The sequence below is a fragment of the Lissotriton helveticus genome, chromosome 12 (assembly GCF_964261635.1).
Source record: "Lissotriton helveticus chromosome 12, aLisHel1.1, whole genome shotgun sequence".
NCBI lineage: Eukaryota > Metazoa > Chordata > Amphibia > Caudata > Salamandridae > Lissotriton > Lissotriton helveticus.
The window spans coordinates 126,861,419-127,005,597 of NC_136073.1; the positions used below are offsets into that span (position 1 = coordinate 126,861,419).

Here is a 144,179-nt window from a genome sequence, read left to right on the forward strand (position 1 = left end):
ATGTCACTCATAGTGCACTGTATTGATGGAAATGTCACACTTAGCAGTGGACACCTTGATAGCTATGGATGGGTGCGGCTATTTCTTGTTTGGCTATGCAAGACAGCTTTTACTGTGGCTTAGTTGTCTTATGCACTATGAAGCATTGACTAGACAATGAGATGGGCTTGTTGTATGGTAGCGCTCCTTTTCTAAGTAAGGATAGGGAGGATTTGTCTTAGCGGCCAATCACCAGGCACTTCTCAGCACTTTTGCCTGTGCAAGCTGTGTAGCCCATGTAGGCGATTACTTTAGCTGTCTTTACGCGAAGGGTCCGCAATGGACAGGAATTTCCTCAGTCTAAGTCCCTCATCAGGGTTTGACTCGCAGTGGAGGGCCCTTGGCTAGGTGCTTGGGTAAGCTTTTCACCCAGACAGTATCGATTTAGTTGTTATTCAGGTAAGATAGTCGGGATTCCTTTTGCAGTGTTCACTTACCAGGTAGTAAGAGGAGGAAGTTTCAGTTCCCATAGTTCCACAGGATGCATATACAGTCGTATAGGCTGCTTGTTTAAGCTTCATAGGGTACAAGGTAGGCCAGGCACAGGGGGACGACTTGCACAAGTGTCTGACACGAGGAGATCCCTACACAGTGTTATAAGGGATGTTGCCTGAGCGAATCTCTCACTGGCCTCATATGCTTGATGGAGAAGCTCGCGGCCAGCGGTGGCCTGCCCAACTAATGTATTATGTTATGGGGGCAGGCATGCACAAAGAGTTGATCCTCGAGAGGATGGTCTTACAATTTTGTTCCCATGGGTTTGGAAGTTACGTGTCTTTCCAGTGAGGTTAAACATGCGAGGAGTTTGTTAGCCTACAGTAGGGTCGGCTTCATGAAAATGAGCCGCCTGGCGTGACCTGGATGGAGATTATGTTCCAGTAGGTCTAAGTAAGGGTGTGAGGCCACATGCTAGACAGGGGACACCAGGCCAGTGGTGTTGCTTACCGGATAGGGGCTTGTTGGTTGCTGGTCAGCCAGCTGTACAGAATAGGATTAGTCTAGGGGATGGCGCACTAGATGGACACCGTAAAAGCACAGTGGGCAGTGAGTTGTGAAGTTCATGGACATCACTGTCACAGTTCCCTGTCCGGAGGGCGGCAGAAGGGAGAAGGACGTTTGGTTGCGCGCCAGCTTGGCAGTGCTGAGGAAGAGAGCAGACTTGTCCTTGCCTGAGCCGAGGGAGGCCGGTGATTGCAATTGCAGGGCAAAAGGTCCTTGGCGCAAAGGAGAGGTGGATAGTGTTGCCCGACAACTTGGGAGTGGCCTGAAGCAGAGAACTTGTTTCATCAGGCTTGGGTTGCTACTGGCCAAATGCACTGTGTGCTTTGATGTAGACGGGGTGCATTTACCCGAAGTTGATATGGCGATCTTTGGTTGGTATAGCGGAAGACACTAGGAGCAGCAGGTTGTACTAATAGGAAGCTAGTTGGTGGGGGGACTCTGGGGCGGCGGCGGCCACACCCAGAGCCTTGGCGGAGTTACAGGGCGATCCAATGCAGAAAGGTACAGAGGGGTACCCTCTACAGGAGCACCGGTGGGTGCGAGAGCAGAATTATCCTCCAGGGAGATCCACGCTGTGATGGATCCTGGAGGACCGACGGCACCCCGTTAGTCCTTCGGGCGGTTGTAGACCTGAGCAACCGGGGGTTGCCACAACGCTCCGCCCCCCGAGGGGGGGGCGTGAGCAAGGGGCGGAATAGAGGTCCGCCGAGGGGAGGGGTTAGACCTTCCCTCAAAACTGACAACGCCCCCGGGGGGTTATGGCTCATCAGGTGGGCGGGTCGCGAGGGGCGGCCTGCTCTTGGATCACCCGTAAGATAACCCAACATGTTGGCATAATGTATGTGCTAATAAAGCTGCAACAACTTTCTCCATCAACTTATGTCGTGTCGGTTATTGGTGGAGGGGTATGTTGTATGAAGAAAGGTCTGGGTCTGGGCCGATATTGGCACTATGATAGGCTGCCCCGGGACACCAAAGGTGGCCACCTACGAGGGCGGCCACCCTTAGTGCCATAGGATGGCACAGACCCTGAGCGGTCTAGTGGTTGGAGGGACCAGTGGTCCCCCTGTGATGTCACTTCCGGTCATGGGGGGGAGGGGTTGTAGGGCTATATAGTCCTGGGGGCGGGGGTCAAGCGCCCTCTTTGTCCCTGGCTGCTGCTCGCGCGGCCCTCGCCCTTCCCTGACCTCGAGCGGGTGCTGCCCGTTGCTGTTTTTTCCCTCCCATCCGCTTACCCTGCTTTCGGGCAGTAAGTGGGGGGGGGGGGGTTTGTAATTAATATTACTGTCTTTTGTGTTGCAGGCGGAGTTACAGGGTGATCCAATGCAGAAAGGTACAGAGGGGTACCCTCTACAGGAGCACCGGTGGGTGCGAGAGCAGAATTATCCTCCAGGGAGATCCACGCTGTGATGGATCCTGGAGGAGTGACGGCGCCCCGTTAGTCCTTCGGGCGGTTGTAGACCTGAGCAACCGGGGGTTGCCACAACGCTCCGCCCCCCGAGGGGGGGGCGTGAGCAAGGGGCGGAATAGAGGTCTGCCGAGGGGAGGGGTTAGACCTTCCCTCAAAACTGACAACGCCCCCGGGGGGTTATGGCTCATCAGGTGGGCGGGTCGCGAGGGGCGGCCTGCTCTTGGATCAGCCGTAAGATAACCCAACATGTTGGCATAATGTATGTGCTAATAAAGCTGCAACAACTTTCTCCATCAACTTGTGTCGTGTCGGTTATTGGTGGAGGGGTATGTTGTATGAAGAAAGGTCTGGGTCTGGGCCGATATTGGCACTATGGACCATGGAAGATTTAGTTTGGAAAAACACTGGACCTTACAAGCGCCAAGCTAGCACTTCGCTTCACTTCGCGCTTTCTGCTGCACGTAGCAACACATCTTTCACAATATTCTTGCTTTAAATGCTCACAGTCTCACTCCAGAAACAACTGGCACAGCCTGCCAGGCCCGGTGTCCGCCCCGTTCCCATGGACAGGCTTTATGCCTTTAACTGCGCCCCGAGGAAGGGCTCCCTCTGGCGGCGGCTCAGGAGCTCCCTCCGATACTCACGGGGCTATTTTTACAGCATCGACCTCTCTCTCCGGAGCCTCGGGCGTCCTTACCCATCCGAGGCCAGGCCTGGCTGGAGATACGCATTAGGATAGCGTCATATAGAATGACGTCACTGGGATGGAGGGAGCGGAAAGTTTGCCCCAAAATGTGCCCCGAAGCCTCCTCTTATTTACCAAAGGCTCAAGCGGCGCCTGCCACATCCAGAGGTGAGGCCCTGGTGCAGCTGGGAGAGGGCGGGAAACAGACCACAAGCCTGCGGAGGGGGGGGGGGGGCTTGGAGAGGGCGAGGTCCCAGGCTTTCACTTTCAATCCTGGCACTCGTGGACTTGAGATACAATGAGGTCAACAGGATACAAACCCCAGATGCAAAGAAAAGCCTGGACTGGGTGAACTCCTCATGCCTGGAGCTGGAAACCTGAGAGCGGTGAAGTGTAACGAGAATCACCCTGTGTGGGGGAATAAACGTCCCCTCGCGTACCCAATAACCCCCCCCCCCCCAATACAAAGCTCTCCATTGATTCCTGGATGTGTTTGTGCATCATGAATTCCAGCACATATAGACATACATTCACACTTGCATACAGGAAAGAAGCCTAGAATGTGAGGATAATATAATCACCAACATGCCAATGCTGCCATCAATATTTCACCATCAACTTGGTTACCTCACTTTTGATTAGAACATAAAGTGAGAGGGTCTCATTTCCTTGAATAAATCTAGGTTTTTATTTCCTTTTTTTTTAACTTCATAGGATTATTTGTTCATCTTTTTGTGAAAAACATTTGTCCAATTCAAATACAATACATAACATACAAAAAAAAATTTGAAAACATTTTAGTATATTAAAACACTCCCTTTTCTTCTCTCATTCATCCAACCACTTATGTGTGAACCACTTGCATACACTCTCATACACTCAGCAAAACCAACACACTATTTACAATAAATCAGAAAAAAATCATGCACTGTAATTACAATGCTGCCATAGATATGTAATTCATGTATTTTTCAGTTTGTTTGTACAGAGTCTTATGTTTTAAACAATATTCTTATGGCATAATGAACATCCGGTCTACGCGTTTCGAACTCTTTTTAATCTCGAGTTCTCATCAGGACCAAACTGTGGGATAAAGAAGGGGGAAACCTTAATTAGGAATGAGTTTTCTACCATATCAGAAACCACTGTGTAGCTCAACAGCCACCGTAAACATCTTACCTCATTCGTGTATCATCATTAATTGTAAGATCTATATGACGACGCTGGACAACCTGAATGACATTAAAAGACATTACTTAGTTCAACTCTGAACCGTACACCACATCACAAAATCTTCGACCTGACTTAGTTGGAATCACTCACCACTGTCCCTTGATTTCAGTGTAACACCCTGCAAGTAAACAATGCGTGTGTGAGTTTATTTATCATTCATCGGGGCTCTGTTTTCTGAGCTGAGTTTGAGAGTGTTCTCTTACCTATTTCAATTCTTTTGGGCTTCCCAATTCTTTAATGTGGTAGATGTCTTGGCGGGATCACTGTGGGGGCAACCAAAATTCATGCGTGTTTTTTTTAAATATTCACTCAAAGTTTTAAAGGATAGCTAAAGAGGTCGGCGTTTGGTTACCTTTTCCAAAGGACGCCATGACGGGGAACCGACTTGAAGACCTGCAAGGACAAAACATTGCGTGTTTGTCAGGTCCGCGGTGCAATATGTTGCACGTCTGTTTGCTCGTTCGGTAATTTTAAAGCCGAGCTTCGTTGCTAAAAGTTTACCTTAATCTTCTGGTTTGTTGTTCAAACGCCGGCTCCTTGGGATCTGTAGATGCGCTGTCCGTCGTGCGGTCAAGTGCGCATGCGCTCTGGCAGTATATACTAATTCCGGAAAGCGCTACCTCTGCAAACCCGTCTCTTTCTGCTTCAAAACACCCGCCCCATGTTTGAAAGTGGTGGCGCTCGTGTTTTTCAATGGCCCTGTTTTTTTCTTTTGGAGTATTGTCTTTACTAAGTCATGAAACGTTATAACATGGGATGTTTTTCAGTGTGTACGGGCTTAAAGTAGAAATGTTCTGTCCTTAATTAAATTAAAAAAATTTAAATTATTGTCGTCATGATTACAATTTGTACATTTCCGAAATTTCATTCAATCCTTCCATTGCAGAATTGAATCTCACTATCATCATTGCTTCATAGCGGGATAATTTTGCGTCCAAATCTCCTCCTCTCTTGTCATTCTCCACCTTAGCAATGACAGTCCAGCGTAGATCAGTTTCAGTGTGATTTTTAAGCTGCCAATGTTGAACTAAGGGAGCATTGGGTACCTTCCTTTTAATTCTAGATCGGTGTTGTTGAATTCTTATTTTAATTTCCTGATTGGTTTTACCTACGTATAGTAGGTCGCATGGACATGTTATTCCATAGATTACATACCGTGACTTGCAGTTGGTGAATGTTTCGTGTCTCCATGAAATTGTTCTATGTTTAAAAACAATTCCTTCATCTGTAGTTGCACAACAATTGCAGCTTCCACATTTGTGATGTCCTTGGATTGGCGGAAAACCCAACATGTTTCTTAGAGTGGCTTGTTCTTTTGTGGGGATTGCTGCTCTTACCAGTTTGTTCGCTATACTGGCTTCTTTTGAAACGCAAATAGGGGGACATTCGTGAATTCCTCATTTAAATTTTTGATTAAGTGCCAATTGCTTTTAATCACTTTTTTTAGTTTGTTTGAATTTGGGCAATATGTGCTAACTAAATCCATCTGGTTCATTTTTTGTTTGTTTTTCTTTTCCAGGAGACACTCCCTTGGGGTCCACCATGCTCTTTTTCTGCCTCTTTTCAGTAGTTTTTTTGGGTAACCACGCTCCATCAAGTTTGTTATCAATTTATCCGAATGTTTCATGAATTCTTCTTTTTGGTGGCAATTTCTACGGATTCTTAAAAATTGTCCGTAGGGAAGGTTTTCCTTGAGGCTCCGCGGGTGATTACTTTGGAAATGCAATGATTTGTTCAGATCCGTGTCTTTTTTGTAAAGGGTGGTAATTAGTCCTCCATCTTGCGAGGGATAGATTTCGACATCCAGGAAAGGCATTTTGGTCTTGGAATGATTCAGGCTGAATTTTATCTCTTGGGTCCTGTTATTTAACCAATTGTGGAAATTGATTAGTTCCTCTTCTGGTCCAGTCCACACAAAGAAAATATCATCGATGAAGCGGTTCCAATTATTTATCCAATGGAAGAAAGGATTATTCTCATACACAAATTTCTCTTCATAGGCTGACATATACAGTATTGCCAATTCTGGGGCAAAGGGGCAACCCATAGCCACACCTCCTGTTTGGAAATAGAAAGTTCCATCGAAATTAAAGTAGTTCCGTTTCAATGAGAACGTGGCTAGCTTGATGATGAAATCCGTTGGTATTTTTTGTGGTTTGTCTCTGGTGTCTAATAGCTGTCTGAGAACTCCTAGCCCTTCATCCTGTGGTATTTGTGTGTATAACGATGTTATATCCATCGTTACCATCCAGTGGTTATTCTTATCAAATTGGATCTCACTCAATTTGTTAATAAAGTGCATTGTGTCACGGATATATGATTTGACATTGAGTAGGAAGGGCTTTAAAAAGAAGTCCACAAATTTGGATATTGGCTCCATTAGTGACTCGCACCCCGACACTATGGGGCGGCCTGGGGGCGTTTTTTCGTTTTTGTGAACTTTAGGCAAAATGTAGAACAAAGGAGTTCTTGGATGCTTGATCTTTAGATATTCTGTTTCTTTTTTGCCCAGAAAGCCCAATACGGATGCATCATCTATGATGGAGAACAGTTCATTTTTTAAATCCAGTGTGGGGTCTTTATTTATCCTGCGATAGCAATTCGCATCATTTAGTTGTTTGTTGACCTCATCCATGTAAAGTTGGCGGTCCCAGATGACAATGGACCCGCCTTGGTCAGCTTGCTTGATAATCACCGACGTGTCATTTTTTAGGGTGGTCAGGGCCATTGATTCTGATTTAGTTATGTTATGTTTAAGCCATCTTTTTTCTTTTTCCATCTCAGAGATTGCGGACAGTATTGTTCTTTCAAAGGTTATCACTTCCTTGGGTACTTTGTAATTGGGGGGGCAGAATGTGGATTTATTCCTGAGGCCCGTAGTTTCAATTCCTTGGTCCATTGGGTTTTCTATGAAGAAGGTTTTTAACCTAATTTTCCTAAAAAACTCTATCGTTTCGGTTTTGAGTTTCACAAAATCAGTTTTTTTGGTTGGAACGAAAGATAGTCCTTTTTGAAGGACACTTTCTTCTTGTTCTGTGAGGATTCTATCGGAGAGGTTAAATATCAGAGAGGGTTTCGTCAGTTCTTGTAATTTTGACGTCGAGTTGACATTTCCCAGGGTTGATTTGTTCTCACTCTGCCTCTGGGTTTGGACTGTCCTCTTCCTAAAAAATTGTTCGTGCCTTGTTGGTTTTGGCGAAATGAACCTCTTCGGCTATTATTGCCACGGGTATCACTATTGTCTCCCTCGCTTCCACTTCCCGATGAGGAAGTATCTGAAAATGTGATGAATTTGTTTCCTGATCTTCCTTGGTAGTCTTGTAAGTACTTCCTTGATTCTGGGCGTGTATAGAAGTCGGATTGAAGATAGGGATAGACTTTATCCAAATTTAAAAAAATGTGGTCCTTCTCAAATTGACTTGTTTTTTGGTTAATAGTGTAGTCCTTAAACTCACCGATTTCTTTCTCTACTTTTTCAAGCAATGATTTGGCATCCGTTATTAGCTGGTTTGTGGAAATGCTGGATATTAGGGTATCTATCTCTTCTAATTGGACCTTGGAGAGTCTTTGTGCGGTTTCTATTGTTAGGACCATGAGATCTCTGCTGCACTTAGTTTCTATGAAACTATAACCCTTCTTATAAATTGGGTCCTCTGTGAAGATGACTGGAATATTTTTCACTTGTAGTCCCCCCGGAATCGTGCCTGCTCTTAAATGCTGAAGCAGGAAGTGTCCGTGTAGGTCTGTCCGTATTTGCTTTTTCCGGAGTCTTAGTAATTTGTCCGTTTCGTTTTGATTTTGGGCATTTACACTTAACGAGGCTGATGCGAACAGCGGTGGAGCCGCTAGTAGTTTCTGTATATGATCTTCGCTATAGGCAAAGGTCTCTTTATCTGACATATTCTGCAGTATGTTGAATCACACTAATGAGTTTTAAAAAAAAAAACTGACCAAACATTCACTTATACCGACGGAGGACAACTTTCCTGATCCTCCCTTGAGGATCTCGGATCTTTCAACCCAAACAATTATTCAAAAAGTATCCACTGAGGGCTACCACACAGGCCACCGCCTGCTATAAATGCGAAAAAACACCACTGGGTACGGGCTCCCAAGCAGCAAGGCCAAGCCACAGCCTAAAGTAATATAATCACCAACATGCCAATGCTGCCATCAATATTTCACCATCAACTTGGTTACCTCACTTTCGATTAGAACATAAAGTGAGAGGGTCTCATTTCCTTGAATAAATCTAGGTTTTTATTTCCTTTTTTTTAACTTCATAGGATTATTTGTTCATCTTTTTGTGAAAAACATTTGTCCAATTCAAATACAATAAATAACATACAAAAAATTTTTGAAAACATTTTAGTATATTAAAACACTCCCTTTTCTTCTCTCATTCATCCAACCACTTATGTGTGAACCACTTGCATACACTCTCATACACTCAGCAAAACCAACACACTATTTACAATAAATCAGAAAAAAATCATGCACTGTAATTACAATGCTGCCATAGATATGTAATTCATGTATTTTTCAGTTTGTTTGTACAGAGTCTTATGTTTTAAACAATATTCTTATGGCATAATGAACATCCGGTCTACGCGTTTCGAACTCTTTTTAATCTCGAGTTCTCATCAGGACCAAACTGTGGGATAAAGAAGGGGGAAACCTTAATTAGGAATGAGTTTTCTACCATATCAGAACCCACTGTGTAGCTCAACAGCCACCGTAAACATCGTACCTCATTCGTGTATCATCATTAATTGTAAGATCTATATGACGACGCTGGACAACCTGAATGACATTAAAAGACATTACTTAGTTCAACTCTGAACCGTACACCACATCACAAAATCTTCGACCTGACTTAGTTGGAATCACTCACCACTGTCCCTTGATTTCAGTGTAACACCCTGCAAGTAAACAATGCGTGTGTGAGTTTATTTATCATTCATCGGGGCTCTGTTTTCTGAGCTGAGTTTGAGAGTGTTCTCTTACCTATTTCAATTCTTTTGGGCTTCCCAATTCTTTAATGTGGTAGATGTCTTGGCGGGATCACTGTGGGGGCAACCAAAATTCATGCGTGTTTTTTTAAAATATTCACTCAAAGTTTTAAAGGATAGCTAAAGAGGTCGGCGTTTGGTTACCTTTTCCAAAGGACGCCATGACGGGGAATTTTTTGTATGTTATGTATTGTATTTGAATTGGACAAATGTTTTTCACAAAAAGATGAACAAATAATCCTATGAAGTTAAAAAAAAGGAAATAAAAACCTAGATTTATTCAAGAAATGAGACCCTCTCACTTTATGTTCTAATCGAAAGTGAGGTAACCAAGTTGATGGTGAAATATTGATGGCAGCATTGGCATGTTGGTGATTATATTACTTTAGGCTGTGGCTTGGCCTTGCTGCTTGGGAGCCCGTACCCAGTGGTGTTTTTTCGCATAGAATGTGAGGATGGCAACATGAAATATGAAAAATATGAGGAGAATGCATATGGAATCTTGCTATAGATGGGCAGAATTTTGCATTTGAGTGACACAAAGACCCCTCCTTCTGCCACACCTTTACCCCCTTCAGGGTTTTTAAAGTACCTTAGGTTTCATTCTGGGCTTTCTACTTTCATTGTTCGCATTAACACCATGAGCCAAGAAGTCTTAGCGTTCAAAGTGCTGCTGGATAAAAACTAGGACTGAGTGTTGGTGCCGCACCTGCCTTGGCGCCACTTGACCACTCTGTAGAACTGCAGAACCCAGGGTCAGATGTCTGGAGACTGGTGAATAGAAACATACACTGCCCTCGAGCTTGAGACCCACCAGGCCTCTGTAGACGTCACCTGGGCTGGTGACCCTATTCTGCACAAAGAACATGGCCGCCTCCAGGTTCAGCGCCAACAGAATATTTATCACAAGCCCAGGCGGCCTGCACTAGAGAAGGGAGATCCCACTCCATCCTCCCCATGGCCCCCTGGGGTGTCCACCCAGACCTTGACACTTCAAGCTGATAGTGGCCCTACAGCCGCTTCCCTCTCTTTCAAGGGCTGGGGATGATTTTCATTTCTCGACTCACGTTGCCTCATCTGTTCTCCAAAGTGTTTTCAGGTAATTTTTGCTCAGCGGTTATTTGTAAGACCTACACATCGAACAGCGTGCTCCTTACTATATTTGCATCATCTGCCTTCTTTATTTATTTATATTTTTACCAGGCATTGGGGATTTGTCTTTGTTTTTTAAGAAATATGTGCCATTCTGTTTTGTTTTCTCCATTTTTATTAACTATTTCCATTTTTTGTTGATGGTTGGTGATTGATTCATGGCACAAACCGCACAAAACAAGTAAAAATATATAACAATAGTTGAATAAAAATGTGCATGGTGGCAAATTCAATCTGCCAGAGATATATTTGTAATGGGTGAAATTCGTGTTTCGCTTTTGGTCACCACCAATCGCAACCATCTAAATTCTTTTTTATTAATTCTTTTTATGAATTGTGAAAATCCAGGTCCTTGCACCTCTTCCTCCCCTGATTTACACATTAGCACAATCGCTTGCAATGAAGGTCTTGGCCACTAGTGCAGTGAGGGTACCAGGTGACCTCACACAATCAAGGGATTGCACCCATGCCTCTAGCCAAGTAGTAAATGAGAACCGTAGTTGGGGTGTGGTGGGCCTCTCAAACCCAACGACCCCGGTGCCACTGCACCTGCTGCACTGTTGATAGATACCTTTGTGATGCTCCTGGGGCCACGCCCTTCATACAACAGAAGAGTTGTACATGATTGAAAAGTTCAGGGCATTTGCATAGTGCGAGTACCGACTCCACGAGGTACCCCTGTGCACAGGGGTTTGGGGGCAGCATTGCCGGCCGCTGTTTCAGGGCTCTCAGTGGCACAGCAGAGTGATGCCCACAGACACAGTCATGGGCGTCCGCAGGGGGGGCAAGGAGGGGCCCCCCCTGCAGACGCCCATGCTTTTACGGACGCCGTTTGTCTATAATTCTAGGACCTGCAGGGAGCAGAGCTGTGCCCTGCCAGAGGCCTCAACTTCCTCAGGGGGGGGGGCCTTGCACTCCTCCTCGCAACCCCTCCCGCCCATTGTCATTCTGTCTGTGGCTGATTATCTCATACAGAATGACAATGGTCAGTGTGAGCTGAGAAAGCACCTTGCTAACAACCTGATCTTTATGTCTAAGTGTGTGGGCCGATCCAGCTGATCGTGACGAGCCTTTGAAGAGCTCGCACTCCTGCAGGCATGCACAATACTGGTGTGTGAGCGCCGAAATTCGGGGTATGAAGGAGATCAACTAGGTTCACTTTCAAGGTACTGTAAAGGAGGAGCAGCGCGGTCTCCACTGCTGTCCTGCAACCTCGAAGGTTGCATTTCAATACCGCAGTCGATTCCCAGAGTCCCTGAGAAACATTGCAATCTCATCTCCAAGGTACCGGGATTGGTGTGTGCCCAGAGGGTGATTGTGGTAAGTTCATTACAGCTGAAGCCTTGATTTTATGAGATGCAACACAAGCTGTCTTCACTGTATTTTGCAACGCCTCATGTTCTGTGCCATGTTCACCTGGATTGGGATTGGAAAGGTAGGGGATGTGAAAGAACAGTAATGTGCACATGTGTGTGCTGTCCTGGGGGTTCCCACCCTTCACACCACCAATTATGAAAGATAGATCAGTAAAAGGATGGATTGATGAGTGAAAGGGTGGATGATGGGCGAGTGAATGGGTGGATGGATGAGAGAAAGGATGGATGGAATAATGAATTAAAAAGTGAAAGGGTGAATGAATGGATGGATGGATGACTGAATAGATGGATGGGTGGAAGAGTGGATGGATGGATAAGTGAAAGGGTGGCTGGATGGGTGAAAGGGTAAGTGGTTGGATGAAGGAGTGGATGGAGGAGTGAATGGATGGATTCGGTGAAAGGGTGGATGGATGATGGATGGATTGGGTGAAAGGGTGGATGGAGGGATGGATAAGTGAAATGATGGATGGAAGAATAGACGTTGGATAGGTTTGCAAATGATTGAAAAGGTTTGGATATGGATGGGAACACAGATGGAAGGACAGAATGAATGGTGAAAGACTGAATGGTGGATGGAAAAATTAATAAATAACATAAAGTACATTTGAAATGGTGGATGTCAGGGGTTTGATGGAAGGATGAATGGCTAGATCCCTAGGCAAGAGAGCTCTTCTGGGCAGGGTTGTGATGACTTATTTGGCTTTCTTGGTGCCATAAGAGCTTTAGTACAAAGTGGGAGGTATTTCACTTTTCTGGCTACTCCCTTGCCTATGTATTACTGTTCTGTATTTGCTGTGTGCTTATGTGTGGGATCCATTCATCATGCATACGACATTTTGAGTGACACCCAACTGCTACTTGAATGTTACACTAGTAATTGTAAATGTTTGCTTTGTTTTAGGTTTAAGGTTTTAGGGAGAGCCTCAGAGTACCATAAGCTGTTCTTGAGATGTATATTGTGTTTGTAACAATAGGCAAGGTGTCAAAAATAAACTATGTAATAGTCTATTGACAGTGCGTTCTTTATAAAAGCTGCAGGGAAAAGCACCTTTGTGACTTCCGTCAGCTAGTGCAACTCTCTGCACTAGCAAAGTCAAAGTCAGATTCCATATTTTCAATCAATCAATCATAACATTTGTATAGCGCACTACTCACCCGGAAGGGTCTCAAGGCGCTTGGGGGAAGGGGTCTGCTATTGCTCAAACAGCCAGGTCTTGAGTTGTCTCCTGAAGGCGAGATGGTCCTGGGTCAGCCGAAGGTGGATGGGGAGGGAGTTCCATGTCTTGGCCGCCAGGTAGGAGAAGGATCTGCCTCCGGCGGTGGCTCTTCGGATGCGTGGTACGGCGGCGAGGGCGAGGCTTGTAGAACGTAGCTGGTGGGTGGGCGTGTAGAAGGTCAGGCGGTCGTTGAGGTACTTCGGGCCCAGGTCGTGGAGAGATTTGTGTGCGTGGGTGAGGAGCCTGAACGTGATCCTCTTGCTGACGGGGAGCCAGTGCAGGTCCCTCAGGTGGCCGGAGATGTGGCTGCGTCGGGGGATGTCCAGGATGAGTCGGGCGGAGGCGTTCTGGATGCGTTGGAGTCTTTTCTGTAGCTTGGCTGTGGTTCCGGCGTAGAGGGTGTTTCCGTAGTCCAGTCGGCTGGTGACGAGTGCCTGGGTGACCGTCTTCCTTGTTTCGGTCGGGATCCATCGGAAGATCTTGCGGAGCATGCGTTCCATTTGCTTAAACACCCATAATGCTTTCCCTGTAGAGGGTTCATCACAGCAATCCTCCCTTTGGTTCACCTCTGCGTGCTACATTACATCTCACAATGGCACTCAGATATGAGATGCTAGTAACAAAGTCTATCCGAGCAGACCTTCCTGAGCACTTTTCTCACCATACATGTCCGCTCAAGACCATGAGTTGTAAACAAAATATCAGACTGGCTAACCCAGGCGGGTAACCATATAAATAGATTATTATCATATGAAATACCTCAAAAAGAGCTGCACTGTTGCTCAAAGCGTTGCGCATACCAAAAAAACGTGAAGTGCACGATTGTCTCAACCTAATGTAAACTTATTTTGACTTGTACTTAAGTGGTTGTCAATTTACTTACTTTTATACTATTGCGCAACTTCCTCTGATGTGTCTGTAAAACGTACCTTTTGTTCCGAAGATTTGCCCTGAATTTTGACCACCTGTCCTGAATTTTTGTCCTGAATTTTCGTCCTGAATTTTGACCCTTTGTCCTGAATTTTTACACTTACCATCCTGAATTTGCGACCATGTCAGTTGGTCACCCTACATTAACTTGTGAGTTCACTTCGGGGCGCAGCGTACACACATGACGTCACCAAAATTTCAGAGTTCACCCGAACGTGTCTGCAAAGCATTCACCAACGCATCCATGGTACTTACAATGTGAAATGCTCGGATGCGCAGATCTGGACAGGACTTAAGCCCAGAAACATAACTGAAGCACGCACCTCCACTAGCAGGGAAAAAATACGCTACAAGCCGCGCAGGAACCATGAGCCTCCTTCCCCGCCACAAACGTCCTGCTCAGCCCCCATTCCAGAACAGGGATTTCTCAAGAAATCTTCGGCATGTTGGGGCCCTTTTGTTGCCGATCTTCATCTCACATTGAAGTGACCCCTCAGCCAGGGCTTTAAATGGGCCGGGTCCCCCGGGTCGCAGAGGACGTTGCAATGGGTCCTTATTATTATTCCCGGATGTTGTGTTTCTGTATTTTTTCCGTGTAGCATATTACGCTTGTAAAGCGCCTACTTTGATCTGAGCCACCACCAGGTGCTAAGATCGAGCCATGGTTGAATGCTAAGCATCAGAGAATGTGATTTTTATGACCCCTTCTGAGAGGCCAAGAACCAGCCCGAGCCAGCCCGCCTATAAACGGTTTCAGAGACCCTCCCTGCCCCCACCCTTTGTTTTCTTTTAGCCTGGTGCCACCAAGGTGATAGCCTTGCCTGAAGGCAGGGATTTCACCTAAGCACTTGATGTGTTGTGAATATGAGCATGGGGTGGGAGTTGGAAGATGTGCACAGCAGGGGGAAAGGGATGGCCAGTGCAGGTGATGCTTTTCTTTTGTATAGGAATTTCTGCTGGCATCATAGCCCAGGGTTTGCTGTCTGTGCACTTGTATAGATGTGTATACTGTACAGGTGCACAGACATCAAACTCTGGGCTATGATGCCAGCAGGAATTACTTTACAAAGGTAAAGCGTCACCTGCACTGCCATCCCTTTCCCCCTGCTGTCTGTGCACGTGTATGGAATACACATCCACGGCGCTGCTCACTAGATGAATGGTGAACAGTGCCATAGATTTGTCTCTTTTTGCATCCAAGGGCACCGACGAAGAAGTAGAGGAGGCCCTGGCAAAGAGAAACCAGGAGACATTTGACCCACACCTATCTACATAGTGAGACCTTCAGGAGGGGCTGGATGCCAGGACGACAGTGCTCCTGATCAGCCCGACTCCACTGATTAGTATCAGAAGAGCAGGCAGCAGTTTTTAAGTAACTTTAATGCATTCTACAGCATCAGCATTGCCTACTGGGTGCATATCTCGGTTACTCTAAGTGAACAGTGTTCTAGACTTACATGCATGGAAACGTCAAGGATAGTCCCTTCCGAATATGCAAATGTAGTGTAAGCTCTTATTGTTCAGCTTTTGGGGTGCCAGGGGGTAACTTTAGGGTTCAGGTGGGGTGTGTGTTTTAGGGTGCCAAGGAGTAATTTTAGGGTTCAGGGTGGATTGGGGTGCCAGGGGGTAATTTTAGGGTTCCGGGTGGGTATGGGTTTTGGGGTCCAGGGGGTAATTTTAGGGTTCAGTGTGGGTATGGGTTTTGAAGTGCCAGGGGGATAATTTTAGGGTTCAGGGTGGGTATGGGTGTTGGGGTACAAGGGGGGTAATTTTAGGGTGCAGTGCGGGTATGGGTTTCAAGTGGCCAGGGGTGTAATTTTAGGGTTTAGGGTGGGTATGAGTTTTGGGGGGGCAGGGGTAATTTTAGGGTTCAGGGTGGGTATGGGTTTTAGGGTGCCAGGGGAATGATAATAGGGTTCATGGTGGGTTTGGGTTTTGGGGTACCAGGGGGTAATTTTAGGGTTCCTGGTGGGTATGGGTTTTGGGTTGCCAGGGGTAATTTTAGGGTTTTAGGCGGGTGTTAGTGTACCAGGGGGTAATTTTAGGGTTCAGTGTGGGTATGGGTTTTTGAGTGCTAGGGGGGAAATTGTAGGGTTCAGGGAGGGTATGGGTTTTGGGGTACCAGCGGGGTATTTTATGGTTCTGGGCGGGTATGGGTTTTAAGGGGCCAGGGGGATAATTTTAGGGTTCAGGGAGGATATGGTTTTGGGGGGCAGGGGTAATTTTAGGGTTCAGGGTGGGTACGGGTTTTGGGTGCCAGGGGGATAATTTTAGGGCTCATGGTGGGTATGGGTTTTGGAGTACCAGGGGGGGTAATTTTAGGGTTCAGGGAGGGTATGGGTTTTGGGGTGCAAGGGGGGACATTTTTGGGTTCAGGGCAGGTATGGGTTTTGGGGTGCCAGGGAGACAATTTTAGGGGTCAGGGTGGGTATGGGTTATGGGGAGCCATGGGGCTAATTTAGGGATTAGGGATTGTATGAGTTTTAAGGGACCAGGGGGGTAATTTTAGGGTTTATGTGTGCTGTAATTGTTGTCCAGTTTCAAGTGCAGAATTCACCACTTTCTTTTCTCAGCTTGGCCTGATTGTCTGCCATTTTAGCCCCGCCCCTTTTGATTAACATTAGCCACGCCCCTTCATTTGCCAGGTTAGCACCCCCTGGAAACATTTCTGCGGATGCCCATGGACACAGTTCACTCCAGACCCATCTCGCCGCTTGAACTCATGCGTGACACTCTAATTGTGGGGAAAGGGTGATCCCAAAACACAGCTCCTCCCAGTGATGGCCCCGGGGGAGGGGCTGCAAGGTCTAACCGTGAGCTGATGGGATCTCAGCTGATCTGCGTGACATTGTTTGATCTGGTGATGATGGAAGAAATGCTTCTTTTTCACAGTCTATGTCACACTTGACCGGACCATAAAGCAGCAGCGCCAGCAGAAAAGTAAGTTTAGGGGTGACAGGAAAGGTTGGGGTGCATACAACGCAGGAGCTTGAATTAGCCTTGTAGCCGGAAGGAGTCGCTCTGGGCAGCCTGATGTATTCACTCATTTGTACATTTCTACGGTAAAAACCCTTGACTGAGGGTCCCACTAACAAAATAACTTCATTCATCTCAAACCCTTATTTCCTCAAGCTCGTCGGAAAAGCAACAAATTGATATCTCAGAAGCATTCCTAAACAGACGTCGATATTTACCTGTCAATCATTCTTCAGTATTTGACACAGCTGACTTCGTGGCGCAACGGCAGCGCGTCTGACTCCAGATCAGAAAGTTGCGTGTTCAAATCACGTCGAGGTCACACACATATGCTTTTACACTTAAAATTGACAAATGGGAGTAGAGACAACTTTCTAAATCAAATAAGTTATTGCTTTTAAAAACGCTCGTTTTATGTAAACATAAATGGATTTAAGCGGAACAAACCTGCTCCTCATAAGTTGCTATGGGTATTTAAAAGCCGTCGTGCATCAGTTATGCTGCCTTTACACGTTTCCGCTCATATCTTCCATTTTCTTTTTTTTTAAAATGCGTGTTTTACATGCATTAAGTAACAAAAATGGTGAGTGCTGTCCGCTTCGTGACGTGAGTAGTAATGTCACAATTCTGTAATTTCAAAGTATTTTATTGAAGATTTGTATATAAGTACAGTAGTAGTGCGTGAGGGTGAATACAGACGCCTTGGGGGTTACATAAGGCATAGTGGCTCGTATGGCTTAACCGGAAATACTACAGCCTTACTCCACCCGACACGGCTTGTTATAGTCACTTCAGGGCCACAGGACCCCCCGCCCCAACATATACAATATCCCGCAAATAACACACAGACACAAGTGTTAAGATTGGGAAAAATTTGCTGCAGGTTTATTATTACATACAACATTATGTAATCACGGTGGGTTATCTTACGGACGATCCAAGGGCAGGCCGCATTCTCGCCACCTGCCCGCCTGTTGAGCCAATCAGCACAGTGGCGAACCACCCAACTGCTGCACCATTATGGTAATAAAATTACACACGCCCCTTGCGGGGCGTATCTAGGCAAACCCCCGGTTGCACAGGCCCACAACCGCCTGAAGGACTACTGGGGCGCCGACACGAGTTCCTGGACCTCCCATGAGGTTCCAGGTTAGGCTCTGGCACCCCTATGTGCCCGCTGAAGTACATTGTTGCACCACTCTGCTTCCGGATCGCCCTGTAACTCCGCCTGCAACGAAAAAGGAACACATTAAAAACTCCCTTATGAGCGCCTCCACCAAGCTGACACTCTGGGTTAGAGGTAGGGAGGGAAAAGAGTGTCCCCGACGTAGAGCGCGCGACGTCCGGAGCGGCAAAGAGGCCTGAGCAATGGCGAGGGGGAGAGATATACCCCCCTCTCCCTGCCTGCCGCCCCGGACGCGCATCACCTGACCCGCCCACATACCACCGGGCAACGCCTGCCCTGGGGGGGAGTGGCTGACCATATTACGGGACGGGGGCAGCCCTCCGCGACTAAGGGCCCGCCCTCCTGATGGCCACAGGGTGGCCTCGGGCAGGCACATAGTCACTTCAGGGCCACAGGACCCCCCGCCCCAACATATACAATATCCCGCAAATAACACACAGACACAAGTGTTAAGATTGGGAAAAATTTGCTGCAGGTTTATTATTACATACAACATTATGTAATCACGGTGGGTTATCTTACGGACGATCCAAGGGCAGGCCGCATTCTCGCCACCTGCCCGCCTGTTGAGCCAATCAGCACAGTGGCGAACCACCTAACTGCTGCACCATTATGGTAATAAAATTACACACGCCCCTTGCGGGGCGTATCTAGGCAAACCCCCGGTTGCACAGGCCCACAACCGCCCGAAGGACTACTGGAGCGCCGACACGAGTTCCTGGACCTCCCATGAGGTTCCAGGTTAGGCTCTGGCACCCCTATGTGCCCGCTGAAGTACATTGTTGCACCTCTCTGCTTCCGGATTGCCCTGTAACTCCGCCACAGCCCGGCCGGCGGCCACCGTCGCCGTCCGGGCCCCCCACCACTTCGCTTCTTAGGGAAACCTGCAACCCTTGCTCCGTCAAGCATTTTGTCAGTCCAAAGGAACAAGACCCAAACAACAGGTGAGCGGTGGACCCTTTCCACCTCGAAGAGACCTGATCCTGACAAGAACATTACATGCCCGAAGAAACCCAGGCCCCTCTGCCACTAATCTGCAGATACCCCGGGTCTCTTTATTCCTCTACAACGCTAGTGAACCATCCCGGATACATAAAGTCATACTTCCAGGTAAATGACAAAGCGATGAGGAGGGGCCCTTACTGCTGAAGGCGCTTCGTATCGAACGATAGGCGTTCCAGCACATGCCCTGAAACTCAACCACACCCTTCACAACAAGCGTCAGCAGGCTATACCCAGCTAAGTTACAACTACTGCTGTAACGCCGTTCTCCGCATAACATAGCGAAAGAGGCTTACGACGAGCTTGTGCAGCTATATTCAAAAGAGCACAGGCGCATTAAGGGGATAGATACATATTATACTATATAACTTGGGTGATGTCTTTGCATATGCCAATACAGGATTGAACAGGTATTACCAGCAGGCATCACCTGCCCTCTCGGGTTTAGTCTGGAAGCAGCTTAGGCCATGCTACCTGAAGATAGCTTGTCTGTAAGAATGACTTACGACCACCACAAAGGGATTGCTGGGACAGAAACCAAGTGCCCCTTTAAGATCCCGACCTGCAACATGACACGCCCACTGACACCAAAAGCCCCACTGAAACTAGTCAGCAAATACCCCAAGGAACAAACCCCTCTACAGCAATAGTGTAGATTATCCCAGGTTCTAGAGGTCATACCCGTGGAAAGTGCCCAAGAGATGAGGGGGCCTCCCCTGCTGATAACGTTCCCTAATCAACAATAGTAGAACCAGCGCATGACACTGAGACCCACCACACACCTTCGCACAAAGCATCAGCAGACTACACCCAGTAATGTACATCTTCTGCTGAAATGCCGTTCACAAAATACAACTGAAAACTGTGCTTTGTGTACGCTTGAGCAACTATCCTCAAGCAAAGTACAGAGGGCTATTTTAAGTACTCGGTGCAAAAAGTGTAACTTGAGTGGTGGACTTGTATTTAAATACAGGGTTACAAGGTTAACAGCTGATAACCCATGCCCCCTGGAAGCCGGAGACTGCTTAGACCCTGCTACCAACAATAATAGCTTGCCTATAACAGTTAACTTACGACCCCCGCCATAAGGGATAATAAGCTGAACCCAGGAGTTCCCCCTCTGAACTAATCAGCATATACCCCCGGGAAGAATCCCTCTACAGCAATAGTGTAGACTATCCCAAGTGCATGAGGTCAAAACCTTGGAAAGGGCCCAAGAGATTGTCATGTATTCCTATAGGTTCTGAATCAATCCCCCTATTCCTGCCCTATTCTAGTTAGACAAACCAACAAGTTAACTAGTAGTCAGCCCATGAGGAAGAAAAACCCCCATGATGCAGATACCGTTATCTGACGCAGTCACACTACGGCACAGGAACGTGTTATCTGATTAGGTCATAACGCTTGCGATCTAATTAGACAAGCGATATTCCTCCAGCCCCTGATAAGGCATACGGAGTTCTCATAACAAATCAAACCTATGACAACCTGGAAAAACCGTGCGGCCATTGTTTTGATTTCACAGAGAACTTTAGTAAAAGAATGTGCTAACGAGCAAGTCGTATGACATCTTTATTGACGTATCTATGTCCATCCTTACGTCAATCTCGGCACCTTAAAGGTATAAATATTACCGATCTTTCCCTATGCAAACACACGCGTGGTGACGAGACGGAGCAGCCATACTTGCCGAAGCCCAGAGCAGAGTAGACCCCGCTGGCAGCAGCCCCGCCTTCCTGACGCGCTGAGAGACGCGCTGCTTTCTCCTGCCGAGAATCCAGCCCCGGCGTTTCTGGGCAGCCCTCGCAGGCAGCCTGGAATATCGAGACCAGAGAGAGAGATACCATTCCTCATTCATCCTAACTTCCAGGTACAGAACTGAATAACCCCTCACAGAGAATTCTTTAGTTATTCACTTGGCAAAAACAAACTTAACTTAAACTGTAACTTTCTATTCCCGCCCACGTATTAGACTTAGGTCAGGTACACGGGGTAGGCGTATCTAGAAACACCAGTTGAGTACGTCTAGTCAAATGTAAATGTGTATGTAATATATTTTATTCATTTTAAACCTTCATATGGCTTAGAAACCATATAAATGTTTTTACAGTATTATTTTATACTTCTGCTTCTAATGTATGCACTTTACTTAACTATAAGTATTGCAATAATATCGATCCATTTCTCATGTATGAGAAAAGAGACTGATCAATAAATACCACCTTTTTATTGAATACGCCCGTCTCTTCCTTTTCTCTACAATCTGATGAGACTAAGAATGCACGTACTGACTGAGTAAAATAATTGCCTTTTGTTCACACGACTCTCGAGATTTACTCTTGATTAGGGGAGAGCAAAGTTGTCATGTTCTATGGTTGTCAGAAACTAAATCCCTTCTTGTCTAATCAGGGAAGTTACTTCTTTCCTGAACATTCGAGAAAGTGTCTAGTGAACTCTGAGCTAAGCTGGCAAACCCAAAACTTTAAGTCTAGTATCGACAGTAGTAGACCTAGTTAACGTCTGGCCTAGGCCTTTACTGCTGTAGGTATTATTCCAATGCGCAGAGCCTATTGGGATGATAGGAACTACACTACATGGCGCCCAACGCGTTTGGAAGGGCGATAAAACTAACGTAAGACATTTAGAGTAACTCAGTCGTGCTTTCTCACTCAGACCCCTTTTCCCATTATACTCCAAAGACGTCTGGAGTGGGTGAAAGGTTATATCCTCCAAAACCTCGCAGGGGGGAACTCCTATGTATGGTTCTTGGTATAGTCAATGTTGAAGGATACACTGTTCCAAAATATTGTGCATCTAATCTTTGTTTCCACAAGAAACCTGATCTGCAAACAAAAGAAATAACCATCCTGTCAGTAAAATGGGAGACAGTGATGAAGAAAGAGAGGCAGTTAGATTAGCAGCTGACATAGCAGAAGCTGATACTGCACTACAAAATGCAGACCCGGAGATAATACTCATCCCGGTCATCAAAAGGAGATCTATAACTTTAAAACTTATAGAAAATGGACTGACACCTAGAGGTGGCACAGTCATATTCGTAATTGAGGCACACGAATATCGGCAGACAGAGGTATACTATTCATGGATACATTTTCCAGCAGCAAATGCTGTAACAAAGTACTTCCACTATTACAAAATAGAGGAACCTCCTGAAATGTACACTCCTTTCGAGGAGGTGGAAGTACCACTCAAATTCCAAGAGCATTTGCTCTTATTTGATGGCGCCCTAAAACATAACAATCACATCACCAGGCTCGGTCCTTTAGGTAGACCAGGAGCAACGTGGCCGGTACTAGCCGGATACACACCACATCCAGACTTCGAAAGAATGCCTGCAGCAGATCTTTTAGTACAACTAAAACAATTAATAAAAATACATAGACAATTAGTCCAGTATGTAATGCGGACTTCAACAATTCAGCCAGCGATTAAACTTCCACAGCTGACCCCTCACCAGGGGAACATAAATAAAATTACACCACAGAACATCCAATCCTGCCTAGGTAAAGTACCGGCTAAACGGGAACAAATACCATTCTGGTTGGCACAGAAAATCACCCAAATAGAGGCGGTGTTTCCTGACACCACCGCATTAGAAAAACACAGGATTCTGACTATCTGTCTCCCAATGGGAATCGCACCACACATTGAGGACTGTGACACTTGGGGTACAGTCTTTGCTTCCATCTACACAAAAACGCACGGTGTTCCATCCATTTCGGTAATACCAGATGTGCTAAAACAAATTCAAGATGAATACGGTCCAGAACCCGCTTTAACTCTTGGTATGAAATTACTAAAAGACTTCAAGCAGGTCTCGGCTATACTATTAGCCAACATAAAAGGAGAAGCAGCAAACGTGGCGATCCACCAGAGGTTAAAAGAGACAGATATAGCAGACCAACCAGCTGAAATAGCCAGAATCATAGAAAAATCCTATGAGGAACTAGGTAGAGATAGTTTAGGTGGGATACCAGTAAAACCGCAACTAATTGAAAGTCCTGAAAAAATATTTTATAATAATAAATCTACATCACCAAAAAAGAAATGGGATGGAAACAAACAATCCAATCCTAAAGAAAAGAAATTCCAGTCCAGAGGAAGGTCTCCTAGGCGAAGAGAAAAATCTCCGAACCAGAGACACAGGTCACCACAAAGTGACCCCTCTGGGAATAGATATAACCTTAGAAATAGGGATAATATAAAAAAGCCTGATAGATATCAAGACATTGATACACGTCCCTCTCAATCTTTTCAGACTTCCTCGCAGAAATCGGAAAGAAGAGGACGATCAGAACAAAGAGAAGAGCACGCCAAGTCCAAAGACAAGGAACCTGCTCAGCTAAAAAAGAAATTACAATTTCCAAAAAAGAAGGTAGCCAGTATCAAGGTAGTTAACAATGCCGAGAATACTGAGGACACAACTGAAAAACGGGGAATGGGCTCAGACAATGCTAGACAGCGCAGCAGAAGTGAGCATAGCTCGCAAAGTCCTCATGAATCATCTGGAGACAGTGGACACGAATGAATATCTTCAAGTGGAAACTGCAGACACCAGGGTTAGCAAACCCCACAAAATATACAAAATAACATTACGTATAGAGGGGGATAAGACTAGAAAAATAAGGGGACTATTTTGGGATAATCTCTCCAAGGGCTATGATATCCTTCTAGCTGAAAAAGACTGGCCACCAGAGTTTGTCAGGGAGTGCCCTCATGGCGAAGAAATAATTATGCCTGCCTTCTCAAATCATATCCCAATTCATAAAAAATACACACTTGCTAGAAAGTGGGCAGTGGCTCTAGCTCCTGCCTTATATAAAAATCACGTGGGATGGGATGAGGACTCTCCTCCTCACAAAATCCAGTTAAAATCACAACCTACTGCACAAAGGCAGTACCCAATTAAGCAAGAAGCTAAAAAACAGGTAAATGAAATACTAGATCAGCTAGAATACCAGGGGGTGATTGAAACTTGCACCTCACAAATGAACAACCCTTTGTTTCCGGTCTCCAAACCAGACAATTCATATCGTCTAGTTTTGGATTACCGACACCTTAACACATGTTGCAAAACTTTTGCAGTGCAAAACTCACACAGTGCTGCACTAATGAATAACATAGTGCGCAAAAAATACAAAACAACATTAGACATCTCTAATGGATTCTTTTGTCAAAACATAGCACCAGAGAGCAGATATTTAACTGCGTTCTCAATAAATGGCACTCAAAAACAATTCTGTCGGTTAGCCCAGGGGTACAAGAACAGCCCGGAGGTATTCTCAGCGAGAGTAACAGAATTACTACAAATATATGATGATGAAGCATTATCTTATGTCGATGACATTTACTTAACAGATGATGACTTGGAGACTCACTTGAAAAGAGTGAACACCATAATACTTGGGTTCGCTGCAGAGGGTTACAGATTCAACTTTAAAAAATCCAGAATTGCCCATCTGACAGTCCTGTTCGTAGGATATGAATTATCAAATATAGCCTGGCTGACAATTTTCTAGAACTAGAAGAGTTAAAAAATCTAGAATATGAAAAAACATATCCTCTGCCAATCGACATTCTGCCTTTACGACATTACGCCTGTGTAATCTATACAGACGGACATGCTCAACCCCCCGTTTGGGGAGAACAAGCATACAACCCCACATGTGGGATTACAAAAGAAGTGTGGCGCGGAGGTAAACTAAGACCTCTATTAACAAAAACACACTCAGTAGAAACTAATTCGGAGCAACAAACTGAGATAGTAGCTTTGAAAATGGCGCTAGATAATGCGGATCGCGAATTCCCGACACTTATAGTGTCAGATTCATATTACTGCATCAAATCATATAACAAGGATTTACAGACATGGATTCAAAACGGTTACAAAGATACCACAGATGCACCAATAAAGCAGAAACTGCTCTGGGAACAAGTAGTTCTTCTGCAAAAAGAACTACCAAAGACTCACGTGATACACACACTGAGTCATCAACGTGATGGCGTTCACGTTGCAGGGAATTCATTGGCTGACGAAGCCGCGAAGGCAGCTGTGCAAACGGCTTCCGTAGCTGCCGTCACCCGGTCAAAAACAAAAACAGACAGCGAAATATTACAAGCTGTCAGCGCTTCAGAAAAGGATTCGATAGAACCACTCCCTAAAGGCTTTCCAGTAAAATACTCATACATAACTGATGCAAACAATGTTCCTTTTGCTCGAATCCCTGGAGTGGGGGATAGGGCAATTCCAAACATGGAACATAGGTTAGGACTAATAATAGCGGCACACGAAGGGCTTGCTTCTATACATGCTGGCGTCTCAGCCACAGTATCATTATTAAAACAGAGATACTGGTGGCCACAAATGAGAAGACAAACAAGGAACTATGTTCTAGAATGTGAAATATGTCAAAGAATGAAAGTATCAACGGTGAGACGTCCAGCTCAGACGCCCCTTCTAATCTCGGATAAACCATTAGCCTGTGTTTATCTAGACCACTGCGGTCCCTTACAAAGGGATGGTAACTATAAATATATCTTGGTCGCAGTGGATTCATGCACGAGGTTCATATGGATGTGGCCCCAGCGAACGGCTGACGCCAGAACTGTTATAAAAGATTTGCGAGTCTTTATCGGCACATACGCAATTGGCATGCTGCATTCGGACAATGGTCCTGCTTTTAGCTCTAGAGCTTATAAGGAGGCCATGGTCGGAATGGGCGTGAATTTGCGGTACTCTTGTCCATTTCACCCTGAGGGGAACGGAATTGTTGAAAGAAAAAAACGTGACATAAAGCAATCTATAACGGCAAAGGTATTAGGTTCGGGAGCTGGGTGGGTCAAACATCTAATAAGTGTCCAACGTAGTCTAAATAACTTGCCAAAAAATTCTCTGAAGGGATTCAGTCCGTACGAATTATTATTCAGAACTAGGATGATTATCTCTGACCTTGACAGTCAGACTTCAGTGGTGAAAGAAAAAAGCTTTGATATCAAAGACCGTTTGGCTATTTTGCAGGACTTAAACAAAACAAGAAAAGACCTGAGCAACATAAAGTTGAAACAACAGCCAACAACCACTGAAGAACCACCACCTGTCCCAGCAAGACCTGTCTGGATTCCAAAAGTCGGGGATCTAGTCAGAGAAAAGATCGCGGTAAAGAAGGAATTTGGGCCTTCTTACAGAAAAGCAGTTCCTGTCTTGTCTGTCAACGGGACAAGATCAGTTGTAGTACCGCCACTTGCTGGTAAAAAGGAGAACCGAGTTGTATCCATCGACCTGGTAAAACCACAACATGTGGCCGATAACAAACAGTAGGCCAAGTGGACTCCCAATAAGTAGCAGAACACCAAGGTTTGCTACCAGTACAGAGGTCCTAACGAAGAGGCTCATCACATTCGAAACGCCTACAGAAGAACAACAAGGACTATGCAACAATGCAATAGAACTCAGACCTCTGAAAACCCAAATAAAAACATTTAGCAGAGACACACCAATCTACAATGAAGTACCAAGTGAAAATGCAAGAAACAGAAATCCTGAACCAATTGGAACAATTGATAGAACTGCATCAGGCTACTTCATAAACTTCGACGATTCCTCTGAAGGCTTCACTGAATCAAAAACACAACCATCATCAAAAACCTTTAAAGATAAAGCTAAAGAACTTTTGAAACAACTGAAAGAAACATATCTGATTTCTCCATGGATTGAATTTTGGGTGGGTTTTGGTGCATTTATCCTCATACTTTGGCTCATCATGGTACTTACTTTGGGACGCTTCATTGAGGGAAAATATGCTAAATTGGACACAGCAAGTCAGAAAATCAACTTGATCCTCAAGCCACAAACATCTTCACACATCGAGAAAAGAGAACTTTCTTGAGCCAACTTCACAGCCAATCCTATACCTGGTGGGGTAGCATGGGACAACACTGACTATGAAATTTATGGTCCGGTCGAGATCCTGAAATATCCACACCAAATTAAGATCTCCTTGAGTGACTTTGTAAAACCAAACTCATTCGCTGATGATTGGGACTTCGAAAGCATTAATAATATGATGTCTGACTTAGTAATGTCTGCTAAATTTACCAAACATGATTATTTGCAGGGTTCTACCAATTATGATAGTATGTATTGCTATAACCACTATGGTAACCATTTTCTACATAAATCTGCACAACCTAGAAATGTTTTAAATTATAATCAATGGGAACATTCTGCAACACCTCCAAAAGGGAGCTCAAGAACCGTTTATGACAAATATTCATACTTTTCCTGGTTTTAACACAAGTAATGCTGAAACATTTTATTTTAAATTGTCAAACAAAACAGGGACCAAGACCATGATAACCAACACAAAATTGATTTATTCAGACTCATTTTTTGAACAAATGAATACTTTTGGATTTGATTATTGGGACAAAAATGTTGAATTGAAAAGTGTTTGGGGTACAAAAGAATGGCAAGTACAGGGTATAGAAGCTTTGTTTAGAGCCTGCATGATCCCAGAACAAATGATATTTTTAAATGACACTGTTCAACAAACCACCTGTCTTGGCCTAGCCAAAATCAAAGATTTAAATAAACCGTCTATTCCAAAACCAACAATGTTTAGCAACACTTCTACAGATGATACAGAGATAGACGTAAACCTTATATTAAACCAAAACAGAACACATCCTGATTGGAAACAGTGGTTGATCTGGCCCACAGATACTAATAACTGTCAAGACAGATTCCTGAACAAAACACAGGGGTTCATAATGACCAGGCCAGACCCTAGATATCCCCAAAGACATCACCCAGGGATAATAACAACCTACAGTGTGGGCAAATTATGCCTTCAATGGCTACAAACTTCCACACTGCCAGAAATTAAGCAACACCTAACTTTACTTACTGATGGTGCTGACTTGCGTGATTTCATAATGGGACCACGCAAACAGCGTCATAAACGTTTCATAGCAGCCTCTGTATATGCAGCATACAATGAGGCCTGGAAGGTTACTCAAATTGAAACAGCAGAGAAAATACGGGAAATTGACCGTATTAATTTGGAAAAATCACTTTCTGTAGTGGACAATGGGTTAATGACTCTGTCCTCCAGAATTTTTTCTTTGAACAGCATTGTGTCTTCAGCAATCGACATATTATCGCAAGACTTACTGTTATTACAACACGGTCAGTCTCAATTGCGTTCTATTGTACAGCTTGGCTGGACGTTACAAAATCTGCGTTCAGGCTATGTGCCTTGGCGTTTAATCAACACAACGTCACTATTCCAAATCTTTAACCTTACTGATAGACAAATCAGTATGGCACAAAAGGGTGCTGATTATACAATCTTGAGCATTGAAAAACTAGAAAGATTACCAGTGACAATGTCAGAACGACCTGTCAGTGAATGGATAATACATGGGATAATAAATTTTCCAATCTCAACCTTCAGGTTTCAATACTGCCAAAAATATATACAGGCTGGCATGTACGAGAAATTGGGAAAGGGGTACCTTAAAACAACATGGAACCTGCCCTATTCACATGCATGTGTCAGTAATAAAGGCCAGAAAGTGTTTCTTAGTGGCAACAATTGTGCGATGTCACTAAGTGGCACACTTCTGTGTAACGGAATTAGTTTGCATGGAGCCTGTGAAGGGAATTCATACAACCTTTCATGTCACCAGCAAGGCGCACCTGCAACAGAAATAGAACCATTCTTTCAAAGACTCTATAATGGGAGTTACATTCTTATTGTAGACCGCAGATGTTGTAGTCTTACGCCCGGTACTCCTTATCTAGTAACTACGACTGCAAAGGTCAAGTGCTGTGGACACTCATTGTTCCCCAGCTCCTTTCCAGACAGGGAGGCAAGGGCATGGCCCGATTTGAAAATTACTTCTATTCGAATAGATACTTTAAGCAGAATGAAAACAGTGCTTCTTCAGACGTCTACCAAGCTCACGTCATCAAAAGAAACGTATGATCTACAAGTCGCAAGGACGACTGCAGAGATACATACATTATTATCAACTAATTCCCCCGTACATTTTGCGGAAATCCTGAACGAAATCTTAAATATTTCTGATACCAATGGGATCTCAGGGGTATTTAAGACAGTATTTTCGATGGCATTAACACCATTCAAAGCCATACTGGGTATTTTTCCAGATTTCGTACATTCGATTTTTGGCGGACTTTCCCTGATCTTGGGACTAATTGCAGGAATCCTATTCTTAGTCCTTATTTTTCGTTATGGCAACCCATGTCACAGACAAAACTCTAGCGACAAGGGAAGAAACAATCCTAGCCATTGGATACCGGGACCGGATATCAAAGATCCTGGGACTCTCCCGGCTTAGAGACCTGAACATGACTTGGTTTCTATTATTTCGACCAATGTGGCAAAGATGTGTTTTACCTGTACTAAGGTGTCTGCTATGCGGAGAAGAATGCGTGTTAGACACCTGTCTGACGCTACAATCGGATGCGCCAATGGATGCAGAAACATTGTTGAGCCCGATCAAGGTTCATGCTTTGTGCTGCCCTCAAAGGCTACCAATCCTGATGACGGCATTCGTGGAAGCTTCACCACTACGATTGATGGGTAGTGAAGTTCAAGATGAAAGCAGCATCGAACAGGTACGACCTTCTGTCAGCAATGCGAATCAGAATGTCAATGGAGACAATCATGCACAAGAATGCATGATTACACCTATTTCCGAGTTAGTGGAACTTTCCCAGGAAGCTGTTGACAGCTTTTTCGAAAGCCTGAATGATATGATGTTCTCACCCGAACAGAAATAGAGACTTTTGAGCAAGCTCGCACACGGCGTTCCCTGAATTCGGCCTTCAACTTTAAAAATAAAGTCACATGAACAGATTTTCCCTCCAGTTCACGGACAGCAATTTTTCAGCGGCCCCAAATATTTTTGCATATTTTCGGGACACTATCTTCTGCTTAAAGTAAGAACTATTCTTAAAGAACTAAGGTTTCTAAATTTTAGATAGCTTATAGACATTAGCTGCCCGCAGGTATGTTCACATATATTTTATTCTGTGATGAAATGGTCTCGAAACTTTTTTCTGTATTTAAGAAGCCATTTCATGTGTAATTTCTCATATACCAAATAAGCAATAATGTATACAAATGCGTGATTACTTTGGCATTATTATACAGCTTGAGTGCATACAATTTATATGACTGCAATTTTTCCGTATATTTGAAAATTTCAAAATGCATTTATGTATTTTAGGGTGGTAAGGTATACACACTACTCTATAGTATGTTGTACTATGTTATACTATGCCTAGATTAGTAAATATGACCATAGTTAGCGTGGAGTGGGTGTCATGTATTCCTATAGGTTCTGAATCAATCCCCCTATTCCTGCCCTATTCTAGTTAGACAAACCAACAAGTTAACTAGCAGTCAGCCCATGAGGAAGAAAAACCCCCATGATGCAGATACCGTTATCTGACGCAGTCACACTACGGCACAGGAACGTGTTATCTGATTAGGTCATAACGCTTGCGATCTAATTAGACAAGCGATATTCCTCCAGCCCCTGATAAGGCATACGGAGTTCTCATAACAAATCAAACCTATGACAACCTGGAAAAACCGTGCGGCCATTGTTTTGATTTCACAGAGAACTTTAGTAAAAGAATGTGCTAACGAGCAAGTCGTATGACATCTTTATTGACGTATCTATGTCCATCCTTACGTCAATCTCGGCACCTTAAAGGTATAAATATTACCGATCTTGCCCTATGCAAACACACGCGTGGTGACGAGACGGAGCAGCCATACTTGCCGAAGCCCAGAGCAGAGCAGACCCCGCTGGCAGCAGCCCCGCCTTCCTGACGCGCTGAGAGACGCGCTGCTTTCTCCTGCCGAGAATCCAGCCCCGGCGTTTCTGGGCAGCCCTCGCAGGCAGCCTGGAATATCGAGACCAGAGAGAGAGATACCATTCCTCATTCATCCTAACTTCCAGGTACAGAACTGAATAACCCCTCACAGAGAATTCTTTAGTTATTCACTTGGCAAAAACAAACTTAACTTAAACTGTAACTTTCTATTCCCGCCCACGTATTAGACTTAGGTCAGGTACACGGGGTAGGCGTTTCTAGAAACACCAGTTGAGTACGTCTAGTCAAATGTAAATGTGTATGTAATATATTTTATTCATTTTAAACCTTCATATGGCTTAGAAACCATATAAATGTTTTTACAGTATTATTTTATACTTCTGCTTCTAATGTATGCACTTTACTTAACTATAAGTATTGCAATAATATCGATCCATTTCTCATGTATGAGAAAAGAGACTGATCAATAAATACCACCTTTTTATTGAATACGCCCGTCTCTTCCTTTTCTCTACAATCTGATGAGACTAAGAATGCACGTACTGACTGAGTAAAATAATTGCCTTTTGTTCACACGACTCTCGAGATTTACTCTTGATTAGGGGAGAGCAAAGTTGTCATGTTCTATGGTTGTCAGAAACTAAATCCCTTCTTGTCTAATCAGGGAAGTTACTTCTTTCCTGAACATTCGAGAATGTTTCTAGTGAACTCTGAGCTAAGCTGGCAAACCCAAAACTTTAAGTCTAGTATCGACAGTAGTAGACCTAGTTAACGTCTGGCCTAGGCCTTTACTGCTGTAGGTATTATTCCAATGCGCAGAGCCTATTGGGATGATAGGAACTACACTACAAGATGAGGAGGGCCCCCCCTGCTGCTATCGCTCCCTAATCTATACCATAGGAGAACCAGCGCATGCCACAGAGACCCAACACTCATCTTTACGCAAGGCATCAGCTGACTGCACCCAGAAATGTACAACTTCTGCAGAGGTGCAGTACTCAAACTTCAACGACTACTGTGCTTAGTGTACGCTAGAGCTACTCATACAAGCAAAGTACTGATGGCTATTACAGTGCGCGAAGCTTAATTTAGAAACTTGCGTGGTGCACTTCCATTTTATACAAAGGATTGCAAAGGTAAACAGCTGGTAACCTACCCCCTCAGACTCTGCCCGTAATCTCGGGGTTCTGCTTGACAACCAGTTGTCATTGAAGCAACATGTGGTAAAGGTCTCTGCCACCTGTACTACCATCATCAGGTGGCTTAGAAAAATCACATGGATGCGCCCAGTGGATACCCTGAGAACTGTGGTCCAAGCCCTTGTTATCTCTCGGATGGACTACGGGAATGTACTACTTCTGGGCGCCTGTAAGGAGGTACTAAAGAAACTTCAGGTTGTTCAGAATATGGCTGTGCGCTTGATATGTAACCTACCTGCTAGATCATCGGCCACTACCCATCTGCACAAACTGCATTGGCTACGAATAGAGAGCCGTATAAAATTCAAAGCTCTTTGTATCATGCACCGTATTAAAATGGATAAAGCCCCGAAATATCTATCTTCCTTGGTCCAGCACTATGTCCCATCTCGCACTTTACGATCGTCCACCCAAAATAAGTTTCAAATTCCGCGTGTGAAGCGAGCCAAGATGGGCGGACGTTCGTTCGCCTTTCTGGCCCCCTCTTTATGGAACTCTATGCCCCAATCCCTGCGCTCGGAAGTCTGTTATATGGCATTCCGCAAAGGTATTAAGACCTGGCTTTTTAACATGTAACTGCCTTGCCCATGTTTTTCTTCCCATCTTCCGTTTGCTATAGCGCCGGGAAACCTTCGGGTAGCTGTGCGCTCAACAAATGCAATTATAATAATAATAATAATAACACATGCCCCCTAGTAACCAAGGGCCGCTTAGACCATGTTACTTCAAGAATAGCTTATCTATAAAAGTTGCCTAACCCCTCGTGCATATGGGACAATAAGTTGGAACATGGAGCTCCCAATATTGGCGATATAAAACCTCAGGTCAACTTCTCACCTTGGGAGGTGCACGAGGAAACTAAAGGATACACAGGTCCATCACGAAGCTGTTCCAATGTAAACCAAGAGAGCACAACCCCACTAGCCCTGAACAGAAGCTGTGTCCCCAATCCTGATGAAGCCCATCGTACACAGCCACCACCCAAAATCGTGAAAACGAACAAAAGGGGGGGGGGTTGGAATACCCGATAGACATTCTGAGTTTCCATAACAGCTGCCACTTCACTTCTTGCACAATATAATACAGAGAGTTTTCTATGTGCCCACTTTTTCAGTATAATGTGGCAAGGGCTTGCGAGCCTACAGCGCCTGCTGCATAAGTAAAATGAAGGCGTAGGCCTACAAACTAACCAACAAGATCTCCCCTTAACAAGGTCTTCCCCTTTACTTACATTTCTAGAATTCTACTTGCCTCGGGTGTGGAAGTGTCTTCCCAGTGAGATCTTGTTGTGAGAGAGTCTGACAACTTGTCAAGTGATCTTCTACCAGTGTAATAACTCGAAGTGACATACACTTATTGCTAACCTCTTGAAACCGCTAAGTGCTACAAAGCAACGATTGGTTACCAGACCAGCACCAGTGACACTAACGCCTGCGTAACCATACGCTCCTGGGTAGGCCTGTCTACCACCAGGTAGGGTTGGGACCACCCGTGGCCCCATAACCTCTGGGAGAGGTGGCCCACAATCCCGGCCAACAACACGTGTAAACCAGCCAAAAGGCTGTTCTCACTGGGCTCATCCAAAGATGGGTTCGATACCTATCAAATGTTTAATGCTCAAAGGCGGAGACTCAGAAGAAAGCCGAAGCGCTGCTTAAAGGCTGGTGAAGTGAGGAGAGTAAAGTGGCCGACGCCTAGGATGCACAAGTGGAGCCTAACAGGAAATGCCTTTGGGAAAATTAGCAATTCATATGCATAAGACTCCTTCTAAACAAGTAAACGGGGGCATGCGCGCTAAACTGTACCCCGCCTCTACTGCGATACTCCCTGGTGCCGCCTAGCCCAGTTAGCTAAGGTAGCTATTCTGTAGTAACTCGGTTATATTGGTTATTAGCTTGACCGTGATGTCAATGGCGAAGGATTAACTGTATGGCTTCATCTAGGCTGTGCGAAAATTAGGATAATTAAGCAAATTATAGGTCTTGCCTTTGCTAATAGGATCCAAAATAACCCCAAGCGCATATCAATCTCCAGGTGCCTTAACCAAGAGGTGCAGTTAAAATCTTGTTATATGAACAAGCCCGGGACCTGCACTATTGTTAACTAACCTATAGGAAGAATGTGCAATCTGTTTAGGAGCACGTGCTGCCACCCAGTCGCATGTAGGGTCTACAGCCTGCAATGTTAAACTTATTTCACATACAAGTGGAGGAACTGTTGCAACCTGAGCCTGGACTGCTAATAAAATACCTGACGAAGTAGATCCCTAAAAGACTGACAATACAAAATTGCTCACGAAGTGATTCACAGCCGTCAAGAGAACTCAGGTGTAATTCTCTTGCTGGGGCTGTAATCCGCCACGTTTACTGATGGTCACCAAAAGTATTTTTCCATACAGGAGCGCTGGGCCTATCATACCTCAGCGACCTCAAACACACTTTAAAATAGGAATTACCGGTGTACATATAAAAGATGAGGATACCAACCCAGATTATAATACTCATTTCTAAATTGACACTATGCTACAGATGCGCAATACTTGCCGAAAATATGATGCCATCGACAAACCTATATGCGGTACAACATTGGAAGACTATATCAATGGTATGCAAGTGAGCCGTGCTAGTGCGCTCCTTAACACGAGGGCTCGTAATAATGGGATCAACTCGTACTCTGTAAAGCTGGAGGGTATGCAAAATATTCAGGGTACACGATAGGTCATAGAGACTGAAAGTATTAAATTATTCGAACTAGAAGCAGGGATCAAAGAAAAGGATCGCTTTCAATGTATAAGTCTATAATGAACCACTCGCACCCTCCATCCCATACAGTGTAACCGTTCTGATAAATCGATAACGTTTTAAGGCTCGTGCACCCACGCCTGTTCCTGGAGACCTGAAAGGGAGGCACAACCGTTATGGGGTGAGAGTACTAAGGAGTGACAGGTATTAAGGTTAGTACTGTCACAGCTGACCCTCCCAATCAGCATCAGTAGCGCTCTGTCGTCCCTCACTCAAAATCGTATTGTGCCTTTCTTTAAAATTGCTTGTCATTTTCAAAACACAGGTACATGGGAACTATAACCAGGAAAAGTTTTCATCAAATCGGTATTACCACTTCCAAGAATTCTGCACTCGGTCTCGACACATTAGCGCAGAGCATATTAAACCACCCAAGTGCTCACGGAACGGTACTAAGGACTTCCTGTTGATTAACATTAATTCATTACATTAAATCATAAACCGATATAGGAGTGTCATTACATTAAATCATAAACCGATATATGAATGCATAGTGTACTTTGGAATTCGATGACAATGCCCAGGAGCTGCAAAATTAGGCGAAACGCCATGCCAAATGGAGAACGCCAAAACATTTTCTCAGGCCCAATTGACGCGGCCTAAGGTGCCAACGCTGCTTTAGCCAAATTGGTACGTTCCGGATCAAAATAAATCCAAATTTCATAGAGCCCCAGGTCTGGAGACCAGTCACGGGGGGCATCACCTATGCCGTACTAGGAAGGTACGCCTAGAATTCGGAGATGAGGTCCCCACAGAGGAGGTGTGAAACCCACGGTGCCCGCAATGTTGCCCAGATGGGAGAGCCCTCGGAAATGAACCACTAAATGCGGTTTTTGCCCAGGCTCGCGAGTACTGACCCTCAACCCCACACAGCCCTGACAGAATTATCCAGCATGTGAATCGGCGCGCGTGCCACTACGCCACATCCACACCAGGTAAGGGCAGAAAAACGCTTTGAGCAGCAAGCATTGAAAATGGAAAATCATACGGAAAGGTGTGGCCGGAGAAAGCAGCTCAAAGCCAGAGGCCACAGCACCCACAGGCCTGACTGCGTCTGGATGGCGAACGGTCTGACCCCTCCCCCGGTGAAGTCTGTGCTGCGCGGCCACAAGGCAGGTCCGAGCACACCAGTTCAGACTATACCGTCCATGAGGGCGGCCCCCCATTAAGCAGCCCGCATATATCATAAGAATAGCGGAAAAAGGCGGCTCCGCGAGGCTGCCACGTAGCCGACACAAGGACGTCAAAATGGGAAGGCGCGTTCGTACGCCAACACCCACATGCGCCGGACCAAGAGAACCCGCTGCCCAAAAAATGGCCGCACCCTGCCGCCATTGACCACGTGCGCCATAAATTGCGAAACATGCTGCCCAAGCAGCTGGCCGCTCCCGGCTGCCAATACCCACGTGCGCCAGCCATTACGAAACATGCCGACCTTGTAAATACCACCCAGGCCGCCATTACCCTCGTGCGCCAGATAGAGACCCGCACACTGCCTACGTAATTGGCCACACACCGACGCCAATAACAAAATGCCCTGACCGTTAATGCCCCCCCCCCCCCGAACGAAGCGGAGGCCATATCCTGCCAAAAATGATCATTGACCAGACCACATGTAAACCAATCTCGCGATCACCGAAATCTGCTTTAGGCATAAGCACGGCGCACAGGCCACAATAAAGGGGGGGGGGTCCATCCAGCACGGCCGCCCAGTGGTCAGAACCGGTCCACTAGCGTCTCCGCAGCCTCATCGAAAGCACCGAGCAAAACAAGAATGCAGTACAATCGAATGTCATCAACCTCAAAGGCAAGTATGACCCTTTCTCAATCATGTAAGGGAACTGATAAGCCCTATGCCACCAACTCTCGGTGGGGGGACCCTGTCTACGTGCGGCGCAGGGGGGGGGGGCACCGACATGTATTCCAGGTAAGTATTACAATGCATCGATACCGACGGAATTTAATGTTAAACCTACATTTCTGATGGGTCGTGAAAATCTATTATGACACCCGTTAATTCAATGAAGATGAAAATAGAATGGCATACATGCGCCCTTTTTTGATGCAAACGCGAACCTTCTAATGCTAGTGAAAGCCCGCGCGCCCCAAGGGGGGGTTCGAACCCTAGACTAACAGCCTGATTCATGTACAGGCCGTTTTGCGTGGCCCTAATAGCGAATCATAGCGATTCGCTATTGAGGACACGCAAAACGGCATTCATGTAGGAATTGCTACTTAAATAGCGATTCCTACATGTTCTTTATTTGCGAGTAGCAATTTGCTACTCGCAAATACTCCCCATTCATTCCTATGGGCCAAGAGGCCCATAGGAATGAATGGGGAGTATCCCTCATTTGCGAGTAGCAATTTGCTACTCGCAAATGAGATAGCGATTTTAAGGGTGCCAGGGGTGTCCAAAGGACGCCCTGTAGCACCCCTAAAATGCACGTTTGAACAGGTGTTGCGCGCACACATGTCCAAAGGACATGTGTGTGTGCAACATGCAACTTAGAAAAATGCTTTTAAAAGCATTTTTCTGAGTTTTTGCTATTTACCGACAGGTCTGACCTCTCGGTAAATAGCGGCCCCAAAAGTCCAAAATCGCTATTTTGTTTTGTGTCATGAATAGCATTTGAGGAATCTCTATTAGAGATTCCTTAAATGCCATTCCACGCAAATATGCGAATTCTTACATAGCGATTTTTGCATTTGGGATTGTGAATACCAAATGCAAAAATCGCACTCGCAAAGGGCCAGAATCTCAGAATCTGGCCCTTTGCGAGTGCAATTTACCTACATGAATCAGGCTGTAAGTGCTTGCAAACTGCACGCTCTTCCACTGCGCTAACCCGAGCTGCACAAGCTTTAAGATGCCAGCCGGATGTTGCCAGCACAAAAGTTGAACTTTCCTAAAACACGAAATGCAGAGGGATGCGGGGGGAGCTGGATCCCTCTCTAACCGACCATGCTTGAAGGGGAATTAATTGACTTTATCTTTCAAAAGGGGGTTCCTAAAACCGCAAACCAAGACTTCACGTGAAACAGTTCGTAATCCCCGCTTACAGAGCGGGAGCAGCCCTTCACCCCCAGCTGCACCCCGGGACAGAACATGGGCAAAACACAATCGAAAGTTTGTTTGTTTTATCCCCACCTAACTTTGCCCGCACCCTTCGAACCCTTGCCTTGGAGAAACCTGCGCCACCAGAGGCAGACGACATTGCCACTGAGCTATAGCTCATTGGTGATAGCGCATTGAACACTGCCTGGAGCTCCAGCGGACCGCTTGTAAAGGCCAACGCGCCCCTCATTCACCCGCTTTTGCCATGCAAAACTATCTGCCGGAGTATCATAGCACCAACTAGACCCGGAGGCATGAAATCACAAGTTCAGATAGGCACGGGGGTTATTTCACTTGGCCAGAATCACACGATGTTGAGACACATTGCCGAGGCTCGAACCGGCTCGCCAGATTAGAGATCGACCGACAGTCTATCTCCTTCGCAATCAAAACCCTCGTGAGATACATTTATAACGGACGCCTCTACCACTAGCCCACCAACTCCCCAACTGTGGCGGGAGCTTTGGGGGAGTTCCGTAATTTCAAACCGCTCCCTGCCAATTGCGCATCACTTCGCCCAGGCCAGACCAAGGCCGCGCATCTCTATGCTCGGGGCAGGCCGCGCTGGAACATATACTATGCCCCCACAGCCATGCCCTGGGACTCATAAAAAACACGGACGCCAAACTCAGAACACGAGGCGTGTCCAGCGGGGGCAAATACCCAAGCCTCAAAACCTACACCTCGCTGTGCCACCACCTTAACCCGTGAGCCACCAATACACTGGGAGCGCCCCAGACACCTGGACTCACCGTACAATCACCGACACAGCTAGACCAACGGCGCGACGTGGCACAACAAAGGAGACCCGTTACTGCAAAAGAGTGTCCCCGACGTAGAGCGCGTGACGTCCGGAGCGGCAAAGAGGCCTGAGCAATGGCGAGGGGGAGAGATATACCCCCCTCTCCCTGCCTGCCGCCCTGGACGCACGTCACCTGACCCGCCCACATCCCACCGGGCAACGCCTGCCCTGGGGGGGAGTGGCTGACCATATTACTGGACGGGGGCAGCCCTCCGTGACTAAGGGCCCGCCCTCCTGATGGCCACAGGGTGGCCTCGGGCAGGCACATACCTTAACTCTGTGTCGGACACTTCAGTTGAAGGACAGTAGATGGTGCTGTGGTATTACTAGATTGCCACTCACTCATTCTTTCCAGTTGTGGAATGGAAAACAAATTATGACGTAAATTATGACGTTTTCATTCAACTGAAGTTAATTCAAACTAATCATGAAATGTACAAATGAAAATATGCTGCTGAAAGTCAACATGGCCTGCAGAAGACAGACCTTTTGACACGAGGTCACTGGGCCCAGCGTGTTCCCTGCGCCGCTCAACTATATTCCTAAAAGACAAGCGACTGCTTTCATCTTTTTATTCCCTTAAATTCCGACAGTCCTATGACCATTGATCAGAGATGTGACTGAGCATTAATATTTCTGCGGTAAAGCACACACTGTGCGATGCGCGTATGTGAGGGCAGATACCATATACATTTCCAGTAAGTTGCAGACTAAACATTATAGATCATTGTAGTTCATGAGCTGTGTTTATTTTACTTTTTTCGTTTTTTTAATTTCTGCGGATTTCTTAGACTGCTCCTCGTATTTTTACTTCTCTGCAGCTTTTCACATATTTCACTGGTGTGTTGGGTTAGTGCATGGGACTGGCCTCAAACACTTAAGTGTCTAATAGCTGACTGAACACAAACACTCATACAATGCTCTTCACCCTTAAGATTGGTGAAGTGAGACCATTTGGAGGGCGCCCCTCTGTGTGCCATCACAAGTCCCCTGAGTGTCTCCCTCTCTCTTTATATTGCATCTGTTCCTCTTAATTAATCTCTTCTCTTCCACATTCTGCTCCGCTCCCTCCAGGCTCTTCACAGGTACAGAGCAGATGGTTCTAACTGGTCCCATCTGAATATTTAAGACAGAAAGAAGCTTAGGGATCAGGGCTCAGGGGCACTGATTGAGCCACCGGTTTGGAAGCAAACCATTATATATTGTGTATTCAAATACACTTTTAACAGATTTATGAACTAAAACAACTTAAATATTATAGTGTACCAACCTATCTGTTATGATGTGATGTTATGGCACGTTTTGTTACTTTGTGTTATGTGTGTGCTGAGTGTGTGTGTGTGTGTGTGTGGTGTTACAGTGTGATATCACACATTTGCCAACATCTTGGCCTCTTGGTGCTACTTGACAAAGAGTATAGTTTTGCTCCCAGTTTGTTGGAACAAGGAACGCATTCAATGTATGCCCTGCAGTGTTTGTCGCAAAAAGAACAATTGATGGACAGAATGTTGAACAATGTCAAACACTCTCCCCAGTACAGAGATCTGGGCCTTAATCTAGCCATCTGCAAATCAGTCTTCACCCTGCTCCCCGTGTACAGTCCGGCCCGAACTGCCATGCCAGGTCCTCCCTGGACTGGAAACAAGCATCCTGGGACCGGTTTCGGGGTATCGCCCTTCATCAGCGAGGCTGGCTTGACTCCAGTGGCATGGAGAGCTGCTGAGGATATTGATAATTTCTCTGCTTGTTCTAAATGTGAGATTATGTCTTGGTGTTTAGGGGTGGGGGTAACATCAGACATTGAAATCTAGTAATAAGATGAGCGAGCAATTTAGAATATGTGCTACTGAGTCAATGAGTCCACCTTAGAATGCAGGGCTGCAATATAGTGGTTTATCAGTCAGTATGACTGGAAGGAAGGTCTTGTATTCCTTCATGCAGTGTGGGTATAGGTGCTCAGTCTGAGACGCTTTTCATTGCTATGATGCCTTTGTGGACGACTATAACCTTGACCATAATCTGTGTGGTGTGATTAAGCAATTTTAGAAATTCACTATGTAGAACTTGTTTGTCTTAGGAAGTGTACGTCACTGTGATAAAGAGTAGATTCATGATTTATGGGGAGGAAGAGGAGATTATAGAAGTTCTAAATGCAGATGTTTGCTGCTGAGTGTGGCTATGTAGCTCTGCATGTGTTTCGGCCAGGTTTTAAGGGGTAGTAATCTTCAGCGGGTGCTGTCGGTCACTACCCATATCAATGCACCTACATGGGTGTGTTGGTCAGGACTTGCTTCTGGTGAGGTTGTGTTAGTGAGTAGCGTCCTGTTGATGGGTGAGGGTCAGGTGTAGGGTTTGGTTGGGTTCTAAGGTGAGTCATGGCATGGGGGCTTGCAGAGTTAGGCACGTGTCATTTAACTATGTTGCTTAGTTTTATTCATGCAGGGTTATGATATGTTAGTAAACATTTATAGAGCGCATGTATGCCCCATGGCGCTAGCATCCGGTTTTTGTTGCTGATCATCTTAGTGACTGTACTTAACAGTAACATTGACAAATTGGCAGACATGAAGGGAAACAGTCTTCACCCCAACCACCACCACCACAATCCCCTTTCTCCTCACCAGAGACAAGTCACTTAAATGGTTCTTCTCAGAAATCAATGCCTTTGTGGAGGTCAAACTGAATTGACCGAAGCTCAGCCGCCCCTTCCTTGAATTCCCATGTCCTCCATCACTTTCCCTGGAGTTGAATGTCTGGAGCGGGACAATCCCTTCGAGATCCCCCGATCTACGCACTGCAGGTGGCCTGTACCCGCCCCTCGAGACAGCTCGAATCCACAGTTCCAGGGCGCGTGTAAATTGATACTTGTATAGCACACTACTCACCCGCAAGGGTCTCAAGGCGCTTGTTCGAATACCACTGTGTGAGGTGTCCACTCCTGGGCACCCCCAAGGTGGAGGCCAGGCATCCTTAGCGTTGTGGAGATTAAACAAGCTATTGCCCAGAGTTGCAGAGTGGAACTAATAGGCACCGAGGCGAGAATTATCAGGTCCGTGGAATTTTTGAGCTCAAGACCCGCCGAGGCAGGGAATTGAACCCTGGGCCCGGGCTAGACCTCTGCATCAGGGTCTGCTGCTCTAACCATTGAGCCACACTTCTCCCTCCTTCTCACGTGGGTGTAGCTTGCATCAGTGCAGCATGTGCAGTGGCACCGGGGCCAGGAAAACCCATTAGGGCTCATAGTACTAAGGCTACCCTACTGCTAGAACTGGATTGAAGCTGTAGTCAGCATCCGGGCACCTGCGCGCTTTGGGTAAAGACGAGGGCTCCAGTGTGAGCGCTGCTCCGCCTGAGGAGGGGCTGTCAAAGCGGACAGACTGAGGGTCTTAGAAAGGTCATTAGAGTGATAAGGTCTGTGTGGAAATGGTGCAGTTAACTTAAGGGATATTACCCTACGAGAATGTGGCACGTCTTTTGCTCGTTGATTTAAATAATGCAGGAAGGAATGTTCCCGCCAAGCGTTGGTGGTATAGTGGTGAGCATAGCTGCCTTCCAAGCAGTTGACCCGGGTTCGATTCCCGGCCAACGCATCGCATGTTTTTCTTAACTATATATTAAATGTAATATTACTATGTATGTTTTAATATCAAATTCTACATCCCCCACAGTACTAACATTGTGCGGGACCCTTCTCTTAAAAGCAGCCACTGGGAGAGACATGCATCACTTACTGTCACTCAGATGGAAAGCGCGTGGGGAGAGAAGAAGGAATTGGGAGGACACATAACCAAGGAGAGGAGGAGGGGTATACAGCCTTTACAACGAAACTTTTGCAACGCTCTACCATTACAACGCAACTTTTACAACGCAAACCATTACAACGCATAGCGCTGGGGGGCGCTCTAGGATAGGGAATAGGTTTAATGTACTATCCAACACCTTCCCTACTATCCACGGGGAATAGAGTTGGAATAGTAAATTAAACTATTCACTATCCAGCGCCCAAAAGCATTATGCGTTGTAATGATATGCGTTGTAAAACTTGTGATGTAAAGGTAGGCGTTGTAAAAGTATGCGTTGTAACGTCATACATCCGGAGGAGGGAATGATGTAAGAGAGAGGGGAGTGACTTAGATTGCATTATTATACATAGATTTGTGTTATAGCTCTCCTTCTGCAGGGCTGGGCTGGTGTCTAACACACTGGCAGCAAATAAAAAGAAAAGTGCTTACAGGCAGTTCTGAAAATAATCGTGAAATATTACAATCTTTCAGGGTCTGCCACCATATCAAGAACTATTATTTGTTTGCTGCTAAAATCTTGTACATGACTGTACGGAAATATAAAGTCAATTTCTCAATTCTTTTTTGGTCTTGGTGAGGACTGAGCATCAAAACAGCTCTTTTAGTGTAAAAAGCATCTCCAGGCCCTCTGCCCCCTAGGGATTTCCCCCACGTCTCCTGTGACCAGTCCAGCTAGAGCCGTGGACATTCCGCTGAAGAGTGATGGTGCACCCTGGGGGCTCCGGAGGTCTTCCCTCATTACTCGTGGACTGAGCTACAGAGTGAAAGCCTTTCTTGCAGGGGAGACAGTGAGATGCTTAGAGCCATGGGGCCTTATTTATGAAGGCCTTGCGCCGCCGGTGCGTCACTTTTAACATGGGAAAAAGTGATGCTCCGGCAGCGCAAGGCCTTCATAAATAAGGCCCATGGTTTCCATCTTGGTTCAGCAGTGCGCCTTGGATCAGGCTGAGAAGCAGGGGTAGAAGTTCAGTTTTGTGTGTTCCCCTGACTGCAAGTCCTCCTGCAGGACTAACAGTAGCCGAGATCATGTAAGGGAACTGATAAGCCCTATGCCACCAACTCTCGGTGGGGGGACCCTGTCTACGTGCGGCGCAGGGGGGGGGGGGCGACCGACATGTATTCCAGGTAAGTATTACAATGCATCGATACCGACGGAATTTAATGTTAAACCTACATTTCTGATGGGTCGTGAAAATCTATTATGACACCCGTTAATTCAATGAAGATGAAAATAGAATGGCATACATGCGCCCTTTTTTGATGCAAACGCGAACCTTCTAATGCTAGTGAAAGCCCGCGCGCCCCAAGGGGGGGTTCGAACCCTAGACTAACAGCCTGATTCATGTACAGGCCGTTTTGCGTGGCCCTAATAGCGAATCATAGCGATTCGCTATTGAGGACACGCAAAACGGCATTCATGTAGGAATTGCTACTTAAATAGCGATTCCTACATGTTCTTTATTTGCGAGTAGCAATTTGCTACTCGCAAATACTCCCCATTCATTCCTATGGGCCAAGAGGCCCATAGGAATGAATGGGGAGTATCCCTCATTTGCGAGTAGCAATTTGCTACTCGCAAATGAGATAGCGATTTTAAGGGTGCCAGGGGTGTCCAAAGGACGCCCTGTAGCACCCCTAAAATGCACGTTTGAACAGGTGTTGCGCGCACACATGTCCAAAGGACATGTGTGTGTGCAACATGCAACTTAGAAAAATGCTTTTAAAAGCATTTTTCTGAGTTTTTGCTATTTACCGACAGGTCTGACCTCTCGGTAAATAGCGGCCCCAAAAGTCCAAAATCGCTATTTTGTTTTGTGTCATGAATAGCATTTGAGGAATCTCTATTAGAGATTCCTCAAATGCCATTCCACGCAAATATGCGAATTCTTACATAGCGATTTTTGCATTTGGGATTGTGAATACCAAATGCAAAAATCGCACTCGCAAAGGGCCAGAATCTCAGAATCTGGCCCTTTGCGAGTGCAATTTACCTACATGAATCAGGCTGTAAGTGCTTGCAAACTGCACGCTCTTCCACTGCGCTAACCCGAGCTGCACAAGCTTTAAGATGCCAGCCGGATGTTGCCAGCACAAAAGTTGAACTTTCCTAAAACACGAAATGCAGAGGGATGCGGGGGGAGCTGGATCCCTCTCTAACCGACCATGCTTGAAGGGGAATTAATTGACTTTATCTTTCAAAAGGGGGTTCCTAAAACCGCAAACCAAGACTTCACGTGAAACAGTTCGTAATCCCCGCTTACAGAGCGGGAGCAGCCCTTCACCCCCAGCTGCACCCCGGGACAGAACATGGGCAAAACACAATCGAAAGTTTGTTTGTTTTATCCCCACCTAACTTTGCCCGCACCCTTCGAACCCTTGCCTTGGAGAAACCTGCGCCACCAGAGGCAGACGAAATTGCCACTGAGCTATAGCTCATTGGTGATAGCGCATTGAACACTGCCTGGAGCTCCAGCGGACCGCTTGTAAAGGCCAACGCGCCCCTCATTCACCCGCTTTTGCCATGCAAAACTATCTGCCGGAGTATCATAGCACCAACTAGACCCGGAGGCATGAAATCACAAGTTCAGATAGGCACGGGGGTTATTTCACTTGGCCAGAATCACACGATGTTGAGACACATTGCCGAGGCTCGAACCGGCTCGCCAGATTAGAGATTGACCGACAGTCTATCTCCTTCGCAATCAAAACCCTCGTGAGATACATTTATAACGGACGCCTCTACCACTAGCCCACCAACTCCCCAACTGTGGTGGGAGCTTTGGGGGAGTTCCGTAATTTCAAACCGCTCCCTGCCAATTGCGCATCACTTCGCCCAGGCCAGACCAAGGCCGCGCATCTCTATGCTCGGGGCAGGCCGCGCTGGAACAGATACTATGCCCCCACAGCCATGCCCTGGGACTCATAAAAAACACGGACGCCAAACTCAGAACACGAGGCGTGTCCAGCGGGGGCAAATACCCAAGCCTCAAAACCTACACCTCGCTGTGCCACCACCTTAACCCGTGAGCCACCAATACACTGGGAGCGCCCCAGACACCTGGACTCACCGTACAATCACCGACACAGCTAGACCAACGGCGCGACGTGGCACAACAAAGGAGACCCGTTACTGCAAAAGAGTGTCCCCGACGTAGAGCGCGCGACGTCCGGAGCGGCAAAGAGGCCTGAGCAATGGCGAGGGGGAGAGATATACCCCCCTCTCCCTGCCTGCCGCCCTGGACGCACGTCACCTGACCCGCCCACATCCCACCGGGCAACGCCTGCCCTGGGGGGGAGTGGCTGACCATATTACTGGACGGGGGCAGCCCTCCGCGACTAAGGGCCCGCCCTCCTGATGGCCACAGGGTGGCCTCGGGCAGGCACATACCTTAACTCTGTGTCGGACACTTCAGTTGAAGGACAGTAGATGGTGCTGTGGTATTACTAGATTGCCACTCACTCATTCTTTCCAGTTGTGGAATGGAAAACAAATTATGACGTAAATTATGACGTTTTCATTCAACTGAAGTTAATTCAAACTAATCATGAAATGTACAAATGAAAATATGCTGCTGAAAGTCAACATGGCCTGCAGAAGACAGACCTTTTGACACGAGGTCACTGGGCCCAGCGTGTTCCCTGCGCCGCTCAACTATATTCCTAAAAGACAAGCGACTGCTTTCATCTTTTTATTCCCTTAAATTCCGACAGTCCTATGACCATTGATCAGAGATGTGACTGAGCATTAATATTTCTGCGGTAAAGCACACACTGTGCGATGCGCGTATGTGAGGGCAGATACCATATACATTTCCAGTAAGTTGCAGACTAAACATTATAGATCATTGTAGTTCATGAGCTGTGTTTATTTTACTTTTTTCGTTTTTTTAATTTCTGCGGATTTCTTAGACTGCTCCTCGTATTTTTACTTCTCTGCAGCTTTTCACATATTTCACTGGTGTGTTGGGTTAGTGCATGGGACTGGCCACAAACACGTAAGTGTCTAATAGCTGACTGAACACAAACACTCATACAATGCTCTTCACCCTTAAGATTGGTGAAGTGAGACCATTTGGAGGGCGCCCCTCTGTGTGCCATCACAAGTCCCCTGAGTGTCTCCCTCTCTCTATATCTGTTCCTCTGCATTAATCTCTTCTCTTCCACATTCTGCTCCGCTCCCTCCAGGCTCTTCACAGGTACAGAGCAGATGGTTCTAACTGGTCCCATCTGAATATTTAAGACAGAAAGAAGCTTAGGGATCAGGGCTCAGGGGCACTGATTGAGCCACCGGTTTGGAAGCAAACCATTATATATTGTGTATTCAAATACACTTTTAACAGATTTATGAACTAAAACAACTTAAATATTATAGTGTACCAACCTATCTGTTATGATGTGATGTTATGGCACGTTTTGTTACTTTGTGTTATGTGTGTGCTGAGTGTGTGTGTGTGTGTGTGTGGTGTTACAGTGTGATATCACACATTTGCCAACATCTTGGCCTCTTGGTGCTACTTGACAAAGAGTATAGTTTTGCTCCCAGTTTGTTGGAACAAGGAACGCATTCAATGTATGCCCTGCAGTGTTTGTCGCAAAAAGAACAATTGATGGACAGAATGTTGAACAATGTCAAACACTCTCCCCAGTACAGAGATCTGGGCCTAAATCTAGCCATCTGCAAATCAGTCTTCACCCTGCTCCCCGTGTACAGTCCGGCCCGAACTGCCATGCCAGGTCCTCCCTGGACTGGAAACAAGCATCCTGGGACCGGTTTCGGGGTATCGCCCTTCATCAGCGAGGCTGGCTTGACTCCAGTGGCATGGAGAGCTGCTGAGGATATTGATAATTTCTCTGCTTGTTCTAAATGTGAGATTATGTCTTGGTGTTTAGGGGTGGGGGTAACATCAGACATTGAAATCTAGTAATAAGATGAGCGAGCAATTTAGAATATGTGCTACTGAGTCAATGAGTCCACTTTAGAATGCAGGGCTGCAATATAGTGGTTTATCAGTCAGTATGACTGGAAGGAAGGTCTTGTATTCCTTCATGCAGTGTGGGTAAAGGTGCTCAGTCTGAGACGCTTTTCATTGCTATGATGCCTTTGTGGACGACTATAACCTTGACCATAATCTGTGTGGTGTGATTAAGCAATTTTAGAAATTCACTATGTAGAACTTGTTTGTCTTAGGAAGTGTACGTCACTGTGATAAAGAGTAGATTCATGATTTATGGGGAGGAAGAGGAGATTATAGAAGTTCTAAATGCAGATGTTTGCTGCTGAGTGTGGCTATGTAGCTCTGCATGTGTTTCGGCCAGGTTTTAAGGGGTAGTAATCTTCAGCGGGTGCTGTCGGTCACTACCCATATCAATGCACCTACATGGGTGTGTTGGTCAGGACTTGCTTCTGGTGAGGTTGGTTGTGTTAGTGAGTAGCGTCCTGTTGATGGGTGAGGGTCAGGTGTAGGGTTTGGTTGGGTTCTAAGGTGAGTCATGGCATGGGGGCTTGCAGAGTTAGGCACGTGTCATTTAACTATGTTGCTTAGTTTTATTCATGCAGGGTTATGATATGTTAGTAAACATTTATAGAGCGCATGTATGCCCCATGGCGCTAGCATCCGGTTTTTGTTGCTGTGGTTGATCATCTTAGTGACTGTACTTAACAGTAACATTGACAAATTGGCAGACATGAAGGGAAACAGTCTTCACCCCAACCACCACCACCACAATCCCCTTTCTCCTCACCAGAGACAAGTCACTTAAATGGTTCTTCTCAGAAATCAATGCCTTTGTGGAGGTCAAACTGAATTGACCGAAGCTCAGCCGCCCCTTCCTTGAATTCCCATGTCCTCCATCACTTTCCCTGGAGTTGAATGTCTGGAGCGGGACAATCCCTTCGAGATCCCCCGATCTACGCACTGCAGGTGGCCTGTACCCGCCCCTCGAGACAGCTCGAATCCACAGTTCCAGGGCGCGTGTAAATTGATACTTGTATAGCACACTACTCACCCGCAAGGGTCTCAAGGCGCTTGTTCGAATACCACTGTGTGAGGTGTCCACTCCTGGGCACCCCCAAGGTGGAGGCCAGGCATCCTTAGCGTTGTGGGGCCGTTGTGGAGATTAAACAAGCTATTGCCCAGAGTTGCAGAGTGGAACTAATAGGCACCGAGGCGAGAATTATCAGGTCCGTGGAATTTTTGAGCTCAAGACCCGCCGAGGCAGGGAATTGAACCCTGGGCCCGGGCTAGACCTCTGCATCAGGGTCTGCTGCTCTAACCATTGAGCCACACTTCTCCCTCCTTCTCACGTGGGTGTAGCTTGCATCAGTGCAGCATGTGCAGTGGCACCGGGGCCAGGAAAACCCATTAGGGCTCATAGTACTAAGGCTACCCTACTGCTAGAACTGGATTGAAGCTGTAGTCAGCATCCGGGCACCTGCGCGCTTTGGGTAAAGACGAGGGCTCCAGTGTGAGCGCTGCTCCGCCTGAGGAGGGGCTGTCAAAGCGGACAGACTGAGGGTCTTAGAAAGGTCATTAGAGTGATAAGGTCTGTGTGGAAATGGTGCAGTTAACTTAAGGGATATTACCCTACGAGAATGTGGCACGTCTTTTGCTCGTTGATTTAAATAATGCAGGAAGGAATGTTCCCGCCAAGCGTTGGTGGTATAGTGGTGAGCATAGCTGCCTTCCAAGCAGTTGACCCGGGTTAGATTCCCGGCCAACGCATCGCATGTTTTTCTTAACTATATATTAAATGTAATATTACTATGTATGTTTTAATATCAAATTATACATCCCCCACAGTACTAACATTGTGCGGGACCCTTCTCTTAAAAGCAGCCACTGGGAGAGACATGCATCACTTACTGTCACTCAGATGGAAAGCGCGTGGGGAGAGAAGAAGGAATTGGGAGGACACATAACCAAGGAGAGGAGGAGGGGTATACAGCCTTTACAACGAAACTTTTGCAACGCTCTACCATTACAACGCAACTTTTACAACGCAAACCATTACAACGCATAGCGCTGGGGGGCGCTCTAGGATAGGGAATAGGTTTAATGTACTATCCAACACCTTCCCTACTATCCACGGGGAATAGAGTTGGAATAGTAAATTAAACTATTCACTATCCAGCGCCCAAAAGCATTATGCGTTGTAATGATATGCGTTGTAAAACTTGTGATGTAAAGGTAGGCGTTGTAAAAGTATGCGTTGTAACGTCATACATCCGGAGGAGGGAATGATGTAAGAGAGAGGGGAGTGACTTAGATTGCATTATTATACATAGATTTGTGTTATAGCTCTCCTTCTGCAGGGCTGGGCTGGTGTCTAACACACTGGCAGCAAATAAAAAGAAAAGTGCTTACAGGCAGTTCTGAAAATAATCGTGAAATATTACAATCTTTCAGGGTCTGCCACCATATCAAGAACTATTATTTGTTTGCTGCTAAAATCTTGTACATGACTGTACGGAAATATAAAGTCAATTTCTCAATTCTTTTTTGGTCTTGGTGAGGACTGAGCATCAAAACAGCTCTTTTAGTGTAAAAAGCATCTCCAGGCCCTCTGCCCCCTAGGGATTTCCCCCACGTCTCCTGTGACCAGTCCAGCTAGAGCCGTGGACATTCCGCTGAAGAGTGATGGTGCACCCTGGGGGCTCCGGAGGTCTTCCCTCATTACTCGTGGACTGAGCTACAGAGTGAGAGCCTTTCTTGCAGGGGAGACAGTGAGATGCTTAGAGCCATGGGGCCTTATTTATGAAGGCCTTGCGCCGCCGGTGCGTCACTTTTAACATGGGAAAAAGTTATGCTCCGGCAGCGCAAGGCCTTCATAAATAAGGCCCATGGTTTCCATCTTGGTTCAGCAGTGCGCCTTGGATCAGGCTGAGAAGCAGGGGTAGAAGTTCAGTTTTGTGTGTTCCCCTGACTGCAAGTCCTCCTGCAGGACTAACAGTAGCCGAGACCAGTTGTTTTTTAGATGGATTTACATTTCAAGGTAGCTTGCAAAGTTAAGCAAAACCATTAGAATCAGAAAAATCACACAAAAAAACGAGGTGACTAAATGCATGATAGATGAATTTAGCTTTCACTAGACTCAAATCCACCTCATATTCAGCACGTAGCCCAGTCAGGCCTTTTCACAGAAGTGTAACAGTCCTACACAGAATCTTTGTATTCTCAGAGTTTCCTTGAAACTTTATTCAGTCTGGGGGCGTGGCTTGGATGGCAAGGAGGAAGCAGTCCTAAGTCCGGAGCTCCCGACCCCCCGAGTCAAAGAACGGCGAGCAGGGCAGACAAACGCGAAAGAAGCGCTACATAACCCGAGAAAAGAGGTGTGTGAACGACAGGGGCACCGCTTAAGCTGAGCCAAGCTGGGGCGCTACCATCAGAAACAGGGGAGAAAGCGGAAAGAAGAAAGCCAGCCAAGAGGAGAAGAAGTAGGCAAGATGGCGGACGCCTCGGAGACGAAGTGAACGGACTGCCGCGACACCAAGCAAGAGGCACCAGACATCAGGCGCCGAGCTCCCCCCGAAGCCGGTAGAAGGGAAAAGGACCGCCAGTACCGTGAGTAAGGCAGCGAGCAAAAAACACCCCCGAAACCCCCCCCCCTGCCACAGACAAGGAATAGAGGCAGCCATCTTGGTGTGGGATAACCGAGGGGTGAGGGGCGACCGCACCGCAAGGAAGGCTCTTCCCCAAGCGAAGCGCCCCGACGCGTGAGGCAAGACCGCATAGCAAGAGTGCGGTCGGCAGGAGATCAGCGCGAGCAGGGGGCAGGCAGCGGAACAAGCCAAAGAGCAAGCGGCAGCCGTGGAGGCACGGAGCCCGCCACGAGGCCGCCCGGGGGAAGCGCCTGGGGCCGAACCTGCCGTTTGAAGGCAAGCGCTGGTAGCGGAGGGGGAAATTGAAACAAATAAACAGACAACAGAGCCCCCAAGAGAACCACTCAGTGCAACCACGAAGTAGAGGCACAAAAGGGGGGCGGCCATCTTGGTAGAGGCCAGAAGCGAGCAAGCGGCCATTTTGGTGAAGGTGAGGCGAGGAGACCGCGCAGAAGCGCCACACTAACAACCGGAGCTGTAGGGGGATACACCAACCCGAGACCAACCCAGCAGAGGGGGAAATAAATAAAAGAAAGAAATACATTAGCAACAGCAAACCAAAGAGTCAACGCTCAGTACAGGCACGAGGCAGAGGCATAAAGAGAGGCGGCCATCTTGGGAAAGGCGGTGAGGCGAGCAGGCGACCATCTTTGCGAGGGTGAAGCGGGGGACAGGCGAAGGAGACCTCGCAGAAGCGCCACACCAACAACCAAGGCTGAAGGGGGGCACACCAACCTGAGACCAACCCAGCTGAGGGGAAAATAAATAAAAGAAAGAAATAAATTAACAATAATAAAACCGAAGAGTCAACGCTCAGTACAGGCACGAGGCAGAGGCATAATAGAGAGGCGGCCATCTTGGGAAAGGTGCTGAAGCGAGCAGGCGACCAGGGTGAGGCGGGATACACTCACGGAAGCGCCGCACGAGCACCCGAGACAACAAAAGGAGACAAAGACTACAAAGTGGCCCAGAACTACGCCGAGAGAGAGACTAACCCCTCAAACTGCGGCGGAAGCAGCGGGCAGACTGCCGACGCGGAGCAACGAGCGCGCACGCAGAAGCAAGGTACAGGAGCCGCAGCCAAGCCCACATCCCAAACCAACAGCAGAGGGTGCGGAGCTACGAGATTTTAAACCGGAGAGAGCGCAGGAAGGCAGGATAAGGGGTAGAACCGCAAGAGGCTGGCGGAGTACAGGACAAAAACTAGAGTGGTCAAGTGGCCACCCAGGTTCAGAGACAACCCCCGCTGCAATAAGCACCCTTAGGAACAAAGAAGGAAAGGAAGGAAACAGAGCCGCCACAAGACAACCGCCAATAGGAGGGAGACCCAAGACTAGCCAGGCCAGAGGAGGCACCGAAGCCATGGCAGGGAGAGACGGGAAACACGGCGCAAACGACTTGAAAAAGAGCAAGAATTAAACTCCAGCCTCCCCGAGCAAGGAGCGCAGCAGCCAGGGCGACGGGACCATCACACTAGACACTCTCCTGAAGAAAATAACAGAAGGGAACGAGTTGGCAAAGGCCACGAAAAAGACAGTAGACAGCATCCAGATGGAGCTAATAGCGATCAGAGCAGAGCAAAGCAAAGCCAACGGCAGGATAGACGAGGCAGAGAAAAGGATTGGCCTGCTGGAGGATAATGCCACCATAACACACAAAGACCTGGGGCTGGTGATAAAGAGAACGACGGCGCTACAAAAGGCCATGGCGGAGCAGGAGGACAGGAGCCGCAAAGGCAACATAAGACTCTTGGGTGTGCCCGAGGAGGAGGAAGATACACCGGGGGCATGCGCCCTAATGCTGGAGTCTCTAATACCCAAGCTCACCGGACTCAGCTTCGACAAACCGCTCGAAATCACCAAAGCATATCGCATACCGGCCAGAAAGCAAGCGAATAGCAACGCCCCGAGGCCTGTAATATGCAAACCGCTAAGAGAAAATCACACTGACGCGATCTCCTCCGTAGCCAGGAAAGGCCGTCCGATGCTGGCAAACGGAAGCAAAGTAACAATCACCCAAGACTTCTCCAAACTAACAGTCGAGGTGAGGAAAGGCTTCCTAGCCCAAAGGGACCACCTGCGAAAAAAGAACATCGCCTTCACCTTTGCGGGCCCGTCAAAAATGAGAGTGACAGACAGGCACGGAAGCAGAATTTTCGACGACCCCAACGACCTACACAGATACCTACAAGGGCCGGAACCAGAAGAAATGGAGCTACCAAGCCCGGGGGCGAAGCGAACGGCGTCCTCGGACGAAACAAACGAAGGGGAGGAATAGGAAAGAGAATGTGCTTGTGTAACATGCATGCGCAACCATGCACTGAGACTCTGAACTTAAACCTAAACGAACAAATCTACCTCAGACAATCGCACAACAAGAGCAAACGCAGCTACCTCAGCAGAGCCATCGCAGCCACGGAAGAAGAGGCAGAACACCAGAGACTTTAGCAAAGAGGTGTAACATGCATGCGCAACCGTGCACCGAGACTCTGAACTTAAACGAACAAATCTACCTCAGACAATCGCACAACAAGCAGCCACCTCAGCAGAGCCATCGCAGCCACGGAAGAAGAGGCAGGAAAACAACAACCATATCCTTTTTTCTTTTTCTTTTTTTTTAAAAACCAGTACGGATGAAGAAACCTTAGGGGCTGGGGGCCAGCCCAACAACAGAGACTTAGCAAGGACTTGGGGGGGGGGGGAGTGTGAGGACCCTTGCTGTCGCACACCCGGTTTACTACTGACGGGGGAGGGGGGGAGGGGGGAGGTGGGCGGGCAGGGGGGAGGAGTGAAGCTGGCGGACATGACAGTACATGGTATAGCCACCATTTGTGTAATGAACAAAATACATCTACTCTTCCCTTTCTCTTCATACATCCTATACTTTTTCCCTCTTTCTATTCCCATCCAAGCCCCTGGGGGGGGCTACAAAACGCAAAGCACCAGCGACAACACCAGACCACCATGACAGACCCAACAAAAGCTGGCCTGTCCACTGACCTGAAGATAGTGTCCATGAACGTTAAAGGACTGAATCACCCGGTCAAACGGAGGAAAATATTAGAGCACCTGGCCAAACTAAAGGGAGACGTATACATGCTGCAAGAGACCAAGCTCTCAGAAGAAGAAGCAAAGCAACTCAAAGCAAGATGGATAGGGGAAGTACTCTGCTCGCCAGCAAAGGGAAAAAAAAGAGGAGTTATAACGATCCTGAGCAAGAGGGCCAACCTAACAACACAAACAATGGACGCAGACGAAGACGGCCGCATGCTAATAACGAGTGTCCAGAGAGGGAGCGACAGAATTCACATGGTCAACATATATGGCCCCAACTCTGAAGACAAACAATTTTGGCAGGGAGTGGACAGCAAACTATCCGACCTGCCCCAAGAAGACCTCCTGATCACAGCTGGGGACATGAACAAGACAATGGACCAGGCAACAGACAGGCACCCAAACAGACCGAGCCATAACTCCAACAACAACAACAGCACCCTGAAAGACCTATGCATCAAACTGCATCTAGCAGACCCATGGAGGCTTCAACACCCGTCAGCGCGCGAGTATACCTTCTACTCACACCCACACAACTCCTACAGCAGGATTGACTACATACTGATGTCCAACACGCACACGCACCTCATAGAAGAAATGGAGATAGCTCCAATTACCATCTCGGATCACGCTCACATAACACTCACTCTAAGTGGCAAACACAACGAAAACCCAACGAGGAGATGGAGGCTGAACGACGACATCCTCCAGAACAGAGAGAACGTTAAAGAAATTGAAGCCACAATTAAAGAATACCTCGAGCACAACGACAATGGCGAAGTAGGGAAGGACATCATATGGGACGCCCTCAAAGCGACACTAAGGGGGAAACTAATAAACATCAAATCCAGGATGAACAGAAACAGAAACAAGAAAATCTTCGAGCTTGAGGAGGAGATAACAGCACTGGAGAGAGGTCACTGCGCAAACATAACAGACAAGAACACGCTCACCCTGCTCACAAAAAAGAAATACGAACTGAACAAGATCTTAAGCGAGAGGGCAGGGTCCTGGCTAACGAAGTTCAAATCAGTCAACCTATGCGCAGCAAACAAAGCAGGGAAACTGCTGGCATCGTACCTAAAGGCAAAGCAGAGGCAGCACACGATAGCAGCGATAACAGATCGAACGAACAAGTCCCAAACAACGAACAAAGGAATACTAGAAGTCTTCAGACAATTCTACCAAGAGCTGTACACTGAGGATCAGACCCTGAGCAAAGATGCAGGGCTAGATCTGCTCAATAACACCAATCTGCCCAAACTCAAGGAGGAGGAGAGGGAATCGCTCGAAGCTGACATAACGGAAGAAGAGATTGGAACAGCTATAAGCCAACTGAAACAGAACAAAGCGCCAGGACCAGACGGATACTCCGCAGCATTCTACAAAACTTTCAGCGAACACATTAAAACACTAATGGCACAAACTTACTCGACATGCATCCAGAACGGGAAGATGACGGAGTCCATGTGCGAGGCCAATATCACCATAATACCCAAGGAGGGGAAAGACCCACAATATCCCCAGAACTACAGACCAATCTCGCTAATAAATGTCGACTGCAAAATCTACGCGAAGGTCTTAGCCAATAGACTAAACAGAATCCTGCCAGACATCATCCACACCTCACAAGTGGGATACATTAAAAACAGACTATCGCAGGACAACACAAGGCTACTGTGCCACCTAATCAACCACACAGCAAGTAGTAACGAACAAGCAGTCATGATAGCGCTGGATGCGGAGAAGGCCTTTGACAGAGTCTCGTGGCCCTTCTTGAGAAACTGCATGGGAAGTTTCGGACTGGGGGAAAAATACACGGCAATGGTCATGGCCCTCTACAACAAACCGAGAGCAAAAATAGTGGTAAACGGGAGTGCATCCGAAACGCTCACGCTGGGAAGAGGCACCAGACAAGGATGCCCCCTCTCCCCCGGCCTCTTCTTGCTCGCTCTAGAACCCTTGCTAGCCAGAATAAGGGACAACACAGGTATAACAGGCGTCAAGATCAAGAGAAAGACTGTCAAACTAGCGGCGTACGCAGACGACATCCTAATCAGCAAACCCCTCGACATCAATAAAAGCGCTCATGGCCACAATAGGAGAATACGCGGCAGCTTCAGGCTACAAACTCAACAAGGAGAAATCGGAGTGCAAGCCAATGAATGTCCACACCACAAGAGAGGTCCTAGGCGAATCCGGACTGGCATGGCAGACGAAACCACTAAAATATCTAGGACTCCACTTTGGAAGAGACCTCACATCAACGCTACAACATAACGAGGACCCTACACTGAAAAAAATAAGAGAAAGGCTGGAGTTATGGTCGCCAAAATACATAAGCTGGTGGGGTCGAATTGAAACCATCAAAATGATGATAACCCTGGCGATAAACTACACGCTAACAATGCTGCCACTCCCAATGACAGAGACATTCCACAAAAAACTAGACCAACTCATAAACATCTTCCTATGGAAAAACAAAAAACCAAGGATAAGCCTACAAAAACTAAGACTGACAAGAGACCTTGGAGGCCTCAACCTGGCGAACTTCAAAACATACCAAACGGCATGCCTGCCGAGACAAGGTATTGCCTGGATAGACGACACACAAACATACAAACCAGTATGGCTAGAGGTCGAACAAGATATCCTGGGAGGGCTCAAGCCAATAGCCCTTCTAACAGCAAACAGGCACCCACTAAAGTCCAACGCCATACTGAAACACACGAAGGAGGCACTGATGAAAGTAGACAGACGCATGGCGCAGAAGCTGAAAAACACAGCATGGGAATCTATCTGGTTCAACACAAAAGTAACCTATCATGGAGCGACATTGCACAATGACATATGGATCGAGAAAGGCATTAGCCTCCCCAACCAGACAGAAATCAAGCAAGGGCCGCTGACGTTCCAGAACCTACAGCAGCTACACGACCTTCCAAACCAAGAGCTCTACAACTTCCTAAAGATCAAGACAGCAATAACGAAAGCGAACCTACGTAGAGGGGAGCCAGGCATCATCAAGTACCTGCAAATCCTCAACTCAGCAGGTCACCAAACTGCAAAGATATACAAGCTCCTAAGCCCCTCCACGCTGGCACAGAACAAGAAAGCCACTAACGCATGGGAGACGCTCCTGGGCAGGCAACTGAATGAAATAGAACGGGCAAAAATGTGGAGCTCAGCGACAACAAACAAAGTACCCCCACAACTAGCGCAAACAAAGTATTGGCTACTCCACAGGGCCTACTGGACGCCATCCAAGCTCCACAAGGTCGGCATCGCAGAATCAAGCACATGCTGGAACTGCCAGAAAGAAGAAGGCACCCTGGAACACCTCATTTTCACCTGCGTGAAAGTCAAGAGGTTCTGGACACAGATCAACACCTTCTTGAACGATATGCTCAAAACCGACCTAACAATCAGCTTCGTAAGCCTGGCGACAGAACACCTAACCGCGAACCTAAAAAGTAGAGAAGAGAGAGAACTCCTAGACCTACTCCTCACAGCAGCCCTTAAAATAATCCTAACGAACTGGAAGAACACAGCCAAAGCGAACTTTAAAACATGGATTAATTGGGTCACTTTCCTGAGAGGAGCAGACAACATCACAGGCAACTTCTCAAAAGAACACAACGCCAAACTACACATGTGGCGCCCACTCGATGACCACCTGAGGAAACCCCAGTAAACCCCCCCCCTTTCTCTCTTTTTTCTCTTTCTTCCCTTCTTGTAATTTGAGGGAAAACAAATGATAAGAGCGCGCATCCACAAATGGACTGTTATAGAAAAGACCGCTATTGTACGCTCCACCTATATATATATATTTTTGTATGGTCTTTTTTTTTTTATATGCCAATAAAAGTTTTTAAATAAATAAAAAAAAAAAAAGAAACTTTATTCAGTCTTTCAGGCGTGTACCCCTTTCGCCAAAACTACTCTCTGCAACCACAATCTAGTTTAATAGTGCCCCAACGAGACACAAAAAATACAAATGACCCGTTCCTCTTCCTTTGTTCCAAGCCTACAGAATGTGTTGCATTTATTATGAAAAGATAGTCACCTCTAAACTCCCATAGAGCAATTGAATGGAACCTCATTCTAATGATGTCATGTCCTACAGTCTATTGCAGATGTAGCCTATCCTATAAGAGGGCAAGAGACAACCCCAAAAACGAGTAGTGTGAAAGTCCGCAAGATCCCTCTTAAACTAAACACTCTTAAGACTTTTGTGTTCGTCTTTGTAAGTTCCTTCTTGGGTCAGGATCGGCCCGCACTCGACGACATGACGTGTATTTGTAAAGCGCGCGTTCAGTCCTAACGGGGTATCCTGGCGCTGAATAAGACATGTTTATTGTTACCCAACTAAATGGTACTCATTTATCGACCTCGGTGGATGATAGGGTGAGTGAATAGGCAGGTATTTGAACTTGTGATAAGGAGGTCAAGCACAGACTTCTACAGTGGATGCATGAATCCACTGAGCAACGAGCCCGGCTCGAGGCGTGGGTGTGTTTATTCTTGGTATCTGAGAACTGAGGTGAATGGCAGCAGGTGCGGAGTGGACGTGCAAGAGGGGAAGTGAGTCGTGTGCAGGGAATGCAACATTTGAAAAAAGAGAACCCGTCCCTGGGTGGGCTTGAACCACCAACCTTTCGGTTAACAGCCGAACGCGCTAACCGATTGCGCCACAGAGACCTGCTGAACGTGATGTGTGGAAGCAAAATTCCAGCCGAGTCTTGGGCAATGGGGGCTGCTCGTGAGCTCTCTCTGCAACTCTCTCACAGGGCTACTCTTACAGTCTCGACCTCTCTCTCCGGAGCATCGGGCGTCCTTACCCATCCGAGTCTGGGCCTGGCTGGAGATAGACCTTAGGACATCGTCATATAGAATGACGTCACAGGGAGGGAGGGAAGGAGCGGAAAGTTTGCCCCAAAATGTGCCCCAAAGCCTCTTATTTAGGAAAGGGTCGAGCGGCGCCTGCCACAGCCAGAGGAGGGGCCCTGGTGCAGCTGGGAGAGGGTGGGAAACAGACAACAAGACTGCTAGGCTTGGAGAGGGCGAGGTCGGTAGAAAGGTGCAAGAGCAGCCTTCTCTCCAACCCTCACACCTAGGGACATTGCTGTCCTGCAGAGATGCGCTGGTACTCTCCATCACATGCACAGCCGCCCTGATGACCGCACGGCACAGAGAGAGCTCTGAGGCTTCCTAGGTCCAGGGGTGAGTCGCTCACCCAGCCCAGGCTTTTACTTTGAATTCTGGGACTCGTGGCATGGAGATATAATGAGGTAAACAGGATACCAGCCCCAGATGCAAAGAAAAGCATTGGTCTGGGTGAGCTCTTCATGCATGGAGCTGGGAAACCTGAGAGCTGTGAAGTGTAACGAGACTCACCCTTGCTTGCAGGCCGGGCCGCCTCCCCGACCGCCACTCAGCTCCACCTGCTGACGCCTCACTGCTGCCCCCCAGTGCGAGCTCGCGCCCGCAGTGACCGCTGCCACTGCTCCTGCGCCTCTTCTATAGTTGTCTCTGATTGTACTGTATAGAATTTTGCCTAATCTCTGACTCTTTTCCACCTGTTATTTACTGTATCTTTTGCCGTCTTTTCACTGTATTTTTCGCCGCGCTACAGCCCCCCACCCCTCCTCTCTTGCCTTCTGTATTCCGGTCTCGTCCGCCACCTCCTCCTGAGGCCACGCCCCCTCGCTGCCCGGCTCCCGCCTCCCAGCTGCTCCTCCCTCCCTCTCTGATTGTGCTGTACTGTATTTTTAATTACTCTCTGTCCTTTATTCTTGTGATTTACTGTATTTTCAGCCGTTTTTTCACAGTATTTTTCACCACTCTACACCCCCTCACCCCCCTCTCTTGCCTTCTGTATCCCGGTCTCTTTCACCACCTCCTCCTGAGGCCACGCCCCCTTGCCACCCCTCTCCCGCCTCCCAGCTGCTCCTGCCTCCCCTCCGCCTTAAATGGCAACGGCCACCCGGACGCGCAGCGGACGAGCGCAGCGGGCGCGCTGATGTCGTGCCGCAGGCGCGCCAAAGGCTAGCCCATCTGCACCCGTCCGCGCCTGGACCGCGCCCAGCGCCTGAACCCCTGGACCCCGCGCACTCCACAACACTAGACTCCGATTCAACACCAACACCCTCCATGCTCTCAACACCGGCAGAGACCACCGCTGCTTCCAGGCCGCCCCGAAACACACCCACGGACCCTTCTCCTGCCACGCCTGCAACTTCACCTGCAACAGAACCACCAAGCCTCCAAGACCCGGACCCAACCACCTTCAATGCATACTCCTCAACACCCGCTCCGCACGCAAACACGCTGTCGAGCTCTGGGACCTGCTCGACACCTCCGTCCCAGACGTTACCTTCCTAACCGAGACCTGGTGGAACGACTCCTCGGCACCGGACATCGCCATAGCCATCCCGGACGGCTACAAGATCTCCAGCAGAGACCGCACCAATGGAATCGGAGGATGAATAGCCATCGTCCACAAGTCCACCCTCCAGGTCCACACCCTCACAGACGACTCCCTCAACTTAGCCGAACACCTCCATTTCCGGATCCACACCGACCCCAACAGCACCCTCAGAGGAACACTCGTCTACAGACCCCCGGACCACGGGCCCCAGTCAGCGACTCCATCGCCGACCTCGCCAGCACCCACACTCTCGCCTCCACGGACTACATCCTCCTCGGGGATCTGAACTTCCACCTCGAGAACAACAACGCCAACTCCACCACCCTGATCGACAACCTCGCCAACCTTGGCCTCAGACAGCTCGTTACCGAACCCACCCACGCCGCCGGCCACACACTCGACGCCGTCTTCTCCACAAGCACCCACGTCGCCTTCAACAACACCACTGAACTCCACTGGACCGACCACCGCTGCATCACTTCACCTTCATGAAACCAACAATGCACCACCGCACCCAACAGGTGGCCCGCCGCCGCTGGAGCATAGTCACCGAGGACCAGCTGACCTCTACCCTCGCCCAGAACCAACTCAACAACCCCACCAACCCAGACGCCGCCTCTCGTAACTTCAGACAGTGGATCGACGACTGCGCCAACACTCTCGCCCGCTCAAGAAACCCTCCATCAACCACCCCAGCAAGAAAGCCGCCTGGTTCACCGAAGAACTCCAGACATCCAAACGGACATGCCGGAAGCTGGAGAAGAAATGGATTCACGACCGCACACCAGACAGCCACGCAGGCCACAAGGACGCCACCCGCAGACACCACCACCTCATCAGAACAGCCAAGAGATCGTCCTTCAAATCCCGACTGGAGAACAACGCACACGACAGCAAAGAACTTTTCAACATAGTGAAGGAACTCTCCAACCCAGCGCCAACACGAACGACATCCCGCCCTCCCAGGAACTGTGCGATTCACTGGCCACCTTTTTTCATCGCAAGATCGCCGACATCCACAACAGCCTCAACTCCTCATCCCCCCAGACCGCAACTTACCACCCCCCGAACGCCACCTGCACCAACAATCTGACCTCCTGGACACCCGTCAACGACGAAGAGACACGCAAGATCATGAACTCAATCCACTCGGGATCGCCATCAGACTCTTGCCCACACCACATCTTCAACAAAGCTGACGCAACCATCGCACCCCAACTTCGAAAAATCATCAACATCTCCTTTGACACCGCGACATTCCGGAAAGCTGGAAGTACGCCGAAATCAAGGCACTCTTAAAAAAAACCAAAGCGGGCCCCAAAGACCTCAAGAAGAACTTCCGGACCATCTCCCTGCTCCCCTTCCCGGTGAAGGTCATCGAGAAAATCGCCAACATGCAGCTGACCCAGCACCTCGAGGACAACAGCATCCTAGACCCATCCCAGTCCGGATTCAGAAGCAACCATAGCACCGAGACTGCCCTTATCGCCGCCACAGACAACATCAGGCATCAGCTGGACAACGGCGAAACCTCAGCCCTCATCCTCCTGGACCTATCAGCCGCCTTCGGCACGGTCTGCCACTGCACACTCAGATCATGCCTCCAAGAAGCCGGATTCCAGAAGAAGGCCCTCGACTGGACCAAGTCCTTCCTCTCCAGCAGAACCCAGAGAGTCCGGTTCCCACCCTACCGCCCCGAAGCCACCGGCATCATCTGCGGCATACCCCAAGGTTCATCCGTCAGCCCGACCTTGTTCAATGTCTACATGGCCCCCCTCGCACAAGTGGCCACCAGCACAACCTGAACATCATCTCCTATGCTGACGACACCCAGCTCATCCTCTCCCTAACCAAGGACCCACACACCGCCAAAACCAACCTCCACGAGGGAATGAAGGCCGTCGCCGAATGGATGAGGAGCAGCCGTCTGAAACTGAACTCGGACAAGACGGAGTTCCTCATCCTAGGGCCCACCCCCCTCGGCCTGGGACGACTCCTGGTGGCCGACCGCACTGGGAAGAGCTCCGACACCCACAGACCACGCACGCAACCTGGGATTCTTCCTCGACTCCTCCCTCTCCATGTCAAAGCAGGTCAACACCATCTCCTCCTCCTGCACAACACCCTCCGCATGCTCATTGGCATACACTTATACTCGAGGAAACGGATGGGGACTTTAGCTTACCTGACTTGTTATGGGGCTCTTTAATCACCGGTCACAATTTACAAGAACTGTGGGCTGCCTCTTTTGAGCTTCTATGGAATATTGTGAAGCCGTCTTGGCTGCGTAGAAATCATCTTTATACCATTCACAGGGCTTACTATTCTCCACTTAGGTTGTCTAAATTCACCGAGGGAAACTCAGTTTCATGCGCTAAGTGTGGGCTTATCGCTGCATCAGACGCCCATATGTTTTTCGAGTGTCCCCGATTAGCCACTTTCTGGGCAGCTATTGGCGACACTCTTACAGCATCGTTGGGGTTCAAGATAACCATAAATTTGCCTTTGGTGATATTTGGGCTTTTAGATGGGCTTCAGATTCCAGCTAAGAGTTTGGTGTTTTACGCAGTACTGCTTGCAAGAAGGGAGATATGCAGAAGATGGAAAGACCCTTTACCTCCCTCCTTCAGTGACTGGCAAACCTCTCTCTTGCAGACTTCTCGGATGGACCTTGCTAGGTCTGGTAACCAGAGTAAAAGGGCCTTTTGGTATACGCTCTCATGGATGTAATGAACTACCCGGGTTTTTTTTTTTGCCGGGGTCCGATGATTACACTACCATGGGGTCCTTTGGCACACACCATCTGCACAGTCGTTGCCCGGTCCTAGCCCGGCCCGTGTTGGGTGCCATTCTGACTTAGACTCGGTCTCTGCCTTTCGGTGGGGTCTGTGACAGCTGAGGGATGTTTGGCCCCCACTTTGTCCGTTTTTATCTCTACCAGTTTGGATAAACTGAGACAGCTGTTCATTGGCTAATCCGTTTTGGCATATAGACTCATGGTGGCTATGAGGACAAAAAAAAAAAAATCACCCTCTGCATGCTCGCAGGATCTACAAGTGGATCCCGACCGAAGCACGAAGAACGGTTACCGAGGCCCTCGTCAGCAGCAGGCTGGACTACGGCAACGCACTCTACGCAGGAATACCAGCCAAACACTTGCAACGACTACAACACACCCAGAACGCCTCAGCCCGACTGACCCTCAACGTCCCCCGCCACAGCCACATCTCCTCCCACCTAAGAGACCTGCACTGGCTTCCCGTCAACAAAAGGATCACCTTCAAACTCCTCACCCACGCACACAAAGCACTCCACAACACCGGACCTGCCTACCTGAACAACAGACTCAACTTCTACACCCCCCCCGCCATCTCCGCTCCGCCAGCCTCGCCCTCGCCGCCGTCCCGCGCATCCAACAAACTACCTCCGGCGGCAGACCCTTCTCCTACCTCACCGCCAAGACCTGGAACACCCTCCCCACCCACCTACGGCAGACCCAAGACCTGCTCACCTTCAGAAGGCTCCTCTAGACCTGGCTCTTCGAACAGTAGCAGCACCCCACCTCAGGGGTAAGTAGCTCGCTTTACAAATCCCTAATTGATTGATTGATTGAACCACCCTGTGTTATGGAATAAACATCCCCTCGTGTACCCAATGCCCCTCCCCCTCCATGAAAGCTCTCCATTGGTTCCTGGATATGTTTGTACTTCATGAATTCCAGCACACACAGACATACATGTATGCATACTTACCGGAAAGAAGCATCATATATGAGGATGGCAACAGGAAATATGAGGGCCAAGAGTACAACGTGAGGGGAATGCATATGGAATCTCTGCTATAGATGGAAGAAATATTGCATTTGAGTGACAGAAAGGCCCCGCCCTCTGCCGCATCTTTAGCCCCTTCAGACTTTTTAAACTACCTTAGCTTTCATTCTGGGCCTTGTACCTTCACTGTTCCATTAAAACCACGAGCCTAGAAGTGTTAGCATTCAAAGTGCTGCCAGCTAAAAACCAGGGCCTGGAGGTGGTGACTCACATGACTTGGCACCCCTTGACAACTGTGTAGAAGTGCAGAACCCAGGTTCAGAAGTCTGAAGACTAGTGAATAGAAACATACACTGCCCTGGAGCTTGAGACCCACCAGGAGGACTCTATAGACATCACCAGGGCTGGTGACCCTATTCTGCACAAAGAACATGGCCGCCTCCAGGTTCACTCCCAGAATATTTATCACAAGCCCAGGCAGCCTACACTATAGCCTTATAGCCCGCCATAGAGTGCTATACCGGCTATTAAAGGCCCTCTCCAACGTTAAAGTGCCGAGCCTTCGGCTCGGGCCTTTAACAAGAGAGAGGGACTTTAATAGCTGGTATAGCCCAGCTGCGAAGGGCTATAAGGCTATTAGAACATTCTGCCACTAGACGGCAGAATGTTCTAACAAAAAAGAACAAAGCCTTATGGGAGTGTGAGGGGATTGGAATCCCCTCAGGCTCCCTGAAGCCTTTGTTCACACCCGGAGCTGTGAACAAAGAAAATTTGGAATGTTGGAGCTCCAGGCTTATACCAGCCATTATAAGCCCGGAGCACACCATTGTTTTCAATGGAGCTCCCAACGTTCCAATGTTCTAATAGGGAAGAGAGACCCCACTCCATCCTCCCCATGGCCCCCTCGGGAGTGCACCTAGACCATGACACTTCAAGTTGATAGTGGCCCTTGCAGCTGCTTCCCTCTATTTGAAGGGCTGGAGCTGATTTTCATTTCTCTCCTCACTGTGCCTCATCTGTTCTCCGAAGTGTTTTCAGGCAATTTTCACTGAGTGGTTATTTATGAGACCTACCATCAAACTGTATACTCCTTACTTTACTTGCATCATCCTGCCTGCCTTCTTTATTTTTTATTTTTACCAGTCCTGGGGTTTCTTTTTTTTTTTTGTTTTTTTGAGTAAAATGTGACATTCTGTGTTTTTTCCCATTTTCATTAAAAGTTTCCAAATTTTGCTGACGTTGGTAGTTCATGCCGTTTCGTACTGGTTCACATTGGGAGTGGGAGGGCTCGAACTCCACAAAATATGTAAAAAATAAAACAAATTCTCCACAATCCCCCAAAATCCGTTGAGTAGAATAAACATGTGCAGAGTGCAAATTGAATCTTCCAGTGATTTATTTGTCATGGGTGAATTTTTTGTTTTGCTTTTGGTCACCATCAAGCGTAACCATCTAAATTATATTTATTATTTCTTTTTATGAATTGTGAAATTCAGGTCCTTGCACCTCTTCCTCCCCTGATTTACACATTAGCACAATCCCTAGCAAAGGAGGTCTTAGCCACTGTGTGTGAGGGTACCAGGTGTCCTCTCACAATCAAGGAAATGCACATATGCCTCTAGCCAAGTAGTAAATTAGAACGGTATTTGGGGTGTGGTGGCCTCACAAACCCAATGATCCAGGTGCCACTGCACCTGCTGCACTGTTGATAGATACCTTTATGATGCTCCTGGAGCCATGTCCTGGAATTGTAAAGTACAAGACCTTTGCATAGTGCGAGTACCGACTCCAACGAGGTACCCCTGTGCACAAGGGTTTTGGGGGGCAGCAGTGCCGGCCCCTGTTTAAGTGGTACAAAAGGGGGTGGTGATGGACAGAGCATCTGAACCAATCAAACACTCACACCCAGTCAGCAGATCTGGGTTTAATCCATCACCATTCTTTAGCCCACTCTGCCACCCCAGTTCAGACATGGCCATATGCAAATCAGTCTGACCCTGTGCCTCATGGGAACATGTTTCATGGCTCTCAGTAGCACACCTGAGTGATGCCCACTGACACACTTCACTCCAGAACCATCTCGCCGCTTGGGCTCGCGTGACATACCAACTAATGATGGGAAAAGGGCGATCCCCAAAACACAGCTCCTCCCAGTGATGGCCCGAGGGGAGGGACTGGAAGGTCTGCCGCTCAGATCATGGTATCTCGGCTGATCTGCGTGACACTGTTTGATCTTGCGCTTGTGATGATGGAAGAAATGCTTCTTTTTCACAGTGTATGTCACACTTGACCGGACCATAAAGCCGCAGCGCCTGCTGAAAAGTAAGTTTGGGGGTGACAGGAAAGGTTGGGGTGCATACAACGAAGGACCTTGAATTAGCCTTCTAGCCGGAAGGAGTCGTCCTGGGCAGACTGATTTATTCACTACTTTGTACATTTTTTTGTTAAAAACTCTTGACTGAGGGTCCGCTAACAGAATAACATCATTTATCTCAACCCCTTATTTCCTCAAGTGTGTTGGAAAAGCAACAATTTAGTATGCCAGTGGCATTTTGGACACATATGTCGATGCTCACTTGTAACTCATTCTTCATCAATATTCCTAGCTGATCTCATGGCGCAACGGTAGCGCGTCTGACTCCCGATTAGAGGGTTGCGTGTGCAAGTCACGTCGGGATCACACCATGGCTTTGAATTTTGCACTTGTCTTGAAATAAAATATGGTGTTTCAGATAATGTTCTAAATAAAAGTAGAAAAAATATTTAACAAATACCTTTTTAATGAATAAATACATGTAATCAAATTCATATGGATTGAAGTGGAACAAACCTGCTCCTCACAAATTGCTATGGCACCTGAAAGTCACGCATAATTTGCATTGTTTATATAAGTTTCTACATATAATATTTTTTTAAGCGCTTATAATATTAACAGGAACTATCTCCAGTCGTATTCAAGCCTTCACACTGCTTCTTCTTATATATTAACTCTGGGCAGTGCGGAACTTTAGTTACGACAGAGTATTTGGAGCGATTCCGATACTTCCGTGTTACCCTTTCTTTCAGGGTTACAGATAATTACGCAATTACTCTTCAAAGCGTAATTAATAATAATTTTGGGGGGAAATCCTAACGCGTGGGTATTTGCAATCATTTACTCAGGGGCCATAAAGTACTGATAGAGTGGAAATTGCATTTTATTTGTAGGGGTGCTTTATAATCACGTGTAGACCACACCAGCATATAATCTTTGTTGCAATAATGTAAAGTGTTAGAATTGTGAAATGTACTAACATGAAAACCTGACGTGTTTAAACCATTGAAAAGTACCATGGCGAATCAATGTAGAAAGTGAATGTGACTAGCACAAAACATTAACGTGAAGAACTCGTGTTGTGCATCTGACAATTATTCATGTACATAATGTGCTCATCAATTGTAACGCTTTATCTGTTGGTAAATGCATTAGTTGAAACTGCCTTATTTCCATGCCAGTTCGTAAAGATCATATGATGCTTTCTTATATTAGCTGAACCTCTTAGGCGCCGATGCAGTTCCGTGGAAAACTCTCACTTTAGAATTACCGGTTTGAATTTCATGCACGCTGTAGAATCTGTTCTTTCCCACGTTTTAGCCAAGGCGTAGGAATGCCTGATTACAACAAAGCGTTTCTGCTGTTTTGCCATGAGAGGCAAGGTTGCACTCTCTCCTTAGTCAGCTAGACACTGTTATATTCCATGTATGTACCCTATATAGGCGCAGGTAACATTTCAAACTTTCACCTATATTCATCCCTAATTACATACATAACGGTTCTTAGGGACTGACCTTTTACCTAGATACAACACTGCATTCAGAACGTGGGGTTTTCCCTAGTCCGAATCTCATACATTGTGCATGAGATTTCATGAAAGCAGAGCAGGACTACCATCTCCTGTATAATATCTCTGTATAAAGTTCAGGCCCGACGTCATCCTTTAGGCCGTCACAGTAACATAGCAAGGTAGGACCCCTGGGGAGACCGATGGGTATTTATACATTACATCTTGCTTAGAAGGGGAGAGAAGACTGAGACATCCCGGCTGACACACTGACCAGAGACGCTGAGGTTCCTGCATGCAGACACTCCAGCTTGCAGTGGTCTAACATACCTCGCGGGGTGTCCAACTCAAGACCCGGATGCGGTCCCATATTCTCTCATATCAGGTAATGGGGATGACTAGATCCTAGAGGGATTTTTGTCATAACACCTACACAGATGCTAGGTACATTTAGGTACATCTAGTTAGGGAGGCATCGTAGGAGTACGTATGTTTTATCATGTATTTTATGTACTTGTATATATTCATGATTACTACAAAATGGTTGAACTGTACCATCCTTTAACTTTATATTTGCTACTGTCTAATGGTTGTTGCGTTGCAGCTCATCTATTCCACACTAGAATAACAATTGTTCAATAAATCCTTCTTGACAAACGTCCGGTATGTTTATTCTGTGTATCTCTGAGACGAACTAAGTGAGCACGAGTGACTGAACAAAAGGTAGTATATTGTTTCCACGATTCTGAGGGATCAGGGATGTCATATTCTGAGGCTGACAGAAACTATTCTCCCCTTGGTAAGAGGAGATTATAGTGGCACTGTGAGCTAGCTGAACAGACAGGCTAACATATCTGGTGGGGGTGCACGGAATCAGTCTGTCACCAATCCCACAGTTCATGTTATCCAAATGCGCAGATCCTGTATGGGTTATATAGGAACTATAAGAAATGGCACCCAACGTTGGTTGGGTACTTATTTAACAGTAGGATCTGAGTAGTACAGTTGTTCTATTCTCAAAGACCCCTACTCAGAAAACACCAGATACATCTGGAGTTAGTGGGCACAAATTCTGCCACTGCTAAGTAGGTGAATAAATCCTATTTATTGGCTGTTGGTTACTCAAGATTGAAGGACACATTGTTCCTAAATTGTGCATAAACACCTTATCTTAGTTCCCTTGAAAAGCTCTGCTTTAAAAAAATGACTGAGACCAGAGATAGAGTAGTAGGAGAACTAAACCTCTCAGCCAGAGAAGAAGATGCAGACGCAATATATATTGCAGAAAAAAATCAGAAATACAGTCACCCTGAAACTGCTAGAGCGTGGTTTAACACCTGAGGTGGCATAGTAGCTTTCTTACAGAACAGAGGTATTTTGTTTGTGGGTTACATTCCCGGCTACATTCCCAGTAGCAAATGCCAGATCACAAACATTTCACTCCTAAACAGAAAGAGATGCACCAGCAGAATATTGTCTGTTTGAGGACATTGAGGTTCTGCTCACTTACCAGGAACACTTATACTGGTTTATAGGCGTCCTACCCCACATAAGAAGAAGAGTGAAACTCAGCCCGCTCGGTAGAGAAGGGGCAACATGACCAATATTAGCGGCCTACACACTACATCCTGACATTGAAACAATGCCAGAAGAACACTTACCCACACAACACAAAGAAGTGATAAAAACATACAGAACCTTGACGCAATTCGTCATGAGGACACTTACAGTCCAGCTAGCAATAGTTGCAACAAATGGAACTCAAACTCAGGGTATAGCAACTAAAATCACACCTCATACATTATAAGAAGTGATGGGCAAAATGCCCAACAAAATGTGAACAAATACCATTCTGGGTAGCTCAGTAAATAACACATCTAAAGGCAGTATCCCTGAATACTACCCCAAATGAAAATCACAGAATGCTAACAATTTGCTTGCCCATGGGGATAATACCACAAGTAGAAGATTGTACCACTTTTGAAAGAAGCACTCTCTTTAGCTAAGAATAATGCCTTTATTTTACTAGTAAGACATGGAGAGAAGTAGTTACAATTGTGTTGCTTGAGTCGATAGAGGAAGGTCGTTGTGCTTCACACAGGAGAAAGCCTGGGAACCAAGGACAAAATGTATCCAGAAAAGAACAGCATTGTCCAGTGGAAAACCACCTTCAGGATCGTAGCCAGCACAGATGTCTTGACTCGCACTGAATTCTGGGAATGTGATCCATGAATAATGTGTTGTTGGGAGTAGGGAAAGTACCCACTTCTTTCTTGCCTCTTAGCATCTTAGAACAAGCTCTGCCTTGGTAGCTTTATGCTACATGACCCATTGATTGTGGAGAGACTTCTTAGGAAGACTCCATATACTGACACCTTTTACTCCTTCATCTGAAAATGTGTAGTAGGGATGTCACTTTAGTGCTAGAGTAGGAATAGATGTAATGCTATTCCCTCATCAAACCTTGATGCAGGAAAACTAGGACTCACGCTTTCTGATCTTTTACATCTTAGTTCTTGAACTAAGTGTATTGCTTATTTTACGTCATCAAATTGGATACGCAGATTCGGTTTCATGCTAATTCCGATGTATTTTTACACTCGAGTTGAGGTATGTTTATGTTCAGTTATTTTGGCTTTGTAATAAATCAAACTAACCTTAAGTAGTTGTCTGTGATTACTGTGTTTCCAGTAGAATTATTGACTAATTGATTGGTCGTCAAAATGACTTTTCTCCCCTTTACATTTTCATGCTGCAAAAAAGAACCATGGAATTTTGATTCTAGAACAGGTCTAGAACTTATGGGACCAGCCCTTTCATTACTGTCTGTGGCTTCTCGGGTGTCACACTGATGACAGCAGGGCGAGGGTCGGAATGTTGAAAGGTGGGCATAGGGGAACGCAAAGCGGATGCATGCTAAAGATAAGTTATCTAGGAAACATTGAATGAATGAATGAATTAAGTTCTTATATAGAGCAACTGCCACCCTACGGGTATCCTGGCGCTCAGACTTAAATAAACCAACCTAAACGTAGACCGGAATGACAGTGGGGACAGTGCTAGGGAGCGGTCCTAGGAAAGAGCCAAGTTTTCAGGCTCTTTCTGAACTCAGCCAGAGAATTGGCTTGTCTGATATTCTGGGGCAGCTCGTTCCCTAAGTAAGCGGCTGCCACACTGAAAGTCCTCCCCCCCCATCCTGGTCGTCAGCAAATTTGTGCTGGAGGAACGGAGCTGCCTCTTAGGATTGTACCAGGTGAACTTCTCTTGCAGTGGGGCAGGACCAAAGTCGTGTACTGTCCTGTGAGCAATACAGAGTGATTTAAAGTGAACCATTTCCTTAATAGGCAGCCAGTGAAGGTCTCTCAAAGCCAGCGTTGCCGAGACCCCGCGTTGCCTATTTAACACCATCTTTGCCGCCATAGACTGGACTCTCTGCAGCCCTTGAAAGATGTATTGCGGTGCTCCCAAATACAGGGAGTTGCAGTAGTCCAGCCCACTCAGCACTATGTTCCTCACTACAAGGGAGCGCGAGTCTTTAGGGAGTAGCTGAAGCGTCTGTCGTAGCATGCGCATTAAAGAAAGACACACGCGAACCGTTTTTTTGGCCTGCGACTCCATTTGGAGGTTACCGTCCACCAAAACTCCCAGATTGCTCACCGTTTTGACTGGAACCAGAGGCTCCTCCTCAGGAGTGAGCCTGAACTCCAGAGGTAGATGTTGGGACATTCTGGCCGTGGGGCAGTATACCACCTCCGTTTTGCCCCCTTTGAATTGTAAAGAGTTTCTCCTAAGCCATCCAGCAGTCTGACGCATACACTCCTTGAACGTATCCATGGATACCGCTTGCTTCCCCTCTAGGGAAAACACCAGTTGAGTGTCGTCAGCGTAGTTGACCAGGTCAATGCCAAAAGATTTAATAATGGGGAACAGGGGCTTTAAGTAGATATTAAAAAGAATGGGACTGATCGCAGAGCCGTGCGGCACCCCATGATGTACTGGAGACTTACTGGAGGTGAAAGGTGTCATAGTCACCATCTGTTGTCTTCCTGATAGGTAGGACTGTAGCCATTGTAAGGCCCGTCCTGACACCCCTATCCTCTCCAGTCTTTCCACCAGTACTGCGTGGCTCACCGTATCGAATGCGGCTGACATATCTAGTAGTATTAGGATGGTATCATTCCCATTGTCAGCACGCATTCGTAAGTTGTCCTATACGGTGGCCAAAGCGGTCTCGGTACCGTGACCTGGACAAAACCCAAATTGGTCCCTATCCAACAGATGGATATCTTCCAGATAGCATGAAAGACTTTTGCTGACTGCTTTTTCCAGGATTTTAATTGGATATTGCAAAAGGGAGATGGGTCTAAAATTCGCTGGTGTCTTAGGGTCTAGCGAGTTTTTTTTTAACAGAGGTGTCACTACTGCCTGCTTCCACGCCTCTGGGACTATTCCTACTTCCAGGGATTGGCTGCAGATCTGTCCCAGCCAAGGAAAGGTTTCTTGACCGATAGTTTTCCAAATTTTGTGTGGAAGAGGGTCAAGTGGGGAGCCAGAGGACACACTGTTAGCCAGATTGTTAAAGGAGGCATCTGTGAGGATTAGAAAGTTGGCCAGAGAGGTGTTCACCCGGGTCGCTTCATCCGGCTTCTGGATAAAATTGTCCTGGTCACTAGTATTATTAAGATGAAGATCTCCGACAAGTTTAGCAATTTTGTCTTCAAAACGAGCAGCAATCTCCTCGCAGAGTTCTTGCGAAGCAGCTACTTTGTTGCTCATACAAGTTGGACTGGTGAGGTCCTTGAAGATTTTCAAAAGAGCTTTGGTGCTGTAAGGAGCTTGTAGGATAGAGTTGACATAAAAGTCTGATTTTGACTTAGCAATAGCCTCCTTATATTGAGCCTGAACTAATTTCAGTTCTTTCTTATCTGTGTCTGAATAAGTCTTCCTCCATTTTCTCTCGGCTCTCTTGCATAACAAACGCAGTAATTTGAGTTCCTCATTATACCAGGGGGCTGAGGCTTTATTCCTATTTTTTAGGCTTTTTACTGGGATGATCAGGTCCAGAGTGCTGGCTATGTGATTGCAGAATATTTGATAATTCTCCTCTACAGAATTGAGGGGGCAAAAAGGTTTAAATTCGTGAAGATATGCGAAGTCCTATTTTTTCCTAATTTGGCCCACTCTTTTCCCCTTCTATGTGTCACAGGATAGTCATCATTATCCACCGAACTGAGAACCTTGATGTTAAAGTGGACTAGGTAGTGATCAGTACAACTTTGTGGTTATATATCTATCACCTCTGTTTCGGTCTGTGTGGCAAACAATAGATCTAGGATGTGCCCCCCCTTGATGAGTGGGTTGCTGAACCAATTGGTGTAGATTAAGGTTCGAGCAGGTGTTCCTCAAATCTCTTAGATGGCTGCCCAGACTTCCGTTATCCCATAAATTAAAGTCTCCCATTATAACCATTCTAGAATGGGTTAGGGTCAGATTAGTAATAATGTCCGAAAGTGCTCGGAAGTGGGTATCTTGCCCTGGGGGTCTATAACAGATCATTCCCGTAAGTAGCCTACCTTTGGCCTCCTGCAATGAAAAACCCAGAATTTCAATTCCTTTTGCATCGTCTATCTCTAGCGGTGCAAAATTCCATTTCTCCTTAAAGATCAACCCAACCCCGCCTCCCCTCCCCACAGGCCTTGGTTTATGAAAGACTTTGTACCCCTCAGGGCAGGCAAATCCCATTTCTGCAGAGGAGTCAGGACTGGTCCAAGTCTCAGTTAAGAAAAGGACATCCAGATCCATATCTTCTATCATGCAAAATACCTCCAAATGATGTTTTACTAAGGATCTACTATTGATCATCCCACAGTTCAAGAGCTTTTTATCACGGCCAACTGCAGATGGACGGCGATAGTGTCCCCTACCTTCCCTCTTACCTATTTTGAGCAAATGTTCCCTTGAATATGTTTTCCGACCTTGTTCTTTATTGAAACATGCAGCATGGCTGGCGCTGAGCGCGTCTGAGGCGCGGACGGGCGCAGACGGGCTTACCTCTGGCGCGCCTCCGGCGCACCATTGGCACACCCGCTACATGCGCGTGCTGCGCGCTTGCATTGCCCATCCTAAATAGGCGGGCGAATGCAGTCAGCCAGCTGCTAGAGCGCGATCAGAAATGGCGCTCACTAGGGGACAGCTGACCTCCGATCCCCACACCCAAGATAGCGCTGGTTACAGATCGGGAGCCTCGAGGGGGATAGAATTCCGCTAAGCAGCAGATGAATTGAAGGTTTTTTTTAAGTGCAAGTAAGTGGGCTTTTAAAATGTTTAAAAATACCACAAATTCAAGAATAAAAACAATTTTTTAAGCTGTAAAGAAAATTTGCCGATTTTTCATAGGTAGCAGTACCCTACCCCAGCTTCCCCACGATCAAGTAGTCAGCGTGACGTCAGATAATTAAAGTCTAGTTCGCTGCGCGCTGCATTGCCCGTCTTAAATAGGCGGGCAAATGCAGTCAGCCAGCCGCTAGAGCGCGATCAGAAATTCTTTGCTTCTTTACTTTTAGTTTAGTTAACGTGCAAATAAAGTATGCCTGTTTCACAGTTTTCTGGATGCTGCTGTTATCTTAAGTGAACAACAACCCAGTGCTGCTATTCACCAGGGGTATTCAATTAGAGGTCAGGATGCAGCCCTTTCGTCGTACTTTGAATATCCCTGTCCTAACGTGAGAGCACATTTAGCAAGTGCGAGTGGGTGCTTGGGCTTGCTATTTGTATTCTGCTGCAATTAGCACTGTTCCTCAGCACAAAATGTATCCTCACATCCAAAACGCAAAATGCATCCTTGCATCCATTTTGAGCGCAAAGGGGCATTTTGCCCAAACAAAATATCTCTAAATGTTGCTAGTAAGTTTGGGGAAAACCCTTCCTCAAGATCACATTTAGCAAGCAGTATTGGCAGCTAGCTATTTGTGTTCTGTTGCATGTAGCGCTATTTCTTAGTCTAAAAAGCATCCTTGCGTCCATATTGGACGTGACTGGGCATTTTTGTGCTTAGAAATTGCGCTGACTGCAGAATGTCTCTCCTTGCCCAATTCAAGTGTAATATTGCATAATCTAGGGGCATGGCTTCGACGCCGAAGCGTCATGGCGGATCTACCGTGAGCTCCGCTCTTCAGCGGACCTCTCTCCCTCATGTGAGCCGATTCTACGCTGCTTCTGCTTCACCGAGAGCTGTATCCCGACATCGGAAGATGCGGAGCTCCTGTTACCATCGTCGGCGGACTCCTTCCTACTATCGTGGCTGATAACGACATCTCTACACTTTTCCTCATCGTAACGCGGGCGGCCGCCAGTTTAGGCGCCGTTACCGTGTTTTCCTCAGCGCGGTGATAATCTCTGCAGTAAGGCGGTACTTTCTATTGCACAGCGACCTGCTTGGTCTTCTCTCCCCCCTTTTGATTTTTAAACCTTCTGCTAACTTCTTTGAATCACTGCTGCATTTGTAGGCAACTTTTTCTATCTCCTAGTTGTTGCTGCATATATACAGCCCCTGTCTGCAAAGTGGATGTGACTTGGTGGGAACATTGTTTCAGCAATGCCTTTCTCCTCTATGTATTATGTGGCCTTTTACTGAATAATGCTGCAAGTTATAACCAACTTTCAATTGACCACAGAGGGCTTGTTATTGCACATAGATTTTCTTTCTACAATGCAGCGTATTACTCCTGAAAGACTTTATCCTTACTCAACATAATTTGCTTTTACTATCATTCCATTTCTGGATGTGGTTGAGTGCGGCCGCTATTTATTAGCCGCTGAACACGCTTCCCACTCTACATAACCTAGTGTTGTTTCTTTCAAGTGCTACTGCATATAGACTCTACCTGTGCGTAACTTGATTATTTTTTTGCACACTTATACTCATTACAGACCTCTCTTTTGCTGCTTCTGTTTGCTATTTTTTTTTCTTCATAAATCTATTGCTATCAATATGGCTAATGACTCTATCTCCTCCACGCCTTCTGTTTCGGGCACGAAATCTAAAAGGCAAAAGAATGACCCACCGTCTCTCATCCATTCCTCTCAGAACCCTGTTCTGGATTCCATCTTGGAAGAAGTACGTGGCCTCCAGCTCTTCATGGTAGCTACAAATGAAAAATTGAATTACATTGAGGAGAGATGGATGGTTATGGAGAATAGAGTTCTTGAATTGGAACAACGTGTTGGCGTTCTTCAGGATACAAGATTACAACACTAGAACAAGAAATTCATAAATTGAAAATTCATACTGAGGATTTGGAAAATCGTAATTGTCTCAATAACCTACGCCTTTATGGTCTTCCGGAAAATGTTGAGTGATCCAACATGGTTCTATTTCTTCAGAAATTTCTTCCAGAACTGCTTGACCTTCCGTCTTCAGACATTCCACTTAATATCCAGAGAGCACATCGCCTGGGTCGTCCTACTTCAAATCCTACGAAACCACATGGTATAATTATGTTATTCCTGGAGTTTACTGAATTGATGTCAGTTCTGAAAGCTGTTAAGCTGAAATGTCATCTTATCTGGTCCGGTCAGAATATCTACATTTCGCAAGACATATCCAATGCAACCAACGCACGTCGTAAGGAGTTCCTAGCCCTGCGTCCTCAGATGAGACACCTTAATATTCAATATGGAATTCTTCATCCGTGTCTCTGCAAGATCACTCATGATGGTCGCTCACGGTCTTTTGATGATCCTGAAAAACTGAAACTTTTTCTTCAATCATTTTCTTCATCTGGAATGGGCACTAATACCTGATTGTCCTGTTTCTGCTCCTGCAATTTTCCATGCATTTATAAGCAGCTTATTTGTGATTCTTCTCTTCTTCTTTTCCTTATTTCATTAACATGTTTTCCTTTTCTGCCTTATATTTTCCTTCACTTATACTACCTTTAACTATATTTTATTCTTTTTTTTCTTTTGTGGCTCTTGCTTTTCTAGATTCCTTATTCACTTTCTAGAGATCCGCCTCGCTCTGTGTCACCATGTACCCTTCTCTTTGCTCTTTCCTTTCTTCACAGATCTGGCTGTTGTGCCATGATCTGTTTGTTTGTTCTCTTTTCTGTATTCTTTCTTCTTTTCCCTCCTTTCTCTCTTGTCTTATTCTTCTCATTTTTTTCTACCTTTTCTTTTCTTCTCATGGTACTCTATGTTTTCTTCTTTTTCTTCTTCTCTATCACTCTTTCTTGCATTATGATAATCATATGTTGATTCTGTACCTTGATAATGTTGATCCCTATGTTATCTGTTTCTTGTGTAATTTTCTCTTTTGGTGTGATCTCCCTTACCGGTCTCTTTCCTTGCAGTATGTCAACTCCGATTGTCTTTTTTCCTCCCTGACCTCCATTATGTGTAATTTTGTTACGTGGAACGTCCGTGGTCTTGGAAATCCAGTCAAACGTCAAAAGGTACTGTCTCGTCTATCCAAACTTCACGCTCAAATGGCTTTTCTTCAAGAAACTCATTGTAATGATGTTGAATCTCTTAAACTGAAAAGGCAGTGGGTAGGTCAATTGGTGTTTTCTCCTGCTCTCCACAAAAAAGGGGGTGTTGCCATACTTTTTCACAAGGCCTTGGCAGTGCACATTTTATCTACACAAATTGACTCTGATGGACGATGGGTGATGGCAAAGATTGTTGTTCAAAATAAAACGCTGGTCTTATTGAATATATATAGCCCTGTAAAGCCTGATCCTAAATTTTTGAATGATATTAAAGTCCTCCTTTCTGCAATTGATTGCCCTAATATTATTGTTGCCGTTGACTTTAACCAATGGTTAGACCCCTTCTCCGATAGATTATCTAAGTGTAAATTTCAACCTGATACAAGTCACAAGGCCTTTCAATCGGCCATTACCTCTCGTCCATTATATGATGTTTGGAAGACATGTAATCCTGATTTACGTGAATTTACATTTTTTTCTAGTGTTCATCATACCCGCTCTAGAATTGATTATATTTTAACTAGAGAGTCTTTGTTACCCTCTATTCATAAATCTGACATTGGCTCCATTTTTATATCCGATCATGCCCCTGTCCATTCTGTCCTTTACCTTTCCCATGTTTCCTCTAAATTTAACCATTGGAAACTTAACACTTTTTTGTTGACTGACCAGGTCTTTATTAAAGAAGCTACTTCTTTTATTGATGAATTTTTTAGGTTTAATAACCCATTAGATACTTCTATTCCTACCACATGGGATGCCTTTAAGGCTGCTTTTACGTGCCTTTACCATTTCTTTCGTATCCACTAAGAAGAAATCCGCTATGAAGAAATATGCTGACCACTTACAAACGGTTAAAGATTTAGAGCATATTTATTTTTCTTCCCGTTCCTCTGTTGCCCTTCATGATTTAATTAAGACTAAAACTGAACTTAATAAATTAGCAACGATTGATGCCTGTAATATTCCCCTTAAGGTTAAATCTAAATATCATGGTGGACAAAATAAAGCGGGAAAAATGCTAGCTAACTATTTAAAAATTAAGGGCCTTATTTATGAAGGCCTTGCGCCGCCGGTGCGCCACTTTTAAAATGGGAAAAAGTGACGTACCGGCGGAGCAAGGCCTTCATAAATAAGGCCCTAAATCTGAACGTAAGACTATTGGCCTTGTGTTGAATGAATCCACAAAAAATCTGGTCTCATCGGATGAAGACATTGCTGAGGTTTTCCATGGTTATTACTAAATTCTGTATTCTGATTACACTTTCCCCACCACTCAAAACTTCAAAACTTTTTTTTCAGGGTTGCCTGCTCCCCCATCTCTACCCAATCAATTCAATATGTTAGAAAAAGATATTTCTTCCCAAGAAGTACTCAATGCTATTAACGCCTTAAAAAAATCTAAGGCCCCGGGGCCGGATGGTTTATCCATTGAATTTTATAACTCTTTCCAGTCTATTTTTGTCCCTAAGCTCCTTCAACTTTTTAATTCCTTTATTGCAAGTGCAAGAGCTTCTGGATCTGTTATGGATGCTTTAATTGTAATCATTCCTAAGCCAGATAAAGACTATTCCCTTTGCAAAAATTACCACCCTATATCATTAATTAATTATGATTGTAAAATTGTTGCCAAAATTCTTGCATCCTGGCTTGACACCATTATTCCTCTCCTGATTAACACAGATCAAGTTGGATTTGTGAAGGGCCGATTAGCATCTGATAATGCCCGTATGTTTGCTAATATCATTTCCCATGGTAAAAAGTATAAATCTCCCCTTGCGGCCCTCTCCCTAGATGCTGAGAAAGCATTTGATCGTATTAACTGGAATTTTATGTTTCAAACTCTTCAGTGGTTTGGTTTTGGGCCCTCCTTCATTTCTTATATTAAACTTTTGTACTCTTGTCCCCGTGCCAGCATTTTTGTTAATAACCAATTTCTATATCATTTTCTTTATCCAGAGGTATGAGGCAGGGTTGCTCCTTGTCCCCTTTACTTTTTATCCTGTGCCTTGAACCATTCTTGGAGCCTATTCCTGTCAATTCTCAGATTACTGGCTTCAAGCATGGTTCTGTCGAATCCAAAATATCTGCATATACAGACGATATTCTTATATATATGTCTAATCCTATTGACTCTCTACCTCATTTTTTAAATGAAGTTCGATTATATTCCAGTATTTCTGGTTTTACCTCTAAATTCCACATGTTATCAGTTTATGTTTACCAATACTAATTTTGCTTGGTGCCCTTCTAAAATTAAATACCTTGGCATTTGGTTTTCATCCTCCCTTCGTGATACAATTAAATTTACATTCTCTGCATTACTTAACAACATTCAATCCCTCCTCCTCCTATGGTCGCCCTTATTCCTTTCCTGGTGGGGCAGGTTAGATACTATTAAAATGATGATTGTTCCTCATGTTTTATATACATTATCTATGCTTCCTGTAAAAATTCCCATTACCCATTTTTCCAAAATTAATTCTATATGTACAACATTTCTTTGGAATAACCAACACCCTTGCATTGCTCATCAATTTCTGCACAATTTTACTATTGTTCCCTTTTCCGCCCTTCAAACTGACTTCCAACTTCCTGACTCTTTCCTTAATGAGTATAATATTATTGTTGCTGCCATACAGTCTCATTTAACTTCTTTTTTCCTCCCTCACCTCACACCACCTACAACACCCTCCACTCCTTTGTACTCCTTATTCTCAATTAATAGACCTAAAGCTGCTCATGTATATAAGTTATTGTTGTCAAATGTTAATGCAAGACCTAAGTCCTCGATTGAGATTGCATGGGAAACTGATTTGTCTGTTTCATTACCTATTACTACATTGGACAAACTATGGACCAAATTATTTAAAGTTTTTGCTGCTGCTCGCATAACTCAGTCTTTGTACTTTATTTATCAAAGAGCTATTATTACTCCCATCACTATTTGTAAGTTTTCACCTTCATTGTCCCCATTATGCTCGTCCTGTACTTCTGAAACGGGCACGTTAACTCATCTTCTTTATGAGTGTTCTAATGTTTTCTCCTTTTGGAATTCTATTTGGAATATTTGCATGTTAGTATTTAACTTTAATAATACTTTAACATTGTAAAATGTTTTTCTCGGATCGTTATCGCTGAATTTAGTTATTGCATTTTCCTCTTCTAGATTATTTGACCTTTTTATTGCATTAGCTTTTAAAGTTATTTTATCCTCTTGGAAAATAATTCACTGATTTCATTTTTAACTTGGTGGAATTTTATTTTCGATGAACACCGAATTTCTTCTGTTTCCTCTTCTTCTCTCTCTCAAAAGATCAAATCTGATCTTCTTTGGCTTCCTTTCACCACTTATCTTTCTACACACTCTCCTATGCATTAATCTTTTATCATTCTTCTCTTTTCCTATTACATTACATGAATTCTTCTCTCTTTCTTCTCTTTTCTATCTTTCTTTTCTTCTTTCTTACTCCCTTTTCTCTCCTGCTTTTTTCTTTTTCCTTTTCTTTCGCTCTCATATTTAATCATACTTGCTTTATTTGCTAATTGCCTGATTTGTATATACCACTTATTTTTATGTATGATTTATAATGTCTTTTATTCCTGTAATTCTTTGTTGTTTCTCTTTCTTTGCAAACTTAATAAAAATTTACTAAACAAAAAAAATATTGCATAATCTATGGATAATTAAGCGTGATTTAGCTATGCTGAATAACACCAGTTATGTCCATCCCTTTCAACTCTTCTTGTTCGATGCTACAGTCGAAGGGCAGCAGGGGGCGCTTTGGCAATATTATACGGATGCTCAGGATAATTTATTAATCCCTGTTGCAGAACGGAAAATAAAATATGACGTTTTTAGCTGAAATTATTATTTTGTTTTGTGCAAGTAACCATCATAGTATAGTCAGAAAGTAATTTGCAGGGCCCAAATCTATCTTATTTGGTTTGTAACAAAATGATAGAGGACAGTTATGAAGTGAGACATTATATAGCCAAATAGCCCGCCGTAGCGGGCTATACCAGCTATTAAAGGCCCGCTGAATCGTGAAAGGTCCGAGCCGAAGGTGAGGGACCTTAACGAAACAGCGGGTCTTTAATAGGCGTATAGCCCTGCTACGAAGGGCTATGAGGCTATTAGAACATTCTGCCACTAGAGGGCAGAATGTTCTAACAAATTAAACAAAGGGTTCGAACTTCGAGAAGCCTTTGTAGAACATTGGAATGTTGCTCTGCGGGCCTTTACCGCCCGTAGAAGCAGGGAGCACTCCATTGGAGCTCCCAACATTCCAATGTTCTAATACACGATAAACAGACGAGTATTTCATGAAGGGTGAACGAAGGAAAGACAATAAAACTCAGAGTTAATCCAGCGCCAACATAAAATGTAAAGCTAAAATATGAGGGTTGATGTCGAAAATGGTAGCAGAGGATGGTTTCGATCCATTGACCTCTGGGTTATGGGCCCAGCACACTTCCACTGCGCCACTCTGCTGTGGTACTTGCTTATGGTAAGTCATTATAGCCATGTGATCTGCGATTGGAGCTGTTTGTGATGGACAAACAGTTTGACAGTAAAGCACACATTGTGTAAAACACTTACCTGGGGGCAGACTTCACATAGTTCAAGTAGGGTGCAAACTAAAGATTACAAATATATGTTATGCTATACTCTTCTATGCTGTTTTGTCACGTTGTGTTGCTTTGTGTTATGTGTGGTGTTACAGTATGTTAACCCACAGTTGCCAACATCTTGGCCTCTTGCTGCGTCTTGACAAAGAGAAGGGTTTTGCTCCCAGTTTTTTGGAACGAGGAACACGTTCAATGTCTGCTCGGCTGAGGTTCTCGACTGTTTCACCGATTGTTTTAATCGCAAGGTTGTGTGCTGGTGTTTAGGGATTATCTCATTTTTTTAGAGTGATAGAAGCAGATGTTGAAGTCTAATAATGTGATGTGTGAGTGATTTAGCGTGGTATGCCCAGCTGAGTCCACCTTTGAAAGCAGGGTTATAATATGGTGGTCTGGTCTCTGATATTGATGTGACTGGAGCCCAGTGACTTGTTTCACCACCTCCAGAGCCCCTATCGAGATGGGGTATATTAAAGGGCACCCCATAGAATGGGAGATGGGTCTCAGCCTCCCCAGCACCGGGACCATCTGGTTCCGTCCAACGCGTGACGTCAATATGCCCTTACACACAGTGGTGAGTCTGCTGCCCCTTTGCACTTCCGTACTCTGAAGGTTGACCTCTCTCCGGCTCTTCTGCAGACACCCCTTCTGTGCCGCTCTCTTTTCTAGTTCATTGTGGACATTCTGAAATAATGGGGGGAAGGGTGGTGTCCTTCATCACTTTCATTGAAGCTGAATGTCTAGGGCAGGACAATCCCTTCGACACCTGTTGAAAACTAGGTCAGGGACAATCGATATTTGCCCGGCGGTATCGCCTCTATAACCCACGAAATATTAATCAATGAAGAGGCAGGCGCTGGAGACGGGAAGGCAGGAAACAAGGTTTATTCTCTCCGGAGGAGAACACATCAGTTCAGACAGCAGGTATCGTCACGAGGTGCTCTCACCGCATCTCTGAGGCCTGGCCTCTTATACACAGTTAAATGAATTTTATTGCAGGTAACACAGTCTTGTAATGCTTTGAAGTATGAAAGGATATCCTCCGAATTTCCCCCTCAGGCCCGTTCCCACACACATTTACAGTTGAAGTCCCCACCCCGGTCACAACAGGTGATGATTATCGCGCAGCTGGACATTCCGCCGATTCATGGAATGTGGGGGTTTGATCGGATCTCATGGGGTGGGGGCTTTGATCAACTCGGGGGTCCTTTGATGAGGGAAGCTTTCTACTGTACGGGGAGGGGCAATAAACAGTATCGGCAGAGCTAGGTGTCGGCCTGGGAACGAGGAAGACAAACGGGCACACAGGAAAAGGGGGTTTGTATCAAAAGGGTCTGGGACCATGAAAGGAATGAAGGGAGGTGTCGCGCTGGGAACAGGATGGGGCTCTGAGGCAGAGCTGCGCTGAAGAGGGGTTTATGACCAAAGGCATGTGCGAGCGAGGGGGTTTGTCAGCGTGCGGGCTTTGTGAGGGCGAAGGGCTATGCTGGGGGCCAGTGGCATGCAGAGGGTGGTTCTGATCGAGGCCCCTAAAATGGCGGGTGCGCACGACAAAAGTGTGGCATCAGGGGAAAAGGCAAGATGGCGCAGATAATGTTTACCAAACCGTACTAATTTTCCACAGTCCTCCCTTTAACATATCCAAGACATCTTGCTGGCCTAGTTCCTACCCATGTCTACTGTGGTGAAAGAAGCAGAGAAGCAGAGAAGCAGGAACCCAGGTGAAGGAGCTATAAACGTTACATTTAAAATCTTTCGTCTTAGGAGGCGGGTCTATCGATAACTCGTTTGCAGGAAAGTCGTAGTAATGAAATATCGGACAAAAACGATTCTGTAGTGAGAGCATGGAGTACATTTCATAGACACTTATAGTCGTTCGGAATGAAAACTGATAGGTCATTACATATGCAAGTTCTGTTCATATCTGGTTGGAGCATAATAAATACAATGGTGGCTGGGAGAGAAATGAGACATAGTATAAACAATAATCAAGGGTGTCGTTGTTCGAAGTTAGTGAGTTCTCAGCATTCGTTGTCGTCGTTTGTTGGCACTGTGGAGCACCGGCGGTGGAGCTATGGATCCAGCTCTATTCTAAGTCTCGCGTTGCAGGGCATGACCTTTTCCTCGCTTTTCTGGTCAGAAAGGTCCTTTTCGCCCTGTGTCTTTTTGAGTCGATTGTCAAAAAGTTCAGGTGGAAGAAATGTGTGTGTGAGCAGTCCTTAGGGTAGGTCGGAGAAAAAAGGGGGATGGAGCAGGGCCAGATCGGGAACAGACTAGGGGGACGGAACATTTCAGGTAGGCGGGCTCATGACCGAGTTCAGAGAGCGGGGACTTTTCGGCACACGTTGAACATCGAGCAGGGGCATCAGGTCAGCCCTTTCCTCTCATTTTGTCGGAAACAGTGCCTCGTCCTGTAACTCCTTACTGTCGCGGTCTCGCCTTGGCCAATGTCGCAGGTGTTCCACGGTCTGTAGTCAGGCCGCGTGCTCCCACATCCGGTCTCTTTCTCCTCCGACAGTGGTACCCTTAAATGAGTTTGAAAAGACAGTCTTTAGAGAATTGGCAGAGGAAGGTAATCACATAAGTCTATTTCTCTCCCAGCTCCAAGCAAATAAGAAACATCCGTTACATTGGGGTTCACACCCATCATATAAATAATTGATGATGAGCTTGTTGGATTTCCTATAACTTTCCTTCGTAACTATTTCTTTGGTGCTTGTTGGTGTTACATTCATTGTCGTGGTACGAGATCTGGTACCTTTTATTGCATTACAGTTACGTCAGTTCTTCTGACAGAGACCCACCTTCCTAGTACGAGCCTTACAAAGCTATACCGTTCTCCAGGGCTTTACATTTAAAAAAGGTGCAACGTGCTATCACCATGGTCTGATAGGTATCTTTCTGAGAGACGAACATAGGCTAAACATTTTTCATTCTATCAATGCATCCTGCCTTTCAGCTAAACATTTTACTTTCAACAGGGTTCATTGCAATGATTTCTTCACTTCGGTCTAATCTTAACTTTGCAAACATCATTCTAGTTCCTGCATAGCCTCTTACAACCTGACTACTTAATTAAAAACCGGGGTCTTATGGAAAACAACTAGGGACATAGAAAACTGTGGTAAGGGACTATCGTCTTGCTTTGTGTCATAAAGGCATTATTTAGCAGAAGGCCAAAGTTCAGTTGGTAAGCGTTCAGTGACATTTCTCGAATTCTAAAACTCCGTAGCTTGCTCACCAACAGATCATTTCTAGGAACAACGGCTGGCCTGCGCTAGTCGCAAATCGACCCATCTCTTACAACCGGGGGTGAGGGACAGTTTTTAAAACTCTCGTCTGGGGCAGCTGATACGAAACTGGGGGCGTTCTGGGAAGATGGGGATGTTTCGATCACCTTTACTGTTTGGGTATTGCGACAATTCGGGACGGGGAAGGTCGCGTTATCTGAGGCACCTTTTCTGTCATAGAAGCCGCTGACATGTAGTTCCCTTATTACGGGCCAGATTAGGGAACCTTAGTCGTCTTACCTGTCCTTTCCCGTTTGGCCAATTCTCGGTTTCATCAATTTTTAGCAGAAAGGAGAGGAAGTGACACGGCGTCAGGGTGATTTTATTTAGGATACATTTTGTGCAAATACTTGCGGTATTTGGAGCCAATTGGGTGGTGGTTTGCCAATTTGGAGTCAGTCGTTAGGGAGAGTGAGAGTGTGAGGGAGAGAGAGAGAGAGAGAGAGAGAGAGAGAGAGAGAGAGAGAGAGAGAGAGAGATGTACAACAATAGGCTAAATAGTACACGTGCAACATAGGGAGCGGCCGCGTATTAAGATAGGCTATTCAGCGCATTAATCAACATGAGACATCATGGGTCTGTGTTAGAATTTCGGAAGCATGCAGTTCGGGACGGGCGAACATTTAGGCAGAGTAGAGGGGACATGCTTTGAGTAAAGGACACCATTGTATCGCACCTCTCGCACTCTCGGTCCTCCGATCAGTCAAGTCAACGTCTCAGTCGCACAAAAACATTTTCTCATAGATGCAGACATACGTGACATGTGCCCATTCACGCAACACGGCATAGTTTCAGACATACGTGACACGTGCCCATTCACGCAACACGGCATAGGGGTGACCGTGTTTTATCATATTATACAACTTCTTGGCTCTTTCGTTACAAGAGTAGTTTGTGGATGTGTTTAGATGCCATCTGGCAATGCTAGTCTGCTTCGTGTATCAGACATGGCGAGGCTTCGGATCTTCACCATACCTCAGTCGTGATTCCAATGTAACCTGCAGAGGGAGGAAAAGAGGGGAAGGGAGGGGGACAACATTCGCGCATTTCAAATGCATGGGCACGAAAGTTCTTTACTTACCTCATACTCGTCTTGTCTCCTCGGGATAGAATCCCTGGGGTCTTGGTTTCTGAAGCCAGGGGGGGGAAAAAAAGGGGGCAGTGTGTCCTTATAGGTCGCGTGTAGGGAAACGTTAAAAATCAGGGGCTCTTAGTGCGGGGTATCTAGTTGGTAGATGTATCTAGCTATCGGGGCCCTTAAATCTTTTCCACTGCTGTGATGGTCTAAGGCATACCAGCTCTTCGGCCAACTCTGTTCCCTAGTACCTTTGAGGGTCGTACCTTCATAACGTTCTATCATTTACACCGCTTCACGTTACCCGTCTTCAGAAGTCGAGGTCCTTCTCCATGCGTTAGTTCCAGAGCCAGTCGCATACTTGGAGGCAGAGTATCGTGTCTTAGATTCGATCCTCCCTCTGGAGCTGAGCAACCATCTTTTAATAACCTTAAAAAGAGAACAAAGCAGGGTGCACAAAAAACTCTCCCGCTGACCCCACATTTTTCAAAAAGTATGCAATACCCATTTCATAGTTCGGAAAACCTTTATTTGCACAATCGTTCAGCATGCAGATATGACAGTGCAATCGTATTTGGTCGGGCACGGCAATGGCTAAAGTGCGTACAGTAGGGGGGGTTATTTTGCAGTATTGGGAATATTAAGAATATTAAAAAGGCTTATTCATTCATTTGCAGGGAACTAAAATGTCTATCGATAGTTGAGGGATCAAGGGGCATTCATTTCATAGTTGGCAGTACAGTTGGACTAGTTGCAATCAAATTTCCTATATGTATACTGTGTGCGTGTGTCGTAAGCGAGGTTATGTATCGGCTACAATAATGTCATAATAAATTGTACATTGAAAAAAACATTTTTCACAGGGCCCTTTTACATGTTTATCGAGTGAACCCTCCTCTCTCTTTCGTCAAGTGTACAAAGGATCATATACATATTTCAGAACATCGAGTCTTTTTAGCTAAAAACACCACAAGGTGTTTGTGAGTTCTCATTGATTCCGGCGCCATTTTGGGCGGGGCCGGGTTAGTCCGGAAGTAGCATCAGGGAAAAAATGTTTCCTACAACCGGTAGTTGGACCAGAGTCCTTTTCGGCAGTTCAAGAATTCATGCTAACAGAAGGAGTGGCTATGTCATGCTTATTTCGTTAGCGATCAAGGCAGTTGTCCCTCACCGGAAGCCTGCAGGGGCCGAGGGCTCCGGGGACTTTTGTAGAATCTTCAAGGCTGTGGAGATGCTGTCGGAGGTGGGGGCTCGTGCCCCGGTGGACAAGCGCCCGAGTTACGTTGCTGGTCAAAGTTACTCTAGCGGCCTAGACCCGCCTTCCAGGGGGCCCAGACGCCATTTTGAGGCCCTGCAGCAGCCGCCCTTCGTCGAGTCTGCAAGAGTGGAGGAGACCCTTTGGAGTGAAAAGAAATGGAACTCTGTGTCGTTGGAGCAGGACATTCGGCTAGGGTGCAGCTGTGGCGCCCCCACCTGGGGGGGGGGCGAGGGAGACTCGTTCGCGCCATCTCCCTCTCCCGGTGCACCCCACGCTGCTCTCTTTCATGGGCATGCATGATGGCCCCTCCACATCCCGTGCTCCACAAGTCCCATGCCCAGTGCTGCGGAAGTATGGCCACCTGCGGCGCATGTTCGGCGCTGCGCGATTATGGGCGCAGCCATAGTATGTTCGGTGCTGCGCAAGTATTGGGGGCGCCACCATGGCATGTTCGGTGCTGCGCAGGTATGGGCGCCGCCTGGCTGGAGGAGTTCGGCGCCGGGCCGGGGGCTGGGAAGCCCCCTATCCATGGAGGTGGGAGAGGCTCGTCCGCGTCGCCTCTCCCTCCCAGCCCAACCTGGACAAATTTCTGCAGAGGTATTTGTGATGGCCGGACTGGGGCTGGGAAGCCTCCTACCTGTGGAGGTGGGAGAGGCTCGTCCGCGTCGCCTCTCCCTCCCAGCCCGACCTGTACTAATTTTCGCGGAGGTATGTACAAGACATCCCTCCCCCCAGAGTTGTCGCAGCCATTATTCAAGTGGCGCCTGGCGTGTTGCTGCTGCCATTACGGAGGAGAAAAGAAAGAAGTGTCCCGTCCGTCTCTGGGCCGGGCTTCTGGTGGATGTCGGCCGGACGCCCCTTGCTCTGGCCCCATGAACGGGTTCCTTGGCTCATCGGCTGCAGCCGGATCCAGTTGGCCCCAGTCCCCGGCCATTGGTGGCCGGACCGGGGGAGCATGTGGCGGGACTATCTGCAACTGTCACGTGCCACCGCGGCCGGACTGGGAGAGAGAGTCGAGGACATAGACACCCTTCCTCCTACAACTCTCCAGTGTGGTCAAGGCGATCCCCTGGCTGGGTCCCGCTGGCCCCTGTCTCTCCTCCGGCTCCACCCTATGTTACGATTTCCTGGCCGACTGTTGGCAGCAGGACCCGCCTTATATGGGTTGCTGCCGGCTGGGCGTAGCCGCAACCCTGCCCCACCTTGGAAGTTTCCAGAGTGGGGGGGGGGGGCGGATGTTCTGCTGACTTTCATTTTCTACAGTTTTACCTTTCTTGTTTCTAACGTTTCCTGTTGTTAGGGCATTAATAGGTGTTATTATTACGTATTGTTATTGTTTCTTGCTTGTTATGTTAAATAAAAGTTCATGTTCATCAGTGGCCTACTGATTTCGTTTTCCCATTCCTTTCTTTCCAGGTTGTTTCATGCTAAAGCTTCTGTTAACAGAAGTTAAGTAACACGGAAACACAGGCAGAGGGATGACGTAGATTCATGCATCACGTACACACAAACTCAGACGGGGAGACAGTACAAGTGTTATATACAAAGACCCAAGACACACATAAAACAGTTATTGGCCATAATTATCTTTTCCTGTATGCTGCGCATACTTATTGTTCTGAGTTCTTTTTACCTGGGCTTTAGCAAGTACGTTTCCAGGCTGAGACAAACCGTTGGTGTCAATTGGTGGGGAACAGTAGTGGTAGTATGGGGTTCGTCGCCTGTTAATTTAGAGCTAGACTGGGTTTCCCGTCTTGGCGTTGTTTGATCTATGAGGACTCGAACATGTCGCTGAAATCGGCCTGGCGAAATCTGTGCCATCGGGCATAATCGAACGTGGTGCTTCTATCTGGCCTGTCCATGTCAGTCTGATTCATCTTTGTCTCGCGCCTTTTCCCTTTCTGCCGGCCTGCTATTCCTGTCGGCCCTCTGCTCCTACTCTCGTTCAGTAGAGTCGGACATTGGGCTTTCCAGTGCCCGGCATATTTACAAAAAGCACATTGGTTTTGCCCTAAGTCTGGCCGTCCTGTGCGTAGTGTCGGGGGATTACTTTCGGGACGTTGTGTCCTGGGGTTGTCCTGTCGATATATTCCTTTACCTGCTCTGTCCTCGTCTCTTTTCTTTCGTTGCATTGCTTCTTTGCGCCACATACCGAGACTGTCGAGCATAATAGGCGTTGTCTTATTATCACGAAGGGCTATTTCTAACGTTTCTATTTTATCAAGATCGAAGGATCCTATCAGTGGCCACTGTTTCTCTTGATTTTCTTTGGTATACCTGTGCCACAGTTTACTATAGGCTATGGTAACTAATCCATAGTTTATGAACATGTCTTTATTAGGGGTGCCTTCCAGCGGAGCTAGATGATCCACCTCTAATAAACGGTCCGGGCTGAACCAGCTATCAACCAGTGGGGAGAAGACAGACATGACGGCTCGCGAAGAGGACAAAAAGTCAGCACTGCCTATCTTATCACTGCGTGCAAAGACTAGACAGAATATTTCTATTCTACGTTGTTTGCAGGCAGTGAATACCTCATGAACCAATAACAAATAAACAATAAACGACCAGTGGGGAGAATAAGTAGGCCCGCAAAAGGTCTGCGTCCTCTACCCTTTCACTATCTGCAAAGGGGAACCTGTTCTTTCCTGTTTGCAGACAGAGAATCTCCAGAAAACAATCCGCGAACAGTAGTTCGGGGTGAAAAACAATTAATCAGTGCCGAAAGTTCAAAACAGTTAATCAGTGGGGGAGAAAGATAGGCACGCTGGCCGCGTTACCTATCCTTCACTGTTTGCAAGGAGAAAGAGCCTACTGTTTCTCCGTTTGCAGACAGTGAATCTCCAAATAGGTCAATAAAGAGTAATACTAGTATTTTCTGAACAATTAAACAACTATTTCGCAATTCGTCGTGTCTACACGACCTTACCCGGACCGTATGGACAGTTTCTTATCTTCCGAATCCAGCGCCCGATCGTCCTCTTTTCCTCGTATTCCTCGCGGCACTCCTGATGGTTCCCAGTCAGGACCGTAGATCACTCGAGAGAGGTCTGTTCGGAACCAGTGAAGTTCGGATGATCGGCTGCCAGACGAGGGTCTATTGGGCAAGAGCTCTCCCGATCGTTGCAGTCGTTCACTCTGTCGTCAGGACCTCTCCCACTGGATCCACGAGTCACTGATGGGCCCCACGCTTAGGACGCCAATTGTTGAAAACTAGGTCAGGGACAATCGATATTTGCCCGGCGGTATCGCCTCTATAACCCACGAAATATTAATCAATGAAGAGGCAGGCGCTGGAGACGGGAAGGCAGGAAACAAGGTTTATTCTCTCCGGAGGAGAACACATCAGTTCAGACAGCAGGTATCGTCACGAGGTGCTCTAACCGCATCTCTGAGGCCTGGCCTCTTATACACAGTTAAATGAATTTTATTGCAGGTAACACAGTCTTGTAATGCTTTGAAGTATGAAAGGATATCCTCCGAATTTCCCCCTCAGGCCCGTTCCCACACACATTTACAGTTGAAGTCCCCACCCCGGTCACAACAGGTGATGATTATCGCGCAGCTGGACATTCCGCCGATTCATGGAATATGGGGGTTTGATCGGATCTCATGGGGTGGGGGCTTTGATCAACTCGGGGGTCCTTTGATGAGGGAAGCTTTCTACTGTACGGGGAGGGGCAATAAACAGTATCGGCAGAGCTAGGTGTCGGCCTGGGAACGAGGAAGACAAACGGGCACACAGGAAAAGGGGGTTTGTATCAAAAGGGTCTGGGACCATGAAAGGAATGAAGGGAGGTGTCGCGCTGGGAACAGGATGGGGCTCTGAGGCAGAGCTGCGCTGAAGAGGGGTTTATGACCAAAGGCATGTGCGAGCGAGGGGGTTTGTCAGCGTGCGGGCTTTGTGAGGGCGAAGGGCTATGCTGGGGGCCAGTGGCATGCAGAGGGTGGTTCTGATCGAGGCCCCTAAAATGGCGGGTGCGCACGACAAAAGTGTGGCATCAGGGGAAAAGGCAAGATGGCGCAGATAATGTTTACCAAACCGTACTAATTTTCCACCCCCCGCCCCCCCCCGATCTATGCCCCACACAGGTGACTTGTACCCGCCGCTCGAGACAGCTCGAATCCACAGTTCCAGAGCGCGTGGGCGTAGCTTGCATCGGTGCAGCATATGTGCAGTGGCACCGGGGCCCAGAGGCCCAGTTCCTTCCTTGCACTAGGGTTCATGACACTAAGGCTACCTTACTGTAGGGACAGGATTGAAGCTGTAGTCCGCATACCTCGGGGACGTGAGAGGTTTGGGTAAACCATGCAGCTGGTGTCTGCTTTGTAAAGATGACGGCTCCAGGTCAGCGGTGCTCGGCCTGAGGAGGGGGTCTTAGAGGCGGACAGACTGAGGGTCTTATGGGGGTCATTACAGTGAAAAGGTCCATGCGGGAATTGTAACCTTCAACTTCACATGGTAAAGTGTGGAATGGCTCGTGCCACTCCTTATGTTGAGGGCGGCACAATCTATTTTCATCAAGCGTTGGTGGTATAGTGGTGAGCATAGCTGCCTTCCAAGCAGTTTACCCGGGTTCCATTCCCGGCCAACGCAGCAACTTTTATTGACTTAAGAAACATGTAATAATACTGTGCATTTAAAAATAATCTTTTTATTGACTTAAGAAACATGTAATATTACTGTGCATTTTTAATGGTTTTTATTGACTTAAGAAACGTAATATTACTGTGCATTTTTTAATGGTTTTTATTGACTTAAGAAACGTAATATTACTGTGAATTTTTTGAATGGCAAACTATTAATCCCATCAAAGTACTAACATTGTGCGGGACTTTTCCCTTTAATAAAAGCCACTGGGTCATAAATGCAGCTCTTACTGTGATTCAGATGGAAAGGGCGTGGGGAGAGGACAAGGAATTGGGATGACCCAGAACCAAGGAGACAAGGAGGGAATGATGTAAGAGAGAAGGGAGTGACTTAGATTGCATTATTATCTATAGCTTTGTGTTATAGCCTCCTCCTGCAGGGCTGTGCTGGTGTCTAACACACTGGCGGCAAAAAGTGCTTACAAACAGATCTGTAAAGAATCGTAAAATATTAAAATAAGTCAGGGTCTGCCACCATATCAAGAACTATTATTTGTTTGCAGCTGCGAATCCTGGACATAACGGTATGGCAATTTAAAGTCAATTTCTCAATTCTTCTTTGGTGTTGGGGAGGACTGTGCATCAATCAGCCCTTTCAGTGCAAAAAGCATTGCTTGACTTGCCTGAAAAGCTCATGCCAGGTGACCCTCAATGCCTAAGGGGTTTAGGGGTAATGCTGCAAGCCCTGGGGCAGGTATTACTGTTGCCTTTGAAACAAAAAGTGCTGCACGTTTACTGATGAGCAAAAACACCTCCAGTTTTAGCCTTCATTTTCAGAGGTTACCGAAGCTGATCGGCTCCATCTTGTGTTCTAAGGTGATATTGATTTAGAAACTCTGATAGCAGAGATACATGAATAACACAATAGACAGATCATCGAAGCCTCGTTTATTAAGGTTAATAGTCAAACTATGATAGGTCTATAGTTAAGAGCATATCTACCCAATAAGAGGACACTCTGACTTCCTCAGGAAGTTGCAGCTCAGTAGCATGGTAGAAAGGGTCACAAGGACACCTGTGTTGTCATAATCATGAATGTGCCTAGATGCTATGGGGCTTATTTAAAAGCCCCTTGCGCCACCCTTACGCTTACTTTTCCCATGTTAAAAATGACGCAAAAGTGGCACAAGGGGCTTGTAAATCTGCCCCTGTGCATCTGCGCAAGGAGCGCAGCTGATATTGTACGCACGTCTATCAGTCGTAAGTGTATCGCTTCATCACACCTGGTCCAACTGCTCCTAATTTACTCTCTGGACACAAACTCCACAGTCGAGTGTTCACGGTGAGTCTGGATACAAAGGAGAAGCGCTGGAGATGCATGGCGCGGTTGGTTGAGGCGCATCTCAAGGCGGACGGGGTCCAGGCCTCAGGGATCCAGGGGTACAATCCATGGGACAATGCGGCTAGGCGGGCTGGGGCAGCCACTATCTCTGCAACAGGCCGGCGAGGTTTGGATTTGATGCCTGGAAAGAGCATGAGGGCCTCCAAGAACCATGAGGGCCTCCAAGAACCATGAGGGCCTCCAAGAACCATGAGGGCCTCCAAGAACCATGAGGGCCTCCAAGAACCATGAGGGCCTCCAAGAACCATGAGGACCTCCAAGTACCAGGAAGGCCTCCAAGTACCATGAGGGCCTCCAAGAACCATGAGGGCCTTCAAGAACCATGAGGGCCTTCAAGAACCATGAGGGCCTCCAAGAACCATGAGGGCCTCCAAGAACCATGAGGGCCTCCAAGAACCATGAGTGCCTCCAAGAACCATGAGTGCCTCCTAGAACCATGAGTGCCTCCAAGAACCATGAGTGCCTCCTAGAACCATGAGTGCCTCCAAGAACCATGAGTGCCTCCAAGAACCATGAGTGCCTCCAAGAACCATGAGGGCCTCCAAGAACCATGAGGGCCTCCAAGAACCATGAGTGCCTCCTAGAACCATGAGTGCCTCCAAGAACCATGAGTGCCTCCTAGAACCATGAGTGCCTCCAAGAACCATGAGTGCCTCCAAGAACCATGAGGGCCTCCAAGATCCATGAGGGCCTCCCAGAACCATGAGTGCCTCCAAGAACCATGAGGGCCTCCAAGAACCATGAAGTCAAGATGGAAACCAACCACAGAGCAGAGCTAGAGCCGTGGACAATCCGCTGAAGAGTGATGGTGCACCCTGAGGGCTCCGGAGGGCTTCCCTCATTACTCGTGGACTGAGCTACAGAGTGAGAGCCTTTCTTGCAGGGGAGACGCGGAGATGCCTAGGGCCATGGTTTCCATCTTGGTTCAGCAGTGGTCCTTGGATAAGGCTGAGAAGCAGGGGTAGAAGTTCAGTCTCGAGTGGTACCCCTCCAAGTCCTCATGCAGGACTAACAGTAGCCGAGACCAGTTGTTTTTAAGAGATGCATTTAAATTTCAATGTACTTTAAGAAGTTGAGCAAAACCATTACAATCCGAAACATCACAAAAAATAAACCGAGATGATAAATGCATGATAGATTAATTTATATTTCAAATGCTAAACGTAAATCCACCACACATTTAGCACGAAGGTCAATCTTAATTTATCACACAAATGTAATGGTTCTGCACAGAATCTTTGCATTCTCAGAGTTTCCTTGTAACTTTATTCAGTCTTTCAGGCGTGTACCCCTTTTCCAAAATTACTCTCTGCAGCCACAATCTTGTTTAATAGTGCCACAAAGATTCACAAAAACAAACAAATTACCAGTTCCTCCTCTTTGGTGGTAAGCCCGCAGAATGTATTGCATTTATTAGGAAAATACAGTTACCTCTAAACTCTCATAAAGCAATTAAATTGAACCTCAGTCTAATGATGGCATGTCAGTCTATTACAGAATTAGTCTACTCTATAAGAGGGCAAAAGAAAACCCCAACAACAATTAATGTGAAAGACCACTAGATCCATCTTAAAAGGAACACTCTGAAGACGTTTGTTAGTTTGTCCTTTTAAACCACATTTACTTGCGGCGAGGCTCGGGGTGTGGATGTGCTTATTCTTGGTATTTGAGCGCTGAGGTGAATGACAGCAGGTGCAGGGAGCGGACCTGTAAGAGAGGGGATGTGAGCAAAAAGCAGGGAATGCAAAATTTGAAAAAAGAAACCGTCCCTGGGTGGGCTCGAACCACCAACCTTTTGGTTAACCGCCGAACGCGCTAACCGATATCTTATTGGAGTTAGTCCGATTTCCAGTCGTTCGAGCGCGACTTTGTCGTTTGGTCCTCCGTCCCCCGTCTTGCATTGATTGTCCTTCTTGGTCCCACACCCCGGCCGCATGCGGGAGAGATAGAGAGAGAAGAGAGAAAAGGAGCAGCGCAGGTTTCTGGTGTGTGCACTATCAGGAGGGCATGGTACTCGGCAGCTGTTGGTTTGGTGTCCGGCTGTGCTACCTATGGGGGTTTGTGCGATGATAGGTAATTGTCTAGGGACTCCCACATATTTGACTGCCTGTGAGTTTTGGGTGAGTGTGTCGCTGTGATGATGTCCGCCCCTCGGAAGAAAGTGACCCAGTTGAGCCATGCTTTGGGCGTGGCTTTCCCTGTGTCTTTGCAATTGTTCAGAACTGTTTGACTGCCGCTGTCAGCAGGAGGTCGATGAGGTCACGGTCTTCTTTGGTTGTTATCGAAGGGGATGTGAAACCCAGTGCCAGGCTGTGGAAGTCTAGTTGCATGGTGTCCCCTGTGATATCGTTTATTAGTGTTTCAATTGTGTTCCAGAATATTCTAACCTTGGGGCAGTGGAAGAGTAGGTGTGCGAGGTCACCCTTTTCTTTGTTGCAATTCCAGCAGGAATCACTGTCGCGGATTCCCATGGATGCCAGGCGGGCGGGGGTCCAGTATGCCTTATGTATGAGCCAGAATTTAGTCTGGTTTAACGTTGCCGTAACCTTTTTCCTGGATGTGGATCTCCATAACTCAGCCCTCTCCTCCTCACTTAGCACTCTACCCACTAGTGTGCCCCAGTAGGTATTGACTTTATCGTTAAGTTTGGTGGATTTTGGGCATAGGGCCTTGTAGAGGTTTGCGACTTGGTGTCCTAGTTTGTTAAGGTTAGTGGCATATTGTATGAGTGATGGTGTTAGTCCGTTCAAGGTTTGCCTTCCTTATTGCTACCCTAATCTTCAGGAAGTTGTACAATTCTAAGCTCTCTAGGTTGTGTTCTTCCTTGAGTGTGTCGAAGGTTAAGTTTGTGCCTTGTTTCTGTAGGTTGCTGGCAGTGGAGATGCCGTGCTTGTACCATGAGTGCATGTTCAGAGTCTTATCCCTGTATTTTATTGTAGGGTTGTACCATATGGATTCAAACTGGGTTTTCTTTATGCTTGTCCCAATTAGTTTGTCAATACTTAGGAGTGCTGTCTTTGTGCTTCTTAGGATGGGGTTTTCTTTGATTGCTGGGTGTCGGGTAGCAGTAAGTAGGGCGATAGGGTTCATTCCTTTCAGTAGTCCTTGCTCAAGTGTTTGCCACGCCGGGGTATATTCTGGTCTCGGGGTGAGCCAGTATAGACCCTGTCTGGCTATGCACGCTTTTTGGAATGTTTTGAAGTTTGTTATGTTTAGGCCGCCTAGGTCTTTTGACACCCTGAGCTTATGTAGGCTTATTCTGGGCTTTTTTCCCCCTCCACAGAAAGGTATTCAGCATTTTGTCTAGTCTCTTGTGGAAGTCTTCTGTATTTATCAATGGCAGCATGTTCAGCATGTAATTCACCATTGGTGTGAGCATCATTTTAGTCGCTTCCACTCTCCCCCACCACGTAGTGAATTTGGGAGACCATCCCTCCACTCTTTCCTTTATTTTGTTTAGTGTGGCTTGTTCATTGTGTTCTAGTGTGGATCTAAGGTCTCTCTCGAAGAGGAGGCCCAGGTATTTCATAGGTTTCTGTTGCCATGTCAGGCCGGACGAGCCCAAAACCGTCTTAGTGGTATGGATGTTCAGAGGTTTGCACTCGGATTTGTCCCTGTTTAATTTGTATCCCGAGACCTGGGCATATTGTTCTATCGTTTCCATCAGTGCTTTGATTGATTTCTCTGGGTCTTCTGTGATTATTAGCACGTCGTCTGCATATGCCGCTAGCTTAAAGGTTTCTCCTTCTACTGGTATCCCTGCTATGTCTGTATTAGTTCTGATCATGTTTAGGAGTGGTTCTATCGCTAGCAGGAACAGGTCTGATGAGAGCGGGCACCCTTGTCTGGTCCCCCGACCGAGATGGAGTAGGTCTGATGTCCCTCCGTTTACTACAACTCGTGCTTTGGGGTTATTGTAGAGGGCCAATACCATCTTCCTATAGTTGGGTCCAAGCCCGAATTTCCGCATGCACTGGTCAAGGAATGGCCAGGACACTCTGTCAAACGCTTTCTCAGCGTCTAGGGCTATCATGACCGCTGCGTTGCTGCTCTTGGAGGAGTGATTTATTATGTGGCATAGCAGCCTTGTGTTGTCGTGGGACATTCGGTTTCTAAGGTATCCTACTTGTGAACAGGGTATGAGCTTCGGTAGGTGTGCGTTGAGTCTGGTTGCTAGTATTTTGGCGTAGATTTTACAGTCTACGTTAATAAGTGAGATTGGTCTGAAGTTCTTTGCTTGGTTTGTGTCCTTGCCTTCCTTTGGTATTACTATTATGTTGGCTTCCGCCATTGACGGTGTCATGCGTCCATTCTGGACGCACTTCGTGAAGACCTCCTTCATTGTGGGCCTGAGTATATGTAGGTACTGCTTGTAGAAGCCGGCCGTGAAGCCGTCTGGCCCCGGTGCCTTGTTATCTTTGAGACTCGCTGTGGCTCTCCCTATTTCGTCCTCTGTTATGTTTAGGTCAAGGATGTCTTGTTCCTTGTCCGATAGCGTTGGTGTGGATATGCGTTCTAGGAGTTCTTTGCCTCCATCATCTCGTAGGGTTTCGTCCTTTGTATAGAGTTTCTCGTAGAAGTCTCTGAAGACCTCCAGTATCTCCTTGTTTGCAGTTTGGGATTTATTATTCCTGTCTTTGATGGCCTCTATCGAATGTTGTTTCTGTTTCCCCTTGAGGTAGGATGCTAGATTTTTCCCTTCTTTGTTTGCGGTGCACAGGTTGATAGCTTTGTATTTATTTATCCAAGTACCCACTCTTTCGCTCAGGATTTTGTTAAGTTCATATTTTCGTTTAGTTAGGCTGGTGAGGGTGTTCCTATCTTCAAGGTTATCTATGTGTCCGTTCTCTAGGTTTTTGATTTCTTTTTCTAGTTCGGCAATCTTTTTGTTTGTGTCCTTGTTCAGCCTTCCTTTGATGGTCATAACTGTCCCCCTGATGGTGGCTTTTAAGGCATCCCAGAGCAGGTCCCTGTCTATTTCGGGGGTGTCGTTAATCGCCAGGTACTCTTTTATTGCTGTTTCAATCTCTGCCCTAGCTGAGGTGTCGGTAAGCAAATTGTCGTCAAAACGCCATCTGCGAGTTGGCTTCTCATTGTGTTTCCCTGATAGGGTTAGGCTTATGTGCGAGTGATCTGAGATGCTCCGGGGGCCAACTTCTGTGTGGTCTATGAGATGGGTGTGTGTGTTTGATATGAGGATGTGGTCTATTCTGCGGCAGGAGTTGTGTGGGTTCGAGTAGAAAGTGTATTCTCTGGCGTCTGGGTTTTGAAGGCGCCACGGATCCTTGAGGCTGAGTTTGGAGCACAGGTTTTTCAGGATGTTGCCCTTGTGTGATGCTTGGCTCGGTCTGTGCGGGTGCTTGTCAATGGCTGGGTCTAGGACCTGGTTCATATCTCCTGCTACCACAAGGAGCTCGCCTAGTGGTAGAGTGTGTAGTTGTGCTCCTACCTGGTCCCAGAAGGCCCTATCATCAGTATTAGGGCCGTAGATGTTGGCCACATGTATAGTCTCTCCGGCTCTCCTTAGGCTGGTCACTAGAAATCTACCCTCGGTGTCTGCCTGCGTGTTCACCAGTGTTAGCTTTGATTTCTTGCTGGTTAAAGTCACTACCCCGTTTCTTTTGTTCTGTGCTGCTGACCCTCTTACTTCGCCTATCCAGCTAGCCTTGAGGCGCTCTATGTCATCGGCTTCTAGTCTTGTCTCTTGCAGTACATAGATGTCGCTTTTAAGTTTCCTCAGGTGTTCTAGTACTTTCCTTCTTTTCACCGGGCTATTGAGACCTTTGACGTTTAGGGATACTATCTTGATATCAGTTGAGAGGTTGGTATGGTTGTTGTGTGTCATTTATGGTGATGTGCATTTGGCGATCTGCGTAGTCTCGAAATCTGTGGTTCCCTGTGGCCGCCTTTCCCTAGCCCTTGGCTTGCTTGTGGGTTGTTGTGCTTATACCTGTGCTTGCTGCTCCTAGGTGAAAGTGTGGAAAATTGGAAGATAGAGTAGTAGAGATAGAGAAAAAGAGTAGCCCCATGTATGTGCTGCTTGCCCATGTGAGGTTCTGATTCTTCCTGGCAAATGCGAAAATGGCGTCGGTGTGGCTCGTTCGCAGCGGGTTGCATATTATTGGCTTGGGTCCCCTTCCCGTCGCCGGTTTCCCTGCCGGCACTCTGTATGCTTTTTGTACTTCGAACCGCCTGTCAAAATTGATGCCTGTGAGCTTTGGAATCATGTCTTCAAGCATGGCTGTGCATGAGCCTGCTTTATCCTCTGTTCCTTCCGGCACCCCTAGGATCCTCACGTTGCCTCTTCTGGCCCTGTCGTCCTGCTCCGCTAGCTGTCTTTGTATGGCTTTCGTGGCTTTCTGACATTCTGCTATTACCTTGGTGTTCTCTGCAGTTGCATCCTCCACAGAGCTTATGCGGCCTTCTGCTGCTTCTATTCGAGTGTTGGTGCTGTACAGGTCGTCCCTAATTGCCGCCAATTCTAGTTGCATGTTGTCTATCTTTAGTTTTGTTTCCTTCGCCACCACATTCCCTTCATTGATCTTTCTGAGGATAGTCTCTAGGGTCGCCGTTTCGCTTTTTGTCTTCAGCGGGGAGTCAGGGATGTCTTTTTTAACCTTTTTTTGGTCTCCTGCTGTTTTGCCTTCGTTGTTTGCCATTGTTCTGATGCCTCTTCTCGACAGAATGCTGCCCAGGCGCCCCTCTTTTTGAGCAGATGTTAGGTTACTTGTTGGGATTGCTTTTGGGGGCTGGGCTGTTGCGTGGGTTCTGTACCTACTTGGTTCTCTAATGTGTCTTGTTCGTGTCTTGGCTTTTGGTCCTGCCAGCGTGTGCCTTGTCTCGTTCGCAGCCTAGACCGGCTGCTTTTAATGAGTGGCTTGTTAAGGGAGGTATCGGTTGAGGCTCTGGCTTGCTTGGCTCTTGGCTCTTTTTGCTGGTTGCGGATTATATCAGTTAAGGCTCTGGCTCGCTCGGCCCTTTGGTCTTTTTGTTTGGTTGGCGGGTGGGCTAGATCGAACACGAGCGAAAGCGCGTGCTCGTGCCCTGGTGTCACCCCCCTCCGGAGTCCATGTTCGCTTCTCGCCTTGGCCCCCGTTAGGCGCGCTTCCACACGCTCCCCACGTTCTCCGGTGGCATGTATAGCTCTGGTCCTTGATTGCCCCCTTCGTTAGGCTCTTTAGGGCTTGTGTAGCCTCTCCGGTTGGCCCCCGGCGTTCCCCTTGGCGTGTCCGTGTAGTGGTCAGCCTCCGCCGTGTTCCGCTTCCACCTCTCCCACCTTGGAAAGCCTGCACTGTTTGCGTTCCACTTGTTTAGTGAGCACTAGGCTGCCGAGATTGAAACCAGCACTGAATGTTTACCTCAGCGCTTGCTTTCCCGCTTGGGCGTTTTCCGTTTCCTGACGCTTGTTGTTGACCGGCTGCGCGGTTTCCGGTAATGGCGGCGCCCATGCGTGAGGCTGTTTACGCTTTCGCTGGTTCCCGTTGGTCCGATGGTCCTTCTCTAAGCGGCGAAAACAAGCCCGCTTGGAGCCCTCACGCTGCTTTAAAAACCCCCTCTGCGAGCCTTCAGGGGAGGTGCTCTGCGCTTTCACCTGCCCTCGATGCACCTTTGTTCTCCGTCGCCCCTCTCTGCCTCTCTCGCTATCGCGCTCGGCTGGCCGATGTGCCTGAGATTCTGCCGGGGGGCAGGGAGGGTGGGTGCAGGCGCTTAGCTCACCTCTTCTCCTTCTCTCTGACTCGCTCGGTTCGATGCCCGTAGTAGGTTCTCTCTTTCCTACCCTCTAGGCGCCATTTTGTCCTCTGCTCAGTTACTGGGTCCTCGGAGCTTCGTGGTCCAATATCTCGGTTTTAGCACTGCTCCTGTTGTGCGATTCTCGGCTCTTCATGTAGCCTCGCTCTTCCCATGCTTAATTCTTGTTCTTTTAATCAGAACAAACTTGTTTGGCGGGTAGTTATCGCCGTAGTTGGCCTCAAGGGTGCGGAGCGAGTGGACTCAGACGACCGTCCACATTGCCGTCCAAGCCACGCCACACACTACTCTTGCTTTAAAAGCTCTCCCTTCATTTCAGAACCAGCTGCACCGCCTGCCAGGGCCCTGTGTCTGCCTGGTTTCCATGGACAGGCTTCATGGTTTAACTGCCTGCAGGAAGGGCTCCCTCTGGCGGTGGCTCAGGCGCTCTCTCCCTACTCTCTGCCCCGCGGCTACTTTTCCAGCATCGACCTCTCTCTCCTCCGGAGCACCGGGCGTCCTTACCCACCCGAGGCCGGGCCTGGCTGGAGATAGGCCTTAGCATAGCGTCATATAGAATGACGTCACTGGGAGGGAGGGAGCTGAAAGTTTGCCCCAAAATGTGCCCCGAAGCCTCCTCTTATTTACCAAAGGCTCAAGCGGCGCCTGCCACATCCAGAGGAGGGAAACAGACCACAAGACTGCGGGGGGCTTGGAGAGTGCCGGGGTTGGTAGTAAGGTGCAAGCCCAGTCCTCTCCAATAAGGGGTGCAACAAGACCCGATCTTCGGTGTTGGGGGGGTATAACACTCCCAGACAGCGCTTGCCCTAGCACTGGTGGCACGCGGTGCAACAGTCTTTTTTTGGCACTCTTCCACCATTACCTCCTTCTCCCTGAATTCCCTATCACTCGCCAAAAATGCACCTCATCTCTCTATAGCACCGTTCTGACAACCATTTAATTATTTAAAGCGCTACTCATAGTTTGCTCATTGTCAGAAGGGGGGGAGGGGGGACTTGTACAATGAAGTGGTGGAGCGTGTCATTAGCTTCCTTGGCTTAACGACACGCTCCGCCACTTCGGAAACGCAAGGCTGCACCATATTTACCAAAATGTGATGTAGCCTTGTGTTTTCCCCTGCGATGGCGCTAATTTTAACAACTTAGCGCCAACGCAGGCACACTTGCACCAGAGTATAAGGGTGTCTGCGTGCAGGGGAGGATTGTTTATGTGTAGGAAGGTGTCAATTCCTGCACATAAACAATCCTAAAATGCAATTCTGTCATTTCATGTGTGCTGCTTTATGCAGCACACATGAAAGTGACAGAATTGCGCTTTTTAAATGTTTGTTTATGTAGAAGAAGGGACACCTTCCTGTACATAAACAAACCATGGCATTTTACTTTTTCCATGTGTGCTGTACCACGCAGCACACAACGAAAAGCAGAAACGCAGACAAATAATGCATTTCTCCTCATTCACCAACTTAAGTTCAAGATTTTCCTGGTCTTTAACTTTGGCGCTGCCTCCTATGTATGCCACCCCTGTACTTAGGGGATTGCGTCAAATACGATGGGTGTTGCGGTTGAACGCCCACCGCAACACCCACTGCACGTCCCTTTCACACTAACCATAGCATGGACGGGTGCCTTATGTACAAGGCAGCGTTATGCCATGTTAAATGGCTTAATGCTGCCTTGTATATAAGGCAAGACCCCTGTTGCCACGGGAACATCACCAAAAGTGACCTTCCAGTGGCTATAGGGGCTTGTACATATGCCCCTCAGTTCTGTGATCTGCATGGTACACGCTATGTGTAGCAGGCACCGTAACCCTCTGTGCTATGTGGGTGCCCATGTGAGTTCACGGTGAGAGATGCGACAGTGTGAGAGTAGGGTAAGAGGAGTGACTGCAGGTTGAGTGAGGTGACCATATGAATTTGGGTGTGCATGTTAGTGCAGAATGGGACGAATGAATGGAATTAGTGATGGGCTTATTTGAGTGAGATTGCAGATTGAGCAGTGAGGGGGACATGTGAGTAAAGTGTCATGTGAGTGCAGGGTGAGTAGTTTGCTCATGTGACTGCAGGGTGAGGTACAGTGTGAACAGCGCAAGTGCATTGTGAGTGCAGAGTGATCACTGTGAGTGCAGGGTGAGCGAGTGAATGGTTTGAGTGCATGGTGATCATTGTGAGTGCAGAGTGATCACTGTGAGTGCAGGGTGAGCGAGTGAATGGTTTGAGTGCATGGTGATCAGTGTGAGTGCATTGTGATCGTGTGAACGCAGGGTGAGCATGAAAGTGAAGGGAGGGAATGAGGAGTGAGTTGTCTGAATGCAGGGTGGATTCCCAGACACTTGAAGTAACTCAGCATGTTATTGAAGGTGGAGTAGGGTTTCAGATACAAGTTAAACTATTACTATTATTATAGCATTAATCAGGGATTGAGGGTGGAGGAAACAAATATTGTGCTCATCCTGAAGCAAACTTCCAATCTCATGATTAGAGTTACCAGCTCATTATTTTTATGTCCGAGACGGTATAAAAATAAACAGTCACCCATGCGTATTTTCAGCACTTACCTGTGCATACTTTGAACAACAAATACAAATAGAAAGCCCTTTTAATTGTGTTACAGGGCTGGCTGAATGACCCATGACCGACAATTAAAGGGAATACAGACAGAAAAGTCACATTACAAATGAATACATACTTTTTTATATTTATTACCCTATATAGTGTCAAGAGGAGGTATTTGTAGGCTCTTTAAAAAATACATGACTTTCATTTTTCTTTAGGTAACCCTACTTTATATTTCTTTTCATGAAATGCATTCTCACACTATGGCAGTAAATGTAAAATACAAATGTAATTAATAGGCAGAGTGGGGGCAAGGGGGTACTGGAACCAGAAAAAAATGTAAGCCTCTGTAACCAGTTTACAAACCTATGTAAATATGCAAGTCTTTAAAGACCTGTGAAAAACTCAGGTGTGCCAGGGATAAGACTCCAGACACTGCCCAGCCAAGCCCACAGCAGCTCGAGTTGAGCAGGGATGTGGAATTCCTATAGCCCGAGCCCGGGACATATTGTTTGGGGTCAAGGGCAACAAATTTGAATGTGCATTTTGTCCTTGGGACAAGTAGGCCCAACCCCCTGCAGCCCAAACCCTTAGGCTGCCAGTTTACAGTACCACATTGTGTCTCAGGGAAGGGCATTCTCTACAATTAAGGTAAAGTGTGTTATATGTAATATGTGTGTTAATGCTGTTCAAACTTGTATATATGGTTCATTAACGCAAAGCCTTTATTATTAGGGTGAGCACTAAAGGTAAATGTTTTAAGCTCAGCCTGCACTACTGACAGTGATTCCAGGATAAAAGTGTACACATTTTCAAAGTTTAATAATACGAGGCTCTGTATAATGCACCCAGAATGCTCTCTGATTATATGCTAATATTTGCAGAAGCTTGACAGCAAGAGTGATGATTCTTTGCTTTCAAAATAAAACGTTCACAAAAAATGCATGTAAGAAAAAACATTTAGCTAAACTACTGTAAGATTTTAGGTACCGTATCTTTGCAGCATCATTTAGTAACATGTTGATGTATGTTAGTATTTCACAAAAATATTCAGAATGGAATATCAGTGTAACCAGTTTAAATACGAATATGGAAAACAAGAACAAACAAGCATTGGCAAGCTAGTGGGTCTGAAATTGGTGGTCAGCCTTTTGGTTTTGTCAAGGCGTGACTTGTTAAGGCATGGTTTTTGTAAAAGCCTATCAGTGTGGGAGCTGCTATTCTAACAAGCATTGGCAAAAGCAAAACAAAAAAATGTTGGTCTCAGGACACATTGCCACAGCGGTTCTGGGCACTGAACAAAACTACTTTGTGTGCCATTATGCTTCTTCTAAAAGAGCAAAATACTGTCACTTTCAGGGACCCCAGCTGATAGACAGACGGAGAGAGACAGAATAAAAAACAAAACAAAAGGTCATGGTTAACGCCAGGCCTAATTAGAGGCCTAATTATTAAAGAAAGTCTCAAAAGTGCATCCATGGTATATATCCTTGCATTAGGTGCATATGTACAGTTTCCATGAATTCACAAGAATTTACAGAAGTAGGCCAAGAAATAGTAATCCCAGAAACTATTTGTGAACTGCATTTTAGCATGAGCAAATATGCAGGTGTAGATTTGCTTATGTGAAAAGCTGAATGTTTTCAAGTTCACTTTTCCTCCAACCACTTTTTTACCAACCCTGGAAGAAGTTTTAAGTCTGCCACTGTCAGTAGTAAATTTCAAACCGTTCTCAGTATGGGAAATGATTAGAGAACAATTGGTGAAAACCCGTAACACATGTACGTTAGTAGGTTTGCACAGACTAAAAAGGGCATTCCAAATCTGGAACTATTGCTTACCACTACCTTCAGCCCCAGTATATAGACCTACAGAAACATAGCAGCATAAAGGAATTGCTAGTATTCAAACACTACTATGTATGAACCCTGGCATAATCAGAGAGGCTATATCAGAACTCTTATACAATGATTGCTGTGTAATTTGCTGCCGCATTACATGGCACAAAGGGGACAAGTGGATTTTGTTACAGGACAAGTAGATTTATTAAGCAGCCTGCCCCATGGACAAGTAGATATTTTATTAAATTCCACACCCCTGCTGAGGCATGCAAAGGGGTTGGGGCTAAAGCTCTTTTAGCCCTATGGCCTTTGCACACCTGTCTCCAACCCTCAGACTCAGGGGTATTGCTGTCCTGCAGAGATGCACTGGTAATTTACTGCAGATTTACAGCTGTCCAGATGAATGTAAAGAGAGGGCTCCGAAGCTTCCCAGGTCCAGGGTTGAGTCGTTCCCCCAGCCCAGGCTTGTACTTTGAATTCTGGGACTCGTGGCCTGGAGATATAATGAGGAAAACAGGATACCAGCCCCAGATGCAAAGAAAAGCATGGACTGGGTGAGTTACTCATGCATGGACTTGGGAAAATCGATAACCATGAAGTGTAATGAGAATAACCTGTATGTGGAATAAGCATCCCAGTGCCGCTCTCTTTTCTAGTTCATTGTGGACATTCTTGAAGTAAGGGGGCAAGGGGTGTCCTCGATCCCTTTCCTTAAAGCTGAATGTCTGGAGTGGGACAATTCCTTCGAGACACCCCCAATCTACACGCTGCAGGTGGCTTGCGCTGTACCTGCCCCTCGAGACAGCTAGAATCCACAGTTCCAGGGCAAGTAGGCATAGCTTGCATTGGGGCAGCATGTGCAATGACACCGGGGCCCGGAGGCCCATTAGGGCTTATGACACTAATGCTCCCCCACTGCTAGGACAGGAATGAAGTTAAAGTCATCATCCGGGTACCTGTGGGGTCTGGGTAAAGGACACAGCTGGTTTCTCCGCAGTAAAGATGAGGGCCCCAGTCAGAGCTGCTCAGCCTCGCAGAGGGGTTGTTAGAAGCGCACAGACTGAGGGTCTGACAAGGGTCATTAGAGTGATAATGTCTGTGTGGAAATGGTGCAGTTGACTTCACAAATGCTCCATTGGTGATGCGAATGCAGCACAACGCATCCACATAGAGCGTTGTTGACCAGGGTTTCATTTCCGTTCAACGTACAGTATTTTTTTCTCTGAAAGTACATATGAAATATAATTTTTGATGGCAAACTATTTAACCCGTCACATCACTAACATTGTGCGGGACTCTTCTCTTTAATAAAAGCCCCTGGGTCAGAAATGCAGTTCTTACTGTGATTCAGGTGGAAAAGGGTGTTGGGGGAGGAGAAGGGACTGGGAGGACACATAGTGCCAATATTGCCAACACACCCCACCCACAACAACAACAGAGCATGCATGCTGAATAAATAAAAACACAGCACAACTTTTGTTTGGAAAGATATTGCTGCAGGCTTTTCCATAAAAAGTATGCAATATGGTGAGTTATCTTATGGGAGATCCAAGGGCAGGCAGCTGTAACCAACTTAAGCTGCCATGCTCGCCTGATGAGCAGACCACTGTGGAGAATCCAAACAGTGCTACACCTTATGGGGTGATCCTCTTTCAGAATCACGTGACACATTGGTCCTTTATTACTCACGCCCCTTTCAGGGCGGAGCATAGCAAGGCAAGCCCCCGGTTGTTCAGCCCCACAACCGCACAAAGGACTAACGGGGTGCTGACGGGGTTTTCCAGGAACCTGCCATGAGGCTCCTGGTATTTGGCTCTGGCGCCCCTATTGTGTCGCGCAGAGGTAGCCTTCTGTACCCATCTGCTTCCAGATTGCCCTGTGACTCCACCTGCAACGACAAAAGAAAACATTAAAACGTTCTATGTACTTCACCTGCCAACCCCACACCGGGTTAGTGGTAGGGTGGGAGTTGGCGTGTTCGGCGCAAAGATGACACCAGGATGGCCGGGGGAGGCATATTTGTCCTCCCCAGTTCCTTGCCGCTCAAACTATACGCACAGCACACCACAGGCAAAGGAGGCGACTCCTCCCTGAGTCCCATCATGAGAAGGGATGGACTGGTGCCCAAATGGCACTAAAGGGGCCGCCCACATAGGGTGACCCCCTGCGTGGGTTGCGGGCAGCCGCATAGTGCCAATATTGGCAACACACCCCACCCACAACAACAACAGAGCATGCATGTGGAATAAATAAAAACACAGCACAACTTTTGTTTGGAAAGATATTGCTGCCAGTTTATTCCATACAAAAGTATGCAATATAGTGGGTTATCTTACGGGCGATCCAAGGGCAGACAGCTGTAACCACCTAAGCTGCCATGCCCGCCTGATGAGCAGACCACTGTAGAGAACCCAATCAGTGCTACACCTTATGGGGTGATCCTCTTTCAGGATCACATGACACATTGGTCCCTTATTACTCACGTCCCTTTCAGGGCGGAGCATAGCAAGGCAAGCCCCCGGTTGTTCAGGCCCACAACCGCCCGAAGGACTAACGGGGTGCCGACGAGATTTTCCAGGAACCTGCCATGAGGCTCTTGGTATTTGGCTCTGGCACATTGATTGTGTCGAGCAGAGGTACCCTTCTGTACCCATCTCCTTCCAGATCGCCGTATAACTCCACCTGCAACGTCAAAAGAAAACATTACAACGTTCTATGTACTTCGCCTGCCAACCCCACACTGGGTTAGAGGTAGGGTGGGAGTTGGCGTGTCCGGCGCAAAGAGTATGTCAGGATGGCTGGGGGAGGCATATATGCCCTCCCCAGTTCCTTGCCGCCCAGAAATGACACACCCATAACCACAAGCAAAGGGGGGACTCCTCCCTGAGTCCTGTCATGAGTACGGTTCGCAGGCGAGCCGCCTAAGTGTCCAGAAAAGTTTTTAAATGTAAATAGGCTTTCCTGTTTTCAGTTTCTATTTTTTGTAAATTATGGTGGGGTTTTTTCAGTGTTTTCCAGTGATTTCAATACCTTAAAAAAACGGTGGTTATCAGTGGTTACACATTTTGCCACCATTAAAAACAACAGAAACAGTGTTTTTCCGGTGTTTATGGATTGTTTGCTTTTATTATTGCTTGCTTTCTGCACTGATAGATCATGGTATAATGACGGTATACATACTGTGTATATGTGGTCCACTGGTGTAAGACCAAGTTTCTGAACTTTCCTAAAGGACAAAAGACCTTGCTTTATCTTGTTAAGAGTAGCACCTTTTTTAACCTTGTAGGACCATGGTGCCTTCTGGTAATACAGTGCTTGACAAATACGTGAACACAAATACATATTCAAGACTCTTATAGGAGTCTTAGAAAGCAGTAAATTGAATTACTACAAAGCTAATTTGCATTAAAACATTTGACGGCAATAGTATTACGAAAGCAAATTTAAATCTCAGAACCTCTGTGAAGTAGAGGCTGAAAATTAGCTGCCAAAGTGTGACTAGGTGCCTTTTATCTACTGCCACATTTCATGTTTCTAGAAGCAATACATCCCCATAGAGGGCTAGGCTGACAGGGATTCATGCATAACTTATTCTAGAAAGATTTAGGCTTCACGTTCTATTATCATTTAATGGCTGATGGAGAAAAACATTTGAAGTGCAAAGAATAGTGTGGCGTCAAGGTTGATGCATTTGTTGGTCTCTCCACAGAAAAATCACTTCCACTGCATGATATAATAATTAATTTTTCTTGCTCTTGCTCTCTTTTGAATGTTCACCCCCAGGTAACAATGAAAAGCACCCTGCATGCCCATCCCATTAATGGCCTCTTTCAGTAGTGTGCATTCTGAATGCCCATGCCATCTTTTTCTTATTTGCTATAATAATAAGCATGTAGCTCTACCATTTAGAACCTGCATCACTCTGGCAAGAACATATTTTACATTGAAGGCATTCACATATTTACTTGTTCACTAAACATGTATCCATTCCTGGGATTTCCTTTTTTGTAAACCACGGTTATCAACTGTACCATTCTGGTGCAGTAACATAAAGCGAACCAAGTCTGCAGCTTTTATCCCAGTTTGAAGGTACTAATGGTAGTAATACTGTTTGCATACCATAGCAGGCCAGTTTTGGCACCCCAGTAATCCTTAATTGAAAAAGGTGAATAATGTATGAGAACAGTCTTTTTGCCTCTCCCAGAGCATTCTTCTGTTGGCAGAATTTCCTAGCGGTAATACCTAGGGTGACAAGCGTTTGCAAAAGTCATCTATCAGTGAAAACGTTTCCCATTTCTCATGAAACAAGCACAAAGTGAAAAGATAGGAGCAGAAATCATCTCTGAACAATTTTTCAGTTTTTGGACCCAGGGCTAGCTTTTGGCATGGCATGGGTGAGCTGGACCAAGGTGCCAATCTTCAGAAGAGTGAAAAAAAACTATGTGCATAAAGGTGCTGCAAACGCCCCCTACCTTGTTTCGAGTGATTCAGTTTAAAGTACTTTCAACTATGCTTAACGTGCTGCAAACAATGTATTTTAGCACATATTCGCCCAATACCTTGCCCTCCCATCTACCCCTCACCCTCTGCTGGCGCTGACCTGTGAAAAGGGCCTGCTGTCGCATTTTTTCACCAGCAAGGGCGGCATATTTCCTTCTCGCCAACGGAGCGGTTGGAGCAATGGCCGCCTCTGTGTGCACCTCTCAAATGGGGTCCTGTGTGTTTTTGTTGTTTAAAATAAAAGCCCCACATGCGGAACATAATAACATAATTTAGCATCTGCTACATTAATAATTTGCAGTTTTTAACACATTTTCATTCTTTCTAGTTTCATAGATCAAAAAGTGTTCTGTAGTGAAAGGTGTGGGTGCGTCTGCTCACAGGGCATGAGTGATCTTTGGCAAATACAATGTATAGGTGACCGGTATGTTAAAGGTATGTTGGTACCGGTATGTCATCTGCCTAACTTGGATTAAGTCGTCTCAAAACCCAGCATCGTAACTAGCCACAAAGGAATTCTTCAGGGGCAATATTTGCACAAAAACAAGAGTTGAACACTTCCGACAACAATATGGAGTCGGCAGAGCAGCATCCAGCCTAGTACCATCATGGCGACACTCCCCACCCCCAAGTACCTAGCATGCAAGCCAATAAATACACACCACACAAATTTGTTATTGGGAAAAACTGCTGTAGGTTTATTACATACAACGTTATGTAATATGGTGGGTTATCTTACGGGCGATCCAAGGGCAGGCAGCCTTCTCGCCACCTGCCCCATCTGTGCTGCCCCTTCTGGTGATCCTGCTCCTGGATCACGTGACACTTATTACTCACACCCCTTTCAGGGTGGAGCGTAGCAAGGCAAGCCCCCGGTTCTTCAGGCCCACAACCGTCCGAAGGGTAAACGGGGCGCCGACACGGTTTCCAGGAACCTCTCATGAGGCACCTGGGCTCTGGGTCTTGCACCTCTATGTGCCGTGTAGAGGTACTCTTCTGTACCCAATTGCTTCCAAATCGCCCTGTAACTCCGCCTGCGATGAAAAAAGAACAAGATTACAACATTCTCACCATGCTTACTACCACCAACCACGCCGGGTAAGCGGTATGGTGGGAGACGGCATGTCCCACGAGGCAGCGGCCGCGCGTGTCCGTGCACCGACAAAGAGGTCGTCAGCGTGGCGAGGGGGACATATATACCCCTCGCCCCGCCTCCCGCACCGGACATGACGCGGCACTGCCCGCGCCCAGGAGGGGACTCCCCTAGAGTCCCTGCCCCTTAGGGAGGATATAGGGGTGTGGGCTGCCCGATGGCACTACAGGGCCGCCCTCTTGAGTGGCCTCCTGCGGTGGCCTCGGGCAGCCGCATTTCCCTGATAATGAAATGCGAAACTCTTGGCTGCATGCAGATAGATATATTCCCACCCACGCGCGTAACACCCATTGGACTTCAAGGACTTCAGCGCCCCCCCCCCCTCATGTGGGGGGGATAGGGGGGGCGCTGCAGCTGCACCTGAGTACTTAACAGGTCTTTAAAAGACCATATGAATGTTAATGAGGCTTTGTTGTTGGTTCACCGCTTCTAAGAGCCCCTGCAGCTCCACGCTGACTATTGCTTAAAGATTCAACCCCCCCCCCCCAAATTTCTTTCTTATATACCCCCCCCCCCCCCCCGAAATTTGGCTCTAGTTGCGCCTCTGTCCCCACCCAAACTGAAAACTCACCAGGCAGCCTGCAATGGATTCAAGAAGACTGGTTGTGCAGCGTACACCCCAATAAAAATCATTACCCAGAGCTATGCCGCTACCTGCCTGTGTCACAGAGCAAGACTGACTTTGGCTTTGGCTTGGTGGCGCGCTGCAAGTAAAGTTGATGTTGGACCCGGGCCTTAAAACAATATTATTGTGACTGAGAAACACTGAAAAGTACTAGAGTGAGCAGACACAGTGCAACGTTTCAGCTCAGAGTGATTTTTTTTTTTTTAGAGTTTAATATAGCGCATACTAGACCCGAGACATCGGGTACAGTCCTGCCAAGTATCACGCATCCGGCGTGACTCTAACGCATTTCAGTGTGGTGATCCGCATCACCGCACTGAAATGCTTTGTCGGGCATTTGCATAGTGTCTCAGCCTCAGTGTAGCGCTGCCTAAAGCTGTAATAACATGGAGTTTGGCAGCCGGCAGCCCCTGCCCGTGGCATGCGCGCAGTGCTCTTGCCGCCTCGTAGCTTAGCTGTGGCTGCTCGCAGGCAGCTAATCGTGCATCATGTGTCCACCAGCGCAGTTCTCAGACAGCCTGACTTTAAGGAGGTGTGCAATGCCTCCGAGCCTCCTACCATTACAGCCGGGGCAGGGCGCCGTGGGGTGCCGTCACAGCCTGCTGCCAAGGCGGTTAGTTTGTTTTAGAAGGAAGCAGACAGGGCAAGGAACTGGTTATCGCCGGAGCCTGCGCTGTAATTATGGCGCTCGCAGAACTGCCTTCTGCTTGTCCCGACCGGGCCATCAAAAATCGCCCGCATGGCATTGAATTCAATTATAGGCTGATCGTGCCTCTCTCTGGTGTAAAGTTGCATGTAATGGGCACTGGGCCCGCATGTTAGGCACAGCAATAAGGGACACGGACACCAGGAATGAGTGGTAGGAAAGGTCCTGAGCACGTGCGCTCAGCCTCTTTTATTGGCAGCGTCATGTGACACCATGACGTCTGTGGTGGGTGGGTGTATAGTGTGTTACATTACACAGGAACACTAGAACGTGTACACACCAAGACACTACATCACTCCCCTTTTTAATCAATGAAAAAAACTCAACTTGATAATTCACATTTGGGGAATCAACTTATCTCAGGATGCAGTGAAGTGTTCAGTTCCATCAAGCTTTTCTATCCGCCGCAGCTTGGGAAAGGGCAGGTGGAATTCAGTCTGTTTCGGGGAGCTTTTGTCCGCTCTGGCACAGGTTGGAGATGTTAGATGGAAACAGTCTGTAGACGACTGGGAGCCCCTTTTTCCTCACAGTCCTTGTGTTGTTGGCTTCCGTGGTAACGGGTGGTGTTGGAGTTCTTGCAGCTCGCCATGTAATGGATGGTCACGTACCAGTTCGGCCTCGGACTAACAGTGGGGACCTATTTTGCACTGACACCTTCTTCACTCCTAACTGTGGCAACGGCCACGTGGATGTACTTCTTCTCTGCTCTTCAACTGTGGCAACGGCCACATGGAATAACCTCCTTCCATTCTTAACTGTGGCAACGGCCACGTGGATATTCTTCCTTGCTCTCTAACAGTGGCAGGTTTGCCACCTGTCTCCCCTTTTCATACTTTCTTTTCACGGTGGCAAGCGTGCCACGCCGATCTCTCCTTTTCTTCCTTTCTGTTCACAGAGGCAGACGTGCCACACCGCTCTCTCCTCTTTTTCCTTTCTTTTCGCAGTGGCAGACGTGCCACACCGCTCTCTCCTCTCTTTCCTTTCTTTTCGCGGTGGCAGACGTGCCACACAGCTCTCTCCTCTTCTTCCTTTCTTTTCGCAGTGGCAGACGTGCCACACATCTTCTTCCTTTCTTTTCTCAGTGGCAAGCGTGCCACTCGGATCTCTCCTCTTCTTCCTTCCTGTTTCGCGACATCACTCGGTCCGATCTTGCATCTTCTCTCCTGACCTGGCTCCTCCATGCAGGGCGCGCCCGCTGCATGTGTGGTCCTGGTGTGTCCCAGACTGGAACACTTCCTCCTTCTTCCTTAGCTTCCCGAGTTGGTGTCACGAACCCTCTACTCTGGATTCTTGTTGGTGACGTTCGTGGATTGGTGTTCAGGGATCTTGATTAGGTCGAACGTCCTGGACCGTTTGGCGGTCCCATCCTGCTGGTGTTTTGGCAGGTTTCTTCGTCCTGTCGGACTAGGCGCGTTAGCACCTTCTGGTATTGTTTGAGGGGACCCGTCGCGGGTCATACTTGGTACGCGATCTTTCTGTGGATCAGCTTCTGGGGGTGCCACGCTTAGTGGTCTTCTTCGGTAACTGTTCTGCACTGTGGCGTTACCTGTGCCCTTCTTCCATCTCGTGGGGGCTGTGCCTTTGCCACGTGGCGCGTTATCTGCGCCCGTACTTTTCAAGGCTCTCGGACACTTGATGCGTGTCGTATTTGCAGCTTTGGCTGGCGTCGTTTTCTTGCTGCTTTGGCTGACGTCCAGTACTTTGCTGCTTTGGACCGTCGGGTACGTGCTGCTTTGGATGGCGTCAGAAGTTTGCTGCTTCGGACCGTTGGCGGGAGTAGTTGATGCTGCGGTGATCTCCTGTGGCCACTAGGAGTCACTGCTCTCTCCGTCTTCTGATCTCGGCAGTCTTATTCCCTGATCGTTCCTCCATTGCTTGGCAGTCGTTTTCTCCAGACGTTTTGTCCTTGCTTGGATTCTTGGTGAGGCGTTGGTGCCTCTTCCCACGTCACTCTGGAAGTGGCAGCCGCCTACTCCTTGCTGGTGCGTGTGGGCGTCTTCTGCGCAGAGCGCGCTTTCTGGATTTGGGAGTTAAGATGCTTTTCTTTGGGGCGCTACTCCGCCTGTTGCCTCTAGATGGTGTTAACTTCTTTTGCGTTGTGCAATGCTTGGTTCAGTGCTGGAGGTTGTTGGTGCACTAATGCTTTTGGCCACGGGTGGCAGTGTTGTTGGATCTGTTAGCAGCCTGTCTTGTCTTCCCGGGTGTGCACTCTACTGCTTCAGTGCACAGGAGGTTGGAGCTGCTGCTGATAATGGGTGAGTAGATTTCCTATGCTTTTAGTGTTCCAGAATTGTCCCGACTTGTAAATGTGCTGAAGTCAGGCATACCTTGCAAAAGCACAGTTTATGTCCCTCTGGTGTTGTGCAGCTTTGATGCTGGGGCCAATTTGGCAGTCTTTGTAGGTGCATCTGTGGTTCCTCTTGTTTAAGTGTCCCGGTGGGGCTTATGTAAAGTTTTGGCGGTGTGGACCGCTTTGGCGGCCTCTGCCCCTCACGGAGCACACAGGGAGGGGGCTCTTATGCTGATGGCGGCGCTGCGTGCAGACGGTCACTTCACCCCTGCTTCCTTGCACTCTGCTCCTCACACGGAGCACACGAGGAGGAGGTGGGGGGGCCCTCTGGTCTTGGTGGCGCTGGCCTCCTGCAGACGCTTGCTTCACCCTCGCTCTCTCTCTCTTCCCGTCCGCAGCCGCCTTGGCAGTACTCACGCGGGCGGGGGAGAAGTTGCTTCACTCGGCGGGGGAGCACGTCGCTCCGGTCACTCCTCCCTGGCGGGGGACGCTCGAGGCAGGCCGCGGTTGGGCTCCGCCGGCTCTGTCTCTTGACTGTACTGTTCCGCTGGCCTCACTTTCACCGGACTCCCGCCGCTGCAGCTTCTACCCCCACACGCTGCGCGGCGGAGACCTGCCTTGCTTCTCGCAGGCCGCGGGTGGGCTCCGCTGGCTCTGCAGTGACTGTCCTTCTCTGGGCGCTACCGGCGGGCCGCGGGTGGGCTCCGCTGGCGCTGCTTAGTCTCTTCTTCGCTGGGGGTGCCGCCAGCAGGTCGCGGGTGGGCTCCGCTGGCGCTGCTGAGTCTTCCTTCGGTGGAGGCGCCGCCAACCGGTAGCGGGTGGGCTCCGCTGGGCCCGGACCACGTCGCGAGGGGGGTCGGGAGGCGGTTAGCTACTCCGCTCCCTCCCCCTCGTTGGTATTGTTAAACTTCGGGTCCGGCCGCTTTCCCCTTCACGCCGTGGCTTGCTCTGGGCCCCGCCGCTTCCGTTACACGCGCGGCGGGGGCAAGGGATGACTCGGGCAGGCCGCGGGTAGGCTCCGCTGGCACTGCTTATGTACTGGCACAGTTTATTTATTAGCGCTTCGCCCCTGGGGCTCACCTTCGGCCGGCGGGTCAGATGCTGCGTCGCTGTCGCGGCGGGTGGACTCCGCTCGGCCCGTGCTCCTCTCTGGTGGGGTTTTTGCTTCGCGGCCGTCTCCGGTGGCTCTGGGCGGTCCGCTCATTCCCGGTGGCACATGTTGGTGGCGGCTGACGTGGGAGGCTACCATCGGCTTGCTGTAGGCCTTCTAGTGGCTGCTGGCTCCGACGACGCTCACCGGCTTCTTGGCTCGCTGTGCCTTGCTGCAGGGGGTGCTCTTCAAGCGGGCACCCTCTCCCCCTTTTCCTCAGTGTAGGGTAGTGGCACGCATGGGTTGCACTACCGACCTCGTCGCCATTGTAAAGTTGCATGTAATGGGCACTGGGCCCGCATGTTAGGCACAGCAATAAGGGACACGGACACCAGGAATGAGTGGTAGGAAAGGTCCTGAGCACGTGCGCTCAGCCTCTTTTATTGGCAGCGTCATGTGACACCATGACGTCTGTGGTGGGTGGGTGTATAGTGTGTTACATTACACAGGAACACTAGAACGTGTACACACCAAGACACTACATCTGGTACACTATAGTGCAAGCGAACGTCCAGTGCTGGCTCAGTGTACCGTGAAGGTCCAGTGCTGGCTCAGTGTACCGTGAAGGTTCAGCAACTCAGCTGCTGAGTGCGGACTTAGTGTCTGTGTTGTGCCTGCACATTGATCCAGACAATGACTGCAGCCCCCAAGCTGATGTGAAGCTGAGCACCTTATGACTATGTGCCTCTGTACCACTGAGACTCTTTTAACACGCCTTCCCATTCCGATTCGGAGGCCCGTCCACTTCCGATATCAAGCCTCCCGCTCTCTGCAGGGAAAGAACCTCACGGAGGAGCCCGGCCTCTGTTAGTTCTCGCCATCTGACAGAACTATGGAAGAATCAGCTGACTCATCCCCTAGAGAGATCCTTATCATACACAACAGAGGGTGGGCGGGAGTGCTGCGCAGCACAAAGAAAGGTAGGTGCGAGCTAGAATATGCACTGAGGGAGAGGTCACAAACGGATTATTTTTAGTTTAATCAATTCTTTTGAACTTCATTATAGTAACATCTTTATTGTGTACATCAAGTTGAAGGCAGTTGAACAAAAGTCGTTTCACAATCCTTAAGTGTTCCACTTTGATAAACTGAAGCCGGCCTGCTTCTCTGTGGCCGATGAACCCTAAAATGCCTCATCATAATCAACACATTTCATTCATCATTGTCAAAGTGAAATGTGGGCTTCTGCACAAAATAACTTCTATCAACATTTTTATTGTATTTTATATTCACACGCTTTCAGGGCAGTTATAACTAATACAGGCACCCTGCCTACACAACGTGCTTCACTTTGTTTCAAACTCCGACACAACGTGTTTCAGGTTCTTTTAACAATTTTGCCTGGGTATCTCCAAAAAGGATATTATATGTAAATAGAATTTTTTTTTTAAATGCAGTCCTGCTTTATTTCTGCTTCAAGAAAGACCTTTGTGTAGCAATCTGTTGTTTCTTTCCACAATGGTTAGTGAAGTGCTTTGATTGGGAATGATGCAAACGTGCGCAGGAATCCAAGCTACACATTGAAAAGGTACTTCATTAAAAAAATGTCAAAACAAATTAAAAATGCCCATACTCTCCGAGGATGACACACTACCAAAATTAAGACCAATGCTCCTTCGGGAACTATTTTCTGCTATGCACATATCTGTTAAGTATGTCCATGCCATGTGAGACTCTTGTGAGTTCTGCTTTTTTAGCTTACAACACATTGTATTCTGGGACTTGTGGTTTTACTTAAACCAGTGTAAGTATGTGCTTAAAATACCATCATGGAAAGTGTTGTAGCCCAAAAAAACGGAATTAGATATGGTTCTTTCACATGACATGGGCTTCTTTGGCTAAAAGAGACAAGGATCCTCATCCTTTGCCCCAGATAACAATAGCGACTGTCCTGCTACTTCAATAAAAGCTTCAGTACTGATCTAGCAGCTGCCTTATCAGTACTGCCCAACCATGCCATGCTGTGACTCTGCGGCAGCCGAAATCTGAGAGTCATTTGACTGCTGAGATCCGTGTTGGGGCCTCTCACGCCCTATTACAGACTCGGTCGGGGTCCAAAAATGGGTGTAATTTATTATATTTGTAAGTTTCCCTCGTCTTCATGCTTGATTTTGCTTGCAAGAAAGTGTCACCCATAGACATTGAAATGTCACTCATAATTACAATGAAATTAAAAAAATGTCACACATAGCAATCTGAAACCTTGGCAGCTATGCGGGTATCAGAGCGCTTTACATGAGCACCAGTTTCATTACGCAAGGACCAATTCATTTATTCTTTTAGGCACGGGGAGATTAAGTGATTTGCCCAGAATCACAGGATGTGGTTGCGCGTCCCTGTCGAGATTCGAACCCGGTTCCCAAACTTCCAGATCAACGTCTCTAGCCATAAATCTACATCCTCTCCCCATCACATTCGGTTCCGTTGTTATGTTATGTTATGGTATGGCGCTATTCACCCGTGAGCGTATCCAAGCGCTGTGCGGCCGGGTAGGTGGCTGTGTCCCTGGTGCATTTACTCGAAGAGTGAGGTCCTTCGCTTCCTGCGGAACTTGAGGAGCACAAGGTGTGACACCTCTGATGTGATGCGGGAAGTCCTTCCATGATTCGGGGGTATTATTGAGACGGTCCTTATCGGGCTCTCAATTTTTGCCCCTCAGGATGAAAAAAAAGTGTGAACTCTACAGCAGTTTAAGGCTTTTGTTGTAAAAAAAAGTGCAACTTTATTTATAAAGCGTGAATTCTACCTGAAGGTATTGGAACGCTTTTCATGAGCCCAGTTACATCACACTAGGACATTTTCATTTTATTTTTTAGTAGGCACAGGGATTTTCCCAGACTGAAAGGATATTGAGCTGACACACAGACTCAAACCTGCTTCCACCGGGATCCAAAGGCAGCAACTCTAGCCATTAAGCCACAACGTCTGTCATAAGAACTAAACTTTATCAATATTTTTACAACAAAGCCATAGTTATGGCTTATTTATATTATGCCACTAACAACCATTGACAAAGCCAATAGTCCTGGCTTGCAGTAGTTGTATAGTTACTTCTTTTATTATGTATCTGGATGTAATAACAGAAACAGCAAAATACAAGTTGGGCGGCACGCTATGCTAAGCACTTATTTTTAGCTTGGGTGTTTTTAAGCCACACCCATGATAACGTCAGCCACGCCCAATGAGAGACCCCCTCAGTTTCTTCATCCCACTTAAAGTCCTATTCTCACGGTGCTTTGAAAGTATTCTTGTAGTTTTCAAGGTTCTCTGTTCTCCATCTTCTTTCCAGTTGTTGGCAGTGCAGTTTGGTCGCACTCTGTGCTCCATGGGGCGGGCCTGGCTCTCTCCTCATCAGCCTGGTCTCTGTGGCCCACAGCACCCAGCTCCCCCTGGTACCCTCGGCCTGGCCGCTCTGGCCCACAGCACCCAGCTCCCCCTGGTACCCTCGGCCTGGCCTCTCTGGCCCACAGCACCCAGCTCCCCCTGGTACCCTCGGCCTGGTCTCTCTGGCCCACAGCACCCAGCTCCCCCTGGTACCCTCGGCCTGGCCTCTCTGGCCCACAGCACCCAGCTCCCCCTGGTACCCTCGGCCTGGTCTCTCTGGCCCACAGCACCCAGCTCCCCCTGGTACCCTCGACCAGGCCCCTCTGGCCCACAGCACCCAGCTCCCCCTGGTACCCTCGGCCTGGCCTCTCTGGCCCACAGCACCCAGCTCCCCCTGGTACCCTCGGCCTGGTCTCTCTGGCGCACAGCACCCAGCTCCCCCTGGTACCCTCGGCCTGGCCTCTCTGGCCCACAGCACCCAGCTCCCCCTGGTACCCTCGGCCTGGCCTCTCTGGCCCACAGCACCCAGCTCCCCCTGGTACCCTCGACCAGGCCCCTCTGGCCCACAGCACCCAGCTCCCCCTGGTACCCTCGGCCTGGCCTCTCTGGCCCACAGCACCCAGCTCCCCCTGGTACCCTCGGCCTGGTCTCTCTGGCGCACAGCACCCAGCTCCCCCTGGTACCCTCGGCCTGGCCTCTCTGGCCCACAGCACCCAGCTCCCCCTGGTACCCTCGGCCTGGTCTCTCTGGCGCACAGCACCAGCTCCCCCTGGTACCCTCGGCCTGGCCTCTCTGGCCCACAGCACCCAGCTCCCCCTGGTACCCTCGGCCTGGTCTCTCTGGCCCACAGCACCCAGCTCCCCCTGGTACCCTCGACCAGGCCCCTCTGGCCCAAAGCACCCAGCTCCCCCTGGTACCCTCGGCCTGGCCTCTCTGGCCCACAGCACCCAGCTCCCCCTGGTACCCTCGGCCTGGTCTCTCTGGCGCACAGCACCCAGCTCCCCCTGGTACCCTCGGCCTGGCCTCTCTGGCCCACAGCACCCAGCTCCCCCTGGTACCCTCGGCCTGGTCTCTCTGGCGCACAGCACCCAGCTCCCCCTGGTACCCTCGGCCTGGCCCACAACACCCAGCTTCCCCTGGTACCCTCGGCCTGGCCTCTCTGGCCCACAGCACCCAGCTCCCCCTGGTACCCTCGGCCTGGTCTCTCTGGCCCACAGCACCAGCTCCCCCTGGTACCCTCGGCCTGGCCTCTCTGGCCCACAGCACCCAGCTCCCCCTGGTACCCTCGGCCTGGTCTCTCTGGCCCACAGCACCAGCTCCCCCTGGTACCCTCGGCCTGGTCTCTCTGGCGCACAGCACCCAGCTCCCCCTGGTACCCTCGGCCTGGCCTCTCTGGCCCACAGCACCCAGCTCCCCCTGGTACCCTCGACCAGGCCCCTCTGGCCCACAGCACCCAGCTCCCCCTTGTACCCTCGGCCTGGCCTCTCTGGCCCACAACACCCAGCTCCCCCTGGTACCCTCGGCCTGGCCTCTCTGGCCCACAGCACCCAGCTCCTCCTGGTACCCTCGGCCTGGCCTCTCTGGCCCACAGCACCCAGCTCCCCCTGGTACCCTCGACCAGGCCCCTCTGGCCCACAGCACCCAGCTCCCCCTGGTACCCTCGGCCTGGCCTCTCTGGCCCACAGCACCCAGCTCCCCCTGGTACCCTCGGCCAGCTCTCTGGCGCACAGCACCCAGCTCCCCCTGGTACCCTCGGCCTGGCCTCTCTGGCCCACAGCACCCAGCTCCCCCTGGTACCCTCGGCCTGGTCTCTCTGGCCCACAGCACCCAGCTCCCCCTGGTACCCTCGACCAGGCCCCTCTGGCCCACAGCACCCAGCTCCCCCTGGTACCCTCGGCCTGGCCCCTCTGGCCCACAGCACACAGCTCCCCCTGGTACCCTCGGCCTGGCCCCTCTGGCCCACAACACCCAGCTCCCCCTGGTACCCTCGGCCTGGTCTCTCTGGCCCACAGCACCCAGCTCCCCCTGGTACCCTCGGCCTGGTCTCTCTGGCGCACAGCACCCAGCTCCCCCTGGTACCCTCGGCCTGGCCTCTCTGGCCCACAGCACCCAGCTCCCCCTGGTACCCTCGGCCTGGTCTCTCTGGCGCACAGCACCCAGCTCCCCCTGGTACCCTCGGCCTGGCCCACAACACCCAGCTCCCCCTGGTACCCTCGGCCTGGCCTCTCTGGCCCACAGCACCCAGCTCCCCCTGGTACCCTCGGCCTGGTCTCTCTGGCCCACAGCACCAGCTCCCCCTGGTACCCTCGGCCTGGCCTCTCTGGCCCACAGCACCCAGCTCCCCCTGGTACCCTCGGCCTGGTCTCTCTGGCCCACAGCACCAGCTCCCCCTGGTACCCTCGGCCTGGTCTCTCTGGCGCACAGCACCCAGCTCCCCCTGGTACCCTCGGCCTGGCCTCTCTGGCCCACAGCACCCAGCTCCCCCTGGTACCCTCGGCCTGGTCTCTCTGGCGCACAGCACCCAGCTCCCCCTGGTCCCCTCGGCCTGGCCTTTCTGGCCCACAGCACACAGCTCCCCCTGGCACCCTCGGCCTGGCCCCTCTGGCCCACAACACCCAGCTCCCCCTGGTACCCTCGGCCTGGCCTCTCTGGCCCACAGCACACAGCTCCCCCTGGCACCCTCGGCCTGGCCCCTCTGGCCCACAACACCCAGCTCCCCCTGGTACCCTCGGCCTGGCCTCTCTGGCCCACAGCACCCAGCTCTCCCTGGTACCCTCGGCCTGGCCCCTCTGGCCCACAGCACCCAGCTCTCCCTGGAATCCAGCTGGCACCACCCGGGACACGAGTGTGGGCCAGGTGCAGAGACCGCCAAGGCCACCACCTTGCTCACCTGTGGCAGGGCCCCCCTCACCTGCGGCAGGCCCACCCTCCAGCTCGGGGAGTGTGGAAACAGGCTGGCAGCAATGTCACTATCACAATAAACATGAATTATAAATGGTGCTGGAGCGGAGAAGCTCACCCCCCACACCCCTCCCACCACCACCCGCACCACGTGCTCCGTGCAAACAGCGCTCAATTAAAACACAAGAGCCATGAATATTTCATTGGACACTGGTTGAAAACAGCCGCATCCAGTGCCTGCGAGCGTTCCCTCCAGTGCTTAATTTGTAAAATATGAAGTACAGGTGCTCAAATGTTTGTCAGAGGCCACACCTACTTTTTCTGGCTCCACCCACTTCCTCTCCTGGCTCCACCCACTTACTATATTAAATCCAACCACATCGTCAACGGGCACTGCTAAAACTCAGATGTAATATATACCTGATCTGAATTTCTGCAAGGGAGCCTTCCTCATAGTAAGGTTTTGATAGGAGGTTCCCCTGCCCTGTGAACATTTTGAAAAAAAGTGCACTTAAAGCACAATTTTGGAATAAATTAGCTAAAATCACTAATGCATTGAAAAGGGACAATTTCAGTGCTGTATGTGCTGATTTTGGGAAACGACAATACTGGGGTAGGGTATACCATTTTTAACAGAGTCTATGAGGCCAGGAAGTCAATAGAAGGCCTTAGCATTGCAAAGGGCGCACCAGGGACATGCATTGCTCTTTAACTACTGATAAATAGTTTGGTGACATACTTTGGCAACGCATTTTTACATAATACGGGAGAGCTTCAGATCTATTGTTTAAATGTGACCCTGTACATTTTGTTGCCTCCTCCAGTGCTTTGGTCTGGTACTGTTTTTTTTAATTTTTTTTAAATATCTCAGTATGGCATTGTCTCCTTGTGGATCACCATCTACAGTACATAACATTAGTCCACAAAGGGATCGTGAGTCTCAGGTTCTTAGGGAGATAAGGGGTGTGAACATCTTTGCTTTTAATGAACCTTCTCCTTATTTCACCGGGTACAGAAGGCATTGTGCCACATTTTGAAACCCACCCACTCTTGTGGCAGTTCTGTATTACATAGGGTATTACAGACTCAAAGTTGCAGGGTGTTTCCTCATTTGTATGGTGAGTGGCTACATGGAAATGATGGAAAGCCTTTGTGGCCGAGAACATTTAGCAATGTATGTACAAGAGTAGAGTGTACAACTGTGTGCCATGTGGGGTGTTGCACAGTTAGGACGCCCACTAGAAACACAATTTAGGACAGGCCACAAAGATTCCTCCTTCCTGCGGGTTCAGTCACACACCCCTGATAGGATTTCCCTGCCCCCTATTAATGCCAACCGTTTAGCTAGCAGCTCGAGAAATGGCATGTTTTTCTCTACTGCACTATTTTGGGGGGTTGTGGGGAAATGGGGATTCTTTGGGGATCTCAGTTTGCATCTTCAGCACAAGCTGGGAATAAGGGCTAGAGATGTACAAAAGTTATTATTAGCGTACTCAAGGACAAGTCGCCAACAACTGAACAACGTTGTCCGGCCTGGCCGTTCGCGCTTGGTGCTGCCTTACTTTCACTTAGACAGACTTACTTGGACTTAGTGAACGAACGATATTGCAAGTAAATACCGAACACCACAGAATGGAAGTGCACACATTTAGAACTGAAGCTGAGAAATGCAGAATTAAAACAGACGAAGAAGACTGAAGTCTGATGGGCCCCAAATGGAAGCTGATATCTGGGAATTTGACAAACACAGAATGAAAGCAGACAAATGCATTGGCAAAGCCAATAGGTCTGGGTTTAAAGTGCTATTAAGTGCAGCATCAGCACATTAGAGCAAGACATATGGGAGTGAGGAAGCACAGGTCCAATAGTCATGGTCACTGGAATTATAAAATCCTGCAGGTCTGGAATGCCCACAACATTATAGATTTGTCACATAATCCATTGTCTGCTGATAGTTTGCAGATTTTGACAATATTTTGTTTTTCTAGCTCGAACGGATCAAAAGTTACGATAACGTCCACATGTATGTGATGTTTCGCACTAGGAAACCCTCTGCGGTGGTTAATTGGTTACTTTTCAATTGCTGTTCTGTTCAGGTGTTAAACTGGCAGCTAAGAGATGTAACCTTTTCCCAGACAGAATTAACGTGTGTTAAAATATTAAAATAACAGAATACTGTCAGATAATACGCTACATTATGCAGCACAGTTTCCCTTGTCTTGCTATATAATTTAGTTAACCTTACTGCATAATTTAGTCCTCCATTGCAGCATAATTCCAGTGACCTTGGCTATATTTGTAAAGTAGCATGCAGTTCAATGCAAGCACTAAAGTGGAGACAGAAAGACACACCCAAACAGCCAATAGCTAAGCGGAGAGATGATTACTCACTGGGCTGAAGCAAGACTTGATTGACACAATCTCAGCCCAATACATGAAAAAAGTCTGGTAAAAAAACAAGGCCGATGGTTCAAAGGGGTGGATCCAAATCCCCACTTTACCTACATTGTTAGTGAACGAACCGACGCTGCTGATGGTTCTTGAACCCTTGAACTTGAATGGCCATGATGACTCGGTGGTGGTGAGAGGTGAGGCCGTGCATGTCCTACACCTGCGCAGCATTGCCAGCATCGGGCGGGCTTCCGAGGGCCCACAGAGTATTGAAAACGACACTTACAACCCTAAACGGGCCCATTCTCTCCTAGGTTCCCTCCACTGTAAAGAGGAGGGCAGAGCGGATCCGTTAGCACTGCTGCTCGCTCCCCAGCATCACCACTACCCAGCCCGGGCCAAATTGTGATCCCAATCCTACTCTGGCAGTGCTACGATCAACGTGGCAGAGTTGAAATCTGCTCAGCACCCGCAGTGCCCAGGGTGCAACTGGCAAACTTGAAGCTCTTGAAAACGTCAGGCCCGGACTGGCCGTTGCAGGCACCGGGCAATCCCCCGGTTGGCCACGAGGGTGGGGGCCGGTTTTGGGCCTCAGGGGGCCGGTTTTGTTACAGGGTCGTTTTTTGCAGCAAAATCGGCCGAAAACCGGCCCTAGCAAAGAGCACGGTCGCACCCCCAACCCCCTGGGGGGATGGGGGGCCGGCCTAGCACTTTGCCAGGGCCGGTTTCGGTTCCCAGTCCGGCCCTGGAAAACGTGCGGGCACATACCAGGGCAAAGCGGTCTGACACCTTAACCAGCTGAAAGCACGCCGCAAGTCAAGCATGTTGGCAGTGCACCTTGGTAAATTCGTCTCTCACAGATGGATAGTTATCTTTTGAAAGGTAGGGATATTTTCTGGTTTGGAGTACTAGACAGTTTGTTTAATATGCATTTCAGTCACAGTACACTGTGAAAGTGAACCTAATTTGTGCCCGGCCGTGCGCTATGTTTGGACTACAAAGCGGCTGTGCAGACTCGGTGTCGTCGGACACACCGACGCCGGGCAGGGCGGGCCTTGGCTTTTTTTTTTAACTTACTTACTACTAACAGTAGTGCAAATCTTGCCAGGCCCATACTTCGACAGGCTGCAGGGCAGTGCAGGCCCTATCGAAAAATCACATGATCATTGCTTAGGTAACGGTTAAAGAGGTCGAAAGTGTGTGTGTACGGTACACAGTGTACCTAACTAAGTTAGTCAGTACTAATAACTTACACTGCGTTACCTGCTGTGTGGTGGGCCAGGCCGGCCGTCAGGGACTGGGCAGGCCCCGGCCCACACTGGCTGCATGCACGGCCTTTCTTTAATAACTGATATTAGTCCTTCAGCTGCATACAACTATAACCAGACACATTACAGTACTGCTACTTACTGGCTGATGATCGATACCCTTGCCCTCCTCAACGCAACTCCACGGTCGTCGGGGTCAGCCGACTTGAACGTGATGACTGACTCTTGGTGAGCTAAGCTGCTGCACGCTGCGGTGGTTATGCTTGGGCGTGGGCGGCAATGATGTGAAAAAAATCTGCGCATATTACCGTGCGCACAGCCCCTACCCCAGTATAACCAAAATAAAAGCAGGCAATTCAGTGTCCTCCTGCCTGCGGCCCGCCGACAGCCTGAAAATATCAGTGGCTAAGACCGCCGGGGCGCGCATTGCGGTGCCGCCATGAAAACAGTTATATATTTAAACTCATGTATTTAGGAATAATGAATTTGCTCAGGGCAGCAGTCTAAGTCCCACAGCAACACTTTTAACCGCCGGCGCTGCGGGAGATATTTAAAACACGCAGCGGCTGCACGAGAGTACAGCAGTAAGTTAAAATTGGAAAATAAATGTGACTTGTGCAGCAGATGCGACGTAGACCCGGCCCTGTGAAATAAGTGCCGGTGCTAAGCACCGGAAAGCACCGGCACAAATTAAGCCCTGGTTCCCTCTGTTCGAGGCGCTGTGGCAGCGGGGCGTGAGGCGTTACGGGCGCTGGTGGCGCTGGTTCCTGCACCTTCTCTGTCGGGGGAGGGGAGGCAGGGGGGAGTGTTACACTTCAATCTTAGCGCTGCCTGAATAGAAATACAGGAACATCTGTCTACAGTGGCGGGAGTCCCAGCCGTGTCCTGGTGTGCCAAAAACACGTCCAGCACACTGGGTTCGAGTGTTTGTGTGTCCTGCTTCACACTCGGGCGTGTGCTACTGCTCAGTGTCCAGGGCCGGCAGTGCGCATATCTGCTCCAGGTCTCGGTGTGCACAGGAGCCAGGCACACACACACCGAGGGGTGAAGGCCTTGCTGGCCAACAACCTTCAGCTACAACAAACACACACAACCTGGAGCACAAGGAAGGGCCACAGATGGGCTGTGCACTGCAGTGCGGCCTTGTGTTTCACTGTTAGTGAGTCTCCTGTGCACACTCACAGAGCCCCCCCTTCCTCAGTGGGACACTGTTAGAAATGGAATCCCCACCTGGCTGAGGGTCGCACCCCAGTCCAGTAGGAACCCCACTCCCACGTCAGGAAGGGACGGGCCCTTCCCCAATGATGCCTGCTCCCCTGGGTAGGACGGTAGCTAGGGCAGGCAGGCTTGTAGCGTGCCAAGCATTTCGAACTGTACTTGGTAGTAGAAGAGACCCACTACAAAATAGACACGACACAGAGTTCTAGTAAAATACTGGCTTCTTTATATACTTTCTTATTAGTGGTGTAACCATTCAATCCGTACAGTACCTCATGGCAGGGCCGTGGCTCTATTGCCAAAGTCCGTGGCGCACCCGTGGTGCGGCCCGGAGTATACTTTGTACTCGTGGTTCTGTCCTCAAAGTTCGTGGCGCACCAGCAGTGCGGGCAAGAGTACCCGGGGTACTCGTGGTTGAAGTCTCACAGTTCGTGGCGCCCTTAGCCGTGCGGCCAGGAGTGTGGAACGCACTCGAGGTTATTGCTGGTCAGTACAGGTGAAAAACAGGCGTGAGCCGCGACAGCGTCAGCAGGGCTCGTAGAGATGGTGAAAGCTTGGAGCCGCGACAGCATCAGCAGGACTCAGGTGATGGTGAAGTCTTGGAGCTGCGACAGCGTCAGCAGGGCTCGGGAGATGGTGCAAGCGTGGAGCCGCGACAGCGTCAGCAGGGCTCAGATGATGGTGCATGCGTGGAGCCGCGACAGCATCAGCAGCGCTCAGATGATGGTGCAAGCGTGGAGCCGCGACAGCGTCAGCAGGGCTCAGATGATGGTGCAAGCTTGGAGCCGTGACAGCGTCAGAAGGGCTCAGAGGATGGCGAAGACTTGGAGCCGTGACAGCGTCAGCAGGGCTCAGGTGATGGTGCAAGCTTGGAGCCGCGACAGCGTCAGCAGGGCTCAGGTGATGGCGAAGACTTGGAGCCGCGACAGCATCAGCAGGGCTCAAAGGATGCGAAGACTTGGAGCCGCGACAGCGTCAGCAGGGCTCAGTGGATGCAATGGACTTGGAGCCGTGACAGCGTCAGCAGGGGTCAGTGGATGCGAAGGACTTGGAGCCGCGACAGCGTCAGCAGGGCTCAGTGGATGCGAAGGACTTGGAGCCGCGTCAGCGTCAGCAGGGCTCAGTGGATGCGAAGGACTTGGAGCTGTGACAGCGTCAGCAGGGCTCAGTGGATGCGAAGTCTTGGAGCCATGACAGCGTCAGCAGGGCTCAGTGGATGCGAAGGCACACTCGTCGTGCCTTAGGAGGGCTCCCGGGGGTACCTCTTCGGAGGTTCCCCTAGCAGATCTGATTCTCTAGTTCCAGCGTCCTTCTTTTATCTCTGAAAATGTCTTTGATCTCCTTTCATGTAGGCCGGGGGTTTCCTTCCCCTGGGCCCGGTTGGGGGTGGCTCCCGTCATGGGCCACCTTATCCTTTGAAGCAGGGAGGCAGGGTCGTCAGCCACCCAGCAGGAAGCGGCGTCTGCATTGTGGAGGACAGGACGCAGCCCCGTAACTACTCCTTCCCTCTAATCTAAAAGGCAGACAGCAGATACCAGATGGCAGAGTTTCCCCAGGCCCTGTCACTGTCTCCAGACGGGGAATACATATCCTAGCAGTATTGTCCAGCAAGATTGCCTGGAGGACAGTCCCGGCCCAGAAGTCCAATTTCTAGACCTAGGAGGTGGAGAGCACTCTTCCTAAAGAGTGTATCACGTAATTCTGATTTTAGGGATGTCAGTCTCATATTTTTCCTATGTTGCCTGGGTCAGATAAATAATAAGGGGGATGGATCGAAAGCTACTAAAGCAGAGATGGCTGCCAACCACTACGAGGTCGTGCCACCCGCACTGGGGCAGGGCCTATCCTCTACTAACAATGCGCTCTGCCCAAGGGTCGACCATAGGGGTACCGGGTAGGTTGAAAAGGGAGCCCAAATAGGTTTAAGAACAGGGTAAATGTGTTGTAACACTCAGGGGTTATCTTCGTGAGCAGGGCCAGGTCCAACAGACAGCAGAGAGGGGCCAGACCCATGAAGGGCCGAGGAGCAGACGTGGCACAGGTCTGCACTCAGACACGCGTGAGCATGGGGGGATGGGCCAGGCTTGTGAATTCAAGTCACAATCTGACATACTACTGTTCATGAGCTCACTGGGGACTTGTGTGTGCGTGGTGAAGAGTGACCTTGGAATGTATGTGTGTGTGTATGATGACATCATGACCGCGTGGTGCGCTAACTCTAAACACACATTTATATGAGTAGTAAGAACTTAGGAATGATACATTACTCCAGGCTAGGCACTTACTTTATCTTTGCCGTAGTGAGGGCAATGAGAGTGGCAATGAGAGTGGCAATTCGGATGGTACAGGCCTGCCTGGAAGCTGGCCATCGCAACATTGGCTCGGACTCCCAGCTTACAGTAACGCCAGCTGGGCACGATTGAGGCTCAGCTAGTTAAGCTGCACAGTGGGGAGTACTCTCCGGGCTGCCGAATGAGGACCCACTCCGGCACCCGCTGATGCGCTCCCTGGCCTCCGGGAATCCCTGAGGTCAAGTCCCAGGATTCATTACTGCGGGGGGAGCTAAGTAGGGGGTACCATTGCTTACAAGCAGCCAAAAACGTTATTCTTCCACAAACTGCCACCCGCAACAAGACCCGCCTATTACCCTGAGTCAAATACCAAAGTCCTTCCCTGACTGGTTGATAATATTATCTCCTGACGTCTCTGAAATGTATTGCGGGAGTTTTAATGTTTTGTACTGCTTTGGCTCCCTCAAGTGGCCAAGTAGTGCAACAAATGTGAAAAATCTGTGACATTCGGTTTCAACCGGGTCAGCTGATTTTCCTCCAGTAGGGTACTATCGGGGAGAGTCAGTTTTCACCGAATTCCGGACAGCCTAAATGTAAATGATGTGTTGGTCTGTGTTCGTTGGAATACTACTGTGTAGGGCAGAGACTGGAGGCAATTCTACCTGAATCCGGCATTCTGTTTGACGTCACAGCTGGAACGTAAACAAGCCACATAATGGCCTACTTAGGAAAACAAGCATTTACAATGCAATGGTCTCGGCTTTGTTAAAGTTAGAGCTATTGGCATTGCAAATGGCATTTTTTTCATTTTTTTAAAAACATAAATGGTATTGTCATTTACAATGGCAATAGGTGAGCATTAGAGAGTAGTAGAGAGTATTAGCGGACACAGAGCCACACATACACACACAGACACACACACACAGAGCCACATACACACACCGAGCCACACACACACACAGAGAGCCACACACAGAGAGCCACACACACACACACACACACAGAGCCACACACACACAGCGAGTCACACACACACACCGAGCCACACACACACACACAGCGAGCCACACACATAGAAAGACACACACACACACACACACACAGCGAGCCACACACACACAGTGAGCCACACACACATACAGCAAGCCACACACACACACAGCGAGCCACACACACAGCGAGTCACACACACACACACAGCGAGCCACACACACACAGACACACACAGTGAGCCACACACACACACAGCGAGCCACACACACACACACACAGCGAGCCACACACACAGCGAGCCACACACACAGCGAGCCACACACAGTGAACCACACACACACAGCGAGCCACACACACAGCAAGCCACACACACACACACAGCGAGCCACACACACACACAGTGAGCCACACACACAGCGAGACACACACAGTGAGCCACACCCACACACACACACAGCGAGACACATACAGCGAGCCGCACACACACACAGCTAGCCACACACACACAGAGCGAGCCACACACACACACACACAGCGAGCCACACACACACACACACACAGCGAGCCACACACACAGAGCCACACACACACAAACACAGAGCCACACACACACACAGCCACACACAAACACACAGAGCCACACACACATGAGCCACACACACACAGAGCCACACACACAGAGCCACAGAGACACACAGAGCCACAGAGACACACAGAGCCACAGAGACACACATAGCCACAGACACACACACACACACCCTCACCCCGGGGACTCTCCTTATTTCCAAACGGGTTATTCGAGGCCCCCACCAACTCTCAGAGCTCACCCGTTGCTTCCCTCAGTCCAGGTCAGCCGGTGCACTGGCGTCCATGCCCTGGGCACCCACTGCCCCTCACCACGTGCCCACCTCTGCCCAGTAACACCCCAGGGAACAGAGGCAAGAAAAGCGATCACAAACAGGGGGCAAAGGCAAGAAAAGCGATCACAACCAGGGAACAGAGGCAAGAAAAGCGAGCACAACCAGGGAGCAGAGGCAAGAAAAGCGATCACAACCAGGGAACAGAGGCACTATAAACACGATCACAACCAGGGAACAGAGGCACTAAAAACACAATCACAAGCAGGGAACAGAGGCACTAAAAACACGATCACAAGCAGGGAACAGAGGCAAGAAAAGCCCGATCACAAGCAGGGAACAGAGGCACTAAAAACACGATCACAAGCAGGGAACAGAGGTACTAAAAACACGATCACAACCACACGCCCACCTCTGCCCAGTAACACCACAGTCGCCCCTTCACACTGGCCGTGCTCTCTCTTTGCCTACCCGGTGTACACCCCACCCCCATGCACCCCTTGTTGAGCCCACGCTGCACAGGGGCATGGCAGCACCCCCAGCCCCCTCCAAGGCCTCTACCCCCACAGTGTGCCCCCACTCGGCCAGCACCACGCCCCGCTACCCCCCTCACTTCTCGGGACCAACGCTCAGGCCGCAGCAGGTAATCCAGAACTGCCCCACACACCCCGTATCCCAGAGAGCACTGCGCAACGGGGTCGCTCTGCCCGCTGTGGGCGCCAACTCTATGGCGCCGGCGCGAGGGGGCCGTACTGGGGCCGACTGGAGCGCGCGACTCCCAGGGCCCATAGAATGTGGCTGAGATGTGCGGGTGAGATGGGGTGGGGAGGAGGAAGAAGAAGGGTAAATGCAAACCCTCCACACAGAGCCCAGCAGCAGCAGCGGCAGCCAGGGAGTGCATCGGCCGGGACGGGAGAGCCCAGGAGAGGAGGTGAGAAGAGGGGTGGGGGAGAGGAGGCAACGAGAATTAGGAAGATAAACAAGGGGCAGAGGCAAGAAAAGCGAGCACAAACAGGGGACAGAGGCAAGAAAAGCGATCACAAACAGGAGGCAGAGGCAAGAAAAGCGAGCACAAACAGGGGGCAGAGGCAAGAAAAGCGAGCACTCACTGGCTGGGGCACAGGACTCGGACGTTCTCCCTTGCTTCTCTCGCGGTGGTGGCAGGCACCGGCAATGTGCCTCACGCCCCCTCCGCCGTCGAGCTGCACCAGGGGCGTCTGCGGGGCTCTCCCTTAAACACGGGAGCCCCGCACCGGCAGCTTCTCTACTTCTTCCGATGGGGGTCAAGCAGAAATGACTCTCAGAAAAGCCCCGTCATTTTCCAACTGGGGGGCATGTTTTTCTTTCTCTCCTCTTCAATTGGCTGGAATGTAAAATTCCAGCCAATGGGAAGAGGAGAGAAAGAAACGAAAAAACACACCCCTTAATCCCAAAAAGACGGGGCTTAAATGGACAGACGCCCCTCTTCTCCAATGGCTGGCCTCCATTTAGGAAGCCAGCCAATGGAGAAGAGGGGCGGGTTGAAGCCCCACTCTAGAAAACATAAGATCTCGCCGGCGAGACTGCGCAAGCGCAGCCTACGCAGGCCGAGACCTAAAAAGCAAACTGCTTAAGAACACTACCAGTCATTTTGATCAACTATGCAAATTGAAAAATTTGCTGCTCATGCTATGACCCTCGGTTATATTTCGTCGCTGGGAATGTGCCTACTTGACATCATGCTTTTGAAATTGGGGTGGGGGAGTGTGTGTGGGGAGGGGGGTGTGGCTGGAGGTCTGGTTTATCTCTAGGAGGCTATGATATAGGAAACGACATGCAAAAAATATGGAAAACAACTTCTCAGACAATCACTGTGCCATTCAGCCCCTTCAGCGATAATGATTAGGCCACTAATATCATCTCGCCTCTAATGTTAAGTGCCAAGCTCATCATCACTAGTTATACAGATGCTCTGGTGCAGGTTTGCCGTCGGTGACATACAGTTGAGAAAACTCGAGCGGTAAAGTGGCTAATTCAGGCCGAGATAGAAAAGCCTCAAGATCAGCCTCTGAACGCAATAATAATCAGGGGAGAGGAGAGGCGGCTTATGGCTAGAGCTGCTGACCTTAGAACAACAGAAAACGGGTTCGAATCTGTGCATCAGTCGAACCTTCATGTCATGGCCCTGGGGATCTCGGCGACCCGGTTTCATTCTCCAGTCCGCATCTGAACACACTGTGCTTTATGGTAACTATGGCAACTTTAGCTGCCTAAAAACACCATTCCCGAAATGAAAATGAGAAGGAGAGAAGCACCACGTGGTCGGGGGCACGTCTGCGGCGCCGTGCTGGGATTGGCCCAGTGCTCGCGCAGGACACCGCAGCCAAGAACAAACCCACGAGTGGTGCGTGCAGCCACAGCGTGCCATATGTTTTCCATTATCGCGCCGATGTCTGGGCACGATATTCGAAACCACATGGCCTATTGGTGTCTATTACATGCACCAAGCTCATAATAGACACCAATAGCCCATGGGCAGAGCAATGCGCCAGCCTTTGGCCAATTGCGTGTAGTCTTTTATAAAACGACGCACGCAAAGGCCAATGGGGTAGCACAAAAGGAAAAGCACACGCACGAGCGTGTGCGATTCCTAGGTCAGTGCTAAGACCCTGTTTTTCACTTACTAAAGATCTTATGCTGCGCGTGCACTGCTGCGCACTGCAACGCAGACGCGAGACCTAAAAAGGACTGCAGTGTGCACTGCTTCCAAATTCGACTGAGTAGCAGCTAGCACAGTGAGTGCATGAGAAGGGCCCAGTCTGTAAATCTGATCTAATATGTGGCAGCAGTGAAAGAGGGAAATGTGTATCAGCGTATCTCCTCTAGGAGTTATGCGTGACACTCCCACTAATCATGGGAAACAAGCGACCACAAGCACAAAGTTGCTCCCAATGAAGGTCCGTGAGGCGGGCTCTGTCTCCGTGCCCTCGGCCAGGGGTGGCATTTTTTTGCATGTCTATCAGGTGAGTTTGTGGGATCTCGGCTGAAGTGGTGACAAATGTATGATCTTGCACTTGCGGTGATAGAAGAAAATTGTTTTTTCAGAGTCTGTATCACACTAGGCAGCGATATAAAACAGCAGCACTGTCAGCAAAGCAAGCTTATTGGTGTCATGAAAAGGCCTTAAAGCATAAAAACACATGAGCTTGAATTAGCCTCCCATCCGGAATGCGTGTTATTTTAGAGTCGATTTCGCTTAATAAATTGTACGTTTTTACTTTAGCATCACTTGTTGAGTGTCAGGCTGATAGAGCACCTTCTTGTATCTGAAACCCATTATGCCTCAAGAAAGTATAAAAAAACACACTGCAACGATCATATCTACACAGCCATAATTATTCACCTGTGCATCATCCTGTCCCTATTGTATAAGTTGACCTCGTGGCGCAACGGTAGCGCGTCTGACTCCAGATCAGAAGGTTGCGTGTTCAAATCACGTCGGGGTCATATATGAAATACTTTTAATGGTAAAATCTGGTAGTTCATAAAAAAAAAGTGCTATATTTGTTAAAAAATAACTACAGATCGAGTTGACATGGATTTAAATGAAACATACTTGCTAGCTAAAAGTATCATTGTTTTATATTTTTGTGCACAAATACACTTTTTTTTATTTTCAAATGTTTGAGATGCACTGGGCAGCGAAAATAGCGAGTGCTGAAGCCCACGTTATCTGCGTGTTCAATAATGTCACAATTCAGTATATTAACAAGAGCTATCTATCTATTACCATTGGTACTGCTGCATCTTGCTAAACGTCGTCTTCGTTGAATACTTCGGTTGAAGGGCAGCAGAGGGCGCTGTGGTAATAGTATATGGCTGTTCACGACTACTCATTCGTTCTAGTAGAATGGAAAATAAATATGACGTTTTGAGCGGAATTATTATTATAGTTTGTGCTACTAACCATCTATAGTCATATAGTCATTTCCAGAAATCAAATAGATTTTATTTATTTGTTTTTATAACAAAACGATCAAGTTAACGATAAAATGCGAGGAAATAGAAGAGAAATAGTCGATATGGTATTAGCGCAATAGAAGACATTAAACACAGAACTAATCAGGAAATGTCATGAAATATGGTGCCAAAATGTTAGCAGAGGATGGTTTCGATCCATCGACCTCTGGGTTATGGGCCCAGCACGCTTCCGCTGCGCCACTCTGCTGTGCTCTACAGTTAGTCCACTTAGTGCATATCCACAGCAGTGTCAGGGTGACGGATGCACATTTGATTGGGTAGAAATACCCCGTCAGTAAAGCACATTGTGCACTGATGGGGATCTCACCGTGTATATTTCAAGAATGATACGAACTAAATATTATGCATCTATGTACAGGATCAAAGAGCGCGTTATTCGATGACGTGTTTACTTTACATATCTGGATTTTTATCTTTCTGCGGATTTCTTAGATCGTCTCTCAGCTGTTCACTTTTGAGCAGTTTTCACATATTTTACTGGTGAGACGAGTTAGTCCACGTGTCTGACACAAACACTCAAGAGACAAATGTGATTGTGGAGCTAAAGGCAACAATTCACGCACACACATTTTCAGTGTAGTGACCCTTCCAAGACCCCCCAGACTGCCTGCTTCTTGCAGCTCCTCCTCAGGCCGAGCAGCGCTGACTGGAGCCCTCATCGTTACTGAGGAGAACCCAGCTGCGGCATTCACCCAAAGCCCGCAAGCACCCGTATGTGGACTCCAGCTTCAACCCTGTCCTATGACAGTGAACTCCAGCTCTGTGGATGAACGGGTTTATGCAGAGCAGCGCGTGCAATGTAAAGAGAGACAGACTCCAGGGGGAGGAGGTGTTACTGCACCCAAAGGCTCCTGCTCCCAAGGGTCTCACTGCAGCACGCTTGAGGGGAAAGAGCACTGAATAAGTGTTTATAGATAATCAATGAATATAACATGAGGATACACTTTCTGCAGAGATTTTCTAATTCAATGCTTCCAAACGGGATTACAGCAGGCGTTGGTGGTATAGTGGTGAGCATAGCTGCCTTCCAAGCAGTTGACCCGGGTTCGATTCCCGGCCAACGCAATTGACATTTTTTTATTCAATGTTAAAAAGTGATATTACTATGTATGTGTTTTTAACAGGGGAACTATTTAACCCGTTACAGTATTGACATTGTACGGGACCCTTCTCTTTAACAACAGCCGCTGGGAGAGACATGCAGCTCTTACTGTGATTCAGATGGAAAAGGGCGCAGGCCAGAGGAGAAGGAATTTAGGAGGACACAGAACCAAGGAGCCACCGAGGGAATGAAAGAGAGAGAGATGTTGCATTATTACCCACATGATTATTTTATAGATTTCCACGTGCAGGGCTGTACTGGTACTCGTTGAAAATAAAAGTATTTACCGTCACTTCTAAAAAGAATCGTGAAATATTCCAATAGCTCAAAGTCTGACACCCTTCAAGGACCATTATTTCCTGGCAGCTGCAAATCCTGTGCAGGTCTGCATGGAAACTGTAAGCCAATTTCTTACTTCTATTTTGGGGGTGGGTTTCAGAGCTGAATTCCCTCCAGTCCCTCAACCCACTGGGGATTTTCCCGGTGTCTCTGGTGGCCAGTCCGCCACTTGGCTAAGAAATCATTCAGAAAATGCGATAGCCATCTTTTCTGAAATAGGCCCTACATATCCCAAATAGGAATTTGCACTGGTCTGGTCAGTTAGCTTAGCTTCTCAGAACTACAGGTGCGTTAAACTGCCACATTTTGTTCCACAAAACTTTGTGAAAATAATCAGAAATGTTGTGGAATACTGTAAAAATTAAATGTGAGGCCATACCTCACGTAAAAAAAGTCACGGAGATTAGAAAAAATGTATCCAGTTTGTAAAATTGGTGGCAAATTAATTTTCCACAAACAAAATTCTTAAAATGTGTCAATGTTGCATCATGTGAAATTCGCAAAACTTGCAGGTGTAACAAAACATTTCGCTCAGGCTTGGTGAGAAAATGTCCCTGACATAAAATTCTAATTTTAATAATTCCACTTGCATGCACAGCTTATGCCAGGTGATTTCTCAACGCCTAAGGAATTTATGGGCGACGTCGCAAGCCTTGTTACAGAAATCGAAGTTGCTTTTCAAACAAAATAGTGCTATAAGGATACTGATAGCCAAACAAAAACTCCCCTTAGGTCTTAATTTTCAGAGGGTTCCAAAGCTAAATGGCTTAATCGTTGTATTGTAAGGTGGCCCTGCTTTACTAACTCAGAAAAAGAGACCCATGAATAACACAAAAAGGCAGATTGTGAAATCCGTGTTCTGACTGGTTTCTGTAGTAGGATTAATAGTATGGCAAAGGATGATAGATCTGGAATTAAGAACATTTCTACCCAATATGAGGACAATCTAACTTCTTCAGGAAGTTGTAGCTCCAATGCATGTTAGCAGTGCTTAATTTGTAAAATATTAAGTGCAGGTGCTCAAATTTTTGTAGGCGGCTCCACCCTCTTCTCCCCGGGCTCTACCCTCTCCCCCCCCAATCCTTGACTGGCACTGCTGAAAGCCAGACATAATACCTATGAGTGGAAGGTCCAGCATGGTGCTGTTAGCTGAGTGTAGTCAAGTGTGGTTTTAGTGTTCTCCGCTTTGTGGGTGGTATGCAGTCTATATTAGCAAGCAGGAGCAGGGTTCAACAAATCAACAGACACATCCAGCCTCGGATTAGTAGAGAGTTATAGAGGTGGAAGTGTGACAAGCTAGGTCCCTTTTCCTGTACTGAGGAGAGGGCAGCAGGGCTGGAGGGTGCTGTGCATGTGAAGACTCCATTAAGGAAATATCTGGGTCTGCAAACCCAGTTAAGTGGCATCGACAATACCCATTCATTTTGGGTAAGGCATGGGGAAATTAAGTGATTTGCGCAGAATCACAGGATGTGTTGAGCCGATGCCGAGACTCGAACCGGCTTCCCCAGTTCCAAGGTCGGCAGATCTGGCTGTTACCCCACATCCTTTAGTTCACTGATATACCAAGCTGGGAAGGACCTGGTTTAAGAGAAGGCATGAGGGCAAGGCAAGAACTTGATTTGGCCAGGTACAAAATTCTGAGTACCTGTAGGTTTGCCCAATGTTAGGAAATCAATACTTACTGCCTTAATTAATCTGAGGCCTGCTGCTGCATGAGTCACGACTCTGATATTCTGCTTGCTTCTATCAACTCGCTGGCTAATGCTGCAGCTGCGCAGTACACTGTGGCGCAAGGGCGGGAGGGGAGAGTAAAGACACTGATCTCCACATTGGTCCGACTCACACTAGTGCTGCGATATGATTGTTGGACCTGTTGAGGCCCCCTCCAAGTGCTGACAACAGACTGACATTAACCGCTCCACTGTCGCCAACATCCTCCCATTTTCAACCTTGTTTTTACATTTTCAATCTTTTTATTAAAGACTACGACGAGGCTCCGGATGCTTCAGTGAAGGGGTGGCACAGGGGCACACTAAATGTACTGAGGTGGCAGCAGCTTTAGCCAATTGAGAGGGTCTTATGTCAACATAAAACAAGCAAATACACAACATTCACAACATACAGAAGCGGTCACGTTTGGGGAGCAGCCCAAAGTATTTCATGGATGAATGGTGGGATCAAATTAATCCTTGTTTTTAGGTCTCGCCTGTCAATGCGCTTGTGCATTGAGCTTGCGAGAATATAGGGGCTTATCCAGAGCTTAACCACCTGGCGATTCCATGCAGTGCCCGTGAAAAGCAAGCTCATTGACATAAAAAGCGCGTGCACATCGCCTCCAGCAGCTCTTCAAAGGTATCCGCTCCGCCCCTTGCTGCATCAAAGCATCAAAGGCTTTCATTTCGCGGCCGCGTTTTTTTTACTTTCATTTCGCGGCCGCGTTTTTTTTTTTCTGCCCCTGTTGTGCATTTGTTACTGGCCCATCTGCTTTAAAAATAAAAGTTCTACTTCATGTCCACACATTTTTCATTTACTATTTTTGATTGGCAAATACACTTTTTTAAAAGGATCGTGGCTACGCGCAACCATCATGGCCCCCAGGCCAGGCACAAGCTAGCACAATGATGCAATTGTTACAATCTTCTGCCATGTTTACTCGTTCAGATAAACTGTCCACAGCATATACCAAAAGCCTTCCAGCAAATGCCAGGAGCCTGCAGTCTCTGTCCCATAGGTAACAGCGTCCCATAGATTCCCATATTATTCAGACACATAGTGCTTTAATTTATACAATTGCTACCCGTCACTTCAAAGGGCGCACGAAGCGCATCCACACCAAAGCCATCTGCTGTTTCCCCCAGCGGGCTCGGCCTCACTTACTTCTCCTCCCTCCTAATTACATCCCTGCTGTCTTTCACGGCCGCGAGGCCGTGCTCTGCCGAGAGCTTCACTTCAAAGGGCAAAGTGATCAGCTCCCCCCCCTGCTCACACCTTGTTAATGTTTGAATCATTTGGCCTCTAGTTGGATGTCTTTGAAATGAGCACACAACCTCTGGCTCCTGGGCACTACATCAACGAGCGTCTGACGAGTCAGCTTCTCACCTCTGAACCCATGGCCATTCTACAGCTGTACTCTTTTTTTTCGGCGTGTCCCAGAAACCCGCATGCATTTAATTTAAATTTGTAAAAAGGATGGTGCTACCTCGACGCCATGTACTTATTGTAGAGTCTTTGGGTTGTTGCCACCTATAATAGATTCAGAATAGCAACATGGGTTGCGTTCTAACGTGTGTCATGGGAACATTGTTTTTCCTGCAGTAACCGTTGAGGTTTGTTCCGTAAGCATTTGTAGCCTAATCTGGTTTTTTTTTTTCCGGACCAGAGCTTGTGCCAACAACTCTTGCTGTCTATAATTGCTTGTTACTGGGGTTGCGTACCCTCACTAAGATGGCGCTTTTATCACAGCAGACTTGTAGAATGCCCCTCAAAACATGTCTGCCAAGAAAAACGCGACGCTCGGAAGACTCGTGATGTTAAACATGCTAAACCCTCAGCCGTCAAAGTCAATGAGCTGTTGCTACATTTAATAGTTATAACAAACCCATCAGCCTTTTCTCCTGTAGGGTTTTCATTGTAAAGCAGCTTGTCCGCTCTAGCACTTGTAACATAGGGATAACTTGTAGGATTAGTTCAAGTAATCATAGAACGGAGTGAGCCATGTACATTGATTGTGCCTAGCAGATGCTGCATGCTAATATTGCTGTAAACTGCGTTGGATTGGAATCGTATCTTTTTTAGGCTGTGTTTTTTTTGTCCGGTTCATTGACTTTGTTACTCCTGGAACAAACCTAGTTTAATCATCTCCACGTAGGGTTGCCACCTTTTCCGGAGGATAATATCGATCATTTGTTCATGTCTTAGGGACATTATACCTGAATAGAAATTTATGTAAAACCTTCTATTTTTAATGTCTTTTCTGTATGATTAATTATTGGGTAGGGTTCATTTAGGCAGTTCTGGAACATTTTAAAGTGATTTCTCATTGGATTTGCTCATTTAAAGCTGAGAAGGGGAACGTTTTGGTGATTTCTTTTATTTTTACCATCCTGAGCACAGCAATGCCAAGAGCTTGTCTTTCATTACAGCTTGAATAATGTATTTCAGCTGCCTCCGTTTTGACTAATTTGCCTTACCCGGACAAATGCTATAGGTGTCACATTTGAAAAAGTTTAAAGTATTGGCATTGTAAATGACAAAGCTATTAATTTTGCTATTTTCAAGACCAACACATTAAAAAAATATTGTCATTTACAAAACCAATAGCTCCAACTTTTCCAATGCGAGACCTATTGCATTTCCAATGCTTGTTTTGTTTTGTTATTGTTGCCATCTGCACTGGGGAATTGCTGAGACTAGAGCAACATATAACTTATATTTCCCATATAGGAATGTTTGCATGTGGCATAGAAAGGTAGCAAACATTTCTATTTATGAAACATTTTCTTCTCAAAGATGTATTTTTTAAAAATGTTTTAATCGAGAGCAACATAAAAGGAATGCTTTTCACTTTTGAGCTGCAAATTGGCAACCAAAGCGAGCCTGGTTTGGCCGGGGCCTCATGCTGAAATCTGGGCACGGCAGGTTCATTACGTCATCATGTACAATCTTCACGCATTTGGGCAGTGCCAGAACCCCCTGCTTTTGTGTCAAGGGCGGCAGCCCCCTAAACCCCACAGCACCGAGCCTGTGCCAATTTCATGAGATGTCACCACCTACCATCTGCACACGGACGGTATGCCAGTGCACAGATTAAAAGACAGTTCCAGACACCCCTGCGCGCGAGTCCAGGGTGGCAGCCCCTAAACCCCACCGCACGTTTGACGCCCCTTGCTCACTTACAGCCAGGGGTCAGGCACCGGGTGTCAAGAGCTCAGAGACCGGGTTTAGTCCGAGCCTCATTACTGGTGTGCGTGCAGTGAGACTTTGTCCTCGTGGAGAGGCCTGGGTTACTTTCTTAGACTAAGTGACAGGAAGCAACATAGCACTTACGGCACCACAGCACACGCACTCTGTGTGTGCCAGTGCCACGCACGACTCGTAAATCAATTACTGACGGCAGGACAGGTCAGGTGCACATAATGCAGCGTGACTGAGGTAGACCCGGCCCTCATAATTAGGTGCCGGTGCTAAGCACCGGCAATCTCCGGCTCAAATTAAGCGCTGCTAGTGGCTGGTGTGGTATCTTTATATTTTCCTCTTTATAGGGATGTAAGACAAGATTACCTACTTTCCCCTTTATTATTATTTGTTTTAGCTCTAGAGCCCTTTCTCTCTCGGATTCGTCATAATTCTTCTAATTCTGGTTTTCCTTATGGTGAGCGTCATCTAAAATACGCTGCTTATGCAGATGACATTCTTCTATTTATTTTGTCTCCTGATAGTTCTTTACCTCTTCTCTTACATGAAATTTCCTTGTTTTTGAATGTTTCCGGATATAAAATGAGTCATTCTTATGTTGTTACTGATTATCTATGGCCTACCTCTGTGAAAATCAATTATTTGGGTGCTTTGTTTACAAATTCTATTTCAAAAACTGAAAAAATTATTTTTAAAGAGCTTAATATGAAAGTCGATAATATTCTATCCTTTTGGAATCCTTTCTTTTGATCATGGTAGAGCCGTTTTGATTCTATTAAAATGATGATTTCACCTTTATTGTTATATCTTCTTTCTATGTTGTCAGTTCATATCCCCCAAAACATTTTTAGGAATATTAATTCAATACTTCTTAAATTTCTGTGGAAAAATAAAAAGCCTAGAGTAGCGTTAGTTACTTTACAAAAGTTGAAATGTTTGGGAGGTAAATTCAATTGTACACATTTTATTACTATCATTGAGCTTTTGCTTTACGTCAAGCAGCTCTTTGGAATCCTGATTTGGCCTCATCTTCTCTCCACTATGGTTAGATTTTGAAAAAGCTTCTCTTCTTACTTTTACTTTTAAAGAAGTGCTATCTCTCTCTTCTACCAAATTGTTTCCTCCTTCTCCTCTTTTACAGAACACTGTCTCGCTGATCAAATCTACATTCCTCCCACTCACTCTGACTACATCCTTGTTTTTGAAAATGCTTATATGGTACAATTCCTTAATTAAGATTAATAATAGGCATTTATTTTGGCTTACTTGGAAGGACAAGGGTCTGATGTGGCTATCTCAACTATTTTATAAGGATTCTCCTGTCTCTTTTACTCAATTGTATCTTATGTATCATTGTCCTAAGTCTTTTTATCACTGTTTTTATCCTTAATCAATGTTGATGTTTATTTTTCTTTACAGAATTCCCCAAGTTTAGTTCCTTTTGCTTCCGGAGTTACTGGCTTTTCTGAAAACAAGTCCTAAAGCCATGACTATTTGTAAGTGTCTTTACCTTCCAGATCCCTCCCGAACCACATCCAAGTCTGAGCTTTTATAGGAAAGAGATCTAGGGGTTTCTTGGAATATCCCTTTTTGGAATAGGTTGTGGGCGTGTACATATAATATCTCTAGATCTGCAAGTGTTATCACAAACTTTATTTTACTCCTTTGCAATCCTCCAAGTTCTCCACGGATAAGCACCGCCCAGCATTACAGGCATTGTTTATAAGCATGGAGCGATTACT

General features: G+C 47.6%; 7 non-coding genes across 7 annotated transcripts; 5 read left to right on the forward strand and 2 right to left on the reverse strand.

Annotated features, from left to right (window-relative positions):
* Window positions 1-17,283: 17,283 nt before the first annotated feature.
* TRNAW-CCA (transfer RNA tryptophan (anticodon CCA)) lies at window positions 17,284-17,355 on the forward strand. The gene has a single exon. It is a non-coding gene; the product is annotated as a tRNA-Trp (tRNA).
* Window positions 17,356-42,555: 25,200 nt separating this feature from the next.
* On the forward strand, window positions 42,556-42,627 carry TRNAG-UCC (transfer RNA glycine (anticodon UCC)). Its single transcript has one exon. It is a non-coding gene; the product is annotated as a tRNA-Gly (tRNA).
* Window positions 42,628-49,490: 6,863 nt separating this feature from the next.
* On the forward strand, window positions 49,491-49,562 carry TRNAG-UCC (transfer RNA glycine (anticodon UCC)). Its single transcript has one exon. It is a non-coding gene; the product is annotated as a tRNA-Gly (tRNA).
* A 9,557-nt stretch (window positions 49,563-59,119) lies between these two features.
* On the reverse strand, window positions 59,120-59,193 carry TRNAN-GUU (transfer RNA asparagine (anticodon GUU)). Its single transcript has one exon. It is a non-coding gene; the product is annotated as a tRNA-Asn (tRNA).
* Window positions 59,194-135,473: 76,280 nt separating this feature from the next.
* Window positions 135,474-135,545, forward strand: TRNAW-CCA (transfer RNA tryptophan (anticodon CCA)). Its single transcript has one exon. It is a non-coding gene; the product is annotated as a tRNA-Trp (tRNA).
* Window positions 135,546-136,194: 649 nt separating this feature from the next.
* On the reverse strand, window positions 136,195-136,266 carry TRNAM-CAU (transfer RNA methionine (anticodon CAU)). The gene has a single exon. It is a non-coding gene; the product is annotated as a tRNA-Met (tRNA).
* Window positions 136,267-137,072: 806 nt separating this feature from the next.
* Window positions 137,073-137,144, forward strand: TRNAG-UCC (transfer RNA glycine (anticodon UCC)). Its single transcript has one exon. It is a non-coding gene; the product is annotated as a tRNA-Gly (tRNA).
* Window positions 137,145-144,179: the final 7,035 nt, after the last annotated feature.